The following is a 144179-nucleotide window of genomic DNA, read 5'->3' as shown; positions in this document are numbered from 1 at the left end:
TTCCCTGCTAGATTAAAGAGCCCTTTAATACCCGATGTTTTTTTTTTCCATTAAGGCACTTCAAAATTTCAGTGAGGTCACCCTTCCACCTTCTTTTGATAAGCTAAATAGGTTGAGCTCTGTCAATAGCTCACTAGAAGGCATTTTTCTCCAGCCCTCAGAACATTTAGTGGCTCTTTGCTGCCCCAGCTCCCATTTCTCAACATCTTTTTCAAATGAAAACACCAAAACTGGATGCAGTATTCCAATATCAGTCTCACTGATGCTGTGTCAACTCCCTATCCTACTCACGGCTCTGCTTATACGTCTAATGATGGCTTTAGCTCTGTTCACCACAGCATCACACTGGGAGCTCATGTTGAATGGTTTGCCCAGTATGGCCCCTAAATCCCCTTCAGAGTCACTGCGTTCCTGGATACACTTCCCCATTCTGTAGGTGTAGCCGGCATGGCTTGTTGCTAGGTATAGGACCTTGCATTTGGCTCGTTTCTTAAACTCCTCACTGAGGAAAAAGAGAAATTGATTGATTGAGATCTCCTGTGATTACGAACTGAAAAGGAGTTTTAGAAATCTGTCACTGATCAACTTTTGGCTGAGTTTAAGAAACGAGTACCCCCTACTGGCAGAAAAAGCTGCTGCAGTTTTGTTACCATTTTCAACAACATAGTTATGCGAGAAAGCGTTTTCCTCGTATGCACATCTGAAAACCAAATACAGAAACAGACTTGATGCCGAACCAGACCTGAGACTTTTTCTTTCTCCAGTGGTTCCAGACTTCCAAGAGCTATGCAGAGCAAAGCAAATGCATCCTTCACACTGAGGAAATTTAAACTTAAATCCCTGGAAATATTCATTTTTAGGAGGGGGTTCATGAGATTTCATAATTTAGTGAAAGGGGTTCGCAGGCTGTTAAAGTTTGGGAACCACTGCTCTACCCTCTCTCCAAGAGACGTACCCCCGTCTCCAAAACCAGTGAGGTGGCAGAGCGCAGACTGGTTTATGCCATATACTGCAGCTTTTCTGGCCAGCCTTTAACTCTCCAATTCCCTGATGAATGTTCTTCTGACACTTAATGGCTTTTATATTTTTGCTCTAGCGATTATTCAGACGCTCCGCCCAATTGGCCAGGTCCCGCTTCCACGTGGTGCCTCACTTTCCCCCCTCTCTGAAGTGGGGATAATCCTAACCGACAGTTAGACAGTGTTTGATCCTCAGATCTTGCTTCCCAAATCCCTGCCCTCCTTGACCAACACCGGCCTCTCCCCCATTTCCCCAAACTTCCATGCCTATGTTAGTGCCTGTCTCATCCCCCAACTGCAAGGTCTCATACACAGTTTCCTTCCAGCAGCTTTGGAGCTGGAACTGCATGTCCTGAGAGCTTCCCTTGAATGGTGTATTCACCGTGGGCATGAGAAAGGACAACACTCATATTCAGGTAGAACATCAACCTCCACCTCTGTGCCAGCAGCAGGATGGCCTCTGGTCCCTGCTCCCTCGGACAGCTGGAGCTACTGAGAGGTGGGGTTGGCAGAGCATGAGAACGGCCCATGAGGTTAAGAAATGGCAGGAAGAGCCTCTTCCCTCCATGGGGCTTTACGTTGTCCCTCCGTGGGCAATCCTTTCTTTCCGCAGTCTGTGCTTTGGTTCCTGGATTCTGCCAGGAAGCCCAGCTCCCATCCCTAGCAGCTTGGCTCTTCCATACCTTGCAGTGCACCAGGCCCTCTGCAGAGAGCTGCTCTGGGCAAGGACTGCAGAGCCAGTTGTCATCCTGGCAGGTGTAGCCACAGGTTCCATAACCCTGACCCATGGTCTCCCTCCGCTGGAAGGCTCTGAACAAGGCCTTCCCAGAGACATGGATGATGAGCTCTAGATCCTGCTGACAGCACCCTCCAGCACAGACAAACTCTAGCACATCTTGGCGGTGAGCAGAATGGGGAGGTGCAGCAGGGGTTTTACTGAAAAACTGAGTGTAGCACTGGGAGCAGCGTCTGATGTTTTACTGTCTAGCTGGTTTGCTTCCTAGAATGAACACTCATTGAGTGGGGTGATCCACAGGGAGTAGCTCAAACCTCCAAAGTGTCTGGCCAGCGGCCGGACGTTAGCACTGCAGGGGAGGGGTGGGTCGGCTGACCAGATAGCAAGTGTGAAAAACCGGGACAGGGAGTGGGGGGGTAATAGGAGCCTATATAAGAAAAAGCCCCAAGTATCAGGACTGTCCCTATAAAATCGGGACGTCTGGTCACCCAAGGGGTAGGTGTGGCAGTGACATCACAAAGGCCTTTTGCAGGACCTCAGTCTATTGGTCAAAGGTGGTGAGGAGGTGGTGACCTCACAGAGAGATGCTGACATCAGCCAGGCAGGACAGGGGTGCAGGGCCAGGGAAACCTCGGAGACCCCTGTGGCTTTGCCTCAGCAAGTCTCCTTCTCAAGGTCTCTCTTTGAGGACTGAGAGAGTATTAGGATTCACGTATGGCTCTTGACATCCTGGCACTTTACACACCTTCATGAAACCTCATACCCTCCTTGGCTGTAGGGACGAGACCCCAACCCCACTGATGGGAAACGGGCCTGGGGCGGTGTGCCGTTATTGATATAATCTGGGACCATATAGAACATGGTTGCAACCAAAGTCCTGTAGTGGCACCAAATCTTGTATAAAGGGGGTCAAATGAGGTGTCTAAGAAGGTTATGGTTTGCTGGTTATGATTATGCTGTCTATATGTGTGTATCAATTTTGTAGTTGAAGTTATGAATATTGGCTCTATACTGTCTGTATTTCAAACTTATGCTATGCTTCTGGGAAACATCCCAGACAAGTTGGTGTTAGCTCTGCCTAGCCTGCTTGATGGCCCATTAAGGACCATCAGCTATACAACTGACCCATGGAGAGAAGGCAGATACGCCTTGCAACTCAGCAAAGTATGCAGGGACTGGCCCATGTGACTCCAAACTCCATTTTGCTGTAATTTTCCACAGTAAGGACAAAGAGGTATTCTTACACCTGGAAAAGACTATAAAAGGCTGATGCCTCTCCTCCATCTTGTCTTCAATCCTGCTTCTTACCTCTGGAGGGACTTTTCTACAAACTGAAGCTCTGAACAAAGGACTGAGGACCCATCCCAGCTGGGGATGTTCCAGAAACTTGATTTTGAACCTGCAGTTTATCTCATCACTGCTACAAGCCTGAACCAAGAACTTTGCCATTACTGTATGTAATCAATTCCATTTAACAAATTCTAGCTCTCATCTATATCTTTTTCCTTTTATGAATAAACCTTTAGATATTAGATACTAAAGGATTGGCAACAGCGTGATTGTTGGGTAAGATCTGAGTTATATATTGACCTGGGTATGTGGCTGGTCCTTTGGGATCAGAAGAACCCTTTTCTTTGATGAAATTGGTTTTAAATAACCACTCATCATTAAGTCCAGTGTCTGGGTGTTGAATCCAGGATTGGAATACCTAAGGAGGCTGCATTTCTGACTTCTTGTTAGCCAGTGTGGTGAGACAGAAGTTAACTTTTGTTGCTGGTTTGGTATACCTCATGGAAGAATAGCCACCAGTTTTGGGGGGGGCGTCTGCCCTCTTTCTCAGCAGTTTGTCCTGAATTTGGTATTCTCAGTTGTGACCCATGGAGGCATGGTGACACCCTGGAATCATGGATAAATTGCCCCCCCCCCAACCAAAATCTGCCGTGCTCCCCCACAAGAGCTGCATTAACAGGCAACTCTGCAAGTGACCCCCATGCCTCTCTTTTTCCTTGGCCACATGTAGCGTGTCCTTTTTCTGGTGGCTAGTCCAGAAATAGAGAACAAGAGCTCACTACTGCTACCACCTCAGGGATTTGAGATCAGCTGGTAGAAGAAGGCAATAGTGACAGAATCTGAGACTTCAAGCTCCTAGTGTGACCTCTTAACTTTATAGACCTGCCCTTTCATCATACACAGCTATTTTAAAGTTTAGTGCGACAGTAAAGAGACCCATTGTAAACCCTTCACCACACAAGACAAAACCAGCAGTATTTATCATTAACTATTTATTTCTACTCTCCTGGCTCCCAAACTGCTTTTCCTTCCTACAGCCACCAGCCACCTTCAAGTTCTCCCTCTTCTCCCCCCGGCTGTGCTCACTTGATTGCAGCAGCTCAGCGGATGGTCCAGCTTTGCTATTTCACTTCCGTTCTTCACTTCTTTGGATGGCTGCATTTGCCATTGAGCAGACTGATGGAAATACCTGAGTCCTCTGTCTAGGCACGCAGGCACAGCAGCTAAAGCCAAAGCCCCACTGAGAGCAGTGGGAGATTAGCCTGGAGTGTCAGGAGTGGAGGCTTGGCCCATGGGCACTGCAGCTGCTGCCACCTACATGGCGAGTCCTCCAACCCATCGCCAAACGGCTCTTCCACATTCTGCAAGCTGGCCTCACTGGCTGACTAGCTAGGAGAACAGAAACCCTTTGTTAGAGCAGGAGAGTCTCTTCAATGCAGAAAGAACAGGAGTACTTGTGGCACCTTAGAGACTAACAAATTTATTAGAGCATAAGCTTTCGTGGGCTACAGCCCACTTCTTCGGATGCATATAGAGTGAAACATATTGAGGAGATATATATATACACACATACAGAGAGCATGAACAGGTGGGAGTTGTCTTACCAACTCTGAGAGGCCAATTAAGTAAGTGAAAAAAACTTTTGAAGTGATAATCAAGATAGCTCAGGTACAGACAGTTTGATAAGAAGTGTGAGAATACTTGTAAGTATTACCCTTGTAAGTATTCTCACACTTCTTATCAAACTGTCTGTACTGAGCTATCTTGATTATCACTTCAAAAGTTTTTTTCACTTACTTAATTGGCCTCTCAGAGTTGGTAAGACAACTCCCACCTGTTCATGCTCTCTGTATGTGTGTATATATATCTCCTCAATATGTTTCACTCTATATGCATCCGAAGAAGTGGGCTGTAGCCCACGAAAGCTTATGCTCTAATAAATTTGTTAGTCTCTAAGCTGCCACAAGTACTCCTGTTCTTTTTGCGGATACAGACTAACACGGCTGCTACTCTGAAACTCTTCAATGCAGCACGCTTTCCATGGCTTCCAGAGGGTCACAGGGAAACACGACTGGGCAGCCCCTAGGAGTCTCTCCAGGAGCTCCCTGCTCAGTCACTTGGCACCCACTAGCAATGGTCTCTGACAGTGACATTGCAGAGGGGGGCTCAGCACATGGTCCCTTCTATGGCTTCCTGAAAGGGAGGGAGTCAGCTCTTGTCATTTAAGGACTGGCTGTCAGAGTCAGGGCTCCTGGGTTCTCTGGCTTTGGAAGTGGGTGTGGTCTAGTGGTTGGAGCTGGACTGGTATCAGGACCATGCTTCAGTCCTGCCTCTGTCAGTGACGTTGTGTGTGACCTTGCAGCCAGTCGCTTTCTGACCCTGTGCCCCAGCTAACAGAGATAATACTGACCCACCTCAGAGGGGCTGGCAGAGATCACCATTGTCATGGCTCAAGTTGGAGTGAGTTTTTCTGGATGCCCAAGGTGTCTATATGTGGCCATGGTTTGACTCACCTAGCATTGCAGGCTGTTTAGTTTGTTCCTGGCCATGCGAGGAGCATCTGCTCCTGGCCCTCTCTGGCACACAGCTCCATCACACACAAGAACATGGCCCACCAAGAACAATCTATCAGCTCCCATCTGGTGTTCAGCTCCAGGATGCATGGTGAGCCTTAGTCAGACCATAGAAAGGCAGGGTGGTGTTCTCCAGTGGAAACTCTTGGAGCGTCAGCCTCTGCCCCCACTTACACCCTGAAGCAAAGGATTTCAAAACTGGTCCCTGATCCCAGGTTAAGAAAGTAGCTCAGCTGAGGCCAGGGTGGGTGGAATTATTGCCGGGACTGATTCTAAGAGAAGATTTCTCCTCTGCTCTAGGGAGATTCCCATAGGAAAAGCAGCTGAGGTGGGGGTGGGGGCAATACAAGCACTACCCCTCAGCCCTGGAATAGCAGGCAACTAGGACTGTGGGAGTCAAGAGATTGGTGTGCCTTGCTGGAGGAAGCAGTGCTGGAGAGCAGAAAAGGGCATTGGAAAAATTGTACAAACGTCGGTGTCACGGCCAGGTCCGGGGCAGACAGACCTAATGGTCAGAGCCAGAGTCCACTCTCACAAGACAGGAGTCGAGAGTCAGCTGGGTCAGGATACTGGAAGGTCCAAAGTAAGACAAAATTGCAATCAGACCCACAAATCGGATGCCAGGAGTCACACCGAGTCTGGATGCCAGGAAATCAAGTTGAGGGAGCAGGAGCAGGAACAGGTAGCACACGGTTCAGAAGAAGGAGCTTGGGTGTTCAGATAGCTTCCTGTCCACGCTGCTGGCTTAAGGAGGGCCTCGGGGTCAATTAGCTGCTCTGAGACTCTGCCAATGGGCCTCAGGGGTAGAGCCTCAAACTGGGGCTGGACTTCATGGGTCCTAGCTAAGCAGTAGTCAGCAGGCTTCCAGGTGGAGGGCTGAAGTGTGGCTGCTCCTGTGAACCCTGCAGACCCAGGTTGAAGACCCCTGGGTTATGACAATGAGTGATCTTTCCCCGCTCAAACCTCCTGCAGGAAACAGTCTCCAGGATCCTGGACACATCCTCTGAGAATAAAAGAAGAATGTCATAATGAGAACTAGGTCTCTGTACCAGGGCTGGGATTGAAGGATAGGGAAAGCTCCCAGCCAGGCTATGTAGCAGGAGCCCCCTCTTTGTCGCAAATGCCCCAAGTGCCCAGAAGAGTGAACAGTCCTTACCTCCAGGAGATGCATGGGAACTTCCATCTGGCAAAATCATGGAGCAGGTCCTCAAGGAAACCATTTTGAAGCACTTGAAGGAGAGGAAGGTGTTCAGGAACAGCCAACATGGATTCACCAAGGGCAAGTCATGCCTGACCAACCTGATTGCCTTCTGATGAGATAACTGGCTCTGTGGATATGGGGAAAGCGGTGGATGTGATATATCTTGACTTTAGCAAAGCTTTTGATATGGTCTCCCACAGTATTCTTGCCAGCAAGTTAAAAAAGTATGGATTGGATGAATGGACTATAAGGTGGATAGAAAGCTGTCTAGATTGTCGGGCCCAACAGGTAGTGATCCACGGCTCAATGTCTAGTTGGCAGCCGGTATCAAGCAGAGTGCCCCACGGGTCGGTCCTGGGGCTGGTTTTCTTCAACATCTTTATTAATGATCTGGATGATGGGATTAATTGCACCCTCAGCAAGTTCGCAGATGACACTAAACTTGGGGGGCGAGGTAGATACGCTGGAGGGTAGGGATAGGGTCCAATGTGACGTAGACAAATTGGAGGATTGGGCCAAAAGAAATCTGATGAGGTTCAACAAGGACAAGTGAAGAGTCTTGCACTTAGGAAGGAAGAATCCAATGCACTGCTACAGGCTGGGGACCGACTGGCTAAGCAGCAGTTCTGCAGAAAAGGACCTGGGGATTACAGTGGACGAGAAGGTGGATATGAGTCAGCAGTGTGCCCTTATTGCCAAGAAGGCCAACGGCATATTGGGCTGTATTAGTAGGAGTATTGCCAGCAGATCGAGGGAAGTGATTATTTCCCTCTATTTGGCACTGGTGAGGCCACACCTGGAGTATTGTATCCAGTTTTGGTTCCCCCACTACAGAAGGGATGTGGACAAATTGGAGAGAGTCCAGCGGAGGGCAACGAAAATGATTAGGGAACTGGGGCACATGACTTACAAGGAGAGGCTGAGGGAACTGGGGTTATTTAGTCTGCAGAAGAGAAGAAAGAGGGGGAATTTGATAGCAGCCTTCAATTACCAGAAGGGGGAAGAGGAGGGAGCTCAGCTGTTCTCAGTGGTGGCAGATGACAGAACAAGAAGCAATGGTCTCAAGTTGCAGTGGGGGAGGTCTAGGTTGGATATTAGGAAACACTGTTTCACTAGGAGGGTGGTGAAGCACTGGAATGGTTTACCTAGGGAGGTGGTGGAATCTCCATCCTTAGTGGTTTTGAAGGCCTGGCTTGATAAAGGCCTGTCTGGGATGATTTAGTTGGGGTTGGTCCTGCTTTGAGCAGGGGATTGGATTGATGACCTCCTGAGGTCTCTTCCAATACTAATATTCTATGATTCTATAGTCTGCATGCCACTGGTGCGCTAAAGAGGGGCATGTTTCCTACCTGTGTCCCTGCCCCCCAGATCCCTCCCTCCACCCAGGGCAGATGGAGGGACCCAGGCTCCCCACAACTTAGCTCCAGTTGCGGGGGGTCCTCAGAGCTGCAGCCTGGTCATGATTAGGGTTGCCAGTCCTCCAGGATTGGCCTGGAGTCTCCAGGAATTAAAGATTAATCTTTAATTAAAGATTATGTCGTGATGGAAACTCCAGAATACGTCCAACCAAAATTGGCAACCCTAGCATTATAAAAGCCACGTGGGCAGCTGCGGGGAGCTGTGTCGAAGAGGGTGCTATGGCCCCAGCTTTAGAACAGTCTCTAGGAGGATCCCTTCGGCGTGCCAGACTCCCTCTTTCTCCAAGATAAGCCATGCAACTTCACTGCCTCCTTAGACTGGACCTCTGGGCCTTCAGCACCCCTGCTTCACACCATGAGCTCTGTTCAGTGAATGCCACTGAGACAGACTTCTACAATCTTAGGGACCATCAATTAGCTGGTCTGGGACTCCACCAATAGGCCTCAGGGGTGGAGCCTCAAACACGGGTCCTAGGTAAGCAGTTGTCAGCAGGCTTCCAGGTGGAGGGATGGAGTGTGGCTACTCCCGTGAACCCTGCAGACCTGGGTTGAAGACCCCTGGGTTATGACAATGAGTGATCTTTCCCCGCTCAAACCTCCTGCAGGAAACAGTCTCCAGGATCCTGGACACATCCTCTGAGAATAAAAGAAGGATGTCATAATGAGAACTAGGTCTCTGTACCAGGGCTGGAATCCAGGGATAGGGAAAGCTCCCAGCCAGGCTATGTAGCAGGAGCCCCCTCTTTGTCGCAAATGCCCCAGGTGCCCAGAAGAGTGAACAGTCCTTACCTCCAGGAGATGCATGGGAACTTCCATCTAAGCCTCAATGAGAAACACATTGCTTGGTTTGACAGGATGAAATCATTGTCCCCACTGCTCCTTGAGCTGGGCTAGTTGCAGGATACATCTGTGTGAGAGGCTGAGACAGAGCCTGGAAGACAGACGTGACAATCAGGGTCCAGGCACCCCAGGGGGAGAACAGAGGGTCTGAAACCAAAAGACTAAGCAATTAAATCAACTGATTCGATAGAGAATTATTGTACCATCCAGGGACATCAAGTAAGGTCTGTTAGGAACGCTGAGAACACGCTGGTCAAGAATATCCTTGTGTGATGTAGGTCTGGGTGGGGTATAATGAGTTGTGTATGTGTGCTGGAAACTGCTTCTTAAAATTTGATTTGGGATCAGACTTGATAAACAAGTTTGGCTTAGAGACAGGAATGTGGCTTTATCTGTCTGGGTCAAGCTTTGCAAGCCATAGGCAATGAAAGTCCATTGACATCGAAGGTAAACAAAGCAACCAAGCTAACACGCAGCAGCTTGGGGAGCACACCGGGGAACCGAGTCTGCACCCCAGGAAGCTTTCCTGGCTCTGGCACCACAGACAATGGACTTTGGGTAATAGAAGGGGAGCAAAAGACATTTGAGTTCTCCATCACGTAGGGAAGAGAGGGAACAGCACCTGGAGGGCTGGAGATGCTGGTAACTTGATGTTAGTCTGGAAACTGCTCTGGCAAAGATTGTGACTTGCTAAGATTCCGTTTTAGTCACCACAAAGTGTGTTTTGTTTCATTTGTAACCAAACTTATCTGTTTCTCTTGCTTAGTATCACTTAAATTTGTTCTTTGTTACTACGCTTCCCAAACCACCTCAGTGCTGTGTTCAAGTGAAAGGTAGGCTGGAGACTCACACAACAGGCTGAGGTGTGCCCTGTCTCTTTCGAGGCAGCCCCTCCCATCTCCCTATTCTCCCCACCACTCTCCAATATCAGGCTGTATCCATAATGGAAGCAGGCTTGTACCAGAGTTCACTCACCGCTGGGTTCTGGCCAGGCCTGGTGTCACAGCTTCCTTGCTGGGCTAGTACCCGCGCCGATAGTCACTTTGGCAGTTTGTTGACTGGGAACTCAGCCCTCCAGCCGGGTGACTGTGCTTTAATCCGCTCCTTCTTGGGTCGCACTCATCCCAAACTAAAAGTCCAAAAATGTCTTTAACAGAAACAAGGCCTTCCGCCCTCTTGGGGGCACTTCCTCAGCCTGACTTTGGCTCGGCCTGCCCTTGGTAGCCCTTTCTATGGCCTTGTACGTCCCCTTCCTTAGAGACCATGGGAGAACCACTCCTACCCTGGATTCTAGGTTCTGGACCTAGGCCCTGTACCGAACATCTAGGCCTGCTCCTGTACCTTTGCTGCAGTTTTCCCCTCAGGTGGAGCTCACTATGTAATCCATTTGGCCTAGCTCCAGGCTTTATAGCCAACAGGCCAAGCCCCCCTGTTATATACCCTTCTCCTTAAAATCTGGTTCAAACCAGGGGCAAGTTCTACTCTTGTCCAAGCTTCATCCCTCACCATCTCATCACTCTCACCAGCTGCGCACTTCTACAGCCTGGGCACTCAGCATCTCCAGCTCCCCTGCCAGCTCGCTCACCAGAATTAAGAGGCAATCCTTCTCTTCTGCAGTATCCCAATGCTCTTCCTGCAGCCCCTCAGTCTCATTAACAACTGCTTGCAGAGCCTGTTCTGAAGCCTTTAGCTTCTTTTATAGCCTTTTTGCTACTGCTACTGCTGCATCCCCCAAAACCTTTTCCTTCAGAGTCTGAGAACCCACCATGGACTGCTCCACCCTTGTGTTTGTCCCTACTTGTGACGTTATTGATATAATCTGGGACCATATAGAAAATGGTTGAAACCAAAGTCCTGTAGTGGCACCAAATCTTGTATAAAGGGGGTCAAATGAGGTGTCTAAGACAAGGTTATTGTTTACTGGTTTTAATTATGCTGTCTATATGTGTGTATCAATTTTGTAGTTGAAGTTATAAATATTGGCTCTAAACTGTCTGTATTTCAAACTTATGCTACGCTTCTGGGAGACATCCCATTTTGCTGTAATTTTCCACAGTAAGAACACGACTACGCCACTGTAACGATGCTGTTCCGTCGGGACCCAACTGAGAGTGCCAATTCAGGACCAATTGCTTAAAACAGGGCAGTTACAGTCCAAGGCTGGGGTTTTTCCACCTCTAAGGCAAACTAAACCATCCAGACAAAGAGGATTTTGGTCTCACACCACTGGCTAACCACAAGACACACAAGCAATTCCCTTAGACACTCCAGTTTCCCAGTATCACCACCAGTGCCACTCGTTATGGGGACAAATGGTATGAAAACCAATACCCCAATAAAAGAAAAAAGGTTCTCCCGATCCCAAAGAACCAAGCCCAAGACCCAGGTCAATATACAAACCAGATCTTACCCACAAATCACGCTGTTGCCAATCCTTCAGAATCTAAAATCTAAAGGTTTATTCATAAAAGGAAAAAGATATAGATGAGAGCAAGAATTGGTTAAATGGAATCAATTACATACAGTAAGGGCAAAGTTCTTGGTTCAGGCTTGCAGCAGTGATGAAATAAACTGCAGGTTCAAAATCAAGTCTCTGGAACATCCCCAGCTGGGATGGGTCATCAGTCCTTTGTTCAGAGCTTCAGTTTGTAGCAAAGTTCCTCCAGTGGTATGAAGCAGGATTGAAGACAAAATGGAGACGAGGCATCAGCCTTTTATAGTCTTTTCCAGGTGTAAGAACACCTCTTTGTTCTTACTGTGGAAAATTACAGCAAAATGGAGTCTGGAGTCCCATGGGCAAGTTCCTGCATACTTTGCTGAGTTGTAAGGCGTATCTGCCTTCTCTCAATGGGTCAGTTGTATAGCTGATGGTCCTTAATGGGCCATCAAGCAGGCTAGGCAGAGCTAACACCAACTTGTCTGGGAAGTCTCCCAGAAGCACAGCATAAGTTTGAAATACAGACAGTTTAGAGCCAATATTTATAACTTCAACTACAAAATTGATACATACATATAGACAGCATAATCATTTCCAGTAAACCATAACCTTGTCTTAGACACCTCATTTAACCCCCTATATACAAGATTTGGTGCCACTACAGGACTTTGGTTGCAATCATGTTCTATATGGTCCCAGATTATATCAATAACGTCACACTGCTTCAGTCTGCTACATCTCGGTGCCAACCATTTCGTCCTTCACCTCCCTGCAGCACCTGACAGGGTGTGTTGGTGGAGGGTCTGCAAGGTCCACGGCCATCCCTACCACCTCCACGTTGCCTGCCTCACGTGGGTTTGTGTCAGAGGACACCACCTCCTTTCTTTCTACTTTCTTGGGGCCCTGGCCCCTCCTTTTGCCACTCAGTAATTTCCTAAGCAGGCCGTGTCTTTTGATATGGCCTGCTTCTCTGCACCCAAAACAAAGAACATTTGGCCCCATCTTGGCATTAGGCTACGCTTGTACACTTTCTCATGCCCTGCTCTCCTGGGCTAACCTTCTCCGCACAGCCCAAGCATGCTCTCCTCCGTGTCTGCTCTTTTTGTCCAGGCACAGAATCACAGCCCTCTCACTGGACTAGCATCCCCCATCGATGGTCGCTCCAGCACCATGGTAGTTTCTCTGCCTGGTAACTCAGCCTCCGGCCAGGTCACCACCTTTAGTCTCCCCTTCCAGGGCCCAGCTTGTCTCTCACTAAAAGTCCAAGAGGTCTTCCCACAGAAAGAAGTCTTTCTGCCATCGCTGGGGCTCCAGCTCAGCCTGCAGCCCCCTTGCTGGCCTTGGAACCCTCTCCTGGTGTGTGTACACCTCCTTCTTTGGGGCCAGTAGGGGAACCCAGCCCCAACCTGACATTGGTAGCAGCCCAGAGCTCTGTACCCAACAGCTAGGTCCACTCCTTTCTCTTTGCTGCAGTTTTCCCTGGGCACTTTCTATATCTCTTCTCAAGTTTCCCTCTAGGCTTTCCTTGCTGCTCTGAACTTCTTACCTCATTCTCATTCCTGTTGATACCCCAGCTGGGTTCTATCAACACTGAAGTCTGGCTCTTTAGGGGGAGGTACATGATGCCTCTCAGGTAGGGCTCATTCTGTAATTAGTTTGGCTAAGCCCCAGGCTCTGCAGCCCAGGGGAAAGCACCCTGTTACAGGCCTGCTCTGCCCACTCCGACTGTTACTGGGCTGGGGTCCTTGCTCCCTATTTCAGACCTGGTTTCCAGAGGGGCTGAGTACACAAAGGCCCCACTGCCTGGAACTGGAGTTTTCTTGTTATGATGACTCTAACATTCAGACCCTTCAGATCATTCAGAGGCTGACAGGTGTGGTGAGGGGGCTGGAGAAACCCCACTGCTGATCGGAAGGAGCTCAAAGAGTCGGGACTCTGGGAGCTGAAGGGTTCGCTTCGTCTGCTGTGGGAAGTGGAGCTGGAGACCAAAGATGCCATGTGAATGAGATTGCATGATGCTCTCTTCATGGCTGAGGGGCTGGAGCCTCCTGCCAGAAACGCTTTCAGGAGTCCAGGTTTGAGGACGTCTCTGGGGAGCCTCTTGCTAGGAACAAAACAAGTGTGGCACATTGATGGAGACATCTCTGTCCCAGGGCTGGGATCCAGGGACAGGCGAAGCTCCCAGCCAGGCTATGCATCGGGGAGCCCATTTCTCCCCCAAGAGACCCACACGCCCCGAGGAGTAAATGGCTCTTACCTCCATGAGGGAGCAGGGTCTTCCCTCTCAGCCTCTTTGAGACCCAGCACTGCTTGGTTTGATGGGAGGTGACCTGTCCCCACTGTTTCCTGAGGCGGCTCGGCTGCAGGATGAGCCCATGTGTGAGTCTGTAACACATCCCAGGGCCTGGAAGACAGCTGGGAAGGAGGCTCCTATTCATTTCACACCCAGAGACCCCATAGAAGGGCCAAGGGGAGAATAAAGGGCAGGGGGTGAAGCTAGCCCTGAGCCTCTCTCCCACCCCCACCTCCTGAAAAGTGGAGCTTTCTGAGCTTCAGTTGGGCTAGGGGCTGTGGCCCTGACACCACGGCCCTTCTGCACCATATGGGGAAGGGAGAACTCTGCCTGGGAGCAGGAAGAATGGGATGGGGGTCAGGTCAAGGAAACGGGGAGGGGAATGCGAGTGAGGGGAAGATCTCCTGCCCCAGATGAAGGAATTTAGGGGGCAGAGGGAAGGACCCTGCTTCACAGATTGGGGAGAGTTTCTGTCAGTGCCAGGGGGCTCCATTTCCCCTTCCACTAGCTCCCCATTTACAGGGAGCCAGAGCAGTACCTGCAGCAGGGAGCAGGAGTTGCTGGAGTCCTCAGAGGAACAGCCCCTGGAGCGCCTCCGGCACCTGGCTCAAGTGCCGGATGATATGGAGCTGGCGCATCACATTGGCCGTGACGTCCTCCTGCTGCAAGGGAACGAGAATCTGTCAGAGACTCAGATGCCTCCGAGGAATCAGGAGGGATTAACAGCACCTGGAACCAGCAGCATTTCCACCCAGCACCTGCCCATGTCTGAGGGATGGATTCACCCTCCTGACCCCCAGGATGGAGTCTTGTTATCCTCTCTAGTGACCTCCTCTCCTTGTAGGGTGATCTCCTGCCACCTCCCCTGAGTTTCCCTGACAGCTGTTCCGCTTCCAACCACCTGGGGACACAGCTCAAGTTTTCACAACCCTCTCCTCCACCCCCACCCAGGCAGGGCAGAGAGGGGGCTCTAGCAGGGGGGGGCAAGAGGGATTCTGGCAGCGGTGAGGTGGGATGTGGGGAGGTTGACACCTTTCCTAAAGTCACCCCAGTGACTAATGCTGAAGCCGCAGGATGGCAGCCCTGGTGAATGGGGCAGGTCGGCAGCCCCCGCTGACTGAATCCTCCCATTTTCTCTAGAGCGGGCCCAGCCCTGCCAGCAGCTGGACAAGCTTAACCCCCACCCCCACCCCCATGTGCCTCAGCTCCTGCCTGGTCAATCGCCGTCACCCGTCAGTCCTTGGCCTCCCAGGCAGCCAGTGATGGGAGCAACTCTGGGTGGTGGCTCGGGTGACAGAGACACCAAGCCACGGGGAACTGGGTGCAGCCCAGTGGGGTAGGCAGGAAAAGCTGGCAGAGAGCACTTAGGGGACTCTCCTGCCCTTCCCAGGAGTGATAGCACCGTGTCCTAAGAACGTAAGTCCATGATGAGGTAATACTTGTCATTAATTAGCCTTGCTAAAGAGCTGGGTTGGAGCTGCTCAGGGGACAAGCTGGCTCCCTCCTGCTCATGGAGGTGAATCCATCTCCCTTTCCAGTAGCACCTGCTCTGACTCTCATTCCCCAAAGGCTCCTTGCTGCCAGGCCAACGAATGGCCATAGGATGGGAATGAGGCCCCGGGCCCCTCCCCAATCTCCTGAGTCTAATGCAGCTGCTTACCTTGTCCCCCATCAGCTGCTGGGCTTCCCCCAGGAGGGAATAGGCCAGGACCAGCCCAGCCTGGATGACACGCAGAAGCGGGTCGTGGATGGCCAGCACTGCCGTCCGGAGGAAGAATCTTCTCTGCCCCTCCGAAAAGAACTTTCCGAAGACCTAAAACCAACAGGACACAAGGCTTCAGGAGATTGCCCAGAACCAGGCTCCAAGTCCTGGGGCTAGAACGGCATCACCCTCTAGTGGCCCGGGGGCAGGGTAAGAGCTGCTGTAGCCAAGGCAGCTCATTCCTCGGGGGCTTTCAGAGTCCTCTGGCTCAGGGAAGCCCCTTTATTAAAAGGTGGCAGGCACTTGGGGATCCAAAGACGGTAGTGGCTCTTTCTGGAGGGCAATTTATTGCATGGGCCAGACTGGTCTGGAAATGGATCTCTGTGCGTGGGAGCAGGTGCACTCGGGTGTGCAGTTCACAGCGATGACAGAGGACCCTGTATTGCTTCCAGCAGAGAGATCTCCTGCACTCAGTGGCTAGAGGCATGGGGGAGGGGGAGGGATTGGAGCTGACAGACCAAAGGTCTATCCCCCCAACTTAGTGATTTCACTAGTAGCTGGGTCTGGGGTCTGCATCTCCTGGGTTTCTTCCAAGGGAATCCAAACTGCAACATGACAAGGACAAGAAGACTCAGGTCCAGTCCCCACCACACAGACACTCCCATGAACCTTTTGTTCTGGTGCAGCAATTCAGCTTGTGGGAGGGGGGACGAGCTCACAGTCTCTCACGTGGCGTCTGCAGAGCAGCATTCTGTAGATGCACTTGTAGATCCAGGAGCCAGTCCAAGGCCTCCTCTGTGACGTTGTGGAGATCACCCATTTCACCCTGGACTCCAGTTCCGGGGCACTGTGGTATGGGTGTTCGAGGGTTTGGATGTTCTCACCGTAGTCGTGCGAAGGGGAGTCTTTGATTTTCTACTTGTGCAGCAAGTAGCCGCAACTTGGGTCAGCAACAATGTGCTTCTTTGGAACAGTGGCTGAGGTCCAGACACTCTGCTGTTCCCTGGCCGGGTCCGGAGACGTGAGGTGGGCGCATGTGCTCCATAGCGGTTTTGGAGATCTCTGTGTGTCCTCTACCCAGTGCCCAGGTTGGGGCGTTCTGCTTCCTGACTGTCGATGGCATTGGGCAAACCCCTCCTCCTTTCTCTGCTTCTACAGGGAGCAGGGAATCTAGCAAGGGTCTGGCCAGGCAATAGTGACTCACTGACCCGGTGCTCTCCTCTCAGGCCCTCGGGTATCAGCTGGGGGGCGAGGAGCGGAGACAGACTCAGAGCCTGAATCCTACATTCACTCATCCACCCGGGGATTCTCCTTATGCCACCTAGCAATGGATCCATGTCAGACACACAAATCACAGCAACTAGCGAGGTTCCAACGTGTGAACTTTAGTACCAGCCTCTCCCACTAGGGGCTGGATAAAGAACTCTGAGATGGAAATAAAGAGAGAGTTCTTGTCCTGTCTCCAGGAGGCAGCCACTGCAGGGAACCCAGCCAGCCCCACTCCCTGAGCTGTGTCATGCCCTGGCGGAGTGTCCTTACCTCCCCCACCCTGGCTGTGTTCTTGTAGCCCAGGAGCCTGCTGTCCTGGTGCCAGTCCCAGCACCACAGATCTTCCGCCTCATGGATGGTCAGCCCTGGGAGAGAGAGACACACACATGCACATTTGTCATTCTGGTTGCAGTTTCTGTGTCCTTCCAATTCAATTGGTGGCTGCACAGTGGGCAGAGTCTTCGCTGCATCCCTGGTCCAATAGAATTGCAGGGGGTGGAGAAGAACAGAGAGAGACTCATCTTCCAGTTGGGGTCCCATTACCCAGCCGCGGTTAGTCTCAGTCTCCTATTGGGTCCCATTTCCCAGCTGGGTTCCTTACCCCTCTGGTGCAGCAGCAGCTGGTAGAGCTGGTAAATCCCCTCCCTGGCCAGCCGGCTGATGTCCTTGGCTGGGTCACCAATGAACAGAGCCAGCTCTGCCACATGGTCACCCATGCTAGGGAGCTCTGCTGAGTTCTAATGGAAGGGAGAGGGAGAGGGGACTCCATCAGCATTTTCTTGTCAGCTCCCAGTCCCCCCTGGTCAAGAGTCTCCTTCCCCTCAGCCCCTCTGCAGGAGATGCTGGGGGAGAGAAGCTAGAGCTAGACCCTTCATTTTCTCTGCCCCCAAGGGAGACTAGAGCTGCTTCAGGATGCTAAGAAGGGACCCAAGGCCAGGCATGAACCTGGCTGGAGCAGGGGCTGGAGCATGGTCCCCTTAAAGGCCCAGAGTCACCACTTAACCAGGACAAGAAGAACTTGACTCAAGCCAAGCTCATTCCCTGCTCTGACTCTGACTCCCCAAGAGGAACACTCCTAACCCACTGGCCCTGCAGCAGCAGATCCTACAGCCCGCCTACACCTGGAGTCAGGAAGCTGGGGTCAGAGGTCACTCACGTTAAACTCAGGGAGGGTGATGGTGGATCTGAGCAGGGCTGTGCTGCTCCTAATGGCCCTGGCCCTCTCCTGGGACACCCTGGACACAATCCAGAAGTTGACATGCTGTGGGGGAAGAAGGCAGGTCAGGATCAATGGGCAGGTGCATGTGCTGTGCAAATGAGCCCCTCCCCAACCCCAGGGGGCTGAGACATTGTGCACAGGGTGGAATATCTGATTCATTGATCACAGACCTTTAGAAGGGGATTGTTACACCCAGGACAATGCTTGTATCCCCTCACCCCTCCCCAGTTCTCAAGTCCTTGGCTGGATGAAGGGAGTGACAGTGAGCACAATCCCCCCAGGAATCTCAGGGCCCATCGGAGAGTAGGGCTGATTCCCTGGGGTTCTCCTGTTTCTCTAGGAAGGAGGCTGTGCCTCTTCTCTGAGGACTATCTCCTGGATTTCACAGGGGGAGGAGGGATTCAGACTCTCACTCCCCAAGCCAGCCAGGGGCCCTGTGGTTAGTGCTCAACAGAACCAGGCAGAGCTCTGGCTTGAAGTCCAAGCTCCTTCTTCTGTCCTTCAAGGAGAAAGGGGCTGACACTGCATTGCACTGACTGCCCCAACCAAGGAAGGCCCCTTAGCAGTCCCCTTAAGAGTTAAGGTAAAATTGCCCCCCGTGCCTCTCATGGGGCTCACCTGCAAGATGTAGTGGAGCCTGTCTGTGTCTGGGAACGCTGCCAGCAGATTCCCCAGCATGGCATCCAGGAGCTCTGGCAAGACATTCTGCAGAGCCTGCAAAGCAAGGGAGACCCATGGGTCACATTTAGGGAAACGGGCTACACCTGCCACAGGATGGGAAGAGGGGTCTCTGGGAAGAACTGGTGAGATCCCCAACACATATCATGGCCTCTCTCATTCACATCCCACTGCAGGCAATTAGCAAGGATTCATGGCAGGATGACAACTGGCTCTTCGATCCATGACCTTAGGAGATCTCTGCGGAGGGCCTCGTAGGCAGCAGAGGATGGGATAGCCAAGCTGCTATGGATGGAAGGTGGGCTGCTGGGCAAAACACGGCATATGGAAGGTAGGACTCCCCCGGGAAGGATCCAATCCTGGAGCTTGTTCCATCTCTGCCCACCACACCCTTATCTCTGGAGCTCCAGCGAATCAAGGGAGCAGGCACCAAAGGTTGCTCCTGGCAGGGAGGATTAGGAGGATGATTTGCCTGGACTTGGATGGTGTCCTTCTCCGTGCCCAGGGTGAAGACGGCGTGCAGGGCAGCTCGAAGGAGGTGGGTCTCCAGCTCTGGCTCCAGGGCAGGTGTCATGGTGCTGGCAAGAGAGAGGAGCCAGTATTAGACTGTGCAGTGCAGGGGTGGGACTGGCACCAACACGGACGTGAAACTGCAGGGAAATAGGCAGAGGCTGGCGAGAATGGAAACTGAGGCACCGAGCCAGGGAATGACAAGGCCAAGGCCTCACAGACAGACAGTGGCAGGGCAGGAATAGCGCCTGTTTCCTAGACTCTGCTGCCCCTTCTGTATCTGATCCCAGGAGTGAGCGTCTTCCCAAGGCCCCCGTAGCATTACAGGAGTGAAAAGAACCGCCCAGCCAGGAGAGAGGGAACCTTCCTGCCACCTCTGCTAGAGGAGCCACCCTTGGGAGGTGACCTTGGAGTGGGAAGGGCAGTGACTCCCAGCCCTGGGCCTGAGCAGCACCGGGGTTAGGGGAACCGGGCAAGAGGGTCTCGGTACCTGAGGTTGCCCACAGAGATCAGGGAGTTGGCCAAGACGGCACCGGCTGGAGATTCATCAGGCAACTCCTCAATGAGCTCCTGTGAGATCCGAAGGAGACAAAGGAGTATGTGAGATTCGGGCCCCATTGACACTTCCCCGTGAGGAGATTACAGAGCCAGCGCCCCACACAGCCAGCAGGATCCCCCCACCTGCCTCCCGCTCCTCTGATTCCTTCCTGCCCATCAAACTTGGCCCCCTCCCAGGATTCCTGCCCAGCTTGGTCTCATTCCCCTTCTTCCCTCCTGCCTCTCAAAACTGCCCCTATCCAACAGCATCCCAACTACCGAGCTGGGACCATCCGATTCCTTGTCCCCCAGCCTCAGCTGCCCCTCCAGCCCCATGATTTCCCCACTGCCCACTAGTGACCAATCTCAGAATTTCTCCCATCTCTTCTTCCCGGTCCTCAGCCTCAGCAATCCCTGCCCTCTGCTGCCCCCTCTAGCACCACCCAGCCCCCATCCATTGGCCCGGGAAGACCCTCCCATGTCTCTCTCCTCCCTCCAGCTGCCCGGCGCCGTGTCTCACTCACCACAATCCTCTCCACCACAGCCACCTTGCAGCAGTGTGGTGCCAGCTTGTCCTGCCCTCTCTGCTGTGCAGCGAGACACTCAGGGTGGATGGCGCGCAGGAACATGAGCTGCTGGGCCTCCTCCTGCACCCACCAGGAGTGGGGTTAGGGGAGATAAAGCCAGTTAGCCAGGGACCTCCCTGCCCCACCCACACCAGCTGCAGGCCTCAGGCCTCAATGGGGGACAGTGGGGACCCGACCATTGTCCAAGTCACCCACGACTCCTACACAAGCAGGGTCAGGAACTGGGACAGTGCCAGTGGGGGGAGGAGACCCCGACTGGTGTGTGACAAACACTCCCATTTTAGGGGTCTCAGATCATAGAGGAAAAAGGTCCCCATTGGGGGGGTGGATCATGAGGGACAAGACCCTCTGTAGGGGGTGGGAGTTCTGGGAAGGGGCAGGACAATCTCGGTTCCAACCCAGCTGGGAAATGTTTGTACCTTTTCTCGGCCCTGGAGCTGCTCTTGGATGTTCTTGAGAGCAGCCTCCTCTGTGGCCACGTCCACCCATTCCTCCTCCTCCTCCTCTGAGTCCCTGGGGGTCCCTGCACCAGGCAGAGAAGGGGACAGGGTGACTACTGCTGCCACTCGGGGGAAGGACAGGGGCGCGGTAGGGAGTGCAGGGTTAATGTCCCCCCCTTCCCACCTCAGGGACCCAGGCAGGGCCGGCTCTACCATTTTTGCCGCCCCAAGCAAAAAAAAAAAAAAAAAAAAGCCACCCAGACTGTGCCGTCCCAAGAATGGACAAAATGCCGCCCCTTAGCATGTGCTGCCCCAGGCACGTGCTTCCTCCGCTAGTGCCTGGAGCTGGCCCTGGACCCAGGGCAGATCGGGCCCCACAGTGCCCCCTCTCAGGGATGCCTTTAGCCCCCAACAGCTTCAAGAGCCCCTAGCAGACAGCTCCCCCCACCATCCTAGACTCCTCTGGAGTGTCAGGGACCCAAATGACAGCAGCTCCCGCTGCCCCCACCCCACAGTTCCCCTTGCTGCAGGGGCAGCTGTGTGACTGCTGCTGGTCTCAGTGGGGTTTGCGTGGCTCAGGCCAGACACCTGGGCTGGGGACCCACCCCCATAGCACTGGTACAGCATCCTCACCCCTCCCTAAGCCCAGCCCGGCTCCTCACCTGGAACAAAGTAGCGGCGCCCATCGGCCTCGCTGCTGCCAGAGTCCTAGGAGCTGCTGCTGTCCGATGGGGAGCGGGCCGAGCTGCTGGTGCTGGGACAGTGATCCTCCACCTCCTGCCCTGGGGAGGCTGGAAGGTCCTCAGTGACCGGGCAGGGCAATGCCTCTTGCTGGGAATCAGGGCTGGGCTCCTGGGGCCGGTGCTGCCCACACAACAAGCCCCAGAGCCACCCTGCCCGGCTCCCCTCCTGGGCTGGGTCCTGCCTGCCCAGCCGCATCATGGTCCAGCTCCATTTCAGCCTGGCAAGTGCCTCTCCCACCTCTGCGCCTGCACCGGGAGCAGGTTGTGACGGGTTAGAGCACAGAACCCCCTTTGGGAGCTGCCAACTGATGTGCCAAGACTACTTCTCCCCCTGCTTTCCCTGCCAGCTCGGGACCCCAGCACCCTGTCTTGCTGAGCCAGACACGCCCGTCTGCTCCAACCAAGACCCAGGGTCTGAATTACTTGCCCCAAACAGCTGCAGGCTTAACTGAAAGCAGTTTACAGAAGTGCTCTTGTCTTTAACACTCAGATGCCCAACTCCCAATGGGGTCTAAACCCAGATAAATCCATTTTACCCTGGATAAAGCTTATACAGGGTAAATTCATAAATTGTTCGCCCTCTATAACACTGATCAAGAGATATGCACAGCTGTTTGTCCTCCCAGGTATTAACACATACTCTGGGTTAATTACTAAGTAGAAAGTGATTTTATTAAATACAGAAAGTAGGATTTAAGTGGTTCCAAGTAGTGACAGACAGAACAAAGTAAGTCACCAAGCAAAATAAAATAAAACACGCAAATCTATGTCTAATCAAACTGAATATGGATAATCTCACCCCTAGAGATGCTTCATGCAGCAATACACGCACCTTCCTATACAAAGACACACAGTCTCTTACACACATACAATGCATAAATGACACAATTGCCTACACAGACACCCAGCCAGGAAGGGAGGAGAGTGGGCTGGAGGGGAAAAGATGGGTGTGGTGGGATGTAGGAGAGAGGATGGGGAGGGAAAGAGGCCAAGGAGAAGAGCAGGGTGGGGGTGAGAGGGGGCAGTGAAGGCGAGAGGAGAGGGGGAAGGGTGTGTGGGGTGTATGGGGATGCAGGGGGAGGCAGAAGGCTACAGCTGCATGAGGATGTGTGGGGCACAGGGGTGTATAGGGTCATAATGGGAGTGCAGCAGTGTATGGAGGTGAATGGGGTGCAGGGCTTTGGAGGTGAGGGACATGGGGGTGGTGGCTCTGGGATGTGGAGAGGATGGGTGGGAGAGTGCTGTAAGGGGTACAGGGCTGGGATGGGTAGGTATGGGGGACAGGGTGGGATGGGACGGGGGAGGGATGCAGTGAGGGGGATGGAGGTGCAGGGGGGTTGGATGGGGAGGGATGCAATGACGGGGGGATGGGGATGCAGGGGGGTAGGGACAGGGAGGAATGCAGTAAGGGGGATGAAGGTGCAGCCCAATTCCCAGCACTCGGAGACGCGGATACATACCTCCAACTCCTGGGTGCCGGCGATGGGGAGCACAAGGAGGAGAAGCGGGTCAGCAGCAGTGGGAGAGGTGCGCGCCATGACTCCTCAACCGCAGCCTCCCAGGCACGCTAGTTTGTCCCTTGCCAAGCCCCGGCCAATGGGAGCTGCGCCTGTGGGTGGGGGGCAGCACGCAGACCCCACTGGCTACTCCTACACATAGAAGCCGGAGGGGGGACATGCCGGCTGCTTCCTGGGAGCCGCAAGGCGCAGCGGCTAGCAGGGAGCCTGCCAGTCCCATGAGCAGCACCGCCAACCGGATAGTCAATGGCCCAGTCAGCGGTGCTGACCAGAGCTGCTAGGATCCCTTTTTGACTGGATGCTCCGGTCGAAAACCGGACACCTGGTCACCCTAATGAAGCCCCGAGGTGCACCCCCCCACCCCCGTCCGGCAGCTAAATTCCAGAGACCTAACCCCCCCACCACCACAGAAGACAGAAATCCTGCCCCCCCTGCTCCACTCCCACCCTGCAGGGCTAAAGCCCCGATCCCCGCCTCCAGTGGCTGAAACCCAGAGCCCCAAACCACACCCTCACCCCCCGGTGCTGGGCCTTGGAATTTTTATAGCATGTTGGACAGGTCTCAGAAAGTAAAACGTTGGGAACCCCTGGGCTAGATGACCTCTTGAGGTTCCTTCCAGCCCAACATTTCTATTCAATTTCAGGGGTGAAGAGGTGGAGTGGGGGAGGAATGGGGGCTGAGCCATGGGTGGAATGGGGGAAGGGCTGTGGGGGAAGGCACAGAATAGGATGGGTCATGGGCATGGCCACGGGCAGAATGGGGGAGGGACTCTGTGCTTGGAGTTCCATCCAGGGGCGAGAGCTCCACTGCGGTCCCAGCCGAGGCTGAGAGCTCGACCCCAGCAGGGGCTGAACTCTCAGCCTACCCCCTTCCGTGCCCCAACTGAGCTCTCAGCCCCGACCCCATCCCAGGCGGGACCAGAGTGGGGAGGGGCCAAGCTTTCAGACCCCATGCCCTGGCCAGGGCCAGGAGAGGGGGCTGAGAGCAGCGAGCAGGGTCGAGGCCTCAGCTGGAAGAGGTGGGGTAGCGGGCTAGCCGCCCCAAGGGGAAGCTTCACCCACTGCCCATATCCCACTGTGTGCCATGTTCATTTTATATTGTTATAGTTTTTTTAATCAAAATGTTGTGCGATACCAGTCAAACGTCTTACAGAAGTGTAAGTATATTACACCGGCGCTGCTCCCTTTATCAACCAAATTTATAATCTTATCAAAAAAGATATCAAGTTAGTTTGAAAGGATCTGTTTTCCATAAATACATGTTGATTGGCATTAATTATATTACTTTCCGTTAATTCTTTTTTAATTAAGTCCCATATGAGCCACTCCATTGTTGTGCCCAGGATCGATGTCAGACTGAAAGGCCTATAATAACCCAGTTCATCCCATTTACCATTTTTAAATATTGTCACATTATTATTTTTCTTTTAGTCTTCTGGAAGTTCCCCATGGGATGCAGGAAACTCTTAGTGACAAGTGACAAGGGACACAGAGGTGTTACGGAACAAAATACAGTATCAAGGGAAGTGGTGGATTCTCCATCTCTTGATGTATTTTAATGAAGACTAGATGCCTTTGCTGAATGTGTTTGGTCAAAAACCAGCTATTGTGTCATACAGGAGGCCCGTGATATGCAGGGGATCAGATTAGATGCTCTAATTGTCCCTTCTGCCCCTTAAGTCTACTAATTTATGAAAAACTGAGTGTAGCATGGGGAGCAGCCTCTGATGTTTTACTGTCTAGCTGGCTTGCTGCCTAGAATGAACACTCATTGAGTGGGATGATCCACAGAGAGTAGCTCAAACATTCAAAGTGGCTGGCCAGGGACAGGACATCAGCACTGCAGGGGCGGGGTGGGTGTGGCAGTGACATCACAAGGGCCTTTTCCAGGACCTCAGCCTATTGGTCAAAGGTGGTGGGGAGGTAGTGACCTCACAGAGTGATGCTGACATCAGCCAGGAATGACAGGGGCACAGGGCCAGGGAAACCTCGGAGACCCCTGTGGCTTCACTTCAGCAAGTCTCCTTCTCGAGGTCTCTCCTTGAGGACTGAGAGAGTATTAGGGTTCACATACGTGAGCGTGAGGAGGAACCTCTTTTGAGTTTTCTCCTTTCCTTTTACTGATTTTACTAGAAAACAGATGTCCCTGTTTAGAAGGTAAGAGCCTCCAAGAGATCTGGAACCTGTTCAGTCTGATCCATCTGGTGCCGGCTGAATTCTAGGCGTGGAAAACACTAGCTTAAGGTGGCAGAATTTTATTTCCCACCTAGGACTTTGTCCCTTAGAATCACTGGGGACATTAGGGTTTGTCCTTTTTGTTTTCCCTTTTCCTCCATCCCTCCCTCCTTTCTCTTCTTCTCTTGCTTATTTTGTCCTTTCCCCTGTTCCCCTCCCACCACCAGGAGGGGTGTGTGGGGGAAGGATGGGGGTTGCTCTGCAGCTCCCATTGTGGGAGGCCCACCCAAAAAGATGGGGCTGGAATAGTGCTCTAACAGTGATGCCCACCGGTGACCTGGGCCATCCTTTAGGCTCTTTGGTGAGAACCCTCAGTCTCTACCCTGATTAGCTGAGCAGGGGACTATTGTCAGGGAGGAGACTCAGCTGAGCAGGGGACTATTGTCAGGGAGGAGACTCAGATCCTTGTTGTTCTCTTTTAAGACCAAGTAAATAAGTCAGAACCAATGATATGTTTGACTAATTTTGCTGCTTCTCTGCATTAATTGTCTCTGAGCAGTTCATGGTTCTCTTTAACCTTCCAGTTCTCCTAAAATACTTGCTGAATAATTACTAAGAACTGTTGTTGGTCTGGAGCTCATTTGAGAGCACTTTATTCAGGTCATTCAATGTATGAAATTCGAGATGTGATGATTAGTTTGAAAGTCAGGACTCTTGGGTCCTATTCCCAACTCTGCCACTGTCTGGCTGAGTGACCTAAGACAAGTCAATTCTCCTTTCTCAGCCTTAGCTTCTTCTCCCTCTTTCACGTAGGGATAACAATCCGCTCCTACTTACCTCCCGGTGGGTGGAGGATGGGGATCCATTGGAGAGTGTCACTGGGAGCAGTGCATAATATGAGGTGTCCTATCACGTTTACTCAGATCAGATTATGACATAATAGAATAGCTGAAATATTCGATTTTATTTGTATTTTATTATTTTGAAATGGTTAAGAGCAGCAACTACTTAGCTCAGACTGAAGCATCTTATCTAATTTTTGAGATCTAAGTGTCTCCTCTTTGTGTGCAACAAGACAGTTTAGCACAATGTGACAAACAGGAGATGCTTTTGTTTTGCAACAAAATATTTTTGCAAAGAATTTTCATCCCACTTGTTATGAGATCAAGAAACAAACTGGTTTAGGCTAAATGGGTTTTTCTGACAGAAACGGTTTCAATGACATTTCCCCGTCATCTTGATTCCTGCCTCTGGGGGGTTTGTTGTCTGTTAGAACAGGAGTCATGACTGGTGGCTTCTCTTTCTGGCTCTGGCACCGGCACTGCCTTGCTGTGTAGGCCCTTGGGTAGGTAGGTCACTGCTCTTCTCTGTACCTCAGGCTCCCCATCTGTCCAATGGGTACAGGGACAATTCTTGAACTCTGGGCAGTCGTGAGCCTGGGTGAGATAAGAGGCGTAAAAGCCCTTTGTGAAGGAGAAAGGGGAGTTTCACGGTGTTTAGCACCAAGGAATTCTAATCTTTGCTAAAATGTCTAGTCTGCGGAAACAAGAAATGGTTGGGTCCAAATTTTAACCATTGTCTTTTTAAAAGCCCATTCAGGGATGTGAGTCCCACTCTTTTAGGTACCTGGGATTCCTTGACAGCAGGAGAGAAGAGGTTCCTGCCTCCATTTTTGTGGCCTTAACAAACCAGGTGCTGTGTCCTAGTTCTCGTCTGAGATCCCCGAAAAAGAACATCTTCCCATCCATTAACAAGACAGGACCTATCTTTAAAAGGGAAACAAAGAGAACCCTGGGACTTACAGACTAACTAGCCTCACTTCCATACCTGGAAAGATACTCGAACACATTATTAAGCAATCAGTTTGTCAGCACCTACGGGATAATTTGATTCTTAGGACTAGTGAGCATGGATTTGTCAAGAACAAATCATTCCAAACCAGTCCTATTTCCTTCTTTGACAGGGTTACGGGCCTAGTGGAGGTGGGTAAACAGTAGACGTGATCTATCTTGGTGTTAATAAGGCTTTTGACACAGTTCCATAGGACATTCTCACAAGCAAACTAGGGAAATGCACACTCCCTCTCAAAGGCAGGGGGACCGGACATGAGGGCCTGGTTGTAATGGCCAGCTGTGGGAGGGAGTGCGCAGCAGTGGTTAGTGAAGGGGGCCTGGAAATAAGGACTGCTGGGTCGCAGCCATGGCTCTGACACTTGGTGTGACCCTGATGTTGCCTCAAAGGGGGAAAAAGATAACTCTTAAAATAAATCAGGTGTGGTAGAGGGAAAGAAAATGGATACCCCTTTTACTCAGAAGTGCAGATACGACCCACACTGGTATCTGATCACCCAGTGGACCAATACCCCAGGTATGGTGTGGTGTAAAATGAAGAGGAGACAGGTAAGTAAGGTAATAACAAAGAGATCTGTATTAGGGATAAAAATACAATTAATAGGGAAGGGGAAGAAAACCACAAATGCAAACAGTACTAGAACCAATGACAATAACAATAGTGACAGTGACTTCAGTGGGGCATGAAGCCCGGACCCAGATAAATCCCTCCCTTGGCCAAATACCTATAACAAAATAGATGTCTTCCTACTCAGTCTAGGGGCTGGGCTGTGTGCGGTGGTGATGCTCAGGACCTCTACTATCGGGCTAGTGGAAAGCTGTCAAGGAGGAACTCTGAGGAGTCCATTGGATGGATGGTGATCTCCGTGGAAGAGAAGCCCTCTGCAGATGGAACAGCAGGATAAGGTAGGTGTTGAAGGTCTTCTCCGGTGTCTTCGGGTAGGTGTCACTCTCGTCGATACGGTCGGAACCACGATGAGACCTGTACCGGCACAGGCTGCCGCTCAGATGGAAAGCGGCCTCATTTGCACAGGAGTCAGTCCTTTTAGATGTCAAGGCAGGAAAAAGTCGACTGTTCCAAAATGGCAATGCCAAACAAGTCTGAGGTAAATCTGAGGTAATAGAACCTTCAGGGATTTGGGCGGGAAAACAGACGGAATGTCCGGAGCCCAAAGGTGGGAAAATCCAGTTCTAACCAGTTGGGGCTAGTTCTGAGTCAGTGCCCCTGAGGTAAACAAGGATTGAATCCTGAAGTCACATGTCACAGACTCCATTTTGTATTTCTTACTTTTAATTATCCCAACACTGAGCCAGTAGCTTCCCCTCCTCAGGCCTGTTTCTCATCAGTAGGGTTGGGGTTGCAGTCCCTACAGCCCAGGGGGGTTGGGAGGCTCCAGGAAGGTGTGTAAAGTGCCGGGATGTAAGGAGCTGGGGGGCGCTGTCACCCCCGCACTAGGGCAGTGTTCTGCACCCCCTGCTGCTGGCCGAGTTTCTCCGTCCCTTGGCAATAAGACAGACTCTTGTTTTCACAGCCAGTCGATCGGCCAGTGTCATCACCCTGCCTGCTGGCTGGGCAGGGTAACTCCTCAGGTCACCACCCTCTCCAGCCTGCCTTGGGCTTGGAGAGTGAGGAGGAGGGTGAGGGACAGCTGGCGACCTGGAACATCTGCCATCTATCGCTCGATCACCTAGAGCAAGTGAGTGGCATTAGGGTTCCTCTGTGGTGTCCCTTGATTCTCTGGAGAGAGGTAGAAAGAGGGGGAGAGAATCTCTCCCAAAGGAGATTGTATTTGCAAACTGCCCCCAGGAGCCCCTCGCTCTCAGACCGGGGAGGGGCTTCTCCAGAGCCGTCTCCAGTGTGTTTGGAAAGGTCCCAGTAATGGGGCTCCCAGCCCTTCCCTTGTGGGAAACTGTTCTCTGAGCTGGGACAGCCCCTGTGAGCTGCCGAGCATGGAAATCAATGGGAAACGAGGGGGGCCTGGGCTTGCTATGCCTAGGGACTTTGACGTGGGGAATAGTTTCCCAGGAGACATCCAGACTCCTGGGTTCTGTTCCTTCTCTAGCCTGGGACGAGGGAATGTGGCCTGGGATGGCAGGAGGGAGCTGCTTGTCCAAAGTGACCGATGGTCTTTGTGACTGACCCCAATGCTTGAAAAGGAGGAGTGCACGGTTATTGCAGCACCAGGGATGACGATAGGGTGACCAGACAGCAAGTGTGAAAAATCGGGACGGGGGTGGGGGGTAATAGGAGCCTATATAAGAAAAAGACCCAAAAATCGAGACTGTCCTTTTAAAATCGGGACATCTGGTCACCCTAGATGACGAGGGGGAACGTTGGGAGCAGATCATGCAATGAACTCCTGCCAGTGTGTGTAGCTTGCACTCCCTGCACCCCTGTGGGGGGAGGAGGAGCTGCTCTGGCTGGGGCAGGGATGGGGAGGGACCAAAAAGGTCCGTTAGTGAGAGGCTGCCTTGACCCCAGACTCACGCCTGCTCCCCGCTTGTTTCCAGGATGGCCAGGCTCCTGAGGATGTTCAGGAAGAAGGCTCTGCAGGTGGCCCCAGAGCCTGAGGGAAGCACCTGCCATCTTCCTCAGGAGCAAAGCGGCCCCTCCGCCCCCACTGGCGGGGAAGGAGCTCCCGGCCGGGACAGGAGGTGGAAGTGCCCAGCCTTGTGGCGGAGGAAACCCGCTCCCGGCGCAGGCGCCGCGGTGGGAGAGGCACTGGCCAGGCCAAAATGGAGCTGGCCCAGGATGCGGCTGGGCAGGCAGGACCCAGCCCAGGAGGGGATCTGGGCAGGGTGGCTTTGGGGCTTGTTGTGTGGGCAGCACCGGCCCCTGGAGCCCAGCCTTGATTCCCAGCAGGATGCATCGCCCTGCCCGGTCACTGAGGACCTTCCAGCCTTCCCAGGGCAGGAGGTGGAGGATCTCTGTCCCAGCACCAGCAGCTCGGCCCGCTCCCCATGAGACAGCAGCAGCTCCTGGGACTCTGGCAGCAGCGAGGCCAATGGATGCTGCTGCTTTGTTCCAGGTGAGGAGCCAGGCTGGGCTCAGGGAGGGATGAGGACAGAGCTGTGAACACCCTGGGCCCAGGAGCTCTACCAGTGCCATGGGGGCGGGTCCCCAGCCCAGGTGTCTGGCCTGAGCCAAGTGAATCCCGCTACCACTAGATGCTGCCACTTTGGTCCTTGGTGCTCCAGCTGGGGTATGGGTGGGGGGGCAGGAACCTCCCAGGGAGTCCAGGACAGTGAGTGTGTGGGGGTCTCTTTGCTATGGGCTCCTGAAGGAGTTGGGGGCTGAAGGCATCATTGAGAGGGGGGAGTGTTTGGCCCGATCTGCCCTAGGTCTCGGAGGTGGGAAGGGGGGCACATTGCCCCACCATGCCCCTATCCTCCCCCTGAGTGGCAGCAGGAGTCACCCTGTCCCCTTCTCTCCCTGGTGCAGGGATCCCCAGCGACTCAGAGGAGGAGGAGGAATGGGTGGACGTGCCCAAAGAGGAGGCTGCTCTCAAGAACATCCGAGGGCAGCTCCAGTGCCGAGAAAAGGTACAAACGTTCCCCAGCTGTGCTGGAACCGAGATTGTCCTGCCCCTTCCCAGCATCCCAACCCCCTATAGAGGGTCTTGTCCCCAATGATCCACCACCCCAATGGGGACCTTTCTCCTCCATGATCTGGGACCCCCAAGATGGGGGTGTTTGTCACACACCAGCCAGGGTCTCTTCCCCCAACAGGCACTGTCCCAGTTCCTGACCCTGCTTGTGTAGGAGTCGTGGGTGATTTGGACAATGGTTGGGTCCCCACTATCCCCCATTCAGGCCTGAGTCCTGCAGCTGGTGTGGGTGGGGCAGGGAGGTCCCTGGCTAACTGGCTCTCTCTCCCCTAACCCCACTCCTGGTGGGTGCAGGAGGAGGCCCAGCAGCTCAGGTTCCTGCACGCCATCCACCCTGAGTGTCTCGCTGCACAGCAGAGAGGGCAGGACACGCTGGCGCCACCCTGCTGCAAGGCAGCTGTGGTGGAGAGGATTGTGGTGAGCGAGACACTGGGCCAGGCAGCTGGAGGGGGGACAGAGACATGGGAGGGGTAGGGGTCTCCCTGGGCCAATGGATGGGTGGTGCTGGAGGGGCAGCTGAGGGCGGGGATTGCTGGCGCTGAAGATTGGGGAGAAGAGATGGGAGAAATTCTGAGATTGATCACTAGTGGGCAGGAATTGGAGGAACGGGAGGCAGGTGGGGGGATCCTGCTGGCTGTGTGGGGCGCTGGCTGTGTAATCTCCTCACTGGGAAGTGTCAGTGAGGCCCGAATCTCACACGCTCCTTTGTCTCCTTTGGGTCTCACAGGAGCTCATTGAGGAGCTGCCTGATAACTCTCCACCCGGTGCCGTCCTAGCTAACTCCCTGATTGCTGTGGGCAACCTCAGGTACCGAGACCCTCTTGCCCGTTTCCCCTAACCCCGGTGCTGCTCAGGCCCAGGGCTGGGAGTCACTGCCCCTCCCACTCCCAGGTCACCTCCCAAGGATGACTTCTCTGGCAGAGGTGATGGGAAGGTTCCCTCTCTCCCTGCTGCGCTGTTCTTTTCACTCCAGTAACATTGCAATGGCTCTGGGGAGAGGCTCACTCCCAGGATCAGATACAGGAGGGGCAGCAGGGTCCAGGGAACAGGCGCTATTCCTGCTCTGCCACTGTCTGTGTGGGAAACCTTGGCCTTGTCATTCCCTGGCTCGGTGCCTCGGTTTCCATTCTCGCCAGCCTCTGCCTATTTCTCTGCAGTTTCACGTCCGCATTGGTGCCAGTCCCACTCCTGCACTGCACAGTCAAATGCCAGCTCCTCTCTCTTGCCAGCACCATGACACCTGCCCTGGAGCCAGAGCTGGAGACCCACCTCCTTCGAGCTGCCATGCATGCAGTCTTCACCCTGGGCACGGAGAAGGACACCACCCAAGTCCAGGTAGATCATGCTAAAGTCATGGATTGAAGAGCCAGCTATCATCCTGCCACGAATCCTTGCTAATTGCCTGCAGTGGGATGTGAATGAGAGAGGCCAGGATATGTGTTTCGGGGGTCTCACCAGTGCTTCCCAGAGACCCCTCTTCCCATCCTGTGGCAGGTGTAGCCCCAGTTTCCCTATCTCTGACCCATGGCTCTCCCTTGCTTTGCAGGATCTGCATAGGGTCTTGCCAGACCTCCTGGATGCCATGCTGGGGAACCTGCTGGCAGAGTCCCCAGACACCGACAGGCTCCACTACATCTTGGAGGTGAGCCCGATGAGAGGGGTGGGGGGCAATGTTACCTTAACTCTTAGATCCATTTTCCAGTCTGTCCTCCTAGCTGGGCCCCCAGTGGGCCGTCCTTGGTCAGGGCAGTCAGTGCAATGCAGTGTGAGGCCCTTTCTCCTTGGAGGACAGAGGAAGGAGCTGGGACTTCAAGCCAGAGCTCTGCCTGGTTCTGTTGAGCACTAACCACAGGGACCCTGGCTAGCTTGGAGAGTGAGAGTCTGAACGCCTCCTGTGAGATCCAGAAGATGGTCCTCAGAGAAGAGGCACAGGCTCTTTCCTAGAGAAACAGGAGAACCCCAGAGAATCAGCCCGTTTCTCCGATGGGCCCTGAGATTCCTGAGGGGATTTTGTTCACACTCAGTCCCTTCATCCAGCCAAGGACTTGATAGTCAGGGAGGGGGGAGGGGTCTATCTCCTTCCTGCTGAGCTGTTCAGGAATCAGGGGTTCAGGGAGGATGGGACCAGCCCCGACACCGAGCGTTGTCCCAGTCTAGAGAGACAATGACAAGTTGTGACCTGCAGGATACAAGCATCGTCCTGGGGGCACCAATCCCCTTCTAAAGCTCTGCGATCAATGAATCAGATATTCCACCCCGCACACAATGTCTCAGCCCCCTGGCTATGGGGAAGGGCTCGTTAGCACAACACATGCACCTGCCCATTGATCCTGAGCTGCCTCCTTTCCCCACAGCAGATTAACTACTGGATCGTGTCCAGGGTGTGGCAAGAGAGAGCCAGGGCCATTAGGAGCAGCACGGCCCTGCTCAGATCCACCATCACCCTCCCTGAATTTGACGTAAGTGGCCTCTGACCCCAGCTTCCTGACTCCAGGCGTAGGCGGGCTGGCTCCAACGGGCTGTAGGATCTGCTGCTGCAGGGGCTGTGGGTTAGGAGTGTTCCTCTCGGGGAGGCAGAGTCAGAGTCAGAGCAGAGAATGAGCTTGGCTTGAGTCAAGTTCTTCTTGTCCTGGTTAAGTGGTGACTCTGGGCTTTTAAGGGGACCATGCTCCAGATTCATGCCTTCCTGTCATCCTGGAGCAGCTGGGGAAGTAAATCCTCATGGAGGGCCCTGCCCACATCCCTGTGCTCCAGGTTCCCTTGCGGGCAGAGAAAATTAAGGGTCTAGCTCTAGCTCCTATCCTCTAGCATCTCCTGCAGAGGGGCTGAGGGGAAGGAGAGTCCTGGCCGGGGGGGACTGGGAGCTGACAGGAAAATGCTGATGGAGTCCCCTCTCCCTCTCCCTTCCATTAGAACTCAGCAGAATTCCCCAGGATAGGTCACCATGTGGCACAGCTGGCTCTGTTCATTGGTGACCCAGCCCAGGACATCAGCCGGCAGGCCAGGGAAGGGGTTTGTCAGCTCTACCAGCTGCTGCTGCACCATAGGGGTAAGGAACCCAGCTGGGAAATGGCACCCGATAGAAGAGTGAGACTGGGACCCCAGCCAATTTCTCTCAGGCTGACTCCGGCTGGAGGATGAGTCTCTCTCTGTCTCTTTCTGTGTTCTACACACCAACCCCTGCAATTCTGTTGGGCCAGGCGTGCAGCGAGGATTCTGCCCACCGTGCAGCCACCAATGGGATTAGAAGGACATAAGCACTGCAACCAGAATGACAAGTGTGTGTGTATCTCTCTCTTTCCCAGGGCTGACCATTCATGAGGCCGAAGACCTGTGGTGCTGGGACTGGCACCAGGACAGCAGGCTCCTGGGCTATAGGAGCACAGCCAGGGTGGGGGAGGTAAGGACACTCTGCCAGGGCATCAGACAGCTCAGGGAGTGGGGGTTGCTGGGTCCCCTGCAGTGGCTGCCTCCTGGGGCCACTAGATGGAGATACCGTTCTAGCGCCAGGATTTGGAGCCTGGTTCTGGGCAATCTGCTAATGCCTCACGTCCTGTTGGTTTTAGGTCTTCGGAAAGTTCTTCTCGGAGGGGCAGAGAAGATCCTTCCTCCGGATGGCAGTGCTGGCCATCCACGATCCCCTGCTGAATGTCAGCCAGGCTGGGCTGCTCCTCACCTACTCCCTCCTGGGAGAAGCCCAGCAGCTCATGGGGGACAAGGTAAGCAGCTGAATTAGACTCAGGAGATTGGGGCGTGGCCCTGGCCTCATTCCTATGGCCACTCGCTGGCCTGGCAGCAAGGAGCCTGATGGGGAATGAGAGTGAGAGCAGGCGCTACTGGGAAGGGAGATGAATTCACCTCCATGAGCAGGAGGGAGCCAGCTTGTCCCTAGAGCAGCTCCAACCCAGCTCTTTAGCAAGGCTAATTAATGACAAGCATTACCTCATCACAGCCTTATGTTCTTAGGACACGGTGCTATCGCTCTTGGGAAGGGCAGCAGAGTCCTGTAAGTGCCCTCTGCGAGCCAGTCCTGTCCCAAAGGGCCACACCCAGTTCCCAGTGGCCTTGGGGCTTTGTCACCCGAGCCACCACCGAGTTGCTCCCATCACTGGCAGCCTGGGAGGCCAAGGACTGACCAGGCAGGGCTGAGGCACATGGGCAGGGGGAAGCTTGTCCTCCTGCTGGCAGGGCTGGGCCCCCTCTAGAGAGAACGGGAGGATTCAGTCAGCAGGGACTGCTGATCTGCCCCATTCACCAGGGCTGCCATCCTGCGGCTTCAGCATTAGTCACTGGGGTGACTTAGGGAAAGGTCTCAACCTCCCCACATCCCACTTCACTGTTGCCAGAATCCCTCCTGCCCCCCCTGCTAGAGCCCCCTCCCTGCCCAACCTGGGTGGGGGTGGAGGAGAGGGTTCTGAGAACTTGAGCTGTGGCTTGGAGGTGAAACAGCTGTCAGGGGCACTGAAGGGGAGGTAGCAGGAGCTCACCCTAGAAGGAGGGGGGTTGGCACTGGAGGTCACTAGTAAGGATGACAAGACCCATTCTGGGGGTCAGGAGGGTGAATCCATCCCTCAAAGGTGGGCAGGTGCTGGGTGGAAATTCTGCTGGTTTCAGATGCCCTTAATTTCCCCTGATTCCTCGGGGGCATCTGAGTCTCTGACAGGTTCTTGTTCCCTTGCAGCAGGAGGACGTCATGGCCAACGTGATGCGCCAGCTCCATCTCATCCGGCACTTGCGCCAGGTGCCTGAGGTGCTCCAGGGGCTGTGCCTCTGAGGCCAGCAGCAACTCCCGCTCCCTGCTGCAGGTACTGCTCTGGCTCCCTGTAAATGGGGAGCTAGTGGAAGGGGAAATGGAGCCCCCTGGCACTCACAGAAACTCTCTCCCCTCTCTGTGGAGCAGGGTCCTTCCCTCTCTGTCCCCCAAATTCCTTCATCTGGGGCAGGAGCTCTTCCTCTCACTCCCATTCCCCTCCCCCTTTCCTTGGCCTGACCCCCATCCCATTCCCCCTGCTCCCAGGCAGAGCTCTCCCTGCCCCATACGGAGCAGAAGGGCTGTTGTGTCAGGGCCACAGCCCCTAGCCCCACTGAAGCTCAGAAATCTCCACTTTTGAGGAGGTGGGGGTGGGAGAGAGGCTCAGAGCTAGCTTCACCTCCTGCCCTTTATTCTCCCCTTGTTCCTTCCACGGGGTCTCTGGGTGTGAAATGAATAGGAGCCTCCTTCCCAGCTGTCTTCCAGGCCCTGGGATCTGGCACAGCCTCCCAGACGGGCGCATCCTGCAGCTGAGCCAACTGAGGGAGCAGTGGGGACAGGTCACCTCGTCCCATCAAACCAAGCAATGCTGGGTCTCAAAGAGGATGAGAGGGAAGATTCCGCTCCCTCGTGGAGGTCAGAGCTATTTACTCCTCAGGGCATGGGGGTCTCTTGGGGGAGAAATGGGATCCCCGATGCATAGCCTGTCTGGGAGCTTCGCCTGTCCCTGGATCCCAGCCCTGGGACAGAGACGTTTCCATCAATGTGCCACCCTTGTTTTGTTCCTAGCAAGAGGCTCCCCAGATATGTCCTCAAACCTGGACTCCTAAAAGCGTTTCTGGCAGGAGGCTCCAGCCCCTCAGCCATGAAGAGAGCATCATGCAATTTCGTTCCCATGGCATCTCCGCTCCCCAGGTCCACTTCCCGCAGCAGAACACACGAACCCTTCAACTCCCAGAGTCCCGACTCTTTGAGCTCCTTCCGATCAGCAGTGGGGTTTCTCCAGCCCCCTCACCACACCTGTCAGCCTCTGAATGATGAAGGGCCTGAATGTCAGAGTCATCAGAACAAGAAAACTCCAGTTCCAGGCAGTGGGGCCTGTGTGTACTCAGCCCCTCTGGAAACCAGGTCTGAAATGGGGAGCAAGAACCCCAGCCCAGTAACAGCAGGACTGGGCAGAGCAGGCCTGTAACAGGGTGCTTTCCCCTGGGCTGCAGGGGAAACTGAGAGGGACCATGTACCTCCTGCTAAAGAGCCAGACTTCAGCAGTGATAAAACCCAGCTGGGCTATGAGAATGAGAACTAGGTGGGAAGTTCAGAGCAGCAAGGAAAGCCTAGAGAGGAACTTGGGAAGAGAGGTAGGAAGTGCCCAGGGAAACTTGCAGCAAAGAGAAAGGAGCAGACCTAGCTGTTGGGTACAGGGCCCTGGGCTGCTACCAGTGTCAGGGTGGGGCTGGGTTCCCCTACTGGCCCCAAAGAAGGGGGCATACACACACCCGGAGTGGGTTCCAAGCCCAGCAAGGGGGCTACAGGCTGAGCTGGAGCCCCAGCGATGGCAGAAAGACTTCTTTCTGTGGGAAGACCTCTTGGACTTTTAGTGTGAGACAAGCTGGGCCCTGGAAGGGTGGGCTAAAGGTGGTGACCGGGCCGAGGCTGAGTTACCAGGCAGAGAAACTACCATGGTGCTGGAGCGACCATCGATGGGGGATGCTAGTCCAGTGAGAGGGCTGTGATTCCGTGCCTGGACAAAAAGAGCAGACACGGAGGAGAGCATGCCTGGGCTGTGCTAAGAAGGTTAGCCCAGGAGAGCAGGGCATGAGAAAGTGTACAAGCGTAGCCTAATGCCAAGATGGGGACAAGAGTGCTTTGTTTTGGGTGCAGAGAAGCAGGCCATATCAAAAGCCACGGCCTGCTTAGGAAATTGCTGAGTGGCAAAAGGAGGGGCCAGGGCCCCAAGAAGGTAGAAGAAAGGAGAAGGTGTCCTCTGACACAAACCCACGTGAGGCAGGCAACATGGAGGTGGCAGGGATGGCTGTGGACCTTGCAGACCCTCCACCAACACACCCTGTCGGGTGCTGCAGGGAGGTGAAGGACGAAATGGTTGGCACCAAGATGAAGCAGACTGAAGTAGGGCCAAATACAAGGGTGGAACAGTCCATGGTGGGTCCTCAGACCCTGACGGAAAAGGTTTTGGGGGATGCAGTGGCAGTAGCAAAAAGGCTACAGGAGAAGCTAATGGCTTCAGAACAGGCTTTGCAAGCGGCTGTTGATGAGACTGAGGGGCTGCAGGAAGAGCGTTGGGATACTGCAGAAGAGAAGGCTTGCCTCTTAATTCTGGTGAGCGAGCTGGCAGGGGAGCTGGAGACGCCGAGCACCCAGGCTGTACAAGCGCGCAGCCGGTGACAGCGACAAGATGGTGAGGGATGAAGCTTGGATAAGAGTATAACTTACCCCTGGTTTGGACCAGATTTTAAGGAGGAGGGTATATAACAGGGTGTGTTGGCCTGTGGGCTGCAAAGCCTAGAGCTAGGCCAAATTGATTACAAAGTGAGCCCCACCTGAGGGGAAACCAGCTAGGTCTGCTCCTTTACTTTTCCTGCTGTTTTCCCTGTTCAGTACAGGGCCTTGGGCCAGAACCTAGAGTCCAGGGCAGGACTGGGTTCTCCCACTGTCCCCAAGGAAGAGGACGTACAAGGCCATAGAAAGTACTACCAAGCCCAGCAAGGGCAGGCTGAGCCGAAGTCAGGCTGAGGAAGTGCCCCCAAGAGGGCGGAAGGCCTTGTTTCTGTTAAAGACATTTTTGGACTTTTAGTTTGGGATGAGTGCGACCCAAGAAGGAGCGGACTAAAGCACAGTCACCCGGCTGGAGGGCTGAGTTCCCAGTCAACAAACTGCCAGAGTGACTATCGGCGCGGGTACTAGCCCAGCAATAAAGCTGTGACACCAGGCCTGGCCAGAACCTAGCGGTGAGTAAACTTTGGTACAAGCCTGTTTCCATAATGGAAACAACCTGGTATTGGAGAGTGGTGGGGAGAATAGGGAGATGGGAGGGGCTGCTGGGGCTGAGGTGGGGAGGAAGCTGTGGGGCTGGGAGGGGATTAGAGATGAACTTACTGGACACTCACAGAAAGAGACAGGGCACACCTCAGCCTGGTAGGTAGGCTGGAGACTCACACTTCACTTGAACACAGCACTGAGGTGGTTTGGGAAGCGTAGTAACAAAGAACAGATTTAAGTGATACTAAGGCCAGGTCTACACTACCGCGGTAGTTCGACGGCTGGCAATCGAAGTTCCAGGTTCGATTTATCGCGTCTGGTCTGGACGCGATAAATCGATCCCGGAAGCGCTCGCCGTCGACTGCGGTACTCCAGCTCGGCGAGAGGAGTACCGCGGAGTCGACGGGGAGCCTGCCTGCCGCGTGTGGACCGCGTCTGAACCGCGGTAAGTTCGAACTAAGGTATGTCGACTTCAGCTACATTATTCACGTAGCTGAAGTTGCATACCTTAGTTCGAATTTGGGGGTTAGTGTAGACCAGGCCTAAGCAAGAGAAACAGATAAGTTTGGTTACAAATGAAACAAAACACACTTTGTGGTGACTAAAACGGAATCTTAGCAAGTCACAATCTTTGCCAGAGCAGTTTCCAGACTAACATCAAGTTACCAGCATCTCCAGCCCTCCAGGTGCTGTTCCCTCTCTTCCCTACGTGATGGAGAGCTCAAATGTCTTTTGCTCCCCTTCTATTACCCAAAGTCCATTGTCTGTGGTGCCAGAGCCAGGAAAGCTTCCTGGGGTGCAGACTCGGTTCCCCGGTGTGCTCCCCAAGCTGCTGCGTGTTAGCTTGGTTGCTTTGTTTACCTTCGATGTCAATGTACTTTCATTGCCTATGGCTTGCAAAGCTTGACCCAGACAGATAAAGCCACATTCCTGTCTCTAAGCCAAACTTGTTTATCAAGTCTGATCCCAAATCAAATTTTAAGAAGCAGTTTCCAGCACACATACACAACTCATTATACCCCACCCAGACCTACATCACACAAGGATATTCTTGACCAGCGTGTTCTCAGCGTTCCTAACAGACCTTACTTGATGTCCCTGGATGGTACAATAATTCTCTATCGAATCAGTTGATTTAATTGCTTAGTCTTTTGGTTTCAGACCCTCTGTTCTCCCCCTGGGGTGCCTGGACCCTGATTGTCACGTCTGTCTTCCAGGCTCTGTCTCAGCCTCTCACACAGATGTATCCTGCAACTAGCCCAGCTCAAGGAGCAGTGGGGACAATGATTTCATCCTGTCAAACCAAGCAATGTGTTTCTCATTGAGGCTTAGATGGAAGTTCCCATGCATCTCCTGGAGGTAAGGACTGTTCACTCTTCTGGGCACCTGGGGCATTTGCGACAAAGAGGGGGCTCCTGCTACATAGCCTGGCTGGGAGCTTTCCCTATCCCTGGATTCCAGCCCTGGTACAGAGACCTAGTTCTCATCATGACATCCTTCTTTTATTCTCAGAGGATGTGTCCAGGATCCTGGAGACTGTTTCCTGCAGGAGGTTTGAGCGGGGAAAGATCACTCATTGTCATAACCCAGGGGTCTTCAACCCAGGTCTGCAGGGTTCACGGGAGTAGCCACACTCCATCCCTCCACCTGGAAGCCTGCTGACAACTGCTTACCTAGGACCCGTGTTTGAGGCTCCACCCCTGAGGCCTATTGGTGGAGTCCCAGACCAGCTAATTGATGGTCCCTAAGATTGTAGAAGTCTGTCTCAGTGGCATTCACTGAACAGAGCTCATGGTGTGAAGCAGGGGTGCTGAAGGCCCAGAGGTCCAGTCTAAGGAGGCAGTGAAGTTGCATGGCTTATCTTGGAGAAAGAGGGAGTCTGGCACGCCGAAGGGATCCTCCTAGAGACTGTTCTAAAGCTGGGGCCATAGCACCCTCTTCGACACAGCTCCCCGCAGCTGCCCACGTGGCTTTTATAATGCTAGGGTTGCCAATTTTGGTTGGACGTATTCTGGAGTTTCCATCACGACATAATCTTTAATTAAAGATTAATCTTTAATTCCTGGAGACTCCAGGCCAATCCTGGAGGATTGGCAACCCTAATCATGACCAGGCTGCAGCTCTGAGGACCCCCCGCAACCGGAGCTAAGTTGTGGGGAGCCTGGGTCCCTCCATCTGCCCTGGGTGGAGGGAGGGATCTGGGGGGCAGGGACACAGGTAGGAAACATGCCCCTCTTTAGCGCACCAGTGGCATGCAGACTATAGAATCATAGAATATTAGTATTGGAAGAGACCTCAGGAGGTCATCAATCCAATCCCCTGCTCAAAGCAGGACCAACCCCAACTAAATCATCCCAGCCAGGGCTTTATCAAGCCAGGCCTTCAAAACCACTAAGGATGGAGATTCCACCACCTCCCTAGGTAAACCATTCCAGTGCTTCACCACCCTCCTAGTGAAACAGTGTTTCCTAATATCCAACCTAGACCTCCCCCACTGCAACTTGAGACCATTGCTTCTTGTTCTGTCATCTGCCACCACTGAGAACAGCTGAGCTCCCTCCTCTTCCCCCTTCTGGTAATTGAAGGCTGCTATCAAATTCCCCCTCTTTCTTCTCTTCTGCAGACTAAATAACCCCAGTTCCCTCAGCCTCTCCTTGTAAGTCATGTGCCCCAGTTCCCTAATCATTTTCATTGCCCTCCGCTGGACTCTCTCCAATTTGTCCACATCCCTTCTGTAGTGGGGGAACCAAAACTGGATACAATACTCCAGGTGTGGCCTCACCAGTGCCAAATAGAGGGAAATAATCACTTCCCTCGATCTGCTGGCAATACTCCTACTAATACAGCCCAATATGCCGTTGGCCTTCTTGGCAATAAGGGCACACTGCTGACTCATATCCACCTTCTCGTCCACTGTAATCCCCAGGTCCTTTTCTGCAGAACTGCTGCTTAGCCAGTCGGTCCCCAGCCTGTAGCAGTGCATTGGATTCTTCCTTCCTAAGTGCAAGACTCTTCACTTGTCCTTGTTGAACCTCATCAGATTTCTTTTGGTCCAATCCTCCAATTTGTCTACATCACATTGGACCCTATCCCTACCCTCCAGCGTATCTACCTCGCCCCCCAAGTTTAGTGTCATCTGCGAACTTGCTGAGGGTGCAATTAATCCCATCATCCAGATCATTAATAAAGATGTTGAAGAAAACCAGCCCCAGGACCGACCCGTGGGGCACTCTGCTTGATACCGGCTGCCAACTAGACATTGAGCCGTGGATCACTACCTGTTGGGCCCGACAATCTAGACAGCTTTCTATCCACCTTATAGTCCATTCATCCAATCCATACTTTTTTAACTTGCTGGCAAGAATACTGTGGGAGACCATATCAAAAGCTTTGCTAAAGTCAAGATATATCACATCCACCGCTTTCCCCATATCCACAGAGCCAGTTATCTCATCAGAAGGCAATCAGGTTGGTCAGGCATGACTTGCCCTTGGTGAATCCATGTTGGCTGTTCCTGAACACCTTCCTCTCCTTCAAGTGCTTCAAAATGGTTTCCTTGAGGACCTGCTCCATGATTTTGCCAGGGACTGAAGTGAGTCTGTAGTTCCCCGGGTTCGCTTTCTTCCCTTTTTTAAATATGGGCACTATATTTGCCTTTTTCCAATCCTGCTATGAGTGCTTACAGTGACAGATATCATGAAAATCAGTAATGTGTGAAAGTGTTGATATAATTCTTTCCAATCTGCCAAGGTCTTCCCTCCAGAGGATCTAATACAGGAAGCTGAGTAGAACACAGTGTCCTTTTTCCTGTTCTCCTCTCTACAATATCAAGCCACTTAGTATTCTTGATACATACTTGTATGGCATAGAGCAGAGAGCTCAAGGCTATCGAGCTCCAACACAAGCCCTGTACATGAGCGCAAGTGTCATGACCTTTTGATTAATTGGCAGAGCTTGAACTGGGGATCTTCAGCACTAAAAGCATGTTCCCCTATGACTGGTGCCAATGTCAGGAGCTGGTAGAAATTGTAGACTTGTAGTCTCTTAGGTGGACTGGCCACTAGAGAGGGACATGACATACTCTGGGTCAGTATGCTCTGCGCTTGTCTTGTTAGAAGCAGCTCCTCTTTTGCATAGCAGAGTTCAAGAGCTGCACGAGGCTGCCCTTTTTGAAATGATACACTGCCTAGGTCATCCCTGGGGTTTGAACCTGGGACCCTGAACAGGGAAATCATCATCTCTATCACTTAAACTAACAGAGTAACTCTGTTAACTGGTTGCAGTAATAGGCTCTTATCCCCTTATATAGGCCAGGAAACATAAGTGGACATGGGAAACACTGTGCAAATGCATGACACCACCTAGCTCACTGTGGTCTTGGTCTCACTTGAGGCTCCTAAATTTTGTGTAATACCAAAAAAAAAAAAAAAAAAAAAAACCCAATGATAACAAGTATGTTTTCTCTTTCAGTATGTGAACTTGATAAAATGTATTGTATGTTTGATTTTTGGTGTTAGTATTTTTTTTAAAAAACATACTGGGAATGTCGGTCCAAATTCTGCCCTCTGTTACCTACAGGTAACTCCATTGACCTAAATAAGGTTGTAGGAGAATGAAGGCAAAACTTTGGGCCAGAACCTTCAAAGTTTTCAAGTACTGCGTCAATTTCCACCCTTGTAAGAGCTGGTACAGCTCCCACCGAGCTTAGTAGAAACCACGTGAATGTATCAAAGGGCAGAATCTGGCCCTGTAAATGAGAAAGAAATAACCAATTAAGGCTCCTCATTGTGTAAGACACTAACAGTTCAAAATTGCAGTAATTGTACAGCACAAAGATCATGATGTACAATCTATTCCTTTATGGATTTGATTTCAAATTAATTAATTCTTCAGCCTCATTCCCATTATTGCCAGCAAACTAGTGATATGGAATTACTTACTTCTAAGCCATATGGTTTTTCAAAGACAGCTTGAATACCTCCTTAGAATTAACTAATTAGGGTAAACATAAAATTAAGATTCAGAATCAACGTCTGGTACAGAAAATGTATTAAACTGTACAAATACAAAAAGGAAAGTAGAATGTACAGTTAAATATTCCTCTTGCTTTTCGTTGTTGTTGGGTTTCGTGTGTTTAAAAATTGAAGAGGTTTCCATTGTGGGGCGATATTTCATGGTTCTGTATTAGGAAACATTGGAGTGGAGACCAAGCGTAATGTGTTAGAAGCATGAAAATCTAAAGTTAACCCAGATGGTTTATAACAAAAAATATTATCCTTTTTAAGAGTTAATTGCAACAGAAAAGTCAGTTGAGCATGTGCCTGAAAAGGGGGGGGGATGACCTTGATGATTCATTTATGTAGCAGGAGGGGTTTCATTTATGTAGTAGGACAAAAAAGAACTGCTGACCTACAGCAGCTTTTTTTTTAGTATTATTAACAGTAGGGGTTTTTTTCCCTTGGGTTTTTTCAAATTGTCAGGATGGCAGAGAAGAGGTGGGTTACTATGCCTGATTAATTCTGCAGCCAGTTAAACAAATATGGGGTGGGGCAAATAATTAGCTTGGAAAGATCATCTGGAAAGTCTTAAAATGCCAGGTATAATGTCCTGAATTATAGAAGATAGCCCATAACAAAGCTTTTATGCAAAAAATAATAAATCTACATATTTACCTGGAAAACATACCAGTGGAAAGTGTTTAGTTTGCATATTGTTGGTATTTTAACAGCACACACAATCATTAAAAAAACTATTCCAAATGCCAGAGCATAACACTGTTAAAAATAAAAAAATCACCTAACATAGAACTAAAGCCAGCTATCTCCTCCCCATCCACTGTAACCCCAGACTTCCACACCTATTTCCCATCAGCAGCCAGGTTTCCCAAGTCCCTTCTGCTGCATATATTCCTGGGGGAATACTGCACCAAAAAAATTAAAAATTCTGTGCCAAAAAACAACAACAACAGTTACCTTTTCTGTAACTGGTGTTCTTCGAGATGTGTTGCTCATGTCTATTCCATAGTAGGTGTGCGTACTCACCACGTGCACTGGTGCCAGAAGTTTTTCCCCTAGCAATACCTGTAGGAGGGGAGCGCCCCCCGTGACCCCTGGAGTGGCGCCTGCCTGGCATGGTATAAGGGGAGCTGTGCGCTCCTCCTCCCCCCCAGTTCCTTCTTGGCAGACAACTCCGACAGAGGGGAAGGAGGGTGGGATGTGGAATAGACATGAGCAACACATCTCGAAGAACACCAGTTACGGAAAAGGTAACTGTTTTTTCTTCTTTGAGTGATTGCTCATGTGTATTCCACAGTAGGTGATTCCAATCTATATCTGTTGGAGGTGGATAGGAGTTCACAAGTTCCCAGGATGGAGGACGGCCCTGCAGAACCTGGCGTCATCCCTCTCCTGCGGGACGATCGCATAGTGCGAGGTGAACTTGTGAACCGGGGATCATATGGCAGCCCTACAAATGTCCTGGATGGGGACGTGGGCCACGAAGGTAGTCGACGAGGCCTGTGCCCGGGCCAAGTGTGCCCTCACAATGGGCGGCGGGGGAACGCCTGCCAGCTCATAACAGGACCGGATGCACGAAGTGATCCAGTTGGAAAGCATCTGGGTGGAGATCAGCTGGCCCCTCGCACGCTCAGCCAAGGCGACAAACAGTTGCAAGGACTTCCTGAATGGCTTAGTCCGATTGAGGTAGAAAGCCAAAGCCCGCTGCACATCGAGCATGTGGAGGCGGCACTCCTCACTGGATGCGTGAGGCTTGGGGCAGAGGACCGGTAGAAAAATGTCCTGACCCATGTGGTATGCGGAGACCACCTTGGTTGGGTGGGGAGGAGGAAAACTGGAGGGTGTAACCCCGGGAGATGGTGTTGAGGACCCATTGGTCCGAGGTGATCCGCGACCATTCTGGGAGGAAAGCACACAACCGATTGGAGAAGGGAAGCTTTATTGGGGTTGGATCCCTGACAAGGACTGGCGGGATGCCCCCGAGCGTCCCGTCAAAACCGCCTTTTCCCTGACTGCTTGCCCTTAGAGGGTCCAGGCAGGGGGGCAGGTCGAGACTGCCTATGAGGGTGTCTCTTAGAGTCCCACTGCTTCTTATGGGCGGCCTCGTACTTGGGGAGGGCAGTCGGGGCAGAAGTCTGCTGCGGCTTAAATTTAGGTTTTGCCAGAGCCAGGACATATAGACCCAGTGTCTGGAGGGTCATGCGGGAGTCCTTCATGCCATGCAGCCTTGTATCTGTTTCCTCTGCAAACAGGGCTTTCCCATCAAACGGGAGGTCCTACATGGAAGACTGCGTCTTGCTGGACAGCCCAGAGAGTAAAAGCCATGACGCCCGTCTCATGGACACCTCTGAGGCCATCAATCGCGTGGCTGTGTCCACAGCATCTGAGGCAGCCTGTAGGGAAGCTCGAGCTGCTGTTGCCCCTTCCTCCATGAGTGCCCTGAACTCCTTCTTATCGCGCTCCTGGAGGAAGTCCTCAAATTTGGGCAGGGAGCCCCACAGATTGAATTTGTACCGGCCCAGGAGAGCCAGTTCACCACTCGTAACTGGAAGCTCGAAGATGAATAAATTTTTCTTCCGAAAGAGTCCAGTCTCCGAAAGTCTTTGTTCTTTGGGGTTGGGGCTGGCTGACCTTGTCCTTCCCTGTAGTTGACCAACTCGACCACCGGGGAGTTGGGCACCGGGTGGGTATATAGATACTCATGCCCCTTAGCAGGTACAAAGTACTTTTGCTCAGCCTTTTTTGATATAGGGGCCAACGAGGCTGGTGTTTGCCACAGGGCATTCAAAATCTTAGCCACCCCTTCATGGAGCGGCAAGGCCACCCTACCCGGTACCGATGTGGACAGCACGTTAAACAGGGAGTCCGCAGGCTCTTCCATCTCCTCTGCCTGGAGGTGGAGGCTTGCTGCCACCCTCTTTAAGAGATCTTGGTGGGCCCTGAAGTCCTTGAGAGGGGCAGGGCCGCAATTGCCTCTTCCGGGCAGGGCGAAGAGGCCGGCGCAGTGCTCTGGGTGTCAGCCGGCACTGGAGGATCCACCACCCGGTCGGACTCCAGGCACTGTGCAGAGGACGTGCGTCCAACCGATTCCTTCGTTGGGGGTCTGGAGATGGAGGCCGATGGAGCCTCTGAAGCTCCAGCCACCGAGCAAGCTTCCACCGGGGGCTGTGTCGGAGGCCATGGTGCTCACTGGTACCACTGGGCCAGCCATGACGCTCGGTGCCACTGCAATGAATAAATGAAATGAAAACTACAATACAGAAAACTATTTCCCAGACCCCTCAGAAGCAGTGCAAAGGCTTGCGGGAGTCAGGGGTAACAGAGGAGCTGAGGGAAAGGGAAGTAATTGCTGGGAAGAAGCCTGGGAGTGAACCTGGAGGGCTGTTGAGTGTGTATGGGAGAAGTATAGAATGGGAGGGGGGGCTTTGGTAGGGGGAGAGCGATTGTTAGGAAGCCCCCCCCCCCATGTAGACCCTGGTTGGCCCCTAGCCTCTCCCATTCAATCAGGCACATCTGCCCCTGTCCCCATGTGTCCCTGAACCCCTCCTCCCCCGTCCCCCCATAGCTCCCTCCCTCCTGGCCCCATGTGGCCCTGCATCCCCACTCCTATTCAACCCCCACCCCAGTCTGTCCCCCCCCTTAGCATTTCTGACCCCCCAAGCGACCCCCTGTTCCCCCATGTCTGTCCCCCCCCCATATCCTGTGCCTCCTCAGCTGGCCCTATGGGCAAGGTGCTGTGAGGAATGCAGCCTCTCCCCCTCCCTCTTTGCAGTTGGCTGAGACAGCTGCCCTCTGTTCTGGTGCCACAGCAGGCCCTGGTGGGCAAAAGGTATAACTGCAGTGCCTCTCCAGAAGAATGTATTTTCTGCAGAGGAAAAATAAATCTGTGCACACTCATTGATGCAGAATTCTCCCAGGAGTATGCATGGTCATATCCCCAGATTTGTAAATCAAATATTTTTCTACCTGTCTTTATCTTCATTTTTTTAGAAAGTTTGGTTAAAAAATATTAAGGCAAGAAAAATCACGCTCCCTTGATTTTCATTCTCTCTTCACTTGAGTTTCGCTCAGTCTGGTCTTACCTGTCTCTTTCCCTTCTATTTCTGTGTCAGCAAACTTTTCTGTTCTACTTTAGATCTGTAGATATCTCTCCCCCTACGCCTCACATCCTTCTCCTTGCTCTTCCACCCTTTGCTCCCACATTCCCTCCTCTTCCCTGCCCTCCCCCCCAGCTTTCTCCAGTCTCTTTTTGTTCCCCCACTCTTTACGCGGTATCCTCTCCCATTCAATATCCACAGTCTCTACTTCCCTAGTTTTTTTATAGCTAATTGATTCAGTAGTATCTTGCTTTTACTTATCATTGATCCTTGAAATGGCCCCTTAAGGAAATTTTTTATTTCACAAAAGACCTTGCAGAGAAACTGGGCAGTGGCGGGTGCATATCTTAAAGGTTATTTGCCCAATTTGAGGGAGAAGGGAAAGAGGAGGAATGAAAGGAACTACTGGGACTGTGAGGGCATCTGTAATTTCTGATCTCCCCTTGCCCCCAACTCCTATTCCTTGGGCTTACTTGTAAAACCTATTACCTCAGGCAGATATTTATTTATTTTACAATATTTCATTTTCAGTGTCAGCCAGCTTCATAACAAAAGCTTAATTGGATAAAAAAAGCTATGCCCATCTACACACCTGTTCATTTTTACTACCCATTAATGCCGCACTTCTCAAAGTGCGGGACATGCTTCTGGACAGGACATGAAGAGTTAGGCAGAAGGCTAGGGATGTCGAGATACTGTTCAGTTGTTCTCCCAACTCTCAGTTTTTATTTCTCTTTAAAAAAGTAAGGCCATGTCTACACTACCACTTATGCCAGCGAAACTTATGTCACTCAGAGGTGTGTTTTTTCCACACCCCTGAACGACATAAGTTTTGCTGACATAAGTGATGGTGTGCACAGTGCTGCTACCACCACTCTTTAGGGGTGATTTAATTAAGTTGACAGGAAAACTCTCTCCCCTCAGCATAGAGCGACAACACGAGATCTTATAGCCGTGCAGCTGCATCAGTACTGTTAGGCTATGTCTACACTAGAGCCTTACAGCAGCACAAGTCTCTAGCTGTTACAGTTGTGAAGAAAACATGACCCAAGTGAAACTGATGTAAGGATGTCTGCCTGAGGGTATGTCTACACTACGAAATTAGGTCAAATTTATAGAAGTCAGTTTTTTAGAAATCATTTTTATACAGTTGAGTATGTGTGTCCCCCCACAAAATGCTCTAAGTGCATTAACTCGGCTAGCGTCGACTTCCGGAGCGTTGCACTGTGGGTAGCTATCCCACAGTTCCCGCAGTCTCCACTGCCCATTGGAATTCTGGGTTAAGATCCCAATGCCTGATGAGGCAAAAACAGTGTCGCGGGTGGTTCTGAGTACATGTCGTCAGGCCCCCCTCTCCCTCCCTCCCTCCCTCCCTCCCTCCCTCCCTCCGTGAAAGCAACGGCAGACAATCATTTTGCGCCTTTTTTCCTGGGTTACCTGTGCAGACGCCATACCATGGCAAGCATGGAGCCCGCTCAGCTCACCGTCACCATACGTCTCCTGGGTGCTGGCAGACGTGGGACTGCATTGCTACACAGCAGCAGATCATTGGCTTTTGGCAGTAGACGGTGCATTACAACTCGTAGCCATCATCGTCATACTCCTGGGTGCTCTTTTAGCCGACCTCGGTGAGGTCGGTCAGGGGCGCCTGGGCAGACATGGGAGTGACTCAGCCAGGTCATTCCCTTTTTAAGTTTCATCTCCTGGAGACTGAGTCCTGCCAGCAGTCGTACTGCACCGTCTTCTGGAGAGCAGCCAGGAGATGACGATGGCTAGCAGTTGTACTGCACCATCTTCTGGCGAGCACCCAGGAGATGATGATGGCTAGCAGCCGTACTGCACCGTCTGCTGCCAGCCTAAGATGTATAAGATAGATGGAGTGGATCAAAATAAGAAATAGACCAGATTTGTTTTGTATTCATTTGCTCCCCCCTCCCTCCCTCCATGAAATCAACGGCCTGCTAAACGCAGGGTTTTGAGTTCAATCCTTGAGGGGGCCATTCTGTGTGACAGTTGTTTGTGTTTCTCTTGATGCAAAACCACCTCCTTTGTTGATTTTAATTCCCTGTAAGCCATGTCGTCAGTCGCCCCTCCCTCCATCAGAGCAACGGCAGACAATCGTTTCATGCCTTTTTTCAGCGCAGATGCCATAGCACTGGGAACATGGAGCCCGCTCAGATCACCGCAGCAATTATGAGCACTGTAAACACCACGCGCATTATACTGCAGTATATGCAGAACCAGAACCTGCAAAAGCAAAACCAGGCAAGGGGGCGATGGCAGCGTGGTGACAAGAGTGATGAGGACATGGACATAGACTTCTCACAAAGTACAGGCCCCAGCAATGTGCACATCATGGTGTTAATGGGGCAGGTTCATGCCGTGGAACGCCGATTCTGGGCCGTGGGAAACAAGCACAGACTGGTGGGACCGCATAGTGTTGCAGGTCTGGGACGATTCCCAGTGGCTGTGAAACTGTCGCATGCGTAAGGGCACTTTCATGGAACTTTGTGGCTTGCGTTCCCCTGCCCTGAAGCACCAGAATACCAAGATGAGAGCAGCCCTCACAGTTGAGAAGCGAGTGGCAATAGCCCTGTGGAAGCTTGCAATGCCAGACAACTACCGGTCAGTCGAGCATCAATTTGGAGTGGGCAAATCTACTGTGGGGGCTGCTGTGATCCAAGTAGCCAACGCAATCAAAGAGCTGCTGATATCAAGGGTAGTGACTCTGGGAAATGTGCAGGCCATAGTGGATGGCTTTGCTGCAATGGGATTCCCTAACTGTGGTGGGGCGATAGACGGAACCCATATCCCTATCTTGGCACCGGAGCACCAAGCCAGCGAGTACATAAACCGCAAGGGGTACTTTTCAATGGTGCTGCAAGCACTGGTGGATCACAAGGTACGTTTCACCAACATCAACGTGGGATGGCCAGGAAAGGTACATGACGCTCACATCTTCAGGAACTCTGGTCTGTTTCAAAAGCTGCAGGAAGGGACTTTCTTCCCAGACCAGAAAATAACCATTGGGGATGTTGAAATACCTATAGTTATTCTTGGGGACCCAGCCTACCCCTTAATGCCATGGCTCATGAAGCCATACACAGGCAGCCTGGACAGTAGTCAGGAGCTGTTCAACTATAGGCTGAGCAAGTGCAGAATAGTGGTAGAATGTGCATTTGGATGTTTAAAAGCGCGCTGGTGCAGTTTACTGACTCGGATAGTCCTCAGCGAAACCAATATTCCCATTGTTATTACTGCTTGTTGTGCACTCCACAATATCTGTGAGAGTAAGGGGGAGACGTTTATGGCGGGATGGGAGGTTGAGGCAAATCGCCTGGACACTGATTACGCGCAGGAGGGCGTGGTGCGCATCAGAGAAACTTTGAAAACCAATTTTATGACTGGCCAGGCTACGGTGTGAAAGTTCTGTTTGTTTCTCTTTGATGAACACCACCCCTTGGTTCACACTACTTCCCTGTAAGCTAACCATCCTCCCCTCCCCCTTTCAATCACCGCTTGCAGAGGCAATAAAGTCATTGTTGCTTCAGATTCATGCATTCTTTATTAATTTATCACACAAGTAGGGGGATAACTGCCAAGGTAGCCCGGGAGGGGTGGGGGAGGAGGGAAGCACCGGGTGGGATGGGGGAGGAGGGAAGGACAAGGCCACACTTTAAAACTTATTGAATGCCAGCCTTCTGTTGCTTCGGCAATCCTCTGGGGTGGAGTGGCTGGGTGGCCGGAGGCCCCCCCCCCACCGCGTTCTTGGGCGTCTGGGTGAGGAGGCTATGGAACTTGGGGAGGAGGGCGGTTGGTTACACAGGGGCTCTAGCGGCGGTCTGTGCTCCTGCTGCCTTTCCTGCAGCTCAACCATATGCTGGAGCATATGAGTTTGATCCTCCAGCAGCCTGAGCATTGACTCCTGCCTTCTGTCAGCAAGCTGACGCCACCTATCATCTTCAGCCCACCACTTACTCTCTTCAGCCCGCCACCTCTCCTCGCGTTCATATTGTGCTTTCCTGCACTCTGACATTGTCTGCCTCCATGCATTCTGCTGTGCTCTGTCAGTGTGGGAGGACAGCATGAGCTCAGAGAACATTTCATCTTGAGTGTGTTTTTTTCACCTTCTAATCTTCGCTAGCCTCTGCGAAGGCGAAACATATGCAGCTGGTGGAGGAAAAAAGAGGGAGAGTGGTAGTTAAAAAGACACATTTTATAGAACAATGGGTACACTCTTTCACGATAAACCTTGCTGTTAACATTACACAGCACATGTGCTTTCGTTACAAAGTCCCATTTTGCCTCTTATTGAGGGTATACCGGTTTGGTGTGAGTGATCACTCACACAGGGCCGGGCAACAGAATTCGGCTTGCAGGCAGCCATGGTAAGCCATAGTCTTTTGGCTTCTTTAACCTTCATAACATGTGGGAATAGTTTCAAACAGCAGTGCCCTCATTTCCCATACCAAGCAGCCGTTGGGTTGGCCATTTAACATGGGTTGGCAATTTAAAAGGAGGGGCTGCGGTTTCCGGGTTAACGTGCAGCACAAACCCAACTAACCCCCCCACACACACCCAATTCTCTGGGATGATGGCTTCACCCCTCCCCCCACCGCGTGGCTAACAGCGGGGAACATTTCTGTTCAGCCACAGGCAAACAGCCCAGCAGGGACGGGCACCTCTGAATGTCCGCTTAATAAAACCACCCCATTTCAACATGAATGATATCACTCTCCTGAGGATAACACAGAGAGATAAAGAACGGATGTTGTTTGAATGCCAGCAAACACTGGGACCATACGCTGCAATGCTTTGTTCTGCAATGATTCCCAACTATGTGCTACTGGCCTGGCGTGGTAAAGTGTCCTACCATGGAGGACGGAATAAGGCTGCCCTCCCCAGAAACCTTTTGCAAAGGCTTTGGGAGTACATCCAGGAGAGCTTTATGGAGATGTCCCTGGAGGATTTCCGCTCCATCCCCAGACACGTTAACAGACTTTTCCAGTAGCTGTACTGGCCGCGAATGACAGGGCAAATTAATCATTAAATACGCTTGCTTTTAAACCATGTCTAATATTTACAAAGGTACACTCACCAGAGGTCCCTTCTCCGCCTTCCGAGTCCGGGAGCTCACCTTGGGTGGGTTCGGGGGTTACTGGCTCAAGGTCCAGGGTGAGAAACAGATCCTGGCTGTTGGGGAAACCGGTTTCTCCGCTTCCTTGCTGTGAGCTATCTTCAATGTCTTCATCATCATCTTCCTCGTCCCCAAAACCCGCTTCCGTGTTGCGTCCTACTCCATTGACGGAGTCAAAGCACAGGGTTGGGGGTACTGGTGGCTGCACCCCCTACAATGGCATGCAGCTCATCATAGAAATGGCATGTTTGGGGCTGTGATCCCAAGCGGCCATTTGCCTCTCTGTTTTTTTGGCAGACTTGCCTGAGAGCCTTAATTTTAATGCGGCACTGCTGCGAGTCCCTGTTATAGCCTCTGTCCTTCATGCCCTTGGAGATTTTTTTCAAATGTTTTGGCTTTTTGTGTACTGGAACAGAGTTCAGCTAGCACGGATTCGTCTCCCCATACAGCGCTCAGATCCCATACCTCCTGTTCGGTCCATGCTGGAGCTCTTTTGCGACTCTGGGACTCCATGGTCACCTCTGCTGATGAGCTCTGCATGGTCACCTGTGCTGATCAGCTCGCCACGCTGGCCAAACAGGAAATGAAATTCAAAAGTTCACAGGACTTTTCCTGTCTGAGTTGAGAGCGCTGTCCAGAGCGGTCACAATGGAGCACTCTGGGAAAGCTCCCGGAGACCAATACCATCGAATTGCGTCCACACTACCCCAAATTCGACCCGGCAAGGCCGATTTCAGCACTAATCCCCTCGTCGGGGGTGGAGTAAAGAAATCGATTTTAAGAGCCCTTTATGTAGAAAAAAAGGGCTTCTTCATGTGGACGGGTGCAGGGTTAAATCGAGGTAATGCTGCTAAATTCGACCTAAAATCATAGTGTAGACCAGGCCTGAGTCTACAGAGAGCCTCAAACTGACGCATTCATTCATTGGGGGCTAACTCGGAGGTCGATGATAGTTAACAATGTTGACATTGAAAGTATTTCACTGCTCATGACAGCATGAAGGTAAGGAGAGGAAGTATCACATTATAAAGATCTTCACACCAGTGTTTACCAAAAGGAGTGGTGGTGCAGAGTATAAAGGAGTAGCTGGCAAAGGAGTTTGTGGAAGATGTATAAATTAATCTACATAGGCCTTTAACACCACATGGTAGGGCTGAAAGAGGAGGTGAATGGTTTCATTCTTCTTGAGGTAGGCTCCCCTTTCACAAGTTTGGGAAATGTTACCTGGACAAGAAATGCACTCATTTTGGCTGTTTAAGTGTTTACCACAGCTGTGTGAATAGAAACCAAACCCAGCTCTTGTGCTCTCTGGTAAGTCCATTGGAAGATAAATGAAGGTTACTGTGACCCTAGGCACCCTATATTCACACACTACTGCAGTACTATTTGCACAAACTATGCCTTGTACAGTATCACTGAAAGCTAATAGACTGTAAAATGTATGTGTTAATGTTATATTAATAACCAATTATATGTGAAGTTCTGAATTCCCTCTGTATGATGTTACTAGAACTAGCCTGGCCTAGGTAAAGGTAATAAACACATCTGTCTAAGACAAAGGAATGTAGATTTATCTCAATTTACATATTAGCAGAAAACAAAGCTATCAAGCTAAACCAGCAGGGGTTATTGTGATCCTGAACTCAAGAGACAGAGATTTAACTGGGCTCCTGCACCCCAGAGAGACACAGGAAGCTGAATTCTCTGGAGGCCTTCCTGACTTGTAAGACAAAGACAATCCCTTTGGGGATATAAGAATCAGGACAAGAGACGCCATCTTTATCCTTCACCTTCGGAGACAAAGGAACCAAGTTATTTGACCTCTGTGATGGGTCCTGGACAGCAAAAGCTGGAAAGGAGAGTGTGGGTGAGAGAAAACAATCTAACAAGATGCAGTCTTCGTTCCAGATAAGTTTTAGTCTTTTAGATGCGAGTTTGCACTTTAATTTTCTTATCATTTCTACCTTTATTCCTTTTATTTGGTATCATTTTATCCATGATTTTTTTGTTAATAAACTTGTTTTGCTTTCATTATAAATTGTCAGATTTCCCCAATAGGAACATGTTTAAGACAAGCAAATGACACATTGTTTAACCCATCTAGAAATGGTCTGAGCAGATACATCATGACTCATATGATTCTTAGAATAGGAAAAGAATAACTTAGAAGACTTCCTAAAACATTTAGGTCTATTTAAATAATACGTTAATACCCTTCTAGCATCTAAAGTATGCAAATCAGATTCCCCTTTATTAGCATGCAGGTTTGGAAAAAATACTGGTAAATTAACTATCTGATTGACGTGAAACTTGGAAACTATTTTTGGTAAAAACCTGGGATCAGGTCTAAGATCCACCTTGTCTTTATGAAAAACAGTAAGTGGCAGGTCTGCCATCAAAGCATGCAATTCTCTGATCCTTCTGGCTGATGTTACAGCAACAATAAACAGTTTTAATAGTAAGTAAAATATAGACCACTGTGCCAAGGCTTCAAAAGACAGTTTCATAATCATAGATAAAACCAAATTAAGATCCCATGGTGGAACTGGGTCTCTCAAGGGGGAATACAAGTCAGAATCCTTTCATAAACCTTTTAATTGTATCCTGTAAAAATAACAATCGACACTTGATTAAAACATAGTAAGCTGAGCCACCAAATGAACACTTAAAAAGAAATTAGACAGCCTCTTGAATTTTAAATACAGACTCTCCAATAAACAAGAGATAGAAGCTGTAACTGGTGAAGAACATTTACTTTGTATAGAAGAAACAAATCTAGACCATTTTAAGTAGTAACATTTCCTCATAGATTGTCTCCAAATCTGTTGTTGCAACAGAAATGCAAGATCCTTGATCCAGATCCTCATTCTCCCCAATCTGGTTCCTCATTAGTTCAGAATGTGTTGCTTAATTCAAGAAAACAAAGGAAAACATTGGCAGCGCCCTTCCAACAGCTGAAGCATGTCCATATACCATTGCTGTGTCAAGCCAGGCTGGGGCAATCAGGATCACCCTTCCCCTGTCCTGTCACATCTTGCTCACCACCTTTTCAGTTAATGGAGAGGGGAAAGCATACAGAAGGCCCTTTCCCCAATGCAACAGGAAAGCACCCAAGATACAGTGACTGTCCTTTCCTGCCCTTGAACAGAAGAGACTTCACCTTTTGTTGAACCTGGTTGTAAACAGGTCCACATCAGGCCAACCCCAATTAGAGAAAATCTCTTGTATCACCTGGTACTTCAGTGATCACTTGTGCATCTGCAAACAGTCTCTGCTGATCTGATCTGTCCACTCATTCTCCCCTGCTAAATGCAGGGCCACCGGACAGACATCGTGAAGAAGGCACCAGTCCCATAAATTTGACTGTCTCGGCACACAGCAGAAAAGAATGGGCTCCTCCCTGTTTGTTCACATAATATATGACTGTTGTATTGTCCATTGCTACCTGAACAACTTTCCCCTTTATATGAGGAAGAAAAGGTCTGAGAGCCATGCAAATGGCCCTTAATTCTAAAATGTTTACATGCAAATTCCTTTCCTGAGATGCCCAGTGAGCTTGAACTGTGAAAGAGTCCAGATGAGCTCCCCATCCACTGTTCAAAACATCATAGGTTATTGTGATGGATGGCAAAGGGGGGTTGAACAGACCCCACTAAAGGTTCTGTCTGTCCACTGCATCGACTAATTTAAAATGTCGTAAGGCATGGTGAAGACTGTCCAGATTTGGTTGGTAAATCCAAGCCAGCCAGTGTTGTATTGACCTCATTTTGAGGCATAAAAACAGAACAATTAGTTGCTGCCACAAGGCCCATCAGACCCCCTCTCCAAAAATCACCTTCTGGATTCAGCAGTGACAAATCTCTAAAATAGATTGTACTATTTGACTTTCTGATATTTAGAAGCAGTCCCCAATCCATGAGAAGAGAAGTTGTAAACTTGATGTGAACAAGCAGATTTTCACATAAAGGAGACTTCAGGAGCCATTCACCTAAATATGGGTAAACAAAGATACAGAGTTTTCTGGGATGCGCCGCTACTACAGAAAGCACTTTGTAAATACTGGGCACTGTGGAAATGGCCAAATGGCAGGAACTTGTACTGAAAATGCTTTTGTGCTACCACAAAATGGAGATATTTCCAGTGCTTTGGTAGACTAGAAATATGGAAATACTCATCCTTTAAATTGAGAGATGTGAACCTACCTGTAATTGAAAGTAAGGATATTATGGAGGCTGGGGTTAGCATTAGAAACTGGAACTTCTGGATTAATTTTTTTAATTTTCTTAAATCTAAAATTGGATGGAATCCCCCAACTTTTTTCTGCCCCAGGAAATATCTTGTATAAAACCCTTGATCACACAGGTTTTTTAGGTACCTCTTCCACAGCAGCTATCAGAAGCAATTTTTGAATTTCTGACAGGAAAATAACCTTGAGAGAAGGTTCCAGGAAAAGGAAATGGTAGGGAAAATTGAAAGGAGGTAGCTTTTTGAATGATTCTGAATAGCTTTTTCCTATTATTTCTAGGCCCCACTTGTCCAATATAATAAGCTTCCAATTGTTGATAAACTGGGCTAGCCTGTCTCCAAACAGGGAGGGAAGGATCCTCACCAACTGGTTCACAATTCTTGATCCTCACATTAAATCAGAGGCCAAGTATTCCGCAAAGACAAAGAGGAAGGAGCAGATTATTTGACATAATTTGAATTATTTCTTTTCATTTTGAGATTGAGACAAAGACATAGTCCACTGATGATGTTGCTGATGTCTCCGAGAAGAAGAATATGCTGAAGACTGAGGCTAGAACTGCCTCTTGTAATGAAAAAGAAGTAGGAGATCTCCTTCTAGCAGTAAGGCATAAACCCAGTGAACAAGCCATAGATCTCTTTTTCAACTTACTTTTCTAATAGTTCATTCATTTTATTAGTAAAAAGTCCATCAACCTCAAAAGGGACATCCTCCATTTTAAATCTAATATGCAGTCAGTGAAGATGAACACAACCATGTAAGACTCCTCAAAAAAACAGCAAGTGCTAACACTCTGGCCAAAGAATATCAAAAGAAGTTCTGAGAGCATGCTTTTCCACATTTTGACCCTCACTTAAAAAAATCACATTGACAATCTCCTTTGATCATCTGGTAGCTCTTGCACCAACAAAGCCATCTTCTCTCACAGATGGAATTGGTAATGGGCCATCACTGGCTTGTAATTAGCCACTCTAATCACTAGAGGAAGAGAAGAACATCAAATTTCTTCCCTTCTCTATCCACAGGAGTCAAATGGACTTGACCAGACCTGAACCTGTTACAGGCTTCAGCAACCAATGGAGAATTTGGCTTGGGGTGAGTATGACAATACAAAAACCCCTCATAAGGTATATGATAACGTTTGTCTGCTTCCTTAGAAATTGGATTATTCCGGCTTCTTGTCAATCTAACAGTTTTAGCAAGTTACAAAAAACCATTCAGCATAGGTAGGGCTCTATCAAATTTCACGGTCATAGGATTTTAAAAATCGTAAATTTCATGATTTCAGCTATTTAAATCCAAAATTTCACGGTGTTGTAATTGTAGGGGTCCTGCCCCAAAAAGGAGTTGTGGGGGGGTTGAAAGATTATTGGAGGGGGGGGATTGCAGTACTGCTACCCTTACTTCTGCGCTGCTGCTGCTGGTGGCGCTGCCTTCAGAGCAGTGCAGCTAGAGAGTGGCGGCTGCTGGCTGGGAGCCCAGCTCTGAAGGCAGAGCCATCGCCAGCAGCAGCGCAGAAGTAACGGTGGTATTGCAACCCTTACTTCTGTGCTACAGCTGGCAGGATGCTGCCTTCAGAGCTGGGTGCCCGGCCAATAGCCGCTGCTCTCCAGCTCCCCAGCTCTGAAGACAGCGCAGAAGGGTGGCAATACTGCCACCCCTCCTAAAATAACCTTGTGACCCCTCCCCGAAACTCCCTTTTGGGTCAGGACCCCCCAATTTGAGAAACGCTGGTCTCCCCCCCGTGAAATCTGTATAGTATAGGGTAAAAGAACTCAAAAGACCAGATTTCACGGGGGGGAGACCAGATTTCACAGTCCATGTTGCGTTTTTAATGGCTGTGAATTTGGTAGGGCCCTAAGCATAAGTAAAGATAGCCTATTCCTGGAAGGAGCACCAAGAATGTTAAACACAGGTTGTGATGCCTCTTCCACAGCAACTGAAGGTCAGTTCAGAGTGGATGCCACGTGATCCACTAATTCATGGAACTGCAAAGCATCCTCAGAAGATGATGACATGGTAGCAATTCTCACATGTTCATCAGATAAGAAATCAAGTTCAAATTCTCCATCCACTTGACCCTGCTCAAAAAGATGAGCTAACTTCTCATCCTCTTATTCAGACAAAGTTATCAGGCACCACTGTCTGAGCTGCAAATGGATCTGATGGACCTGCCTATGGTTTCAGGAATAAAGTAGGTAAGTATACTGGCAGGCTGCCATGAAACATAGACACCACCTTTGGGACAAACCTCAGATGAGGGTGTAGGTAGACCCGGTCCTTAAAGAAGATTGTATAGGAAGGCCAAGGCATTAGCGCACAAAGCTCTCCTACTCTTTTAGCAGAAGTGATGGCTACCAACGTCACCTTAATTGATAGATGTAACAGCAATCAAGTAGCCAAAGACTCAAATGGCGGAGCCATTGGTCTTGATAACACTAAGTTGAGGTCCACTGGGGAACTGGATTGTGCACTTGAGGATATAATTTGTCTAGGCCTTTCAGAAATCTTATTGATCTGTCATTAGAAAACTCAGATTGATTATCCACCTTAGGCTGGAATGCAGAAACAGCTGCTAGGTGTACTCTGGCAGAACAAATGGCCAATGCTTGACCTTTCAGGTATAGTAGATATTCTAGTATGTGTGGGATCAAGAAGTAGGTCAGCAAAATCCCTGAATGACATGACCAGATGGAAAAATGTCTCTGCTTAGAAAGGCAAGTAGCTCTCATGGATGGCTTTCTACAATTTAGCAGGACATCCTACACCTCTTTTGAACAAGACTGCCTTCTACCATCTAACCATGGAGCATCCATGTGGTTAAATGAAACGCTTGGAGGTTCAGGTGAAGCAGCCAATCATGGCCTTGGGAAATTAAGTCCAAGACCACTGGGAGCAAAATTGGAGGTTTCATTGACAGATTCATGAGTGTGGAGAACCAGTATTGGTGGGCCCACACTGGAGCTATGAATAGGACTCTGACCTGGTCCTGTCTGATCTTCAGCATGACTTTGTGAATGAGTGGGATTGGCAGGAAAGCACAGAGGAGCCTGTCTGACCAGGGAAACAAGAACACATCTGTCAGGGAACCCTGGCTGCGACCTTGCAGGGAACAGAATCACTGACATTTTCTGCTGGTTCTTGTTGCAAATAGGTCTACTTGGGGAGACACCCACCATTGGAAGATGCGTCTGGTCACATCTAGGTGAAGCGACCATTTGTGGTGACTCGTAGTGATCTGCCGCGGGGATCTGCAAAACCATTCTGCACCCCCAGAAGGCTAGATACTTCAAGATCCACCGAATTGGCTGTACAGAATTCCGAAAGACAAGTCACCTCTTAGAAGAGTGGGAGAGATTGGGCTCCACCTTGCCTGTTGGAGGTAAAATATTACCACGGTGTTGTCTGTGAAAACTAAGAGCATCTCCCTTGCAGCTGGAGCCAGGGCTGTGCGCCCCCACCCTGTGGCTTCAGCCAGAGCTGTGTGCCCCCAAACCACAGCTTTGGCCGGGCTGTGTGCCCCTCAAGGCTGCGGCCAGAGCTGCAGCAGGAACCTGGCTGTGTTCCCCCACTCCCCACAGTCGGGCTCTCAGTCCCCTCATATGGGGCTCTAGCTGTCATTCCCCCCCCCCCCCAACCCTCCTGCCCCCATTTTTAGTAAAAGTCACGGACAGGTCACGGCTCCCGTGATTTTTTGTTTATTGCCTGCGACCTCTCTGTGACTTTTACCAAAAATAACCATGACAAAATCTTAACCTTAATAATGGTCCCTCTGTGTGTTTTATCTGAAGCTGCTGCCATTGCAGCCAGGGAATGCCTGAAAGATGTGGACTCAGAATGACATGTTGATCAAGATCTTGTAAGCCAGTGTTGCATCAGACCTTGAACAGAGGGCCTGGAGGATGAATATTGCAGATTGTATGGAGAAGGAAAGAGAGGACAGGAGCAAGGGCCAGGAGTCTCAGCAGGAATAGGAGAGGGAGATGCACCAGGACATAATGGGGCTTCTCTGGCAGCAAAAACAGATGCTGCAGACTCTTGTAGACCTACATGTTCAACAATCCCAGCTCACCCCCTTTGCAGTCCACGGAGAATTCCAGTATAGCACCTCCCTACACTTTCCAAGCCAACACTCCACTTGGCATCAGGGTCCACATCCCTAACCCTACCCCTCCACCCTTGGGGACATTAAGGACAATCACAGCTTCTCATACACAAACCCATGAAAGCCATGGTTGATGTATGTGTAGCTAAAATAGACACGAATGTTCCTTCCCCTTCTTTAAGCTCTGTTAATATTAAAAGCTTAAATGTATGGATTTGCTTTTAGCTTGCACACAAATTTTTTGAAGTGTTTTCGTTAGTCAATTAAACTAATTGTTTGGAAAATAATTCATCTTTATTAGTTCCCAACCTGTGTTGCAGAATGCCTAGTGCTAGTGAAAGCACTTATACAATAACAACTACTGCGACACAACTCATAATATCAGTGGCAAACAGTGTAATAATCATAAATGTACAGCAAGCACCACAAAATTCCTAACAAGCCCCCAAACTGCAGAGCCAGCTAGAGCTCAGTACACCACAACACATTACTGTGGCTCACTGATATCAGGGCTTTGGAGCTGTGCTCCGGCTCCGCTCCAGCTCCAGGCAAAAACCTGCAGCTCCACTGCTCCGGAGCTGCTCCGCGCTCCAGCTCCGGGCTCCGCTCCAAAGCCCTGGTTAAAGTGCTCTTTTCAAAGCCTCCCTGAGCTGTATGGATCTGTGTAGAGCTCTTCTAACAGCACTTCAAACTCGGTAGACAACCGCTCCATCTCCGCCCTCCATCCCAGCAGCAACTATCCTCCCCCTTTGCTTCATAGATATTATGCAGGACACAGCAGGCAGCGATAACCATTGGGATACGTTTCTCACTGAGCAAATAAAAATCACTGCATTGTATCTCAACCATGATCTGACTAGATCACTTGGAGACACACTTCAATCTCTGGCTTGTTTGTTGAGTCTTCCAATTAAGTTTCCAATACTGATGGGTTTCATGCAATTTGGACACCTCAACCAGGAACCAGACTGACACTATAATCTTATTTCACACATGATGGGGCCTGATCCAAAGCCCACATAAGTCAATGGGAGTCTCTCTCTTGACTAAAAGGGGGCTTTGGATCAGGTCCAGTGGCCAATGAATAGCTGCAAAAGGAAGTATCTTTCGGGTATAGATAATTTTGAGTCAAATTTGAACTAATGACCTAGAAGGTTCAAGCCTATATATTCTACTCTACCTATGCAATTCCTTTCTTCGGTTATTTTTTTGAAGAATTAGGAAAAAAAGATCAGCCCTCCACTATGTAAAACCCAAAAGCTTTCTAGCCAAGATATAGCTAAACCATTTTTAGGGGTAATTTTCAAAAGTGATTATCTTTAACAAAGAAAAAATATTTTTTTTTAATCAACATTACAGTCTCTTTCCACAAATACAGAAATTCCAGCTATTGTGAGAAATAAATATAACACACAAATCTGCAAATTCAAACTATTACTCTGGAGATATAACAAGTAACACTGTACAGAGTTTGAACACACTAAAATTAATTGCATACAAGTGACAAATTTTCAGTTTACACATTACAATATTAATTTCACTTCTTGTTTTCCCATATCACTGCACGCTGTTGCTGTTTGGTGCTCTAAGAGTCCCACTTTCAGTCAAAATCCTTATCACATTTGGAATGTCAATACCTTTAATAAAAAGGGAGAAGAGAAGATGAGTCATTTGCTGATAAAGTTTTTCTAATAATGATTATTTTAAAACAAACATAAATGTACTAATGAAACATCTGGACATTTTCATGAGTTTTGGAGGATTTCATACTAAATGAAACAAATTTATATATATTTTATTAGAATTATCTCAGGAGTCTTAATGATCAGAATGGTACCAAATTTCCAGGTGCACACAGAAATTGTGTGTTTGAGGCTTAGAAATGAGGATAAGCTGCTTGTCAGGGGGAGGATAGCAGAAGAGTTGGATATAGAGATATGGGAGAGTTCAGAAGCTGGGACTCTTATCAGGAGCTTATAGTAAGAGATGAAAATACTTGTCTCCTGATTAAGAGCTGTTTACTGAGAACATTACTGAGTATGAGTATACATGTTCCTAAGAATTGTACAAGCAAAGGCTTCTTACATGCCATAAATCTCAAACCCTAAAAACAACATCATACTAACCACCATACAGGTCCTAGATTCACCCTCTTTTCTTTTCTTTTTTTTTTTTTTAAGAAGGCATGCTTGATTTTAGTCAATTGAATCTTCATGATAGGAAAAACTTGTAAACATTACTAAGAGCTAACAGGAAAATACCGAAAGGCAATAAAAATTAAGATACATATGACATCTTCAGAGGAGAACAAGCATTTTGACCTTCATCCCTAAGAAAGAGTGTGGGTCCTGATGAAGTGGCAAGTTGAAAATATTAAGAACTAAGAGAAGACAATATTGTCTCATCAACTTCTGTCCTTATAAATCCACAAAATACACTTTATCTGTAGAGCTCTGCTCCACTTCAACAACATCATTTAAAAAAAAATTTACTACAAACAAAATTAAGGTATACATATGCAAGCAGATTACCTCTGAAGGCTGGATTTGTGGCTGCTATTTTCTGTAGAGTAGCCGTAACCTCAGCAGCATCCATATTTCTTACACTATTGAAAAATTCAGTAGTGACATCGTTTTCATATGATGTTCTCAAAGAGTCAGGTAAAGAGTTTTGGGGTGCATCTCTCTCAGTAGCAGATAAAAACTTTTTATTAGACATGTTTTGAGAAGAGGAGGGACACTGCTCTTCAGTAGCAGAAGCAGACTCTAAGGACTCTTCATTACTTAATAATCTAAACGTGGATTGAAAAGTCCCACGTTTCCAATTTGTAGCATTGTTTTTTGAAAAGTTCACTGATTGTGAATCCTTTTTCATGAATGTTCCACTAACATTAGACTTTGCTGCTGTGCTGTCATATGGTTGTTGGGCAGGATGCTGCCTCCTGTCTGACATATAATTTGCTGAAAACCCTGCAAGGAAAAAAAAGTTACTTCCACTATGTATACAAAAAAAAAAAAAAGACCATAGTTCCAAAACTTCATACACTGCAGGTAATTCCAAGTTTCACTAATGGCATATTAAGTGAAATTTTAAGAGCTATGCTTCTTAGGAAATATTGTCACCTTATCAAAAAGTTACAGACAAAGGAGGTGCACTGGCATTTCTGGATATTTTTACTTACTGGCAGGGGAGTGTGTTCCCCATCAAACCAGATGGTATGACAAAAACAGAACCTGTTAGTCCCAAGAATGAACTCCTTCCCTAGAGAGACGCAAGTTTCTTGTACTGATACATCAGGAGCAGAACCACAGAGGCTAAGAAGCTGCAAAGTGTTCAGCTGCTGGATAAAGGGGGGTTGCACTCATTTAACTTAGCTGGCTAAGAAATCAATTTAGTTAACTCTGCAATTTCTGGGAGTAGACTGGATCTGAGTCTAGTCTGTTCCTCTTCAAGGGGGAGAGGAGGAGGAGGAGGAGGAAGGAAAAAAAAGACTGACTATGAAACCCTCTTAAATCAGGAATAAGGCACCAAAAATCATGGACTTGTTTGCTTGCATGCAATGACCCAGCCTCATCAGTCCTCCTGGAAGTGCAATCATACTTCCCTCTCTCCAAACTGGCAGATTTAGATGCTGGAGATCATCTTCTTTTTAAAACATACTTTTCTCCTAATTCGATTCAAGTTTTAAGACTTCAGAACTTTCATTCTTTCTTTGGGAATAAAGACTTTTCTGAGCACATTAATTTTTTAAAATAATTAGCCTCTATCAATTCAACAAGAGCTAGAACATTTTAAGTTGCAAATGTTCAGACTGCATACATTGATGTCCATTTAAAGACTAGCATGTGCTTGCAGGAAACACAGAAGTCTCCCATTCATTTCCAGTGGAACAATCTAATGAGCCATGAATTTTAAAAGTCCTATAAATGGCTACATTTAAATGTCTACATTTAAATGTATTGGGTGAATAGCCTTTATTTTCTGATTGGTCGATATGCCTCCCTATATCTGTGGAGAAAGAGAAGCTCATTAATCTAAATTACTTGAACTTGATCATTTCGAAACTCTGCTTCAGTGAAGCAGGAAAAAATACTAGAAGTTTTCACACAACTCAATATTAGGGTTAAAATATATTTAAAGAAATGGAGTCTTAAATTCTTAAAACTTTACCTGTGTTAGCGTCACTAATATCCACCGAAGTCGCATCAGATTGTTCTGTCGAATGTTCAATTGTTTTTTCTTGATTTGGTTCAGAATCTAAAGAGTCCTAAAAATTTAAAAAAATTGCATGCATAACTTCTTTCAAGTTTTTTAAACAATCAACTCTTAAAATTAGGTATGTAGAACACTTCCGGAGAGAAGAAATAGGAACAGTATCTTCACCAAAAAAACCCAAATTCCACATTGATGGATTAAATAAATAACAGTTTCCAAAAACATACATCTAAAAAACTTGTTATGCTAGAGTTAGTAGCAAGTAAAATTTTTAGGGACAGAACATTTGCTCTAATTAAGTCCCAGTCCAGTGACAAAAAGGCACTATGTGCTAGTCCAAAAAAACACACTAAAGAGCCTATATCTCCATAAACCACCAGTCATGAAAGCAAAAGCTTTATATACTATTGGAAATTTATGATTCCCAATTTTCCAAATGTATTAGACACAGGATGGAGGCCCAAAAGATCAGAGTTTTATTGCATCTGAAGAAGTGAGCTGTAGCCCACGAAAGCTTATGCTGAAATAAAGTTGTTAGTCTGTAAGGTGCCACAAGTACTCCTGTTCTTATTCCTGCTTTTGACACAGACAAGAAAATGAGGATAATTATATATTTACCAACCTACACCCAATCCTGCAAATACTTAATTACATGTGTAACTTTACTCATGCAAGTAGTCCCACAGAAGTCAGTGGAATTACTCACATGAGTAATGTTGTGCACATAATTAAATGTTTGCAGGACTGGGCCTTAATAGTGTGTATAAAGTACTATATGAGAACACACTAATAAGGCCAATCACTGGAAAAGACAGAAGCAGGATTTAGGATGTTCTGGCTTCAAGCTCTATGCTTAATCCTCCAGCCCATGTGGCTTTTAGGCACCACAAACGGTATCACTCAAAGGTATGAACTTTTAAGCCAAAATGGATTTTGAACTTTCAATAAGATATAGTGAAGAAAATATAGCACAAAATTTCAAATACTTTTTTTAAAATGGCCCCCAAATCAGGCAAATTGTCATAACTTTTATTAGAATATTTCATGCACCTCTAGTCAGCAACAGAATGGGAGCAAAAATGTTACAACTGTACAGGAAAAGCTATGATTTTCTCATACTATCTTCACTATAAATCTTTCAAAATCTCGATGGACAAAACTTGGAGGTTGCACCCATGTCCATTCTGTTCCAGTATGAATACTTGATCTGTACTCTTTATAGGCCACAGAAGTCAAGACAGATTCAATCATTTACTAAAATATACAAAATTACATTTGTTGGTGCACCCTGTTGCCGATATTCCACCAATGCATTCGTAAGAGTTTGTGTAACCTTTAGGATAAAGGATGCATCATCTTCACTCAGTATCTCAAAGCTTTGCTGGAAAAAAAAGGTAAAAAATCAAAACATGTTTTAAAAGATGAAGGAGACAATCTAACTTTTCATCTATGGCATAGATGAGCTATTAGATTACTCACTGTTTTGCTTGTAACATCAAATTTTATTTCAGTTTATATAGAAACACCTTTAAGAGTACCTATTGGAGTTACACACTTATGTAATTTTCTCATAGCAATATTCATACAAGAATCAACAAATTCAGCAGCTTTATCATTCCCCAAATAGCAAAAAAAAACCCAACCCAAAGTGAATTTAAGCCTCGAACGCTTTCCTTAGGAGCCTGAGTGTATAAGAGCCTTGAAGCAAGCCCCAAAGGTTAACAAATTCAGGCCGAGGGAGGCATGAATTCCAAAGTTAGGGGCCCCCACAGAAACTGCCCTATCAGTATCTTCTTCTCCTAAGCTGAGAAGATTCCAGCTTGAGCATCTTTACTGATCACAACTGAGACAGTATTGCATGCAGAGAGAGGCAGGTACCAAGACACTCGAGGTTTTACAGGTCAAAGCCAGTATCTCAATATCTATGTAATCACAAAGTAACCAATACACCAAATAATTTATCAATGGACTATTGGGATTACTTTTTAAAACAAACAGTATTTGTTCCATTTGAGTTTGCATCACTATTTTTCAAACAGGATCCTATAAACAAAACAGCAGCTAATAACAAACATGCAAAATAAATATTTAGTAAAGGGAAGCTACCTGATAATAGATTACTAAAACCAGTGGATTTTTTTTTTTTGAGCTAATGAAATTATGGCAGTGATGACTAAGGTTATCATAAATCACATTAAAATATTATTTGCTAGGCAGGTAAGATGGGCTATGCAATCCATATTTTCCCCAAATAGATTACCTGAACAATAAGCATACTTATTTTAACTAAAGCAAGTAAAGAGGGACAGGAACTCAATCATACTGAAATGTTAAAACTCAACAATGGAGATGGGTGCATCTTCAGCCCAGATGTTAACGAACAGGAGACCGAACAAATCACAACTGAAAGCTAAAGTTCAACAAGGAAGCAAGGAGAGACAGCAGTGGGTGAATCAGAGAAAAACAGAAATTCTATAATGAAAGAAGCTAAACATTTAGAGCCTCATATTTAAACACCAGAGTATTCCAGTAAAGATGGTCAGTGGGCATCAAGAGCAATTCCAAAACATGTAATTCAAACCAACTATAAGATACAGATGCCAGATACAAGAATGGATCAGCACAATAAGGTATTGAGATCAATGCTCCCCTAGCAGAACACTAAACAGCCTACTTTCCATTGCTCTCTTGCTACTGGGCAGAGAAAAGAAAGTTTTCTGCATAATCTTGTGCAGGAGGCAAATTCCAGGACTGATCCCATGTACGATGGATCTGTTAAGAAGAAGACTACAACTGACATCAGCCCCCCCCCCCCCCCCCCGACTCTATTTCCCTTCTTCTGACTAGGTAAGGGGAAGGATCCCGAACCAGGAAGTGGCCAGGCTCTGTTGGAAAGCAGCCATCACATATATCTGCTAAGCCCTTAACACATTTGGGAACTGTTATTAGGCCCTTCCTCAGTCTTCTTTTCTCAAGATTAAATATACCTAGTTTAATAGCTTGCCTTTGGACTTTCTCCAATTTGGACTCTCTCCACATCTTTCCTAAACTGTGATGCCCAAAACTGGACACAATAGTCCAGCCAAAACCTCACCAGTGCCAAATGGAGTGGAACATTTACCTCCTGCATCTTACATACCATTATATTCCTGTTAATACACCCCAGAACTATATTTGCCTTTTTCTCACCTGCATCACATTCCTGACTCATTCAGTTTGTGATCCACTATAATCCCAAGATCCTTTTCAGAAGTACTGTTGTCTAGCCAGTTGTTCCCCATTTTGTATTTGTGCATTTGATTTTTCCTTCTTAAGTGAAATACTTTGTACTTGTCTTTATTGAATTTCATCTTGTTGATTTCAGACTAATTCTACAATTTATCAAAGTCGTTTTGAATTCTACTCCTGTCTGCTGAAGTGCTTGCAATCCCTCCCATCTCGGTGTCATCTGCATATTTTATAAGTGTACTCTCAGTACATTATCCAAATAGTTAATGAAAATACTGAATAGCACCGAATCCATGACAGATTCCTGCAGGAACCCCCACTTGATATATCATCCCATCTTGACAATGAATCTTTGATAACTACTCTGAGCACAGCTTTTCAACCAGTTGTGCACCCACTTTATAGTAATTTCATCTAGACCACACTTCCCTAGTTTGCATGTGAGAATGTCATGTGGGACTGTGTCAAAAGCTTTACTAAAAATCAAGATCTCACATTTAATGCTTCCCCTATCCATTAGGGCAGTAAACCTGTCCATGAAGGAAATTAGGTTAGTTTGGTACGAGCCATTTTTGACAAATCCGTATTGACTATAATTTATCATCCTACTATCCTCTAGGTGCTTACATATTAATTGTTTAATAATTTATTCCAATATCTTTCCAGGTATCAAAATTAGGCTGACTGGTCTATAATTCCCCAGGTTCTCTGAGCCCCTTTTTAAAGATAGGTACTACATTTGCCCTTCTCCAGTCCTCTGGGATCTCACCCGTCCTCCATGAGTTTTCAAAGATAATTGCTAATAGTTCTGTGATTGCTTTAGCTAGATTCGTAAGTAACCTAGAGTTAATTTCATCAGGTCTATTGTGATAATTGGGCCTACAAATTTATCCTAATTGTGAGCTCCACTATAAAAAGTAACATTAATAAAATGTCACAATAACCTTTACCAACAAATGTTGATAGGAAAAGACACAAAAGCGAGACAGAGACTGAATTAGTTCCCGCCCCCATCCAAAAAAAAAAAAAAAGCCCTACTGATATAACTCAAGGACTGTGTTAAGATCATGCCGGGTGAACAAGAAAAGTGTGGGACTGAAAAATTGGTGAACCAAAACTGGTGTGTCAAAAACTAGGCGAAAGTGGTAAACAAAATAATGAAGGGATGTGGTTATCCTGACCATCACTCCCTTTTGGGGTCCTCAAGAAGAGACACTGATGGAAAAGCTGGCTACTGAGACACTGACTGACTGAAAGTGGGGGAAGGAGTGACTTCATCATGACTGTCAGGCCCCACCATCTCCTGGGACCTTGAGATCCAGCATGACACCATTGTACCATCGCTATCCTAATCCAGAGAAATATCCTGATCAGACCAAGCCAAGAGAGTGACCCAGATGACATTGTTCCTTCCACTGGTTCTAGCTAAATCCCAAACATCTGGGATGTGACTTTGTCACACACCCCCACCCTCCCAGCATGACCTTCTTCACCACCTTATTAATTCTCTTTCCTATCCTTCTCTTTTCATCTTCTGTCTAATAAAAGAATCCGGCTCAGCCGGCCAGGACTGCATATTTTACAGCACTGTTGTGAACCTGTGACCTGAGGGCATCACTTTTAGCTCCCTCTTTACAGCTCGATGCTGGTACACTTTTACAGATTTTGGAGTGGCTAATAAGACCATGTGCCATGTCTGTGTTTTTCCAGCAGTAAGGTTACAAGAGTGAGTCAACATCAAAGACAGAAGCTGCATTTCCTATCTTTGCGGTTCACTTCTATCCCCTCAGGTATGCGTTTGTCTTGTTTTGTCTTCTAGGAAAAGGGATCAGACCTCAGCAACAGCGGCTCCAAGCCATCTCAATAGCTATTGTCATCTTTAATACCATGTAAAAAACTGTCAAACAAAGGGGTTTTCTTTCTAAAAACTCTCTTCAGGGGAAAGGGAATAAGGGATTGTTTTAAAACAAAAACTTTATTTAATATTTTACATTTCAAATGCATTAATGGTTTTTTCTTCTTTATCTTTAATACACTGTTACAAAAATAAGAACGACCATACTGGGGCAGACCAAAGGTCCATCTAGCCCAGTATCCTGTCTTCTCACAGTGGCAAATTTCAGGTGCCCCAGAGGGAATGAACAGAACAAGTAACCATCAAGTGATCCATTCCGTCTCCCATTCCCAGCTTCTGGCAAAAAGAGGCTAGGGACACCATCCCTGCCAATCCTGGCTAATACCCATTGATAGACCTATTCTCCATGAATTTAACTATTTTTTTTAACCCTTGGCCTTCACAAAATCCTCCAGCAAAGAGTTCCACAGGTTGACTGTGCGTCGTGTGAAGAAATACTTCCTTTTGTTTTAAACTTGCTGCCTATTAATTTCATTTGTGACCCATTTGTATTATGAGAAGTAGTAAACAACACTTCCTTATTTACTTTCTCCACACCAGTCATGATTTTATAGACCTACATCATATCCCCCCCCCCCCTTAGTCATCTCTTTTCCAAGCTAAAAAATCCCAGTCTTATTAATCTCTCCTCATATGGAAGCTGTTCCATATGCCTAATCATTTTTGTTGCCCTTTTCTGAACCTTTTCCAATTCTAATATATCTTTTTTGAGATGGGGCGACCACATCTGCAAGCAGTATTCAAGATGGGGCGTACCATGGATTTATATACAGGCAATATGATATTTTCTGTCTTATTATCTATCCCTTTCTTAATGATTCCCAACATTCTGTTTGCTTTTTTGACTGCTGCTGCACATTGAGTGGATGTTTTCAGAGAACTATCCACAATGACTCAATCACTCAATGACTCCAAGATCTTTTTCTTGAATTGTAACAGCTAATTTAGACCCCATAATTTTATATGTATAGTTGGGATTATGTTTTCCATTGTGCATTATTTTGCATTTCTCAACATTGAATTTCATCTGCCATTCTGGTGTGTTTGCCATGGTATTAAGCAAGCTGAGTTCTCTGTATACCGAACCCCAAACTGTGTTTAACACTGTTTATTCTTGGATAGTGACAGGGTCATGTTAACCTTTGACTCTTTTAGCCCATTTATTCCATTTAAATTAATACAACAGCCCTGCTGTCTTGAATACATCTAATTTATCTCAATTTTTTTTTAACCTGTTCTTTCCATATTCTGGCTTATGTTCCTTCCCTCGTTAATATTAATTGTGTTAATCATCAAGTCACAATTAATCTTTTCAGTGAAGACTGAAGCGAAATAGCAGACATTAAACACCTCGTCCCTCTTGATGTTGTCCATTATTCGTTCTCCTTCCCAACTAAGCAGTGGACCTATTCTTTCCTTCATCTCTCTTCCTCCTAATGTATTTATGGACCCTTTTCTTATTTTCTTTTATGTCCCTTGCTAGATATAACTCATTTTGTGCCTTAGCCTTCTTGATTTTGTCCCTATATGCTTGTACTATTCTTTTGTACTTATCTTTAGCAATCTGTCCACGTTTTCACTTTTTATAGGATTCTTTTTTTATTTTCACGCTATTAAAGAGTGCCTCATGCAGCCATATTGGCCTCTAACTAGTCTTCCTATCTTTCCTTCACCTTGGGATAGTTTGCTGTTGTGCCTTTGATATGGTCTCCCAGAAACTGCCAACACTTCTGAAGTACATTTTCCCTTAGATTTTCTTCCCATTAGAATCCCACTTCAAATTTTTGTTCCAGGTGGAACCATCATACATAAAAGAAGTATTTTTTAATTAACAGACTACCTATGTTTTACATTCAATATATCTTCTGCTTTTTGACCACAGTCTTAATCAACTATAAGCTACATTAAATATTTCATTAAATTTTCCATCAAACTTGGCTCAACATAAATTTAACACCTACCAAATATCCTAGTAGTTCTTCATGGCTAGTGAATTCTTCAGACTTTATTTCATCATCATCTTTCTCTTTATCCTGTAAAAAAATAGATATAAAAACACCCTGAGGATTTCTTGTTTGTATGATTCAGGTCAGTGGTGCCCAACCCTATTACGCAGGAGGGCCACATAAACCTAAGCACAACCTTGTGTGGGCCAAACAGATTCTACATATTTTAATAAGATTTAAAGTCACCTGTATTGATTTATATTTTAAGTTCAGCTTGTTTCGTATGTATTTAGATACAAACAACCTATGTACAGTAATGTCTATTTACACACTTGTGTAAACTAAAATGATGTAAATATGACAACAAAATGCTAATGAATCGGCAGTTAGTATATTGTGTTGAAGCAGGCCACGGGCCTTATGAAATGCTCAGATGGGCTACGTACGGCCCACAGGCCGTAGGTTGGGCACCCCGATTTAGGTAACTAAAATGAAACCATTCCGTTAACTCTAGTTATAGTGTACATTCATACTGGAGCATTTTTACTATTCCAGATGTTTGCGACAGAAATTTATACGTATTATAGGGGAAATAGTAAGCCCTACTACAAAATATAAAAATAAAATGTTTTTCCATAAGAGTTACTGGCTTAATGTAACTTGCTGCTATTGCATATGCCAGAATACAGGTCTGAAACATTCTTTTCCAGCATAGTCAAAGAAAAAACTTAAAAGGAAATAAAGGATTATTTTTAACTGGAACAATCTTCTGATAGATCAAATACTCACCTGCACTTCCTTGTCTTCACCTTTTGATTGTTTGCTGTCATCACACCTTTTGAAATATAGAGTATACACATATATATAATGTTCAACTAACTGATTTACAGAAGAAGTGTAAACAATCAATCAATCAATCAAATTACTGTGAAGACAGTGAATACAAAAGCCTGCTTTCAATCTAACACTGTTTGTCCCATAGATATGGAATGTTCTCCTAATTACAATTCACAAATCTACCGCTCTCCTCATTCAAACCCCTCTTTGTGTGGTACCCACAGTTTGTACATTCATAATACAATTAATAAATAAAATAATAATAAATAATAATATAAAAAGACAGTGCATTCTGGCTTCTTTTAGATTGGGCAGAGATTGTCTTAATCTTTGTGTCTTGTACAGCAAGAATGCTAAGAACATGACACAAACTGAGAAAAATAAAAGGAAATTCAAAATGACATTTGGGACTCATTTCTGTCTTTCCCTTCCCTAATGATACAAGTCTAATATCTATCTGAACTTCATATTTCCTAACTTGCTATTAAAGTTATGATATGTTAGGAATTGCAAAATTAAGACAGATACCCAACTCAGAATCCTGCCAACATGATCCCAGGTCGGGAAGTAGACAGATGACTTGAATATGAGTAATTCGACGTGGCAAAAACTTCAGCTCACTGAGACTGTCCATTATCAACTCTATCTGTTGCAGGAACCAAAGGCCCGTTTCCCTCACAAGCATATTTTCTCTAACAATAGTTAACGTTTGGGCACAAATTTATAATCTGATGAATCGTGTTATTGGAATACAATCTGAGAGATTACTTACGTATTTGCTAGTGGGAGAAAAGATCTGGAGTAGAAATGTCCTGCCCTCGTTATGAAACTGATTAGTGCATCTTTTTGTACAATAATGAAGTGTAATTTATAAAATAAAAGCTGAAATCTTCAATTTTAAACTCACAGGTCAATATTCTTAAATAATATCAAGCAAAAGCTTTCTCAGTGCAGTAGTAAAACCATAAGGTTTCTAAACATATTACTGTGTAATATTGAGGCCTTTTAAGTACAGTATAATTTGATTTATGTAAGAGCTTTATGCGTTAAGACAAGTTTTCTTTACATAAAATTTATGGTTATAAATTGATACAAAATAAACATAATATGTAACTACAGAGATGCTGAGTATATAAGTGTAGATTTATATGGGTAAGGTTATTTAGTACGTGTACTGTTTCTGCAAACTCACACTTTTGTACGTGAAAGCCACCTTTTGCAAGTCCTGGAACCATCAAAGCTATTGTGATGGGACATGCAGGCATCAGCCTCAGATATAAGTGTTCAAGCCACAAATATAAGAGATCCATGACCTTAATCAGTTCCTCTCCTCCCTGGGTAGACTCCCAAGAGTCCAAAGAAGCATGAAAGGAAGGTGTATCAGAAAAGGATGGCCTGAGGCAACACACACAGTGAAGTCCAGATAATAAACATAGCACTTAGGAATCCCTGTCATGGACCAGGACCCCATTGTGTTATGTACGGTGTTTGTATAGTGCCTAATAGACTTGCTCTTTCACAGGATTGTCCCTGCAGAGCCACAGTAGGAGATTAGCAATCTCACTGTAGGAGATTAGAAATCCCCAGGTAGATATTGTAAGAATCTTTAACTGAAAAGGGACTGAAGGACTGCCCTCCACAAATGAGCATCTGATTTTGCTCAAGTTTTAGGAGAACAGTAGTGAATAAAGATGTGAACTGAAAGGAACAGTATAGAGTCAACCTGTGGTGTCAGCTACTATGTTAACAGAATAACTTTTGAATCCTTCTGACACTGGAGCCTTTTCATAGCTGTCCTGGCTCTATTTACACAATTGCTGAACTGAGATAATTTCCACTGAGCTTTTCTTAAAAAGAGGTGAACAACTGGAATGATTTCCAGAAGGGTTTGGTCCTGCGTAATAATTATTGGTCCTTTTAACATGCAATTTAGTCTTATCAGGCAGCCCATAAGATTCAGGAAGAAAGACAGAACGGTAGAGAGCTGGTTCAGATGGAATTTGAATGCCACTCTGGATAAGAATTTGAGTTGAGGATTAAGCTCTGAGTTATCTTTGTGAAAACACATAAAGGGAAGATCAGCAATCAGGGCCTCAATTTAGATCACCCTTCTGGCTGAAATGACTGCAACAAGAAAAGTGATTTTTGGAGAATGACAAGGTAGTTAACATTGAGCGATCAAATAGAGGATTCCTGACCATGGTAGATAACACGTTCAAATCCCATCACTTTGATTTACAAAGTGTCAAGTATAGATACAGCTACTCTGTAAGACAACGTTTTACAGAATGGTGGGGAAAAAAGCTGATGCTCTTTTAACCACAGAGTGGTAAGAAGCAATGGAGGTGTATTGGCTCTTAACCATTAGAAGTGTATGCTGCCAGGGGAACGAGAGGAATTAAAGACATGGGTCTATCTTATTCTCAGTTGGAACATGATTGGGCCTATGGGTTGACACACATGTCCTTTAACAATTAAATGCTTTTAAATAGTTCCTGACCTCATGAGGGTGGACTTGCAGAAATAATTCTGTCAAAGACAAATTTGATTTAGATGCTGGTCTTGTAATTTTCTTGGGAAAGTAAAGTTTTTAAAAATAACTTAAATTTACTCAGTCTTGTTGCCTTTGCTGTTTTCATCAGCTTTGTTGCTTTCATCAGCATTGTTAGCGTTTAGCTTTTCAGCTGGTTTCAGTTGTTCTTTTTGGCTTTTTTCCTGTTCATCTTGAGTATCCTTTCCATCTGAAAAAAATTAAAACAATGGGGTATATTTGCTAACAGTTTTTCATAATCTTATGTTTTTAAAGTAGCATTTGATTAGAATGTCTTTACATTAATAAATAAATAAAATAAAACTCAAACATTAGTTCACCATTAAGCTTAAAAATAAAGCATTCAAAAGTGTGGAAGTCCAAAAGTTATTGTTTTTACTTCAACAATAACTAAGCCATGTTGCACAACTTATATTTTATGGTATATAGTAAATACACACTAATACATTAAGGTTTATCTTTTACCAAGGAACGAAGAAATGGAAAATATTATACATCTGCATCATGCTAGAATAAGGACTGCAGTAGAAATGATATCTTATGGAATTTTCTCATTTGCATGCTTTATGTCTACCTAGTAATGCATTAATATTCATTTTTACATTTAATTTCTAATGTTTTTAAAGGACAAAAACATTGCTAAAGCATTTTTGATGTGTCTTTATCAAGCCTATTCAGTTATTTATAAAGACCCTAAATCATCTCTTCGTATTTTCTGTCTTGCCGACACTGCCCCAAGCAGGCCACTGAATATACAATTCCTTGAACCACCGAAATTAGAGATAGAAAAAACTTCTTGAGGTATACAGTCCCTTGTCAATGAAGGATTGTTTGCTACAGTATATTCACCAATGCTTTGTGCCATCTAGTTTTCAAGTACAAGGAATAAGGCTTCTACCACTTCCCTTTGAACACTCTTCTACAGAGTAGCAGATGTCGCTATTAGGAAGAGTTCCTGATATTCAGTCTAAGGCCTGGTCTACACTACAGAGTTAGGTCGACGTAAGCTGCCTTGATTAACTCTGTGGGTACTACACCAAAATGTCTCTCCTGCTGATGTAACTTGCCCGCTACGCCAACATAACTCTACCTCCATGAGAGGCATAGCACTTCAGTCGACGTAGTTAGGGTGACACAGTGTCAATGAAGACCAGGGGTGGGCAAACTACGGCCCGCTTCCGACCTGTCAGACGTTTTTATCACACCCAATCCGCCCTATGGCACCACCCTCGAGAGCCTCGAAACCACCCAGGGGCCGCACCCATCCCAGCTAGTGACAGTGCCTGTACGGCCGCCTTGGTGTCATTGCTGGCAGGGCCGCTAGGAGTCCCCAGTATGCCCCTGTAGAGTCCTCCCTTCCCCCCATGCCACACCCCATGAGTCCCCTCTCCCCCCACCTCAGTAACATCCTTTATGTTACACCCCATAGAGTCCCCCTTCCCCAATGGGCATTCATGGCCCGCCATACAATTTCCATACCCAGATATGGCCCTCAGGCCAAATAGTTTGCCCACCCCTGGTGTAGACACTGCATTACTTACATTGACTTTAGTGGCCTCCAGGAGATGTCCCATAATACCCCAGTGATTGCTCTGGTCACTGTTTTGAACTTCGCTGCCTGGAGGCCAGTTACATGCCCCTTCCCTTTTAAAGCCTGTGACAGGGCACCTGCCCTGCACTGGCTCTGAGAGTGTTAAAACCAGCCTAGGGAGGCTGAGCAGCAGGCAGTCAAAGGAGTGGCTGCAGGGGAAACAGCCAATTAGGGCAGTGGCTAGACCAGTCAATCAGGGCCCAGCTGGCCCATATAAAAGGAAGCTGCAGACCAGAATGAGTTAGTCTGTTGTAGGGAGCCCTAGGGAGAAGACTAGCTTCCTAGAAGGCTACAGAGAGAACAGCACCTGGGGAAGGGCAGGTGCTAGCAGGGACTGGGAGAGCTAGAGAGAGCTCCTGATGGGCTGCCAGGACTTACCGTCTCAAGGCCCTGGGAAGAGGGCAAGGAGCTGGAGCCAGAGGCAGGAGCAGAAGGAACTGAGGCTGCAGGGAAGTGGCCCAGGGAATAGAGACAATGAGCTGGAAGGAAGATGCAGCAGGAAGATGCTGTTTGTAGGGTCCCTGGGCCGGGGCCCAGGGTAGTGGGCGCTCCCCACCCCCAGCCACTGAAGGAGCAGCCCAGCTGTGGACTGCCAATCTGCTGTGAGGAGTGGCTGTACTCTTGTTGGAGGAGTCCAGCGGAAGGGGGGGGAATCGGATCGTGACACAGCCATAACGGGTCTACAGGCAGAGGTGAGGACGGGAAAGCCACCAGCACCCGAGGGCACACCCACTGTGACTAAGCTTATTCCAGAAACGCCAAGCAGGAGGTACCAGTGTGGTGAGTAACCCCGTGACAAAACCCTGTGAATTTTTGAAATTCCATTTCCTGTTTGCTTGGCATGGAGAGCTCAACTAGCAACTGCACAGCTGACCATGCCTGCTCCATGCTGCAGACACGCTCCTGCCTGGACTATATAGGAGGTGGTGGATCTTCTAGGTCTGTGGTAAGAAGAGGTTGTGCAGGCACAGCTCTGATCCAGCCATAGAAACGTCAATATCTATGAGCAGATAATTCGGGGCATGGGGGCGAGGGCTACAGGAGGGACATAGAGCAGCACCGCAGGCGTACAAGAAGGCAAGGGAGGCTAACAGTCGCTCTGGGGAACAGCTTTTGATAGAGTCTCCCACAGTATTCTTGCCAGCAAGTTAAAAAAGTATGGACTGGATGGACTATAACAGGGGTCGGCAACGTTTGGCACGCGGCTCGCCAGGGTAAGCACCCTGGCGGGCCGGGCCAGTTTATTTACCTGCTGACGCGGCAGGTTCGGCCGATCGCGGCCCCCACTGGGCCAATGGGGGCGGCGGGAAGCCGCAGCCAGCACATCGTTCGCCCGCGCCGCTTCTCGCCGCCCCCATTGGCCCGGGACGGCGAACCGCGGCCAGTGGGAGCCGCGATCGGCCGAACCTGCTGCGTCAGCAGGTAAATAAATTGGCCCGGCCCGCTAGGGTGCTTACCCTGGCGAGCCGCGTGCCGAACGTTGCCAACCCCTGGACTATAAGGTGGACAGAAAGCTGGCTAGATTGTTGGGCTCAACGGGTAGTGATCGTCTCGATGTCTAGTTGATAGCCGGTATCAATTCCCATAGAGAACTGCATTCTAGGATCTCCCTACATCTCCCCCCCCCCCCACACACACACACACATTCCACATGGCATACAGGGCTGCTGCACTACCTAGAGGTACCCCTACACCCCAGAGGAAAGTACAGACCATCACAGCCACACATACACTGATCTATGAGAGAGACAATCGGTGTATGTGTTTGTGAAATGGAAATGACTGTTCTTTCCCCTGTATTTATAACGTTTCATTCAGTTATAAATGTCTGTTTGCATGGGTTTGGAATAAAAGTCTATTTATGGAAACTTAATTCATCTTTATAAGTTCACAACATATGCTGGCTGGGTCTGACATCATTCAGAGATAATAGCAATATTTGCATTTATAATGTTCTATTACCACAAACACAGCACTCATTACAAGATTCATACTGGGCTGCAAAAAAAGCAATGCCAGGCAGAACACACTACAACAACACACATTACTGTGGCTCACTATTAAAATGGTCCTTCAAAGCCTCCCTGAGACATATAGTTCCTCACTGAGCTTTTCTTATAGCCCTGGTATCTGGCTGATCTAAATCAGCAGAGAGCATACTGCAGAAACTTTTTCACCTTTGCTTCACAGATATTATGACGCACATACCAGGCAGCTATAACCACTTGGCTATTTTTTTCAATGAAGTCTAATCTCGTGAGTAGACAGCGCTAGCGGCTTTTCAAATGGCCAGAGGCACATTCAACTGTCATTCTGCACCGGCTCAGCGTGTAATTGAAGAGCTCCTAGCTGCTGTCGAGTTGGCCAGTATACCTCTTCATGAACCATGGGAGTAAGGGGTAGGCTGGGTTTCCCAGGATCACTATTGGCATTTCAATATCCCCAATGGTGACCCTGTGGTCTGAAAAGAAAGTCTCTGTTTGCAGCTTTCTTAACAAGTCTTAAAACTTCCAGGAATGTGGCCTTGCACATCTGTAAGTTCTGCAGCCACTGCTCGTCATCCCATTCCTGCATAACGATTCTATCTGACTAGTCAATGTTTGTTTCTCAGGCCCAGAACTGGCGCTCCACCATCTGCAGCTGCTCCATGAATGCCAACAATAACTGTGAATTGTTTCTTTCTATGTCCAACAGCAAGGCAACCTCCAAGGAATTATCTTGTTCTGCCTGGCTCCTCTGGCAGCTCTGCAAATACTGCAGGATCAGGTGCATTGTGCTTGCAATACTCATCACAACAGTGCAGAGCTGTGCAGGATCCATGTTTCACATAGAGATGGCGGACACATGGGTTTACAGGTATTTTGAAAAAAAAGCTGTGAAACATTATGGGATGCAGATAAAATTACGGAATGGAGAAACCTGCATCATGGGGCATTGAATTCATGTTCCCAGTCACCCCTGCGTGACTCGTTTGCCCCCATGAGGCATTGAAAACCCAGCCCAAAACACCCCGCACTAGATGGTGGCAAGTTGCACAGTGGATCAGCTACCCATGGTGCACTGCTCTCTGCCTCAATGCAAACACTGCTAGTGAGGACGTGCACCACTGACAAAAGGAGCGTAGCATGGACATGCAAAAGCAATTTAATTACTGTGACGCTGGTACGTCAACATAACTTAGGTCAACTTAACTTTGTAGTGTAGACTAAGTTTCTTTTTCTTAATTTCATCCATTTACTCAGTCATAACTCCTTGAATCGAATAATTCTTAAAAGTCTAGCTTGTAAAAGTGGGTAGAAGTATGGAGAGAATAACACATGGCTGTTCTATGTATTTCTTCATATGAAGCTGTGATGGGGTTAAGATGGCCATACAGGCCAATTAACTCCACAGGCTGCACCTGGAGGGGAAGCCAGGGAACTAACTGAGAGCAGGCTCAGCTATGCAGGAACAGGCGGGGCCTGTATAAAGCCAGGTAGCTGGCAACAGACAGGGGCTCCTGGGAAAGGCTGCAGGAAGGCAGGAAGCAGTCACTCCCTGGGAAGAGGAAGGAGAGTTTTGGAGCTGGTACACCCAGAGGGAGAAGGGGAACCAGGTGTGGTAGGAAGCAGTCCAGGGAAGGAGCAGTGACGGCTGAGAGAGGAAGGCCCAGAATTGCTGAGTTGAGGGTCCCTGGACTGGAACTTGGAGTACAGGGCAGACCAGGTTCCCTTACTAGCCACTGAGGGAGTGGCACCATGGGGCAGTGAGAGGGAAGACTCCTCAATACTGCTAGGGAGAAAAGACCTTGCCACCCCAGAAAGGGAGAACACTGTGTGATCCAACCAGAGGGCTGAGTCACGAAGAGGACACTGCAGTTCTTGGGACGAAAGAAGCTACAGACCAGTGAGAGAGACAGAACGACGGTGTGCAAGCCATGGAAGGGGGCATCAACCTCAAGAGCTAATCCCCAGAGTGACCAAGAGGAGACGCCAGACTAGCAGTGACCGGTGCACTCTGTGACAGAAGCATAGACCTTTTCCACCCATCATAGTTGCCATGGCATCATATTATTGTCACTGCAACAGTACTTGGCTCTCTAAAATATACTTTGACAACTTTAGCATAGAATTGGATCCATGGCAAGAAAGTCCTTCCTGCTATTGACTAACTGCTTTGATGGTCAACTTTCCTTGTATCTGGAAAGGACCTAGCAATGACAGCTTGTTTTCTGTCCCAGAGAGTCGGAGGCTGGCTACACAGTCTTCCTCCTTGTTAACATAGGCAGCAATTGAGATACTGTCCACCATCACCAAGATGTTCTTCTCATGTGCTGTTTGCCTTCAGGGAATGAGCCTTTCTGTACTGTACTGAGCTCCAGACAATTTATGCTGTGCCCCTTCACTTCCCCACTCCTTAAATTGCTGAGATATTTTCCAATCTATTTAGTTTTCCACACAACAAACCCACCAAACTCACAAATATGCTGAAAGTACCTAAAGAAGCTATATATAGGCTTGGTAGAATTCAATTTTTTTTTTTAAATAATTGACAGCTATCAATATTTATTTTTAAGCATTTTTTATTGTTAAATTTTCATAATTGTGGCAATTATGGGAGGTCAGAAAATATTTACTGACAGTAGATGCTGAGATTCATATAGTTAGAGTTTTATAACCATTAAAACACAAATTGGCAAACATCACATGTCAAAGAATACGAAATAAAAATCCTTAAATCAAACAAGTTTTCAAGCAACATTTTTCTTACTTTGTCTATCTGTAAATTTCAATTGTTATAATGGAAATATTTTTCATCAGTTTGTGTATGTGGTGAAATCGACATTCACTTACATTTATCAAAAATCTAATCCTTCCAAGCCAAGCTATACATACCATAGGTGGTACGAATTTGCAAAGGTTAACATTGCATTATAAAGTTATTTTTTAAAACATGTTTAAATCTCTGACCTTGAGAAGGTAAACTTTGAGTAGAATCTGTGATCTGTTTATCCTTATCAGCATCACCTTCTGCCTTTCCTTCATTGCTAGTTGAAGCATATACACGCTGAACCTTAGCTTTTGAATGGTAGCCATCTGTAAGGTAGTCAAGAAAAACATACCTGAAATGCACTTAGATTAACATTTTCTGTTTATTAGGGAAGGTTCAAAGTTGCTCATTTGTAAGTATGTAAAGCTACATTTAAAGTGTTTCAGCTAAATACACCTCTACCCCGATATAATACGACCCGATATAACACGAATTCGGATATAACGTGGTAAAGCAGCGCTCCAGGGGGGCAGGGCTGCGCACTCTGGCGGATCAAAGCAAGTTCTATATAACGCGGTTTCACCTATAACACGGTAAGATTTTTTGGCTCCCGAGGACAGCGATATATCGGGGTAGAGGTGTACATTTCTTCCTTTGTTATACAACTTATTTTTAAATATTTAATATTAATAAATTGCTGAACATTCTTATTTACACTACTGTATAGTTCGTGTAATCTGGAAATTCAGTTAAAAAAAAAAAACCCTTATCAAGCTAACAGCATTCCTTGTGCATTTAAAAATCCAATAGTTTCAACCAAGCAACCCTGTCTGTAATCTTTGGTTGGAATCTAGCCTGATAACATTTTGGTTTCTGCTGAATCAACTAGACAAAATTGACAAACACACTAACCAAAAACTCACAGACCTCAAGAGACTAGAAATCTAAAACAGTGGTTCCCAAACTGTTGTCTATGGCCTATTACATTTACTGGTAATATGAAGAGCTGACAGGCCACATGGTGCTGGCTCTCCTCATAGTCTCCACTTGTTAAATTGCAGTAAAAAACAGATACAATATTATTTTGCCATCTAAGCAATTGCTGAAGTTGCTCCAAGGATTTTTTTGTAAATGCACTAAGAAGGAAGGCAGTCCATGCTATCATTATCGGACAAGAGGTAATCCATGTTAAGTCGTAGTTCACACTATGAAAAATCTTGAGAATCCTTGATCTAGACTGACAGATTAATCCATATTTATCTGGATTTCCAATGGATAACTTTTTCCTCAATAGGCTGAAAGTGACTATTAGGTCCCCTATATTCAACTGCTCTTCTTGCTCAACTACTCTAAGGTCTGGTCTCCAAACAAACTTGCATCAAAATAACTAAATTGGCTTTAATTCATACCTTTTGTTATTTCTGTACAAGTCTGTGTGTGAACACTTATTTTGGAATAACAGTGTCCTATTTCAATTTTTCTTATGTTGTTTTTTCACTCAGCAGCTCGCAAGTCTAGACATGTAGCAAACAACAGTAACACACTCTGAACTAGCAAACAACTCTAGCAGTGCATGCTCAGGCAAAACTCCCTTTGAAGTCAATAGACCTTGCATCCAAGTCAAGATTGCAGGATTTAATCTTATATAAACATACAGAGAACACTTACATTCTTGCCATTTTCTCTTCATAACAGGAGGATCCGTTACAACCTAAACATAAAGCCCATTTATGTTAGCACAACCTTTTTATAGACACATTTGGTTAAACATCTAACTAACCATCCTTGTCAGTGCATTTACCATCTCTGACAGCAGATCCAAACTGAAGGCCAGCTGTCAGGATACCATTTATGTATTTCCCATTGCAATACATACATGCTGGAAGTAGGAAAACTAGGTAAAGCAGATGCAGATATCAGACTCAAAGTAAACAAACCAGTGGATTTAAGTGATTTGTGCACCTGCCTTGCTTTTTAAACTTATTCCCTACAAAAACAAGGTGCAGGAACAGCAGAGAATCTTAAAAGAGACAGAGATATCTCCCACAAAACAAAGAATTACTTACTGCTATGCTCAAACAAAAGAAGGTTACCTACTTGTAACCAGAGTTCTTAGAGATGGACTCCACATATTCCCTTTCATGGGATGCACCAGTCATATGCAGCTCAGATGGAGGAATCTAATTAGCAGTATGCAGTGTTGTAGCCAAGTTGGTCCCAGGATATTAGACAGACAAGGTGGGTGAAGTAATATCTTTTATTAAGCCAACTTCTGTTGGTCAGAGAGACAAGCTTCCAAACTTACACAGAGCTCTTCTAAATAAGAGCTTTGTGTAAGTTCGAAAGCTCATCTCTCTGACCAACAGAAGTTGGTCCAATAAAAGATATTATTTCTCTCACCTTATGTCTCTAATTAACTGTGTCCATTAGAGCATTCACGGACCCCTTCTCCCACCACCTATCCATTCCTGAATGTTCAAAGGACCTCAGCTCCTACCCACAACTTGCTCAATTCTATGTTATACTTACGACTCTGAGGAAGAGGAGAAGGTGGGTGGAGAGTGTAAGTATTCTGAGTCCATCTCAATCCGATTATAAGTAAATAACCTTCATTTCTCCTTCAAGTTGCCTCTGCATATTTCCATTCACAAGATATACTGGCAAGTATAAAAGCAGGTCGGACAAGGAGAATTAATTGAAAATTGATTGGAGAACTGCTGTGTTGAATTGAGCATCTGATCTAGACTCTACTAAACATTACTCATTGGAGTTCCATACACACATTTAGGTCTAGCTAGCAACTCTGCAAATCTCTAGGATTGGAATGTATCTGAGGTGTGCTGTTGAAGCTGCCTTAGCTCTAGTAGAGTATGATCTTACCACTTCAGGGAGAGGAATGGCAATGACCTATATGTAGGGCCCTAATAAATTCGTGGTCCATTTTGGTCAATTTCATGGTAATAGGATTTTTTAAATTGTAAATTTCATGATTTCAGCTATTTACATTTGAAATTTCACGGTGTTGTAACTGTGGGGACCCTGACCCAAAAAGGAGTTGGGGGAGGGGGAGTCACAAGGTTATTGTAGTGGAGGTTGCGGTTCTGCCACACTTACTTCTGTGCTGCTGCTGGCAGGGCACTGCCTTCAGAGCTGGGCACCTGGCCAACCGCCGCCATTCTCCAGCCACCCAGCGCTGAAGGCAGCACAGAAGTAAGGGTGGCAATACCGCAACCCCCTAAAATAACCTTGCATCCGCCTACAACTCCCTTTTGGGTCAGGACCCCCAATTTGAGAAATGCTGGTCTCCCCTGTGAAATCTGTATAGTATAGGGTAAAAGCACACAAAAGACCAGATTTCACGGTCCATGATGTGTTTTTCATGGCCGTGACTTTGATAAGGCCCTTTCTATATGCTTCTGAGATGCAGGATTTAATCCATTTCAATAAAGATAGGAAATACAGTGCCTGACCCTTTTTGTTATCAGCTTAAGAAATGTATAGTTTTGGTGAACATCTAAAATTCCTTAGTCCTATTCTAAACAGTAGGCCAGGCTCTCTTAACATCTAAAGTATGTAATTTAGCTTCTCAGGTAAATTAACAGATTGGTTAACATGGAAGTCTGTGACTGCTTTAGAAAGTAATTTGGGGTGAGGTATTCCATGAAAGACTACAAATGGAGGGTTTGTCATAAATGTATGTAATTCAGTTATTCATCTTGCATATGTAATTGCAAATACAAAAGCTGTTTGAATAGATAAATAGTATAAAGAACGTTCTTTCAAGGGTCTGAATAGTTGTTTCATTAATTTCATTAAAACTACATTGAGGTCGCAAAATGGGAGTTGCAGCTTTCACGGGAAGGTTTCCTATAGAAAATGTTTTGACTAACTCAAGCAAACACTGATTTATTATTAACCTTAGAGTGAAAGGTTGATGTGGCTGAAAGGTGACTCTTAATCAAAGAAAGACAGTCCCGATATCTGATGCTGGAGCAAGTACAAACTGAATTGAGACATATGCAGGGGCTATGTTACTGCCATTTGCCCAAATAATGCATCTTTTCCGTATCAAAATATAAAGTTTTCTAGAATTCTCTAGAACATTCTGAACAGTTGCCAAAAAAGATAGTTCTAAGCCCAGTAGAAAGCTACTGCCTATGCTATGAAATGCACCGTGCTCAGGTGATATACTCTGCTATGCTGTTGAGTTGGTAGATCAGGAACAATTAGAAGTCTCTTGTACAACCCTTCTGAAGGTATAATAGATCTGTAAACCATTGTTGCCTGGGCAAAGCAGGTATGATCAATAGATTGGTTTTATCCTCCATATAACTCTAACAATAATATTAGAGGAAAGACCTACCCTGGCTGTATGATATGAGGAATACATTGGAAATCAAGTGGTCTCTTCCTGCCCTGGAACAAAACATTTGACCTTTTCTGTTGCGCTTAGTTGTATTGACTAATATGCGTTGGCTAGCATACATGTATATTAAGCATTAAGTACCACACATTAAGCGTTAATATAAACAGTTATATAGCCCAAATTAACCTGTACCTTTGTTATAATCCTGTTCACTTATGTCAAGTATACCATGACATCTTGTATTAGCTGAGGTAAGCTTTGGCTTAAGTAGATAGAAAACTATCGGCACCAGGACATAATTGTTTCCCCATAGCAACAGAAAGGGAGTTATCCTCGTATACCTATTTATCTTGGTACAGGCCTAGCAGGTGTCTTCACACCCCTTAGTACCTGCAATGCATGTATCCAGAACAAAGATACGGGTGCATCATGATCTGGAATGCATGTTCGTTTCAGAACAAAGATAAGGGGTACACACCATGGTACCAGAATAATAAGATAAAAACTAATTGGTTGAATCTAGTTTCAAATGACAAGTATGGTACCTTTTACTGGCAAACAAATAAAGTATAAAAAGATGGCTTTAGAGGTGCAACTTTGGGAGCACACCTTCTGCACAAGGCGAATGTAACATCACTGACTGCACTGGACTGCTTTTCAGAGACTGGTATCAAATAGAACCTCTTTCCTGTACCATATTAATAAACCTGACTTGCACTGGTTATTTGATCTCTTGAGTATATTTCAAAATAAACCAAAGTTCAGTCAAGCAACTGACTTCAATTATCAACAGATGCAATGAGGTCTAACTGTGCTGGCCCCAGCATGTGAATATTTCCTGTATCACATGGTTGTCCACTTGAGCTCTGCTTAATTGGTCTGCCAGATTGTTGTTCTTCTGAGGTAAGTATATCACTACGGGATGTATCTTATGGAGGATGCATCATTCCCACAACCTCATCATCTCTTGGTATAGTTGAGAAGAGTGTTCACCTCCTTGCTTCTTCAAGGAAAACATTCCAGCGGTGTTGTCTGTGGTCACCTGAACTACTTTGGGCACTGAAAGCATTCATGCCGCACCTTCCACACATTGGATTGCTCTGCGTTCCAGTTAGTTTAAATGCAACCTTTTCTTCAGGGAATTCCTACGTCCTCAAGCCATGAGCTTGCCGCAATGAGTGTGCCAAACTATATTGGATACATCTATAGTCACTGTTGCAGAAAGAAGAGGAGGGTTGAATGGTACACCCCAGCAGACATTCTGGGGATTGGATTCACCAATCTAGGAACAATAACATGCGTCTGGGAATGAGAAGTTTTCAGTTCATACTGTCTGTGCCTTGTCTGTAATTGGCCGATAACCAGTGCTGTATTATTCTTAATTTGAAATAAGCAAATGGGGTGATATATGTTGTAGAAGCTAACATTCCCATAAATTTGAGATAAGAGTACCGAGCACCCCAGCCCTCTGCCCTGACCCCCCCACACACACACTCAGCCTTCTGCCCTGCACCTCCCACACCCCAACACACACCCAGCCTTCTGCCCTGCACCCCCACACCCCCAGCCCTCTGCCCTGAACCCCCCACACCCCAACACACACCCAGCCTTCTGTCCTACACCCCCCACACACCCCAGCCCTCTGCCCTGATCCCTGAACCCTCCCCACACACACACACCAGCCTTCTGCCCTGCACCCCCTCCCCCAGCCCTCTGCCCTGACCCCTGAAACACCCACCCCCAGGTCTGGGGTCCCGGCCGCAGGCCCTACTCAGCCCGCTGCCGGCCTAGGTGAACAGAACCCCAGGCTGGCAGCGAGCTGAGCAGGCTGGTGGCGTAAGATCAGCATTTTAATTTAATTTTAAATGACTCTTCTTAAACATTTTGAAAACCTTGTTTACTTTACATACAATAGTTTAGTTATATAATATAGACTTATAGAAAGAGACCTTCTAAAAACGTTAAAATGTATTACCGGCACGCGAAACCTTAAATTAGAGTGAATAAATGAAGACTCGGCACACCACTTCTGAAAGGTTGCCTACCCCGGCCTATTCATTTCTTTAAGTAGCATGTTGCTTGTTTGGGGGCTTTTCCGGGGGTGTGGCATCTGCTTTTTTTTTGTTTGTTTGTTTTTTTAAATTTCCCATCGGAGAGCATGATTGGCTACCAGTTGCGCAATCTGCTTTAAAAAAAAAAAAAAAAAAAAAAAAAAAAAACCTTTAAAGGGTGCTCGCGGAAATGGGCCTCCTCCACTACGAATTGAAGAGATTTGTGCTACGTGTTTCTTATGGTGATGTGAAAATAGACATTTTTCAAATCAAGGGCTGCAAACCAATCTTTTGGAGAAAGGGAAGGAATAATAGAAGCAAAGGTTAAGAAACCCCTGCCTCTGTAGCCATCGAAAACCTGTTCTACAACTCCTATTTTGATTAGAGCCAGAACCTCTGATCTTAACAAGTTATTGTTGAAGGGGTTCCTGAACAGGAACTGGGAGGGTGGGTTGGAAGGGGGAAGATTTTTGAATACCCACTTGCAATAATTTTTAAGATCTGTCTGTCTGTGGTTATGGAAGCCCAACAATGGAAATAATGTCAGTCACAGTCTTCAAGGGGAGGGGGAGTAAGGCCGGGGTAGGCAACCTTTCAGAAGTGGTGTGCCGAGTCTTCATTTATTCACTCTAATTTAAGGTTTCGCGTGCCGGTAATACATTTTAACGTTTTTAGAAGGTCTCTTTCTATAAGTCTATATTATATAAAGCAGATAAGAAAGGGTGTTGTCTTTGGTACCTAAATACTCCTGGTCTTCTCTTGGGTGGCTGTTAAATGCCCAAAGATATTGCTGAACACCTTGTTTCTTTGCTCTTCTCCAGAATCTTACCTGTCCTGGTACTAAACAGACTTTCTTCCTCAAGGGGAAGGACCTTCACTTTGGCTTTAGTTTCTGGGGGTAAACCTGATGATTTGAGCCATGCATATCTTTGGGGAGAAGTCGCAGCTGCTACAGCCCTGTCTGCAGAGTTTAAGGAATCAGATGCTCTCACAGCATGCTTTGATACTTGCTGTCCCTCTGTGACAATGGCATCAGCAAGTTTCTTTTGTTCCACTAGTAACACTAAAGTAAAAGCCAACATCATCTCCCAGAGAAACTATTACTAACAAGCTATAATAGCCTGATAATTTGCAACTCTTAGGCTCAGTGTAGAAGAGGAGAAAAATCTTCCTTCCTAGGACATCCATTTTCTTCCAGTCCCCCTCAGGGAGCAGACTGATCTAAGCCACCTTTAGAACTTTGAACAGCCACCTCTAATTTCAAGGAATTTGGAGACAGGTGAGTATGAAAATAAAAAACCCTCCTGTGGTAAAATATAATTTGCCTGCCTTCTTGGACATTGGTTGAACTGATGAAGGATTTGCGTAAATTAATTTAATAGGTTGAAGAAGTCCATCTAGAATTGGTAATGATGTTTTACAGAAGAGTGAGAACCCAGATATCAGAGACTGGGTTGCAGTTTCTTCCACCAAAATGGTTGGCAGTTTAAGTGTAGATGCCGTTCTCTGAACCAACTCCTGAAATGTTATTACATCCTCCACTGGAAAAGCCACTGAGAAGACCCCCTACATTCTCACCTGGAGATGTCTGAATGTCTGTCTCAGGATTCAGTTCATGAAAATCTTGGAGAGAGACTTGTTCTTCCTCTGACAAAGAAACATGCAACACAGCAGAGATTGCTCCTTCCTTGCTTAATGTCATTGGAGCCAGCATCCTCTTATCGGTAGAGGTAAAAGGAGTTGCTCACTGTATCTTGTGCTGCAAATCCTGTTAGCAACATGGAACTGTCCAATACAACCATCTAGTCCCCGGGATCATTCTCCAATAATGTCTGTAAGTCTATGTTATGGTCCAGACCATAGTATGGTCCACCATAAAGGTCTGCTGGAAATGGCTGAGAACCCAAATACTTTCTACTAATTGGTAAGCAGACTGAGGAAAACACCTGTTGCTCTGATCTGTCATCAGGTCTTTGATCCAATGCCAATCTGATTAGGAACAGAGAAGAGAACAACAGACCCAATATCAGATAGAGAAGCTTGCTAGGGGAACCTGACGGCATTTTGGGAAGTGGAAGGGGAGGCGTCGCATACCGTTCCTCTACCCTCCTTTTCTCCGCTACAGTCTGTTCCGGAGAGTTCCTTCTCTTCCGAAGTTCTTCATTTTCTGGATCTGATCAGGGAGGCGGTATCAGATCTGAGTGATGAATTTACACTTGTACCATGATAGATAGCTGCATAAGAGGATTGGAACCGTTACATGAATCCAAGATCACCTTCCATGCTTCCTTCTGTCTTGACAACTAGGTTCTTTGGATCTTTTGATTTCATCATCGGATCCAAGTCCCTGGAAACTGGGATTATCTCTGGATCCGGTGACGCTGTGTGGACTCTCAGCTATATTTCTAGTCTTTACACAATGGTGCGCTATTCAGTTTCAACATAATAGATTCAGAGGAGGTTCTAATTTGTAGATTGGCTTTTCTCATAAAGTCCTTTTCCACTGAAATCTCTCTCTTCCTAGATTTTTTGTCTAAGGAACTTCTTATAAGTCTGAGCTGATGATGGGAGGTGGAGGCACGGGATGTCAATGAAGACATCTAATATGATGTTTAGCCTTGTCCCTCAATACATCTCATGACAAGGCTGGTCTATGCCAGTTTTTGGTGTCAACCATATTATCTGATCAAGTAAGCTTCACTTGCAAGCACTTCTTGAAGGAGTACTGCTTGCAGCCTATTTTATCGGTCTTTCTTAGATCTCTAGGTAAAAGTGCTGCAGATAGCACATATGGAGGTCGAATGTCCTTCTCTGAGGCAGCATGGCGCCATGTATGCACATCCAATGCTCAGAAAACTGAAGAGCAGGAAGCACACTGTTTAAAACATGTTTCTTGACCTTTGGATCTGCCATAATCACAGGCCAAAGCCAACGCCTCAACACTACTATACTATATACTAACTTACTTACTGATACTGTAAAAACTTAGTCTTAGTAACTCTAAAACATAACTTCTATCTAAAATTAACAACTAGTAAGTAACTAAGCACTATCTAATGGTAGGATCGAGGCACAAAGTCCGAAGCGGTTCTTGATCTCTCTCAGCTGGTGGTTAAAATATCACACAGCCTTTTATAACCTCACCCCTAGACTATTCAGGAACATGGCTGGGGCAAGGAATGGGCGGGCACATGAGCACTCCAACGGACACTAGTTAAGTTAACTAGTTAAGTTCCACATCTGAGCCGCAGGCAGCCAGTGCATCCTGTGAGTGGGAAAATGTAGACACCACTTGAAGGACAACAAGAATTACAAGTAAAATATACAATCTAGAGTCTCTGAATGAACTGGATTAAGTATGCCTGCATGGAAACAACTTGGCAGTTGTGCTCTTTCCAGCAAAATTCCATACATAAAAACATTTTCTATGTTACAGTTTCAGTCAGACATTTTACAGGAGAAAGTCAACAATTAAAAACAAGAGTGACTCAAATTGAGGATTCAGTGAATAATTCCTCTTGTTCCCTTTTTGCTTGTCGAAATAAGGTAAATTGATGCAATGATTTTACTTTTCAGACCAAATCAGCTCTTCATGGATACCACTAACAGCGCGGATTTTCAGTAAGTTTGTAGCACGCATTTGCTGAATGGGTATGTGTAAATCTGATTTGTGCATACATGTCGCTAGACAGACACATGTGGCAAATCAGGGATTTGCATGCAAACATTTTAATATCACATATGCAAACATATCCCATTTCTGTTCACCTCTAACCTTACTGAAAGCAGTTCCTGCATTATTTCTTTAGATTTTGGACTCCACACCAGAGGACTCTCATACAAAGTTCTGGGTGCCCTTGATATATATTTAAAAACTCTAGACTGTAGGAGATATAAAGTAAAAATCAACTAAAGCAGTACTTCATCCTTCCACCATACCACACCTCATTTAGTCACAAGTCATGTGACCAATGCAGCTTAAGACACGTGCCACACTTCCACAGACAAATTCCACCCTCAACTGCCTCCACCAAAGGTTGTTCAAATAGATGGGCTTTGCAGCATGCCCACCAGGCCAACAAAGTCACACTTTTTCAGAGCCTGGGGAGCAGAACATTTCAAAGGAAAGGAGCCAGCATCCCTTTGCCTTTTATAAAAAAAAGGGGATCAAGCTCCTGTGCTGATCACAACTGTGACAATATTGCACAGGGAGAAAGGTCGTCTCTCTCAATGAGGCAGGTCCAACGCAGTTTATATCAACCCACACCTTAAAACTCCATCTGAAAACCAACAGACTACCAATGCAAATCTTGGAGAACTGTTAACAGATGCTGCCATCAAGAAGTACTGCTTAACAAGCATTCTGCGGCATTCTGCACCAGTTTAAGTTAGTTTAAGATAGATTTAAGGTGTAGCCCCACATAGAGTACACTGCAATAATCAAGTTTCAAGGTGACAAAGGCATGTAGTATGGTAGCAAGGTACACATCCAAGACAAACAGCTGCAATCACCTGGCCAGACAGATGGCAAAAAACATTCTTGTATATTGCTGCAATGTGATCCTCTAACAGTAAAAGGGGATCCAATATCACCCCCAGATTGAGATATCACCTTTGTGACATCTTTGTTGCTTCCCCATATCTACCAGCATCACCTCAGTCTGAACTGTCTGGACTGAATTTCAGCCACCTTGCTCTCATCCATTACCCAATTTCTCTGAAAAACCAAGCTAGACATTTTTTAGCACTGGCTGGATCAAGTGGAATGGATATAAGAAGCTCAGTGTCATCAGCATACTGAATACATAATAGGACAGGCTTCTTCATTAATCTTCCTAGCAGCCCCATATACTTGTTGAACAGAAGAGGAAACAAGATGGAATCCTATGGAACTCCATAAAACAGTGCTCTTAGGATGTAGGAACAATTGTCTCGCACCAGTCTCTAGGAACACTCTGCAAGGAAAGAACTGTACCAAAGGCTGCTGGTATACCTAACAATATCAGCATGCATAGTTGGTCTTAATTCAGCACCAAGAAGAGATCATCTACTAATGCTACCAGTGCTGATTATGTCCCATACCCAGGTCTGTGGCAAGATACAAGGTATCTAGGTACTTAGCATTGTCTTGCCACTACCTTCTCTATAATTATACCCAGAAATGGAAGACATAATACTGGCCTATAATTAATCAAAAATAGTTGGTTTCCTGCGTAAAAACCTGCAACAGTTTTCTTAAGAGAAGTCAGCACTTGCCCTCCCTAACGGAGGCAGTGAATCTCCACCAGTAATGGAGCCACTATTTCCCCAAAGAGGACACTGGTACAAATAACAGATTGTGGGAGAAAATCTTCCCAACACCTTCAGTACCTCAATGACAGTCACTGGCCTAAACTCAACCACAGTGTAGCATGTTACAACATTATGACAATATAGACATTAATATAAGTATTGATTAGCATGTTGTATTCTATTTGCTCACATGCATGGGATTCTTTAGAACAGTTATGAAGATTTATGGCAAGCAATCAAAGCACCTCGATAAGAATAAGTCGATTTTGCCATATGTAAAATATACTTTTGTTTGAACAGTAGCATGTGAAAGTTATGCTACCTAGTTGTGATAGCGCGTAAGATGCAGAAATTTACCATGGGATTCTTTTTCCTGTAAAATGTATATTGTTCATGACAGCATGTTTCTCACTGTTGCTGAAACAGGGAAACTGCCCATTCTCCGTTTTACTAGCTAAAGGAGGACTGACCAATATACATTTTTGTTATAGTGTATTACAAGGTGATTAATATAACTTCTGTGAACTTTTGAAGGGGCATATACTTATATAAAAAAACTGATTATGCATGCTCAATAGTAAATAACAGAAAACTAGACCCAAAATAACATTTTAAGAATGAACAGAGCATTTTTATAATGAAGGCAGTAATTTACAAAGTTAATAAGAGAGTTGGGTCCACCATCCCATAAATAAAAGATGACATCAGTATTTTTTATAAACACAGGCATTTGGAAAGGAATATACATAGGCATTGAAGTTCTTTTTTTTTTTTTAATTACCTTTATTTGTTTTCTTCCCTCCTTCTTTTCAATAACTGCAGCTACTTGTTTAAGCCTTCTGTTCAGTTCTGAACCTCGACCTCTAATTTCATCAGATTCCACTATCTCAGGATAATGTTGTGTCTAGAAATAAAAATGCCACCCACTCTATTAATCCAGACTTTCTTAATGATAAAATACAGTGTCAAATTTCCTTTTGTTTCCACTTTGGAAATACAAGCAGTTATGTACAATACAGTATCTAATTTTTTCTATTTGGATTTAATTATAAGCAAAAATCAGAAGCAATGACTACCAGTGAAGGAAAGCGAGGTCAGTAGTTAGAGTGCTAGTCTGGGAGTCAGGATACCCAAGTTCAATTCCCTACTCTACCACAGACTTCTCACTGACCTTGAGCAAATCTCTTGATCTCTGTGCCTGTTCCTCATCTGTAAAATGGGGATAATAGTATTTCCCTACCTTACAAGAGCATTGTGAAGATAAATATATAAAAGATTGTGAGGTGCTCGAATACTACAGCAATGAGTACTTTATATTGTTACAGTTGCCATGCCCAACTCTCCTTTTTCAACTGTTTATAATTGACAACTATCTATTATTTAAATCTAAATAAAAAAATAACCCTTTAAGGCTAAATATTCCACACTTACTCTCTGCCTCAGATTATTTTTTAGTTTGAGCAAATACAGCGCATATGCTTTCGAAAATGAGTTCAGTGAGAAATACAGAGTTTTGCCAATCTTAAAAAAAGACCATCTTTTTAAAAATAGCTGTAGCAATTCAGAGATTTGAAAGTGGAAAAGTCCTGAAGTTACAGCTGCCCTTTTCCCTGGGAAAATCTTTGGGTAAATTATAAATCAGGCAAAAATTGCCATTTGCACATGGACAACAGAATTTTTCAACACATTTTAAGAAAGCAAAGCTGGATTCTATTTTCTAACATACTTCGATGATAAAAGCAGAATTTTTACACCATGAGAAATTGATGATTTACTGAGAAACTATGCTTTAACCGGTGGAAAGAAAATTCTGCAGGGCCTGTGAAGTGCAAAAACATCAAACAAACCCATAAACTATGATAGATTTTAATTGTGCTACTGCCCCCTAGGCATGCCCCTAGCAGCAAAATTGCCTTTATTATAACTGCACCTATCAAGTGTATTCCAAATATCTCTTGGGTGCTGAAATTTACAGATCTTTGCCAAATCTCTGAACAATTTATCAATATAAAAAAAGCGGGGGGGGGGGGAGGAGAGGGAGAGAAGAAGGGGAATCTATGTTACACAATTGGTTTCTCCTTCTGAATCACCTGCAAAGATAGCAAAAATTCTCCAAGATCAATTCTAATAAGAGTGTGGAATTCTCATGATTTGTCCCATTGAAAAAGTCTGGAATAAAGACTAATTTCTTCTAGCATCCCAAGCATTTAAGGGCAGCATTACCAGTAAGACTAGAATAAGGGTTTTGGACCTGGTGGATTAAAAAATAATTTAAAAAAAAAAATACATTTTTGCATTTAAAATAAATAAGGTTTAAAAAAACAAACTTATTTAAAATTAAATTTGAAATTGACAACCTATGTTAAGGCCTACATTTACTATAATGTATTACAATCATTTAGATTAAATACAAAAATAATATTAAGCAATACATGTTTGCTTCCAAGTTTTAAAGAAAGTCATACCAGTGAACTGGTGGAAGTCACTGGCTAAACACCTAGAACCAGAGTTTGTTGAAGTGCTAAACCAGCTTTTAAGAGCAGGAGCCTTTTCTGCAATTACAGAGGGAATATTTTCTTCATTCCAGTTTACTCAACTCGTTCAGTTCAAAGTTAAGAAACCATTTGGGAGCTGAAAAAGCAGTAATGAAAAAAACTGCATGTCTACTAGTTCTAAAATCTAGAGGGACATGGTGACCAGAAAATCAGTTCAATTCACTAACTACTACAGATAATACTTTAATAAATGTTAGTTTGAAATGCAAAGCATATATTGATAAACTTTTTTCTCTTATTTATCCAGCATATTAAAAGTAGTTTTTAAGAAAAAATGTAAATGCTTGTTTTGTGCGTTTTAATTAAACTTGAATTTCCATCCAAACAGAGCTTGACACCAATTACACATAAATTAATCATCATCTAGTAAATCAGAAATGCAACATTCGCCATTTTCTAACATAGTAAAATGTAAAAACTATTTGAATAATTGAATCTGAATAAACATAAATCAAGCTATGTAATTACTTAAGTTTAGTGTGAAGGTGATTGGTTACAAATCAACATGCTTTAATGGTTACCAACCAATAGGAATCAATCTTGCTTTTGAGGGGGGGGGGGGGGGAATAAAAAGTATAAATGCAAATAATAATTTAAATCAATTATTTAAATCAAGATTTCCTGTTTACTGATTTAAATAACTGTTAAAATTGATTTAAAAACAATCCAGCCTGGCTTTGGAACTATCTTCTTCTGCTTAACTACCCTGTATTTTGTATATCAAACTTTCCATTCGATCATTCAGCAGTTGTGTTCTCCCATCCATAAAGGACCACAGTAATCAATCTTTAAGTCTTTTATTATGGTTTTACTAGGAACAATTGTCTAAGTTATCTGCCCCAAGGTTAACCCTAAATGGTGGGTAGGGTTCATGGTAGCTTGAATAATAAGCCAGTATTCCTTAAATATTTTATGTTAAGGAAATAGCCAGAAAGATAGTTCTGAGAATGTCATGCCACCCATTGGGAGCATGTCATGAATCCACAGGAAGCCAAAATAACCCTTCTAAGATTGACTTGCCAACAAAAAGAATGGCTCTTAATGTATCTCACATCCCCCAGCAGGAATCTGAGCAGCCCAACTTCACAGATCATCCTTTAGGCCTGGTCCACACTACCCCCCCACTTCGGACTAAGGTACGCAAATTCAGCTACGTTAATAACGTAGCTGAATTTGAAGTACCTTAGTCCGAACTTACCGCGGGTCCAGACGCGGCAGGCAGGCTCCCCCGTCGATGCCGCGTACTCCTCTCGCTGAGCTGGAGTACCGGCGTCGACGGCGAGCACTTCTAGACAAGACGCGATAAATCGATCCCAGAACATCGATTGCCTGCCGTCGGACCCGGAGGTAAGTGTAGACGTACCCTTAATGTCAAACAGCTATCTGACAGCCAGCAACCCCACTGGAAAATGGAAAAACTGCCAGAGGTCACTAATGTAGCTTCATAGGAGAGATAACTGTTAAGCACACCATTTCTCTGCTGCCTCTTTTATCTTGATCCAAGTCTACTTGAGTTATACTCTTGAAGATGTAAAGACAACTTTTCAAAGTTACATTTAGAATGGGCTATGTATTCTAAATTATTTTAAGAAACAAGCTGTGATTTTCTTTTAATTTTATTAAAATTAATTTCAATTTCAGATTTCAGCAACAGGATAGTGATCTGGATAGATTCTTGGATCTTTTTAAAGAGCTGTCCTCAGCCAGCTAGAGGAACACAATTTCGCATTTGTGGAAAAACACCACTACAAAATCCATGCTCTTCATAAAAATATGCAAAGAGCTGATACCAATTCAAATAGCAATATCTGAAATGATAGTGCTTATTTCCTACTAGAAATACTTTAATCAATACATCTCTTCATGACTCAGGGAAACTGAACCATGTATCCTGTTGTAGTGTCAGTTCTCATTTTGGCCATTACTGCCTCCACTAAACTCATGCAAGGAAGATGTAAACAATATTTGATAGTGTCCCCCTTATTATGCAGAATTATGCTTCATCTCTTGATTCAACTGCAATAAGAGAGAGCTAGCTGCTCTCCTTTCACTACAGAATCTTGTAGGGCCTACAGCTCCAGGAACTGCATTACGTCCTCCTAGGAATTTTTATCCTTCTCATGAAGTTAAAGCTCAAATTCTCTGAGAAAAAGTTTTCTTCCTCGGCCCTTGTGAGCTGCATATTGATTACTAAGGGACCACTCCTTTAGCCAGCACTGACTTGAGAATTGCATTCCTTTCCATCCTCCACTCAAAGTCTCAAGATGCTGAGTGCCATATGGAAATTTGGGCATGTTGATTTTTTGCCAGTGTTTGCGACAATATCACTTGCTACAAGTGTGCTTCATTGGTACCCTTGTACCAATGAAGAAGTTCCATACAATAGTACAGTACTTAAATGTTTTGAAGGAACCAAAGGTTGGGCACAGCTTTCACCCCAGAGATTGGCTGCATACAACCATATTATCACTAAGAACTGGCTTGGCACACAGAATATGCCCTGAATGCTCACTGCATATGGCAACTGTAGTATCAAATTAACTGAAGGTACATGGTTGAAAAATGCCATGGACCCTACATCAAATCCAAGCTGCATTCAAGACCCTAATAATGTTTGTCCAATCTGGACTAACAAAAATAGAGCTAGTAGGAAAGAACTCAGAAATATATAAATAGGAGTCAAGAGCAAATAAGGTGTCAAAGGGCTGCGAAGATCTCAATCAGCAATGCAGATCTCACTCTGCATTTTGTTAGAGGCTTAACCTTCACCTCTAAGTTTGAATATTGCACCAGAAGGAACATGCATCAAAAAATCTGTAACTTGTGTGGCTGTCTCAACAGATCTATTTGGCACCGATAAGTTGAAGCAGATGGACCGCTCTGAAGTGCTGCTGTGATACAAGTATAATTGAGTTCTGAATAAAAGTTGACAGATTCAGCAGAATCTCTATCAACAATGAACCATTATTTGACCCTGTAGCCTCCAATGACTAACTTAAGGGATGCCAAGAGTTCTTCATAGGATCTGAGAATTTAAACAGCCATCTCTGAGCAGATCCCATATCTGAGAGCATCATGATACTCTTCAAAGCACAAAAGGCAATGCTCTGAAGTGTCCATCCTGGACTGATACAGAGTAAATTCAAGTCAGTGTTCAAAGATGGGGCAATGTCATTTTTCTGAACGTATTAAGAAAAAGAGAACTCAAAAAGGACAAATACTTGATAATTCTAAAAGCACCTTCCCATCCAAGGATTTCAAAGTGCTTCACAAATATTCAGACTGGAAAACTGAGGTACAGCTTGCCCAGTCACATGCTGTGCTAGTAGCAATGCCAGGAACACAACTCAGAACTCCTGATTCCCAATCATGTACCCTTATCATACAATGTTCCTGTAGACCTAAAATGAACATATGCTTAGAGGCACCCTGGAACAGACAAAACATTTTCACTGTTTTGGTTCTTTTATTTTAGAAATCAAAAAATTATAAATGATAAAAATTTAACTTTTGAAAAAAGCTTCCATTAAGGAATTATTCTATTCTGGTTTTTATATTACACCTTACTGTAGTATCTGAACGCCTGCCAGTAGTGCAATTAAGCAACATGACTACATATCTGTCAAATGTTGTTTGTTCTCTCATTCTCTCCCCAGACAGAGAAGCATGTGCAGTGCAGTGTCTTGTTTTGCTAGTGTGTGTTTTTAATTTTTTTTTTATAAATATATCTGTTCCTATCTGTTTATATTACAGAAAAGCTGAGGCTTTTATTGTTGCTATCAAGATAACTTCTTCAATCAACCAAAGAAAAGGAACTGACAATTTAGGGAGTCAGCAGCAGGTAGGCACGTTAGGCAAAGGAACAGCTCAGAATTTTACACCTAGTAACAGTCCAGAGCATAAACCCAGGTGTGTGGCTCTATTACAACTGAGCTTGCCTTAGAGCAGGGATCTCAAACACGCATGCGGCCCGTGGAGCTCTTCCCAGCAGCCCGACAAGCTCCCCGCACCCCCACCCCCCCCGCAGTTACTTCCTGTCGCCGCCAAACTCCCCCCCTCCCCCCGAGTTACTTTCTGTGGCAGCTAAGCTCCCCGCGCGCTGCTCCCCAATGTTTGGGGCCGGGTCTCTCCCCCGGCCCCCTGCTGCCCGCACGCGCCTCCCCCGAGTGTCTCCCGGCCCCCACTTGCTGCCCCCTCATGCTGACTCTGCTCCGCTCTGCCGGCTTCCGGCATCACCTGCTGCCGCCGGGTCCTAGTGCCCCACTCCACTAGGGCAAGGGCAGGCTGCCCTTCCCCTGCCCTTCTGCCCTAGTCCTGAGCCTCTCCAATACCCCGAGCCTCTCCAATGCCCCAAACCCCTCATCCCCAGCCCCACAGCCCTCACCCCTGCACCCCCTCCTATCCCCAAACTCTGTCCCAGAGCCTGCACCCCTCACCCCCTCCTGCACCCCCACCCCCTGCCCCAGCCCGGAGCCTGCACCCAGGACTCAAACTCCATCCCAGAGCCTGCACCCCAGACCCCCTCCCCCACCCAAACTCCCTCCCAGAGCCTTAGTCAGGTGGGGGCGGAGTTGGGGGGGGGGGGGGCAGGTTCTGGACACCACCAAAATTTCTACAAACCTGCCATCCCTGGAAGAGGCGAAGCAGGGGTGGAGAGGTGGTGCAGCCCAGTGCAGGGGGGGGGAGGGAGGGAAGCTTTAACAGAAGTAAATCTAACTAAGTGCGTGTTTTGTCCTTTGAGTGAGGTGCATTACTGAGTGTATATATTTAAAACCGCTTGGAAATGACTTCGTCGAAAAAAAGAACACTCATGGAAGAAAAGACAAGACAAATGGGAGAATTTATATTTTTTCCACAGAGATAAAAGATAAAATTCAATGCCTTATTTGTTAGCAAATGATTGCTGTTCCCAAGGAGTATAACGTGCGTTGGCACTACGACACGATGCACCGTGAAATATATGATGCATTCACCGGAAAAATCCGAGAGGAAAAAGTTCAGCAACTTAAAGCAGCATTTGACAAGCAAAGAAATTTATTTTCGGGGATTGACAAGTCTAGCGAAGATTCAGTAAGAGCAAGTTTTGTGATAAGCGAAAAGATAGCTAAATCATTACGACCTTTTACAGAAGGCTTATTCATAAAAGAATGTCTTATGAAGGCCAGCGAAATTTTATGTCCTGATAGGAAGAAACTTTTTGAAGGCATAAGCTTGTCTGCCAATACAGTTGCCTGCAGGATAACGGATTTAGCTGATAATGTGCAAAAACAATTGATTCAAATGGCAAAAGACTTCGAAGCATTTTCAATTGCTCTTGATGACAGTACAGATGTATCAGATACTGCACAGTGCAGTGTTCATTAGAGGTGTGGATTGCAATTTGAATATAACTGAAGAATTGCTAGACTTAATGCCACTGAAGGGTACCTCAACGAGACGGGACATATTTCAGGGACTGGAAGAGTGCATTGAAAAAGCTGCGCTGCCATGGAATGAACTCGTATCTTTGGCTACGGACGGTGCGCCATCAATGTGCTCTGAAAACGTTGGTCTGGTTGGATTATTGAAGACCAAACTGAACAGCCTCAATATACCAGGAATTATCTTCACCAGTATACATTGTATTTTGCACCAACAAGCCCTGTGTAGTAAAAGTCTACAAATGAAAGAAGTTATGGATGTAGTTGTTAAAACTGTTAATTTTATACATGCACAAGGGCTGAATCACACACAGTTCACTTCTTTTCTAGCAAGTATGGACAGTGAATATGGGGAACTTCTGTATCACACTCAAGTTAGATGGCTGAGTCGTGGAAATATTTTTTTGCACTTAGAGAGGAGATTGATTCCTTCATGAAAATGAAAAACAAGGAGGTTCCACAGCTTTCTGATTCCACTTTCATGTGCAACCTTGCTTTTCTAACAGATGTAACTGATCACCTGAATGCACTGAACTTTAAACTTCAGGGTAGAAAACAGGTGATAACATAGACGTATGACAGTGTTAAGTCATTCAAAGTCAAGTTTACTTTGTGGGGGAAACAGCTGACTGCTGGCAATTTGGTCCATTTCTTGACTCTGAATTCCTTAGGAAAAGTTGAACCCAAATCCTTGAAAGAATATGCAGAGATCATTTCTAACTTACACAAACAGTTTGATGTGCGGTTTAAAGATTTCAAGGCACCTGAACCACATTTTCAACTTTTTTCCACACCAGTTGCTGATGAAATTGATTATGTTGCAGAAGAAATGCAGATGGAGTTAGTGGAGCTTCAGTGTGACACCATTTTGAAGCAGAAGTATACAGATGTTGGAATTCCAGAATTCTACAGGTTTCTTTCACAAGAAAGATTTCCCACGTTATTCTCTGCTTCCGCAAGGATAATGGCAATGTTTGGAAGTACATATATATGTGAACAGTTTTTCTCTTCCATGAAGATTATTCATAGATTCATAGATTCTAGAACTGGAAGGGACCTCGAGAGGTCATCGAGTCCAGTCCCCTGCCCGCATGGCAGGACCAAATACTGTCTAGACCATCCCTGATAGACATTTATCTAACCTACTCTTAAATATCTCCAGAGATGGAGATTCCACAACCTCCCTAGGCAATTTATTCCAGTGTTTAACCACCCTGACAGTTAGGAACTTTTTCCTAATGTCCAACCTAGACCTCCCTTGCTGCAGTTTAAGCCCATTGCTTCTTGTTCTATCCTCAGAGGCTAAGGTGAACAAGTTTTCTCCCTCCTCCTTATGACACCCTTTTAGATACCTGAAAACTGCTATCATGTCCCCTCTCAGTCTTCTCTTTTCCAAACTAAACAAACCCAATTCTTTCAGCCTTCCTTCATAGGTCATGTTCTCAAGACCTGTAATCATTCTTGTTGCTCTTCTCTGGACCCTTTCCAATTTCTCCACATCTTTCTTGAAATGCGGTGCCCAGAACTGGACACAATACTCCAGCTGAGGCCTAACCAGAGCAGAGTACAGCGGAAGAATGACTTCTCGTGTCTTGCTCACAACACACCTGTTAATACATCCCAGAATCATGTTTGCTTTTTTTGCAACAGCATCACACTGTTGACTCATATTTAGCTTGTGGTCCACTATAACCCCTAGATCCCTTTCTGCCGTACTCCTTCCTAGACAGTCTCTTCCCATTCTGTATGTGTGAAACTGATTTTTTCTTCCTAAGTGGAGCACTTTGCATTTGTCTTTGTTAAACTTCATCCTGTTTAACTCAGACCATTTCTCCAATTTGTCCAGATCATTTTGAATTATGACCCTGTCCTCCAAAGCAGTTGCAATCCCTCCCAGTTTGGTATCATCCGCAAACTTAATAAGCGTACTTTCTATGCCAATATCTAAGTCGTTAATGAAGATATTGAACAGAGCCGGTCCCAAAACAGACCCCTGCGGAACCCCACTCGTTATACCTTTCCAGCAGGATTGGGAACCATTAATAACAACTCTCTGAGTACGGTTATCCAGCCAGTTATGGACCCACCTTATAGTAGCCCCATCTAAATTGTATTTGCCTAGTTTGTCGATAAGAATATCATGCGAGACCGTATCAAATGCCTTACTAAAGTCTAGGTATACCACATCCACAGCTTCTCCCTTATCCACAAGACTCGTTATCCTATCAAAGAAAGCTATCAGATTGGTTTGACATGATTTGTTCTTTACAAATCCATGCTGGCTGTTCCCTATTACCTTACCACCTTCCAAGTGTTTGCAGATGATTTCCTTAATTACTTGCTCCATTATCTTCCCTGGCACAGAAGTTAAACTAACTGGTCTGTAGTTTCCTGGGTTGTTTTTATTTCCCTTTTTATAGATGGGCACTATATTTGCCCTTTTCCAGTCTTCTGGAATCTCTCCCGTCTCCCATGATTTTCCAGATTTTTTTAACAAATCTGTGTTAAGGTTAAGGCTCACTGGTGAACATTTGAAAGCAACACTGAGATTGGTTTCGTCTCAGGATATCAAACCTAATATTGATACTCTGGTTGATGCAAAACACTGCCAGCTAAGTGGCCAAAAATGAAATGACTGTCAAAATTAGCACTGACTTTTCATATTACAGTTAAAGAGGTTAATAAAAAAGTTAATAAATTGACTTTTAATAGCATACTATATTTTAATACTATACTACTATATTACTCTTCATTTTTTTTCTGCCTACCTCCAGGCGCTTCCCCACTGCCAAGCCGCCAAACAGCTGTTGGTGGCGCTTAGCACTTTCCAGGAGGGAGGGGGGAGGAGCAGGGAGCCGCGCGTTCAGGGGAGGAGGTGGAGAAGAGACGGGGCAGGGGCGGGGCCTCATGGAAGGGGTGGAGTGGGGGCGGGGCCAGGGGCAGAGAGGGGGGAGTGTCAGTGATGCGGCCCTCGGGTCAATACACTAGTCCTCATGTGGCCCTCGTGGTCATTTGAGTTTGAGACCTCTGCCTTAGAGAATGTGTATATAAAACCATTTTATTTTTATTGGTTTAACATCCTAATGCAAATATATTTAAAATGAAAGGTGCAAGTAGAGAATTTGCCACCCACCTAATAGTCTAAAGAACACTTACTCAAAAATAAATAAATAAATAAATAAATAAATAAAGCATTTTTTAAAAAAAACCACTTACCAGATATGCCAGTCTATGTTTAGAGCCATAAACATGCATGAACATGTTACTCAATCCCGTTTGACAGTGGCACAGCTGACACTCGTAGAGAACAAGGAGATTCTCTTTTGATCGGTATTCAATTATATATTCAAGTCCTGTATAGAAGAAAGGGATATTTTACAATTTAGTGTTTATTAAAACAATCTGCACTACATATTATTACCCAGTACACAGATGATCAACAGTTCATACAAGAAAAAGAAACTAAAGCAAGCCTTAGTGACTTATTAGGTACTAAACAAATTGGCCAAGATTTTAATAACTAGCTATTTTGAGTACCTCGATTTTTGGGTGCTAAGCTTAAGACATCTTCCTAACTACCCACCTGTGAAAAAGTGCTCTCTTTAAGTTCCCTCAAGTTGGGCAACAAAAATTGAGGTATTCAAAAGACACTAGTCACTTTTGGAAAATGTAGGACAATCCTTTGCTTACCGTCTCTTTCTATGTTCCTTAGAAATAGACTGTCTCCTCTCCAACAAAGAGAAACTGACATGTTTGTATAAAAATGCATTTTTATATTCAAACGCATCAACTATGATATTATAATAAGAGTAATCACCGAATCGTTTAGTCAAGAGTAGCTTCTAGTATAAATACCCTTACATTATTTGTAACCCACACTCTCAACAGATACATGTTCAACCTAATCAAGAATAAATATGCAATGAGAATTCCAAGAACTCTCGTCAGTAAGATCCACTTACACACTGTACCAGCAGAACACCTAATGTAAATTGTATAAGGTTTACCTAATTTCATACTTATGAATGTATAAATTTGTAGGACCAGGATTTTATAATTGTACTATGAGAATTAATGTATGATTTGATTTTATCCTGTCAGCCACCCTTTTTGAATAGCAGAAAGAAATGACAGACCAGAACAATCCTTATGACTGATTATGGTCACCCTTTTGTTTTAGATTAAGTTATAATGTCTACTATGGTTTCCTATATGTATTGCAAATTAGGCATGCTAGTTAAATATACATTTCTTTGTTTTAAGGTTTTAGTAAGTAAGAGACAGGATCTTGTATTGTATCTATGTTAAGGAGATTAGAGGAATGTTGAGGGCCTGAAGCCCCAATGTGAATTGTTTTAGTTATAAGATTTAGCAAGGCTTGATTTACAATGTATACTGCTGTCTGTATACCTTTGAAGGTTTCTGTAAGAGATTGTTTGTGTGAATGAGGAATGCATACATCAGGAAAAGATAAGGTGTGAAAGCCATCACAAATGTCCAGATCGTCAAGAAAAAGTGAGAGACTTGGAAAGACCAGGAGACAATCAGAAAACATCCATTGTATCCGATGCTAAACATGTTAGCAGCATTGACGACCTCAGAGGTGAGGCAGGCACCCCCGAAGGCGAGACAACAAATAGGAGATAACGATGGGAAGCCCGACAATAACCATCAAATGATAACAGCAGAAAACCCCAAGATTAACACCACTTAAGGTCTAATGATTACAGGATGACATTGCAAAATGCATGGACTCAAATGGGAATTTACAACTATAAAGCTGGGGTATTTTGCCATGGAACTCTGGGTTTAGTCCTGCAAAGCCTCGGAGCATCGGATCGTGACCGATAAGAGCCCAGCTCCTCACTCGTGCTCAATCTAACTGGCCATTAGATTGACTCGAGCTACAACAGACTGGTAAGTATAAACATCAAGTGGCAGAGGAGGGAGGGAGGGAGAGAGTGTGTGTGTGTGAGACTAAAAAGCATATGCTAACTGTTGTATTTTCAATAAATGCAGTGTTTTTGCCTTCTCCTCTATAAAAATCACATGTGCTTTGTATAGTATAACAAATTCACTCAATCCCTCTGGAAATGTAAACATTGCTGGCATTTAATTACAGCATTTAAAAAAATGCTCACCAAGTGCAGGTTCTGAATCTTTACATGTATTAAGCTGTTCTTCCAAGGTTTGTCCTTGAAACTTCTCTGGCTCAGTTTGAACTATAAAATAAAAGCACTTTATTAAAATGTGGTTAGTTCCCTATACCAAAGCAATAATAACCACGCATTGTGTACAGTTAGATACTCTCTAGAGCAGTGAGAAATCTAGGAGAAGGAAGTGGTGTCCCCCACTCCAGTCACGGACTTAAGTTTGCCAACAAATCCAAACCAATCCCTGCTCTGCAATGCCCTTCAGGAGGCACAGCAACGAGCCATTTGATGTGGTGAAGCATTATCCCTGAAGTCCCACCCACTCACACGGTCTTCTCTTGCAAGGAAGATGTTGTAGAGGTATTAAAAGGGGAAAACACAATATAAAGCAAATTCCCCAATGACCTGCTAACTTCTAGCATCACTGGCTCTTGGAGGACATTAAATCATGGCACAGCTGTGTGTTTGTGCACTATATTGAATAAGGAAATTAACTTACCATAATCAGGAAGTTTTATAGGTGCTTTTGCTTGGTCCCCTATTCCACCCACAGTTTTAACTAAAAAAATAAAAATAAATAAAAAAAGAGTAAAAATTTATGAACAAAGACTGGAATGAGACCTTGAGAAAAACCCAGTCAGAAAGACTGGACATGCACCATGTTTAAAGGAAACGACGAGAGCTTCTTGTTGATGTGTAAAGGAACAAATTCTATTACTTTAATCTTTGTGTACCAAGAGTTAAATTTTGCTGGTAATAGTTGAAGCACAAACATTTGCATCAAAGAATTACAATAAACCAACTTAGTGCTAGACAATTTAATAAAGAGGACAAGAAATTACAATAGCAACCAAGTTGCCAATTTTACAATTAATTAAACTCATACCAAAGTATTAAATTACAGCAGAACCCACTAATAGTGAAAATCTCCTATGGTACCCAGCCTGGAATCAGAGTCTGCTACATTAAGCTTTAAATTCACACCTACTTGGAAACATTACATGATACAGAGAGGGGATTTGGAAAGGGCTAGTTAATTTCATATAAAGAACTCTTCTATGGCATAAGGGCAGAGCACAGTGCTCCTGGTGATCCTTGCATTCACAAGGGACTGCTTATCTACACAGGGGAATTGATGAGAACAGCTAATGTAGACAAGCCCTGAAAAACCAGGCAAGATTGCAGGACAAAGAGGAAACCCAGTTGGCTTCACCCCCTCTGCAAGAAGAAGTAAAGAAAGTATATCAGATCCCTCCTTCACTGTAATCATACATTGCAGAAGTTATTTCTATTCAAAATTTAATATTTAAAAAGACTTTACTTTTCCATGCATGAAAGAGCACCAAACAGGCCTTGTGATGCTTGCATCTGAATTTGAATTCTGGTCTAACACGGAATAATGGGATAAAAGTAAGAAAAAAGAATACCAATGTATTTAAAAAAAAAAAAGGGTGGGCGGGAGGGAACTGCCCAGCGGTGAGGGGTCTATTGTGCTGTGGAACTTTCTCCAAACAATACAAGAAAAGTCCAATATCTTGGGACATAAAAAATTTAATTGGACATTTAAATTTAGACTGGAAAATACACTGTATCAAACTGTACAACTTTAGGGCCAAGGGTGTGTAAAATGACTTAAGTCTTTTCCACCTCTGAACTTTATGAAATACAACCATGCTATTTTTCTGTTAAAATAATTAGCAGTGGAATAATTGAAGTTGACAATTAAATAGCTATCATTTGGTTTAAAAGTTAACCCTCCACAAGTAATGAATTCAAACCTCTTCTAGCTATTTCTCTAGTGCAGACCAGGTCTCCGAGTCCTCTTATGATTAATCCCAAAATGTTACTAGTTACAATTCTAGTGCTCAATCCTGTACACCCCTTACTAGCACAATTAGTTACACTGTCTTCTGCAGGATTGGACCTAAAATTAAAATTCTTAAAAAAAAGGTCACTTACAGTTTTGTATGGATGTTTATAAAAAACATTTAACCAAAGCAAAAAGTTAAACTTTAGTACTTACCAATGCCATGGGCTTTTAGAGCTTCTTCAACCTAAATTAATGAGAGAAAAACCGATTTAATGTTTTCTTAGAAACTTTACATTGTCAAAGAGATGGACAGTCACTATTTATATAATAAACTAATTAGATTAAGGGTTACACAAAAGATGATTATTCAAAACGTACAAGGCAATTTTTCTCCGATGGATGGATGGATATTAGGGTGAATAAAATTTTTTTTTTCAAAATCATAAACATTGTATTTTTTTAAATTAAATACATGTTTAAAAAATAAACCTATTTAAAATTGACAACCTAGGTTAATGGCTAGACTTAAATCTATTACAATCACTGAAATTAAATACAAAAATAATATTAAGCAATACATATTTGCTACCAAGTTCTAAAGAAATCCAGACCACTGAACTACTGGAAGTCACTAGCTGAGCAGCTAGAACCAGAGTCTGTTGCAATGCTAAGACAGCTTTTAAGAGCAGGAGCCTCTTCTGCAGTTAGAGAATATTTTCTATATTTCTGTTTATTCAATTAGTTCAGTCAAATGACTAGTTCATTCAAAGTTAAGAAACCATTTGGGAATTGAAAAAGAAGGGGAGCTTTTTTCCACTCCCAATCTATGAATAAAAACTAGGTGTGAGAGGATGAGATGTACAAGTTCCAAAATTTTGAACGACACACAGACCAGAAATGATCAGTTCAAATCACTAACTACAGATAATACCTCTTTTGTTTACTAAAACAATTAGTTTAAAATGCAAAACATGTTTTGATAAACTTTTTAATCATTTTTCGTATGTATCCAGCACATTTAAGATAATTTAATTTTTTTAAATGCTGGTTTTGTGCCTTTTTAATTAAACTTGCACTTCAACCCAAATAGAGCTTGACACCAATTACAAGTATAAATTAATCATCTAGTAAATCAAAAATGCATAATTCACCATTTTCGAACATAATAAAAATGTAAAAATTAAAGACTATATACATATTTTTAAACAATTATATTTATTTAGATAGTGTATCCTCTTGGTTAGCAAAGAAAGGTTAGCAAAGAGAAGCACTAAGTTTAGGGTAAAGGCTGTATTTAGTTGCAAATCAACATTTCAGTGGTTAGCAATTAATTAGAATCAAGTTTCTTTAGGAAAATAGCTAAAAAGTACAAATGCAAAACACAATTAAAATTGATTTTTAAATCAATGGTTCCTGCTTGCTGATTTAAATCATTAGTAAAAGTCAATTATTTACATCGTTCTGATTTAAATCAATCCACTGTTTCCTATTATATTAGACTCATTATTTAGATTAATAAATATCTGCATCTGTATTTGATCTTGCCTCATGCCCCTTACTGACTAGAGCATAATGCTCTGAAACATATTTTGGGATAGATTTATAAAGGGAACTTGGGCACCTAAATCCAATATTTAGGTAATAATGGCATTCACAAAACCATAGCTCAGCTGCTGCCTAAAGCTGCATGTGCCTAACCCCCTTAAATACCTAAATTTCTGCTAATGGGTATGCACAAAGCTGTTTAAGTCCAGATGCCATCCCAGAGCCCTTGCTCATACCTAAGCCCTGGCAGGATTCCCAAACTAGGTGTTCCCCCCTACAGGACCTGATAATACGAGTGCCCTAACTAACAGGCTATAATGGGTGGGTCGGTCTCTCTCTCTCTTTCCTCCCTCTCTCCCTCCCTCCCCCCCCACCGCCACACACAAGAAAGGACTGACCTGGCTTAGGTGACTAGCTTCAGGGAAGAGTTCACAGCTGAGAATCCCAAATGGAGATAGACACCTAAGGCCCAGATCAATGGGAGTTAGGTGCCTAAGTACCACTGTGAACCTGCCCTTTTTCCATCTGCATTTCACTCCTGGCTAGCTTAGATGGCACCCTGCTCAACTTTCTGGTTTCTGGGAATCCCCTTCTTAGATGCCAAAGCTCCCGTGCTTTGTATAGGGAGTATTAAGCACCTAACTTGAGGCTGTGAATTCCACTGGTTGGGTACCTAGGAGATAGGCACTGCAACACTGAGCGTTGCAATGTTTAAATCCCCCGTTGCTCTTACTAATCGAGACAGCAATACACAGCTAGATCAACATGAACCTTTTTAAACATCATTGCTATACAAAAAAGTTCTGCTTTACTGTACATGACAGAAATAGTAAAGCAAGAAAATTCTAATCAAAAAGTTAGATGCTTTGCTAATTTTACACATTTTAGAACATTTAATACTTTAAAAAGAGAAAACAGTGATTACAATCCTACACATCATCACTGTTTAATGTAACTATCTACAAAATCTGACACACACACACACACACACCCCAATCTTACCGTCTTGTGTTTGAATCCAAGGAAATGAGTCTGCAAGTTTAATGCAGAAGCACACGAGATTTTGCAAATCTAGGTTAAAAAGAAGATTCATAATTATTTCTACAGTATTATGCAAGCAAACAGAAAAATACTATAATTCTGAAAAATATCATTGATATTTCAAACTAATCAAAATCTCCCTATTTAATAAACTCCAGTTATACACCCTGAGGTTGTACAGATTGATTTCTACTGAAACACAAGTCCTCTAAAGCTAGACTGAACAGCAGCCAAAACTCTATTCACTGGGTTCCAAAGAGGATGATCAAAGTACTGTCTTTCATTTAAAAGTCCCTCTCCATAGCATAAGATGGTTTCAGGTTCACCCAAACCCTTCAAATACATTCAACTGCATTGTACCAGAGGGGAGGCCATCTCTCAATCTCATTAAAAGAGGTATGGAAAGGTGATCTTCAAAAAGATGACCAAAATAAAGGATATAAAACCCAAGCTCTAAAGAAATTTGAAAACTTTGACCAGGAAGTGTTGTCTCTCTCATCTCCTGTGTTGCAAGAAGTGTGATTCACATCAACACTTCATTGAAGGGACTACAAAACTGAAAAGAAAGCAATAGATATAAAATGAAATGGGCTGAAAGAAATGTTTTCCCCCATACACCCCTTGAAAGGTACCCAGGGTGAGTGAGTCCTTTAAGCAAATGTAGACCTCCTAAGGTTTGTATACTCACATTGGGCAGGGAATGAGCAGGGTAGGGTGACCAGATGACAGAGGTCAAATATCGGGATGGGGGGGGGGAGGGGAACGGAGCAAAAAAAAAAAAAAACAAGCGGGCGGCGGAGCAAAACAAAAAAACAAAAAAAACTGCCGGAGCACAGGAAAAACTGAGAACCCACCGGCAGCTCCACAACCCGCCCCCCACCAGCTTGCCTCCGCTCCGTCTCCACCTCCCCCCTCGGGGAGGGAGGGGGGCAGCACGCAGAGCCGCCCCTCCCCCCCCCCCCGCCAGAGGGACCTGCCAGGGGGCCAGGTGAGTCCCAGACAGTGCTAGCCTTACCTGGAGTGGCTCCCAGGGAGCATCCAGCAGGCAGGTCCCGTCCCTCTGATTCCTAAGTTCGCTAGGGTCGGGGGGGCGGGGACAGGGGCAGGGGGGCTCGCTGCGGGCGCCTACAAGCCCCCCCGCCCCTGCAGCACACAGTGGAGACCTCCTCGCCGTCTCTGTGCGTGCCTGGGGAGTGGGGCTGCAGCACTCTGCAGGCTCCTGCCGGCCGGCGGGCAGGCAGGCGCCGGGAGTTCAGCTGAGCTGCCTCAGGGCCCAGGAAGAAGAGGTGAGCGGCGCCGGCAGTGCCGGCTTCCGTCTTCCACCAGACGGTCCCCCGATATCCGGACAAAGTGCGTCCTGACTGATGTAAGGTCTGGACGTGGGACAAGTCCCCTAAAACCGTCTGGTCACCCTAGAGCAGGGTACTTAAAAGCTGAGGTCACCATCTGCTTAAGGCATTCACTATGCATACATTTCATGCTCTATCAGTGCCATTCTCATCCCTTCCATGTGCCCTAGCACCCTGTACCTCCAACCTCACACTGCCAGACTTTCCATATCCCCTATGACTCCCTGTACTCCCAGTGCCTGCATCCTCCCTCATACCCCACAAGTCTCCATAGGCTCCCCTCTGTCCCCAATGAGCCTGCATACGCTTGTCAGAGACTAGCAAGCCTAATGAGGTTTGACAGGTATCCACATTTACAGGAAGGGAGAAACACTCCACACCCCCTGCATCCCAACCACTCCCTCTATGCCTCCCCAAACAACCTGGTTCCACCCAAGTTCCCTCAGCAACTAAGCTCCTCTTTGTGCCTGCAAACAGCCAGCTCCCCCACCCATCCAACATCCATGCTCTCCTCAGTAACAACAATTAAACACACCAGTTCTCTCCCTTACACCCAACAAACTTCAGTAGATGCATCAGACTCTGACAAATTTATGTAGGCTCATTTGTGGAAAGATGAGCCAAATGAGATTAATCAGAGGTGGTGTACATGTGTGAATAAAGGTATCCAGGAGCCTCCACTCCTCCCTCACAACTCCCCTAAATATCCCAGTTCCTCCCAATATACACACAAACCTCAGTAAGGTAGTCAGGTTCAAAAGCCAAGGTACGTTTGTCAGGCACCAATGAGCCTACTAAATGAGGTTCCTCAGGAGAGATACGTAGAGCATAGATATTTCCCTCCAACATATCTGTTTCCCCATACTCCCTGACTTAACCCTGCTTCCCTTCTAAGCAAAATAGCCCCCACTATGCAAAGGCCTCATCTGTGTTCAAATTTGAAGAGATTAAATTTAAAGAAACAAGATCTCCACTTAGCAGGGGCTTTGCTTCTGGGGGAGTGTAGAGTGCATATTCTCTGCACAACTACCTCCTGTTTTACCCATGTCCCTTCCTAACCAAGGAACTGTCCCCTCCAAACTCACACAACACCCAACTCCCCCACTCCATGCCCAACATCCCAGCATTCCAATCTAAATACTCTGGGGGTGGGGTATGGTGACCATTTCCCCCCACTTCTCTGTATAGTCTTCTGGAGGATAGTTGGCTTGTTTGGCACATCACCCATCTTCTTTCTCCAGGGGCCTGCCAAGGAGGGTTTGCGGTTCTGTGAAATCCTTCTGGGAGTGAGGACCTTCAAAGGAAGAGCCTTTTCCCACCCAGCAAAGCCCGTACCTGCAGCCAGAGTAGGAAGTTGGGCTATGGTGCTGCCTTTTATAGGTAGCACCAATGATCCTCTACCCCCCAGAGTTAGTACTTCCCTCTACTGGAGAGTCCTCACAATGCACAGACAAAAGAGTTTCTCTCTGATGCTCTGCCTAACACCCCCACCATCTGCCTAATGCCCTGAATACTTCTGCTGCCCTCGCTAAATGTGCTTCATACTCACAATATCCTGCTGCCTCTCAACACTGGTACTGACTTCTGTTTATTAAGTCTCCCTCTCTCTCTGTTCCTACTTCCCCTCACCTCCACTGCCCCCTACTTGCCTAATCCCTTTGCCCAAAAGCAGTCTCTTTTCCCTCCCACTCACTCACCTGGTGTCCATCACAGTCTCTGCCACACAAGCACTATTTTTCACACTCCGCCACAATTCCTTCACTACCTTGTCATCCAAAGCACTTCAGCTGCTTTATCATTCATTTCTGCTGCACCTCCCTTCTACCGCCATCCACAAATCCACCAGCCACCACACATTCTGCCTCATCCTCTTCCTCAAGTCCTGGGTCAGTTTTGTGTGCCCAGCTTCCATCTCCCCTTTCTCACTCCCACTCCACATGAACACAACAGATTCTTGCTGCCTCCTTTCCTCATGTACCTTATGACTCCCATCCCTTCGTGTCACACACCCCCAATCATCTCTCTCTTATATTCCCCATACATACCCAGTCCCAAATCCCCTCTATTGTGCCACAATAGCCCCAGGCTCCTCCTAGCCCCCCAAAATTCTATAGCCGCATCACCATCATGCCTTTCTGCTCTTTTTATAAATATGGGCTTTAAGAAGGTTGCAGACTATGTTATAAAGAGCTTACAATCTAAAACAGACAGGACAGATAAAAGATGGAAGTGGAAATCGGGTGGCACCAGTTCAGTGACAGAACTGAGAATACTACTCAGGTCTCCTAACTCCCAGTCTATTGTCCTACGCAACACACCTTTCAAGAAACACTACAACGGATATTATGAAATAACCTATTCATAAAGAAAATTCCTTTCTAACTTCCATCAGTTAGAGGCTGACATAGACCCTGATGCATGAGGGTTTATATCCATTTCAAACTATATTTTCTGGGGGGAAGGGGAGGGCACTAAGCATTTAATACTGTTTTAAGGACTTTAAACAGTCTGCAGTATATGTAACCAGAATTCTTAAAAATGGAGAATGGTCTAGGACTAGGAAGTTTATGCACATAGATATACACTAGCTCTACATTTCCTGACATCTGTATCTTGGTGGCACGTTAATTACATCAGCACTTGGAGAACACTGCCAGAGGCACCTTCAAAATCCTAAAATGGACAGACACATGGATGGTCTTCTCTATCCTGACTGTCCAATTAAGAATTTGTACGATGCACTGTACCTCAAAGTAGCACCCTGTAACTCCCATATTCATCATTTGAATATGGTTGTGATATTTCATACAAAGCATGCCTTGCAAGGTATCATATGAAAAGTATATGCCGAAATTCATTGTTCTGTAAAACTATGTGTATAATCATTGTATATGGAATTATAATATTCTGCTATATGATTGACATTGAAATATGTTGGTGTCTGGGAGTCGCCCAGAGCTAGCTCTCCAGAGGCAACAAAGGAGGTGACCCATACACAGATGCGTGTTAAGCGACCATCACAAGCCACTGACCAGCAGGGGAATTGTAAACAAGAAATTTACAATTCCATACAAAACAGTTGAGCAGGCACCACAAAATGGGGATTGACTATGACTATAATTCAGCAAGGCCCACCAGGACATGTCTGGGTCAGTATCTTTCCTGGGACATGAATTGAGAGTATAAAATATGGGACAGTGGCATCATGAGACCACCTCTCTCTTTCCCCACCTATGCTGAAGACAACGAGAATGCTGGGAAGATAAAAACTTTGAACTGAGGAGACTGGTACCAGGCTGAGAAGGAAATTCAGCTGTGTATTAAGAACTGTAACCTGCATTCAACATGCAATGGGGTGAGAAAAGCTGTTTGATTCAAATCTTGCTCAGTCTGAAAATTTAGGATTTAGAATGCATGTTTACTTGTTATTTTCTTAGGTAACTACCACTTATAATCATTTAAAATTTATCTTTCTGTAGTTAAGAAACTTATTTTAATATTGTATCCTTACCAGTGAATTTGTCTAAAGTGCTTGGGGAATCTGCTCAGATTACAAAGACTGGTGCATGTCCACCAACCTTCAACGAAGCAGTGAACTAATTAATGAGCTTACACTGTTCAAGAGAAGGTCTTGTGTAGTGTAAGATGGTCCATTTCTGGAGTGCAAGGCTGGGGAGATTTGCTGGTGATTCCACATATATGGTTCATGTGTGTCTTAGAGAGTATTCATGCAACTTAGCTGGGTGTGTCCCTGCATGTTGTTAACTGAGTGATCATAGCATCTGGAGAGGTTTGCTGCTTCTCACTAGCAAAGTATCATGAGAGACAGCCCAGGCTGGAGAGTTAAGGGGGCACAGTGGTCCCACAGTTCCAGGTTGTACCCCGGGGGTCCCATCACAGTAAGTATGTCTTTGTGTGGACTTCTTACTGCTGCAAAGGACAGAGTTGGATCAATTACTATACGAATAAGCACAAAGCACTATAGTTTTGGTCCCTGGTGAGATGAAAGTGTGTGTTATGGATGGATAAGGTCGTCTCTTAGGATACGTCTATACAGTAGAATCTCAGAGGTATGAACAGCAGAGTTACGAACTGACCGGTCAACCACACATCTCATTTGGAATTGGAAGTACGTCATGAAGCAGCAGAGACCCCTCCCCCCCTCCAAAAAAAACTGTACAGTGCTGTGCTAAATGTAAACTACTAACAAATAAAGGGAAAGTTTAAATAAAAGATTTGACAAGGTAAGGAAACTGTTTCTGTGTTTGTTTCATTTAAATTAAGATGGTTAAAAGCAGCATTTTTCTTCTGGATAGTAAAGTTCCAAAGTTGAATGAAGTCAATGTTCAATTGCAAACTTTTGAAAGAACAACCATAACATTTAGTTCAGAATTATGAACATTTCGGAGTTACAAAGAACCTCCATTCCCGAGGTTCTACTGTACTGTAATTGGAGGTGCAATTGCAGCTCGGGTAGACATACTTGCTCTAGCTTTAATCTACCTAGCATGGCTAAAAATAGCAATGGTTTCAGCATGGGCTAGAAACATGATTACAAACCCAGGGTTCCAGGTGCACTTATATAGCCCCACTGAAGCTCAGCACTACAGCAGCTTCATGTCTATTTTGACCTGTGGTAAGCAGATGAAAGCTTGCAGCTCAGGTAGGCATACATGAGCTGCAATCCCATCTGCAACAGCAGGGTAGACATATCCTTGGTTGTTTTTTTATCCAGGGCATCATTGCAGGACCAAGCTATCTCTATACAGCACTCAAAATATTCTTAACTTCCAGTTTATGGATGTGCATTAATGAAGACTGTTAAGAGTAACAGCAGTGACTACTTCTATAATTTTCCCCTTACCCACAGACACACGTGAAATGCTTGACTAGCACTCTCAACCTTAACGATTAGCTAACGATATTTGGGTATGGACAGCTTCTGTGCAGCAGTGCACACATATCACAGGAAGACTCTACAGTTAGGTGTTAACTGATTGCAAAGATTCCAGATCCATGTGGCAATTTAAAGAATGGAATATCTGTGGAGGCTATTTCATTACTTAAAACAGTTTTCTCTCTTCTGATCTTGAGAATCAAAAAAATATTGTACCTGAACATGATGTCTGTAGTCAGAAATAGCTGGTCTAATAGAGTTGGATTATCATTTTAATTGCAAGAAAAAGAGTCAAGCATCTGCACAGGGAAACCTTGTATTGGAACCAGCTAGAAATACGATAGGAGTGATTCAAATAAATTAAAAAAAAGGGGAGGAGTAGAGGTTCCAGAACCTGGGTAATAGTTGGGTAAATCACCGGACAGATGCTACCACAAGCCATTTTAAATTGTGGAAAAGCAGCATCACTTGTCCCATAACCTCAGCTGTGCAGAACACAACACCATCCACAGCCTCAGGAACAGCTCTGACATCATAATCAAACAGTCTGACAAAGGAGGTGCTGTCGTCATCATGAATAGGTCGAAATATGAACGAGAGGCTGCTAGGCAGCTCTCTAACACCACATGCTACAGGCCATTACCCTCTGATCCCACTGAGGGTTACCAAAAGAAACTACACCATCTGCTCAAGAAACTCCCAGAAGAAGTACAGGAACACATCTGCACAGACACACCCCTAGAACCCCGACCAGGGGTATTCTATCTGCTACCCAAGATCCATAAACCTGGAAATCCTGGATGCCCCATCACCTCAGGCACTGACACCCTGACAGCAGGATTGTCTGGCTATGAGAGGTCTCTCTCCTCAGGCCCTACGCTACCAGCACTCCCAGCTATCTTTGAGACACCATTGACTTCCTGAGGAAAGTACAATCCATTGGTGATCTTCCAGAAAACATCATCCTAGCCACTATAGATGTAGAAGCCCTCTACACCAACATTCCACACAAAGATGGACTACAAGCTGTCAGGAACAGTATCCCCGATAATGTCACAGCAAACCTGGTGGCTGAACTTTGTGACTTTGTCCTCACCCACAACTATTTCACATTTGGGGACAATGTATACCTTCAAGTCAGCGGCACTGCTATGGGTACCTGCATGGCCTCACAGTATGCCAACATTTTTATGGCTGACTTATAACAACGCTTCCTCAGCTCTCGTCCCCTAATGCCCCTACTCTACTTGCACTACACTGATGACATCTTCATCATCTGGACCCATGGAAAAGAAGCCCTTGAGGAATTCCACCAGGATTTCAACAATTTCCATCTCACCATCAACCTCAGCGTGGACCAGTCCACACAAGAGATCCACTTCCTGAACACTACAGTGCAAATAAGCAATGGTCACATAAACACCAGCCTATACCGGAAACCTACTGACCGCTATACTTACCTACATGCCTCCAGCTTTCATCCAGACCTCATCACGTGATCCACTGTCTACAGCCAAGCTCTAAGATACAACTGCATTTGCTCCAGTCCCTCAGACAGAGACAAACACCTATAGGATCTCTATCAAGCGTTCTTAAAACTACAATACCCACCTGCTGAAGTGAAGAAACAGATTGACAGAGCCAGAAGAGTACCCAGAAGTCACCTACTCCAGGACAGGCCCAACAAAGAAAGTAACAGAACGCCACTAGCCGTCACCTTCAGCCCCCAACTAAAACCTCTCCAGCGCATCATCAAGGATCTACAACCTATCCTGAAGGACGATCCCTCACTCTCACAGACCTTGGGAGACAGGCCAGTCCTCGCTTACAGACAGCCCCCCAACCTGAAGCAAATACTCACCAGAAACTACACACCACACAACAAAAACACTAACCCAGGAACCTATCCTTGCAACAAACCTTGTTGCCAACTCTGTCCACATATCTATTCAAGGGACACCATCATAGGACCTAATCACATCAGCCACACCATAAGGGGCTCATTCACCTGCACATCTACCAATGTGATATATGCCATCACGTGCCAGCAATGCCCCTCTGCCATGTACATTGGCCAAACAGGACAGTCTCTAAGCAAAAGAATAAATGGGCGCAAATCTGACATCAGGAATTATAACATTCAAAAACCAGTCGGAGAACACTTCAACCTCCCTGGACACTCAATTACAGACTTAAAAGTGGCAATTCTTCAACAAAAAAACTTCAAAAACAGACTCCAACGAGAAACTGCAGAACTGGAATTAATTTGCAAACTGGACACCATCAAATTAGGCCTGAATAAAGACTGGGAGTGGATGGGTCATTACACAAACTAAAAACTATTTCCCCATGCTAATTTCCCCCCCTACTATTACTCACACCTTCTTGTCAACTGTTTGAAATGGGCCACCCTGATTACCATACAAAAGTGATTTTTCCTCCTGCTGATAATAGCCCACTTTAATTGAATTGGTAAGGCAACCCCCATCTTTTCATGTTCTCTGTATATATATATCTTCCTACTGTATTTTCCACTCTATGCATCTGATGAAGTAGGTTTTAACCCACGAAAGCTTATGCCCAAATAAATTTGTTGGTCTCTACGTTGCCACAAGTACTCCTCGTTGTTTTTGCTGATACAGACTAACACGGCTACCACTCTGAAACTAGTTTTCAATGGTTTCCCCAAACTCTTTGATTTTGTTCCTACTCTCAAACCTTTCAACAATGGATAAAATTATACTTTATCAAAGGCCCTTAATAATATGAAGTACTCACATTGCAGTAGAAAGGATGCTGATGCTGCTTCTTCTCTTTCTTTACCTCAGGTTCGGTGTCCATGTTTGAGGTTTAAAAGAGATGAAAAGCACTAGGAAACCTACAAAAATATTTATGAAGTATTACTTTAGTTGGATGCAAGACACAAGATTTCTGGTTTAATCTGTTAACATGTTATAGTAGCTAGGTGTATGCATATTTTAAATGTTTGGGTTTTGGGTGGTTTCTTTTCAGTAACCTGGAAGTTTAGCTTTGAATTTCCAGGCTAATTATTGTGTTTTGAGAACATCAGTGTTTCATTAAGAGCAGGCCTCAAATGGGGGGGAGGGGGCAGAGTGGCACTCTCCCAAGCCCTACCCACCAGGCATAAAAATACACATCTAAACTATAATCACATGCTCTGCCACTGTTCTCAGGTTTTATCTTTTCAGATACATGTATGGACAAAGCCAGATTAAGGCACAGATATAACAGCCATGTGTTTAGGAGCCCAGCTTCCAGAGACACATGATATCAGAATCTAAGATTACATTTTAAAAAACATTTCTAGTTCTTAACAGTTGTGAAGAAAAGCCTGAAAATCTGAACCATATTTAACCAATGCAGACTATTTACCAGACTGTGCAAACAGTCTCCAGCAGAGAGCAGAGCAACAGCCAGTAAGGAAGCTACCTGGCCTCCGTATGTCTACAGAGTATTTTGGAGCAAGTCTCCCAGCTTGGGTCAATAGACTTAAGCTAGCCCGGGGCTAACACTATTATTCCAAAAATAGCTGTATAGACAGCACTGTGAAATCGTGGTTATGGCTCTGAAGCCTAGGGCAGAGGATGGTCTTCAGAGCCAGAGTTCCAGCCTGAGCCACAACTTCACAATGTTGTCTATACAACTATTTTTAGAGCACAACCACGAATCCCGCTAGCCCTAATGTATCATCCTGGGCTGGGAGGCTTGCTCCAAAATACTGCACACATACCCACATCCACTATCAGCAGGGCTTTGGAGCGGAGTCCGGAGCTGGAGCGCGGAGCAGCTCCAGAGCAGTGGAGCTGCAGGTTTTTGCCTGGAGCTGGAGCGGAACCGGAGCACAGCTCCAAAGCCCTGACTATCAGAGCACACCAGGTCATATTATTGTCAGTTACTATCCCAACCACTGCTGTTCCTACCACTAGGGACACCTGGGAAGACAAGAAGGGCCTGAGCCACCTCAGCTACCTTCTCCAAGAAGCTAGGTGTGATGCACTGTGCCTCAAAGTAGCACATTCTAATCCCAATATTCATCATTTGTATATGGCTATATTTCATATAAAGCATGCCTGGTCATTGTTCTGTCAAACTATGTATCAGGGTGGATACAAATCAATGATTCTTTCTTTTTTTTTTTTTAACTTTTTTTTTAATTTAAAGCGGATTTTTTGATTAAATGCTTTTTGACGGAAAAACCTATCGAAAGATAGTTTTAATTAAGATACATTATAGCTCAAAGATATCTCATCATGGAATAGGGATCATACATTCTAATTCTATAATATGAGACAATATATTCATGTAATGTTTAAGAAAAGTTTTGTAAATGAGTTCCAATAGTTCATGGATTAGGGACCCAATCTTATGGGGTTCCAGGGGCTTTTGTATAGATTATTTTGGTTAATCTTTCTATCTATCCAATGGGGCTCAGTGCTCAGTCTAGAAGATACTATCAGAGATGCTTAGTTTTGAAGTTCTCGATAACATGCTTGTTAACAGCAAAAATGTTTTTAAATAAATAAATAATATATAGAGATGAGAAATAACAGACCTCAACCCTATTGTCCCTCTGCAAATTTTTGCACACAGAGTCAATCCCTTACCTCTCTCTAAAAGTGTAAAATTTCAGAAAGTTCAATGAATAGAAGATTGTTGGCGGAGGAACAGATCTGGACAAGGAGAAGAAGTCTGGAGATAAATGTGAGAAGGGACAGGCAGTAGAAACAAAAGTGAAACTGTTTGAGTACCATATTCCAGAAGTCTTGAGGTCTCTCTCAGCGTAGCTTTCATTGATTTGAGATCTACCATACCATTCTCTCTCTAGAAGGGAAAACCTATAATGGCAGCAGGCCGTAAAAGAGACCCAGTTTGGGAATATTTTAATGAAGTTCCTCTACCTGTGGGTAAGACAGGCATGCATACAAAATGCAAACAGTGCAACAAAGCAATGCAAGGCCTGGTTGCTCGAATGAAACAACATCATGAGAAGTGTTCCTTCTAAGGAGGAAGCTATGTTGAAGATGATGAAGGGAACATGTCTGAACATGCAGGATCTTCAGATTGGTAAACTCTTCTATTTCATACTTCTGTCTTAAGGACTGCCTGTCTTCCTTCTGGACTATTCCTGAATTCTCAGGTATGAGCAAAAAATATAGTTGTTACTCTATGGTACTATCATTTTAGATGCAGTTATGATAAAAAATAAATAGCTGAAATAGGCAGATCTTCCTTTTACAATTTCACCTTTTAAGTAGTACTGAGTGTCAGTGAATGCAATGAGTAATACTAAATGAGCAGTATGGTAATAATAATTACATAACTGCATTGACTTATTTTGTTTAGGAGAATCCATCCTCAACATACAGGATTCTGAAGACTATTCACCTTCAAGATCACCATCATTTTCTAGAGTTTCAGTATTATCTGCCAATGATAGTGTTTCAGTCACATCATGTATGTCACATAGCCACAGTATATCACCTGTAGCAAAAAGAAAAAAAAAATCTCCATCATCCAGAAACAACCATAAATAAGTTTGTGATAAGAACCAGCAGATTACAAAAAGAGGATTGAATGAAAAAATTGCCTGGTTTGTTTATGCAACAAACTCTCCTTTCTGTATGATTGAGAACCCACATTTCATTAACGGGATTCAGTCATTAAGACTAGGATACAGTCCACCCAACAGAGCAGATGTCGCAGGCAAATTACTGGATAAAGTGTATGAGAGAGAAATTGAGCAGTGTGCAGAAGGTCTAGAGGGTAAAATTGTTAACCTGAGTCTTGATGGGTGGAGCAATGTCTACAATGATCCTGTTGTATGTGCTTGTGAGACAACAGAAAAAGGGAAGGCTTCCTTACAGAAACAATTGATACATCAGGAAATGCACACACAGCAGAATACTTACAAGAAGTAGCAGTAAAAGCTATAACAAACTGTGAAAAAAAATTCAAATGTCTAGTATGCAGCTTGGTCACAGACAATGCTGCAAATGTATCCAAGATGAGAAGAAATTATTTAGAAGAGAGTCCCAAGCTAATAACATAAGGTTGCAGTGCTCATTTGATACACCTTCCAGAAATAAAGGCTAATGTTGTTGAAATTGCAAAATACTTCCGTAACAACCACTTTGCAGCAGCTGCTCTGAAAAAAGTGGGAGGAACCAAGCTAACTCTACCACAAGACATGCGATGGAACTCAGTAGTGGACTGTTTTAAGCACTATATCAAGAACTGGCCTAATCTGATGACAGTTTGTGAACAAAATCGTGAAAAAATAGATGGCACTGTCACAGCCAAAGTTCTCAACATTGGGCTTAAGAGAAATGTTGAACACATGCTGAGTACCCTGAAGCCTATTTCTGTAGCCTTGAACAAAATGCAGGGAAATAGCTGTTTTATTGCTGATGCTGTTGAAATTTGGAAGGAACTGAGTGAGATCTTAAAACAAGAAATATGCAATGACAGAGTTAAATTACAAGCATTAAAAAACCAAATGGGACAAGCACTATCTCCAGCTCATTTTCTTGCAAATATTCTCAATACTCCGTACCAGGGTCAAACCTTAACTGCTGAAGAAGAGGAGTTGGCTATGACATGGACATCCAGCAATCATCCCTCCATAATGCAAACTATAATAAACTTCAGAGCTAAGAATGAACCATTCAAGAAATATATGTTTGCTGATGATGTTTTAAAGAAAGTCACACCAGTGAACTGGTGGAAGTCACTTAAGCACTTGGATTCAGAGACTGTTGAAGTGATAATCTCACTTTTAACAGCAGTAGCTTCTTCTGCTGGTGTAGAAAGAATATTTTCATCCTTCAGACTAATTCATTCCAAATTGAGAAATTGTTTGGGACCTGAAAAAGCAGGAAAGCTTGTTTTTCTTTTCCAGACTATGAACAAACAGGAAAATGAAGGTGAAGACAACTTTAGCTGCAGAAGCCAATATTTTAAGTTTCTCATGTTGACCTGGCTGACAGTCTATTTAATTTTTGTTGTGTTTTTTTTAAATATTTCATTTAACTATTTTAGTTTAAAACAATTTTAACAAAAACAAACCTGATTTTAAAAAATTTGAATGTTTAACTAAATTCAAAAATTCATATGCTTGTTTTGTTAAAATATTATGTTTGCTGTTGAAGAAAAAAAATCCAGACTACATAACGTTGTTGTTTTAATTAAATAAAACAATTTAAATGTCTGTCTGGTTATGTTCTCCTTCTGATACAGCAAGGCAAGAAAATCCTCCAAATATTAATGATTAACCTGTGGAATTGGAGATATTTATGAAGTCATTGGGAGGTGAACTATCTGTTTCAGTTACCTTTGGTAAATGAAATAATCATTCATTTTCAGATATAGCTGTAAAACTAATCTGAAAAGTTTTCAAAATAAATCACTTTTCAAATGTATAGTGTGTACCTTCTAAAAATAAAACCTACATCTATCTCTGAGTTCTGAGGAATATGTATTAAGGTTATAACAACCAACAAGAATGCACTTTTATGTAGAAATCCATGATTAAATAGAGTCTTCCTCACTAGTGATTTAAATAAAATCTACCCTGCTATGTATATCGTTATTGTGTATGAAGTTATGAGATTTTGCTATATTGTTATTGAAATATGTTGTGAGTTTGGGAGATGCCCACTACTAGCTTGCTAATGACAACTAAGGAAGTGAGCCATACCCAAAAATGCATTAAGCGACCATCATGAGCTACTGACCAGCAACAAGAATGCTGGAAAGAAAGTCTTTGAACTAAGGAAACTGGTCCCAGGCTGAGAAGGAAATTCAGCCTGTGTATTAAGAACTGTAATATGACAACAACATCCAGTGGGGTGAGAAAAGCTGTTTGATTCAAATCTTGCTTAGTCTGATAAAGTTTAGAATTTAGACTGCAATTTTGCTTTTATTTCTTTCGGAACCATCTTTGTCCTATATGCCTACCACTTATAAACACTTAAAATCTATCTTTCCGTAGTTGATAAACTTATTTTAATGTTTTACCCTTACCAGTGAGTTTGTCTAAAGTGGTTGAGATTACATTAGCTGGTACATATCCATTATCCTTTGATTAAGTGATGAATTAATTACTGAGAAGATCCTGAGCCATGTAAGATGGTACATTTCTGGGGTGCAGGACGGTAGGGCATTTGCTGGTGTTTCCCTCTGTATAGCTCATGAGTGGCTTGCACAGCATTCATTTAACTTATCTGGGTGTATCTTGCATGCTAGTGGCTAAGTGTTAACAGCACCTGGAGAGATTTGCTACTGTCACAAGTCAAGCATTATGAGAGACAGCCCCGGCTGGAGAGTTAAGGGGGCATAGCAGTCCCAATCCAAGATTGTACCCCGAGGACCCGTCACACTAGGAGACAATGCAAACACAGGAGATGGGGAGTGGTCCCCCACTTTTCCGCTACTGCAAGGCCACACTGTGAGGCATATGGATTGCCATCCCCACCCCGCTTTGATCAAGGGTATTTTCTTAAAAGCCATCGAAGTGGCACTAATATAAGCTGTCACTCACTGCAGATTGTGCAGAACTTCCTATGACACATTTCCACCAGCAGCAGCAACGTTTAAACTGTCATCGGGCATCCGAAATAGCCACGCTGAGTGAGGCTGGTCGCCCCCTCAAAGCTACCAGCCCCCCCGCAGACATGGCTGACTACAGGCGTTTTCAAGTGAGAAGGGAGCGCGAGGCAGCGGCCCCCCGGGGCTCATCGTCTCTTCCCGCCTTAGCTACAGGGTCCGCGGGGGTCCCGGGGCAGCGCGCCAGGACCCGCAGCAGCAGCCGCCGCCTCCGCTGCCTAATCGCTGCCGCGCTCCCGACTCCGAGCTCCGCGCGCGGCAGGAGACGAGCCCGCCCCGCCGGCCCCGCGCCACTCGGGGGCGCGAGCACGGAGACGGGACCGGCCGGGGCGGCTTCCCCTGTTCGGAGCGCGGGCGAGCGGGGCGGGAAGCAGTCCCCACCCCGCCCAGGCGCTTCCTCAGCCGGCCCCAAGCACCGTGTCTGCCGCCGCCGCGCCGCGCCGCGCCCCCCACTCACCCCGCGCCCCTGCTGCGGCTCCGGCTCTGGCTCTTCGGGCCGCCGCCACCGCCGTGAGAGAACTCCAGGGCGCATGCGCCTCGGCCCCTGCGTGCTGCGTGAGGGGGTCGGGTCTGGGGATGTGGGATGGAAACTCCGGACCGGAGTCACCCGCGGGGGGAACCGGATCCTCTCCCCGCGCTGCGCCGGTTGCTGGGCTGGGCGGGTGCCCGCCTCGCCGCTCGGCTGGGACGCGGGGCGGGCCGGCTGGCCAAGCGGCGTGGCCGGTGCGCGGCGCCCGGCCCTGGGGAGCCGTGCGGCTGTTTGCGGTTACGGAGAGTCCAGGGCATTTCCTGGGGCCGCTGACAGCTGCCCCCGCCCGCAGCACCTCGCTGGGGGCAGCGGTGCCCGCGGAGCCTGGCGCTGCGGGGAAACCAGCCAGCGCAGCGTCGCCAAGCCCGCCTCGCCGCGAGCTGGGGCCCAAGGGTGGGATTCAACACACTTCTCCGGCGTGTTTCTGGTGCTTTTGTGCAAGTCCTGCTCGTGGTGAGGAGAATCTCCGCTTGCCTGTTGGCAGCCCGGACTGCTCTAGCCCCAGTGGCTGCAGAGAAAACTTTGAAGATGCGAACCCCAAATGCTCACAAACCAGGAGGCAGATGAAAAGAACCCCACCTGGAGCATGGATGTTTAAAATATGATTTTTTAGCAGGTCTCATAATTTTGGGATGTCAGGTTCGTGCTTGGGGTTGGCAATACTGGTTATGAGTAACTGGAAATGGATTGGAACGGGCACACTCCAGCAACCTGAACTCTAGCGGTTACAGTGCACTCCAGCTAATCTATTGTTTCAGTCCTGGTGCTGGTTTTATGTTTGCTATGTCTGCATCTGATCAAAAATATATGAATGTGGTTTGGAAACTGTTAGTTTTGTTGGCATTCATTGGGCTTTTATTAGATTACAGTTTGCCGTTGGTTCTGAATTCTATATAAATAAGATATTTTTGGCACAAAATCTTTTTTTTTAAATGATTTTTTGGTGCCAGTTTTTCTTTGTTATGATGTATAAAATGTTTGGGTGTTTGTCATTATTGTAATTATCGTTGCTGCAGATGTTATTATTTTCTTGCTTGTTTTTTACCTTAGCAATATCATATCTTTAAGATAAAGCCTTGTCTACACTATACAGTTTTGTCAACAAAAGTCAAGTTTCGTCGACAAAACAGTGGAGGTGTACACACAACAATGGTCCTCCCACTGATGTAATTCTTTTGCTACACCAACAAAATAAAACCCCTTTGGCAAGCGGCATAGAGCTTTTTGCAACAAAATTAGAGCAACACAGTGCCAGTGTAGACACTGTGTTTGCTTATGTCGCCTCCAGGAGGTATCCCACAATGCCCATCATGACCACTCTGTTAAGCAGTTTCTACTCTGCTGCCCTGCATCCAGATACACAGATAGGCGCTCCTACCCCCTTAAAGCCTTTGCCATGCCAATCTTCTCCCCTTATTGGTCCTTTTGGTCAGGTGCCAACCAGGTTATCTGAGCTTCTTAACCCTTTACAGGTAAAGGAGGGATTTTATGCTACCCTTAGCTGTATGTTTATGACACAGTGCCTATCCAACTGTAGGAACTTTGACACCTACAAGCCGATTGCTCATGGCATGGATGAGAAGGGACATGAAAGGGATGCAGCAGTGCTGTGCTAAGATCACAGAGCTGAGGCAGGTGTACCAGAAGGCAAGGGAAGCCAACCATCACTCTGGTGCAATGCCAAAAACATGCCGCTTCTACAAGGAGCTGCATGCCATTTTCAGCAATGACCCCACCTCCACTACCAAAATCCCCATGGATACTTCAGGGGGACTGAAGGCAACAGCCAGCAGAGTCAATCTCAAGGACGAAGTGGTGGACAATGAGGTCGAGTTGGAGGAGGATGTGGGACAGGTAACAGGCTCATCTGGTGGCATGGCAAGCCAGGATCTCTTTTTGACTCTGGAGAGGTCTAGCCAGTCCCAGCAGTCCATCTCTGGCATGCCAGAAGCAGGAGAGGGGAGCTCCATTAAGTACTCATTTTGCTTTGATACTGCATGGTTACATGAGGTAGAGGTATCCTTTACTTTGTTACATGGTGCACGTGAGACAAGGGATCTACATTAACAACACTAGGTAGTGTTTGCATCTGCTTCACATTCCTCTGTGCAGCTACGCAGTGGGGGCCCAGCGGAAAAGTTTGTTAATGCACACCAAGATCTCCCAGGAATTCTCCATAGAAATCTCTAGGAAACTTTCTTGCAAATAGTTTGCAATCCTCTGCCAAAGGTTCCTTCGCAGAGCTGCTTTCTTTCTTCCCCATTGTAGGAAACTTTGCCATGCCAATCGGCAATTACTTCTGGAGGAACCAAAGCAGCACACGAGCGAGCAATACGGACCTGATCTGAAGCCACACACATGCAGGAGATGCATCCTTGGATCTTCGGTTACCCTCAGTAGTGTGACTTCAGGTTTGATCACCACCACCTGTGGAAAACGGTGCTAGTATTCAGAATAATGTCCCCAGGTGCTTGTATTGATCCCCTTCTCAAACCACCCAGACCCTTGGTCCCATTTTGCAATCCCCACTCCCAGTCCCCGCAAGCCAAACTAACTGTGTTTAGTACTCTGGCCATGCTGCATGCTTGCCAAGGGAAAGTGAGAAAGAGGTGCATAACTTTTATGATTCAAGACTGAATGCACACACAATTCTGATTCTGTATATTGTTTCTTTTGCTTCTGCAGATGTGCCCTTGAGGGCCAGCTCCTACATGCTGGTGGAGTGCCTCCGTCAGATAAGGAGGCGATTGAGGAGGACATGTTTCGTGAATTGCTGCAATCTTCAGATCAGGCCAAGAGCGAGCACAGAGCATGGAGAGAGACCATAAACGAGAAACTAGAAATGGATAGCCAGGAGAGGAGACAGACTCAGGAGCAGGTTAATAAAGCTCATGCAGGACCAAACAGAGATGCTATGGTCCCTGATTGTGCTGCAGGCAGAACACGTGTGTGCTCAACTCCTCCTACAGCCCATACAGAACTGCCTTCCTTGCCCCCCTCCCCCATTCCTCTCATGTTCCCAGCCCTTCACAGTACTCCTTGCACTCCATCCCTAGGGACATTTTCCATAATGACAGCTGGACTGACATGCAGCTGTGAGATCCTTGTGTCCCTTATAAGAAATGTTCATCTGTGTATTGCTGTTTAATAAAAATTTTGTCTTACAAAGACAGTGATTCTTTATGTATGACCTACAGAAGTGGATGAAACAGAAATTCATACACAGTGGCAATCGGCATATTTGCAGGCTACAGTTAACGCTCAGGCAGGAATTATTACAGGGGCTATCCAAGGTGGCAAGTAAACAATGCTTGGCTCAGTTCATTACAGAAAGACTAATTACTGGGGCTCATTATCAAAATGCTGCTTCATATAGCACCCCATTCAGCCCCTCTAAAAGCCCTGGTGTCTGGCTGCTCAAAATTAGCTACCAGGCTATCCACCTAAATGATCCACCCCTGGGGAAACTTTTCCTCGTTTACTCACAAATATTATGCAGAGCACAACAGGCTGCTATGACCAAGGGAATATTTTCCTCACTGAGGTCTAATCTGCCAAAAAGGCAGTGCCAGCGACCCTTTAATCTTCCAAACACACATGCTGTGGTCATTCTGCACCTGCTGAGCCTGTTGTTGAAGTGCTCCTTGCTGCTGTCAAGGTTTCAGGTGTATGGCGTCATGAGCCACGGGAGTAAGGGGTAGGTGGGTCTCCCAGGATCACTAGGGGCATTTCCACTTCTGGTCTGGAAAGAAAGTCCCTGCATGCAGCTTTCTATACAAGCCAGTGTTCCTGAAGATGCCTGTGTCATGCACCTTCCCTGACCACCACATTGATGTCAGTGAAACGCCCCTGGTGATCCACCAGCACCTGTGATGTCATAGAGAAATAGCCTTTTCTGTTGAGGTACTCCGTCACAAGATGGTCTGGGGCCAAAATTGGGATATGCATGACATTCATCGTCCCACCCTCACCAAAGGCTCTTACGTAAATTAAGTTGTCATGGGATAAGAGGGAAGATCCTTTCATGGATTGAGAACTGGTTAAAAGACAGGGAACAAAGGGTAGGAATAAATGATAAATTTTCAGAATGGAGAGGGGTAACTAGTGGTGTTCCCCAAGGGTCAGACCTAGGACCAATCCTTTTCAACTTATTCATAAATGATCTGGAGAAAGGGGTAAACAGTGAGGTGGCAAAGTTTGCAGATGATACTAAACTGCTCAAGATAGTTAAGACCAAAGCAGACTGTGAAGAACTTCAAAGAGATCTCACAAAACTAAGTGATTGGGCAACAAAATGGCAAATGAAATTTAATGTGGATAAATGTAAAGTAATGCACATTGGAAAAAATATCCCCAACTATACATACAATATGACGGGGGCTAATTTAGCTACGACTAATCAGGAAAGAGATCTTGGAGTCATTGTGGATAGTTCTCTGAAGACGTCCACGCAGTGTGCAGCGAATAAGGAAAAGTTATTTACTTGTTCCTATAATATAAGAACTAGAGGCCACCAAATGAAATTAATGGGCAGCAGGTTTAAAACAAATAAAAGGCAGTTCTTCTTCACACAGCGCACAGTCAACCTGTGGAACTCCTTGCCTGAGGAGGTTGTGAAGGCTAGGACTATATCAGGGTTTAAAAGAGAACTAGATAAATTCATGGAGGTTAAGTCCATTAATAGCTATTAGCCAGGATGGGTAAGGAATGGTGTCCCTAGCCTCTGTTTGTCAGAGGGTGGAGATGGATGGCAGGAGAGAGATCACTTGATCATTACCGGTTAGGTTCACTCCTTCTGACGCATCTGGCACTGGCCACTGTCAGTAGACAGGTTTCAGAGAAGCAGCCATGTTAGTTTGTATCCGCAAAAAGAACAGGAGTATTTGTGGCACCTTAGAGACTAACAAATTTATTTGAGCATAAGCTTTTGTGTTCTCTGTGTGTGTATATATATATATATATATATATATATATATATCTTCCTACTGTATTTTCCACTACATGCATCTGATGAAGTGGGCTGTAGCCCACGAAAGCTTATGCTCAAATAAATTTGTTAGTCTCTAAGGTGCCACAAGTACTCCTGTTCTTTTTGTCGGTAGTCGGATACTGGGCTGGATGGACCTTTGGTCTGACCCAGTATGACCATTCTTATGTTCTTATGTTCTTGAAATCTTATGGCTGCAAAGCTATCCACTATTTCCCGCACGTTTCTTAGAATCACATTCCTTCATAGCAGGAGGTGATTAATGGCCTGGCACACTTGCATCACCGCAACCCCCACCAGTAGCAGTCTGGGAATTGCCAGCTTCCACAAAGTGATTGCCACTCACTTTTGCACCGTTAGGGCTGTCTCATTTTGGTGTACTTGCGCCGCAGGGCGAGGGCGAACTCTGCACACAGTTCAAGTGTAAGCAGGGGAATAGTCCTGCTATTGTGGGGAACTTTCCTGGCTTATACACTACCCCGGTGAAATGGGCTAGTGAAAGAATCTGAGTCCTCGCTCCCACTCCCTTTACCCAGGGTTTGAGTGCAGGACCTGTAGATCTTCTACCGCATAGACCGCCTCCAGTTCAGCCATAGGAGCAATGGCTGGTGAATTGATGTTATCCAACCATAGAGTAAGACACAGCACACACTTTGCCAGTGGGATACACAACTCTGTGAGACACCAGAGGAATGTTGGCTGTTAGGATTCCTGGGTTATGCTCATGACTCTGGGTGCAAATTGTGGTCTAGTGGTTAGAGACAGCATAGTTAAGTACATAGTTTGGACCATTCCTTCTTAAAGGCAGCATGACACAGTGGCTGAGACTTGGCTTTGTCATATCAGAAACCTGGGCTCTATCTCCTGCTCTGTCTGTACTGACTGTGTCCAATCTCCCAGTTACCCGAGTGATGAAATGGCCTGACCTCGAGGACTCCCCTTCCGGCTCTTCTGGGTGGCAGAGTCCTCATAACCCCAACAAGGCTGGGCCCAGGATTCCTGGGGGGCTCGATTCCCAACCTTGTCATGGTCACTTAGGGCAGGGGCTTGGGTGTCCCCACTTTGGGGTGCTCTCTGCACTGGATACTTCCTTGACTCACTGATCATTACATACAGTTCAAAGCAAATGCACTTCATTAAACAGCAACCAATTAAAAAAATAAGGAGAAAATGGGAAAGGAAAAAGGAAAACATGTAACCGGCTCTGTGGGACGTCACAACCGGCGTCTCTGGAATATAAGGGAAGTTCAGTCTGTTCCTCACAAGTCCCAGGCCTACTTCTCAGGCCCTGGCTGTGCTGCAGGGATGCTGTGGGTCGGACACTTGCTCTGGCAGTGGCCTCAGGCTCTAGGTGGCAGAACCCTTCTTCCCAGGGTCAGCCCCTCCCCCCTGTTGGGGTTACGATCCCCTTCTTGGCTGGGGCGTCTCCCTGTGCTGGACCCACTGCCCAGGGTCCCCCTCACTCTCTTCGGCTGCTCACCACACCTGGCTCCAGACTGCTCCAGCCCCACCACTCTGCCTCAGTTCCAGCTCCAGCCTGCCTTAGCACTGCTGCTGCTGCTTTGCCTCCAGCTCTCTGGGCTGCTTTTCTGGCCCCTCTGGCTCTGGTTGCTGCTGTTTTCCTCCCAGCACAGGTCTGCTCTCTGGGCTGCTGCTGTCGCTCTGCTCCCAGCTCAGCACAGGCTCCTTCTCTCTCCTTAGCTCGGCCCCACTCGGTTCCAGGCAGCTCTCCAGCTCACACGGAGGATGGGAAACCCCTGGCCTCCTGACTCCCTCATAGCCTGCCCGCTCTGTCAGTCAGGCTGACCTGGAGCATTGGCCTCTCCCCATTGCCCCTGGGGGACTGTCAGTCTCAGGGTCCCGATTTCCCATTGACCCTTCCCCTTTCTTTTGGTACTGGGAGCTACCCAACCAAAAAAAACCCACTGAGTTTTAGTAAGGGGCCAACAGTCCCCTTACACAAGGAAGGTGGCTTTGTGCATAAGAAAGTTCTGCAGCCACTGCTTGTCATCCCGTACCGGCATCATAAGCTGATCCCATCACTCAGTGCTTGTTTCCTGAGCCCAATAGTGACGGTCCACCATGTGCACCTGTTTTGTGAATGTCAACTTCAATCTTGAATTGTTTCTTTCCATGGCACACAGCAGGGCGCAGGCAGCACTGATTCCTGTTCAGATTCACAGGTCATAAAATACTGCAGGATCAGCTAGGTTGTGTTCATAACGCTTATCACAAGACTGGCAAGCAGTGCAAGATCCATGCTTTCAGGCAGAGATGGCGGGCACACAGTTTTCAGGAGCAGTTGAAAAATGGCGTGAAACACAGTTAGAAGCCCTTGGAGTTATGGGATGGAGAAAACTGCATCATGGGGGTGATGATCCTTGCCCCATGATTCACTGCGATCCATTCCCAGAACTCCTATCTGGAGAAGGTGGTGATTTGCACAGTGGGATAGCTACCCACAGTGCACTGCTTTCTCTGTCGGTGCTAGAGTACCAACAACGGATGCACTCTGCTGCCACAAAGAGTGTTGTGTTAACATGCACAAGTGATGTAATTACAACTTTTTTATCATCGACGTAACTTAAGTCAACTTATCTCTGAAGTGTAGACATGGCCTCAGTCTGATCTTCCATGAGTTTGCTGGAGAATCTCTTTGTGAGTCTCAGATGATGTAGATGTTTAGCTCTTAGACCTTAATTGAAAGTGGGGAATCTTTAACAAAGGTTTTCTTTCTCCAAACTTTAAGGGCTTGTCTAGACATAAATTGGCACCATTTTAGACCAAAGCAAACCTGTGTATGGACATGCTAAACTGCTATAAACCAGATTTAAATCACTTTAAGAGTATCCACACACAAAATTGCACCAATTTAGCAAAATTAGGGCATAGCTACACTTGCAGATGTAGAGCGCTTTGAGTTAAACCAGCCTTCGTAGAGTGCAGTGGGGAAAGCACTGCCATCTGTCCACACTGACAGCTTCAAGCTGGTTTGGTTTGCCTTAGAGGTGGAAAAACCCCAGCCTAGGGTTGTAACTGCCCTGTTTTAAGCGATTTGTCCTGAATTGGCACTCTCAGTTGGGTCCCGCCAGAACTGCATCGTTACACAGGGCAAGCAGGCAGGGAGCGTGCCGCTGCAGGTAAGCGGCGCTGGGCCGGAGCCCGAACCCTTCCTGCACCCCGCCCCCCAACTCCCTGCCCTGAGTCCCCTGCCTCCACTTCGCACCCCTCCTGCACCCCAACCCCCTGCCCTGAGCCCCCTGCTGCACTCCAACTCCCTCTCCTGAGCCCCCTTCCGCACCCCTCCTGGACCCCAAACCCCTGCCCTGAGCCCCCTCCTGCACTCGGCATCCCTCCTGCACCCCAACCCCCTGCCCTGAGCCCCCTCCTGCACTCGGCATCCCTCCTGCACCCCAACCCCCTGCCCTGAGCCCCCTCCTGCACTCCGCATCCCTCCTGCACCCCAACCCCCTGCCCTGAGCCCCTCCTGCACTCGGCATCCCTCCTGCACCCCAAACCCCTGCCCTGAGCCCCCTCCTGCACTCGGCATCCCTCCTGCACCCTAACCCCCTGCCCTGAGCCCCCTCATACACACAGCACCCGTCCTCTGCCCCAATCCCTTGCCCTGAGCCCCTTCCTGCACACCGCACCCCCTTCCACACCCCGCACTCCATCCCGCACCCCAACCTTTATGATGTTTGCCTTTAAAAAAATAAAAAAATAAAATTCCCTGGGTTCACACTCTAATGAAATGTGCTGCACATGCCTATGCAACCTTTATACAATATTTGCTGCAAATATATAACAGTGGTCGCAACAGTGAACTATACAGTTACAGATTATGTCACAATGCTATTAGAATGAGGATAGGTTTTTATTGTCTTCTCTATGTCTTCTCTGTAATGCTTTTATTCTATGAATAAGAGCAGTTTGCTTTGTGAAGGCTGGTTGGTAACTGTAATAACTCCTGGCGAAAGGTTAACCACTGGTGCTGGATGCTGGGGAAACCACAGTGAAGTGCATAGGGACTATAGGCCTAAATTCTCCCTCTGTAGGGAGAGCAACACGGGTGTCCTCCTCCCAAGAGGGGTAATGCCTGGGAGCTAGAAAACTTAAGAGGGTACCTTCAAGGAAGACCAGAAAGATGGTCGGGGGGGAGCAGTCAACGCTGAAACTGAGACAGTTAACAAAAACAAATCATTCTAAACAGGTTTACTAAAAACACTTCTTCTCCCTTAGCTTTCACTCTTCTTGTGATTTTGCTAGTTCTCCGGTCATCCAGGCTCAGCAGCCCAGAATTTCGGGGAGGGAGAGAAGAGGAAGGCAGTGGTAAAAGCCAGGAAAGGGAAATCTTTCAGGTCTTCATCATCTACTAAAAATGTCACAAGCCTGGTTTTTCATTCTTTGCAGATTATCTTTGAGAATCTTCTAAAATGCAGGATGTTGCACCTGTTATTTTATAACTTCGTAGGGGAACCTGAAGCTTTATTTTTATTTTTCCTACATCAAACCAAATTCTCCCTCTTGATCAAGTCTGAAAGTTGGCATGTGGGATACAGGTGGTCAAATCCCCTAAAATAAATAATTGAAAATAACATCCACCCACTCATCCACTTTGGATCTTCCTCGACTGTAACATGCATGAAATGAATTCCTTTCATTTTATATCACTCGGAAGGGCAGGAAAATCCAGATCGGAGTTTGGTAGGAGCTGAAAGAGTGGTGTCTGACCTGCCGGTAGGGAGTTAAAAAAGGAAAAAGGCCCAGCCCCGACACCGTAACGGAGTAGGGGGCGGGGTTTAGATTGGTAATCGTGGTGCTTTGTTAAGAGTACAGAGAAATCATTTGGGCTGTGCTTTGGTATCTAAGGGTGGGGTTATTTTTACATATACAACAGAGCGAGGCCTTCCTGGGACTTGGGGTAATAACATGTACATTTTTCATTATTTCTGCCATGGTTTATGTTGCTGTTATTTGTGTATCAGCTGCAGCCTGTATGTATGCATTGGGTGGTGCATTCTTCTTTGTCAGGCTAGAATCTGTTCTCTGTTTCATTTAACTAGAAGAGGAAAGAAAGAAACAGCAAGGAAATAAGAACAAGCTCTTAATGCTTGAGATGTCCTGATGCATGAAAGCCTGGTAGGATTCATATTTCTGACTATTTTGAAAAGAGATTCCAGGAAAACATTAGAAATAATAACCTGCATCTGTTACCTCTTGCCTTACACAAACTGCTTTTGATGTCCTCCATAACTAGTAGGTTGGGTTGCTTTAAAATTTTATTTTGCTAGTACCGGAATACAAACAGTTTTATGGACTGTAACTAATTAATTGCCTGTCTTTTTATCTAACAACCCACTGTAACTATTAACACTTTGTATTAAAACAGGATTAGAAAATATTTAAAAAAATTTTTTTTAATATTAATGTTATAGTTTATGTATACCTCTCATTATGATTAGTAATGTATATTTAATTACCAAGTATTTAAAGACAACTGTGAATTCACATAGTGGAAAATCTGCTTTTAGAGAAACCATGCTTGCAGCCGCACTATGATCTTATTACATCTCAAGCTAGACAGGGTCAGCTCTAGGTGATACATGGATGGGAGACCACTGAGGAAAGCCTAAATGCTGTAGGAAAGTGGGACACTGGGCTGTTGGAAGTTCCATCATTTGAATGAGCTGTAAACCTAATGTCCTGACTGCTTTGGGTCATTACAAATCCCATGCCATTTTGCCCTGCCCCCTAAAAACAAGGGTTTTAGCCATGGTGTCATGACCAACTTCTAATTCTGATCATTATATTATCTACTCTCATTTTTTCCTTTAACTTAAATTGGATAAATTATTCTTCATTTTTCTGCTCAACTATTACTGTCTGTAATGCTGCTGTGTGTTGTTAAATGAATTCAACTTTGCCTCCCCCTCCCCCCCGAGATGGCTGTAGTTAAATAGCAGATGATATCCATATAGCATAATGTTTGTGGTTAATGAAAACTAAAGATAGGGTTGGGTAGGGATTTCCATAATTCTATCTTCTCTTATTGGAACTTTCTCAGAAACGTGTCTTTTGAAGTTGAAATTGTCTATCCTTAGGCTCAGCTTGAAAGTAATTTTTTTTAAAGGTGCACATGAAATTGTTGCAGATGTTGGAGTTAGAGTATTGTGTATGTATAAAATAATACACACCTGCTTTGTTCTTTCTCTGTGTGTAGCTTTTAAAAATATAATAATTCTCCCAACCTACTTTTGCCAATAAATAACTCAAAAACAGCCAAATATAAAAAGGTTGAACATTTAGTCCTCATGGAAGTATGCTTTCCAAGATAAGGTGGAATGAAAATAGTTTAGTATTTGAAAGTAATAAAGGTTTCAGTTTGCACAGTATGTAACTTTTAATCCACTATTTTTTTTTAATGCAAAGTTTGAATTGTTTATGCCCTATGCCAGCATAGAATGTTGGGCATACTGAAATTATCTACTGCACATGCTTGTGACTGCAAGAGGAATTTGTATGGGAACAGGTAAGGGTGTGAGAATACTTAGTCCTTTGTTTCTCAGGATTTATCATGTAACCATGATAAATAACTTGTAATAACATGATATGCACTTGTAAAAACCATTTATCATGTAGTTTTTCATGTATCTAACTTGTTCCCAGATTGATCCTGCTTGCTGCTATGGGACATGCACAGAAAATTACTTCCATTTCAACAAAGATTTCTGCTTACTAGGTTACTTACTGGGCACATATATAGTCCATGGCCCATATCTCATGGAAATTATTTGTTCTATGAGATGTGGGCTAAGAGAGTTCTTCCTCATATTCCATGGAATAGCCAAAGGGCTGACAGAAGTTGTTCAGCACATGTAAGGGACAAATGTATTGATGTATCTCGCTGCACCTTCTCAAAAGATTTGATGTTTTGAGATGTCTCAAGGCACTTCTTAAGTATCTAATGGCTGGAAATGTGCCTCGACATATTGAAGCAAGCAGATGAAGTATCTAAGAGAAGGTGCTTCAAAGCACATTCTTGATGCATTTAGTCATTAGGTATCTCAAACAACTTTTGGCAGTCTCTTAAGTCTTCTAATGGAGTCAGGCCATGACCCTGCCAGCTCCATGGGAGCATATGCAGACTGTATGTATATGTGAAGATCTGATTATAATAGTGTGTGTGTGTGTGTGTGTGTGTGTGTGTGTGTGTGTGTGTGTGTGTGTGTGTGTGTGTGTGTGTGAGAGAGAGAATGAATATTTAGATCGTAAGCTCTTTGGGGCAGGGACAGTCTCTTTGTTCTGTATTTACATAGTGCCTAGTTTCTGTTCCATGATGAGGGCTCCTAGGTGCTACCACAATGCAAATAATAAATATTAGTAATACATGAAGGTGTGATATAAAAGGTTTACCTGTAAGTTTCAGATGGCTGCATTATTCATGAGTCATTGAACCTTTGACCCACAACATCACTCAATTTTCATATGCCAATTTGTACTATTTTAGAAACCTGCAAAGCTAAGTGCCTGAGTTACAGTGAGTCCAAATTTTCAGGTATCTGTGGGAAAGAAAAGTTAAAACTACAGTGTTTAATTTCTTTTAAATTAAATGGCTTTTCTAGACATAAAAATGTAATGATTTTACAGTCCGATATCTCTGACTTTTCCAGAGCTAGAAGCAAGTACAACATGGCCCACTGGAAAGCAGAAAATCTCCCCCTTTCCCTAGTCCTAGTCACAAGGTATTGGACTTTAAACTTGCCACCGGTATACGAATGAATATTGTCCATTATGGACCTCAATAACATTTTTGGGGGGAAGAAATGCCATGCTTTGTTGCAAAGTTTTAGTTTTGGTTTTGGAGGCTGTTTGAAGCTGCTGAGCAGTTTGGTATGTTAGAATGACCTGAGTAACATGGATGAGTGGGCAGAGTGCATTGATTTTTACTTAACAGCAATTTTGAAACTTAAACTTTCCTATTAGCATTAGAAATTAGTATCTACTCATTCCTAGTTTGCATCATCACAGATGGCAGTTTCTTCTCTTGTTGTTAAATTGTTTTTTCATTATATTTAAGAAACTTTTAAAGCTGGTATACTTTTCTTTGTATTCAATGCAGGCAATTAGAATACCTGGATTGCTATGCTTTCAGGGTTTCTTTGCACATATAGTATGTGCACTGCTGGGATTACAGATACAGAGGAACTCCTCTGTCATCAGGTGGGGAGACCAGATTTTTACAAAGAAAAAGGGGACATCTGCCATGATGTGAGGCAGGAAGTGTCACAGCAGAGGGTCCTCCCTCCTCTGCAAGCCACCCAGCTCCCTCTCTTTTTCCACTTTTTTTTCTCCTTACAAAATGAAAAATCAAGATGCAATACAGTAAATGGCCAAATAGGAGGAAGCAGTATTTTCTCCATCTGTCATTACTATTCTCTCTCAATACCAGCCTCTCAACTGCATTTTTATTCCTTGAGGCTGAGCTCCTTATTTTATTTCCTGTCCACCTTGCTGCAATTCCTACCCCATAGTTTGTTCTTTTTTATCCCCTAGGATACAGTCCTCTTTCTGGGTTTTCTGTTTTTCTGTTTTCAGGATTGTTGGATTTTTTTGTATTTCCTTTGTCTTTTGTTTCCTTCTTTTGACCTTTGCTCATTTCTTCTGTCACTCATTCTGAAAATATTAATTAATCAGTCGTCTACTGAGAAAGGAGATAAGAATAGCTGACTGTAAATGTGTTTGAGGGAAAGTATTTATTTAGGATGGTACAAGGAGGAATAACGAGGACTTAGTGGGATGAAATGTAGAAAGGAAAAATTTAGACTGAATACCAGAAAACATATTTTTACAGTGAAATCTGTTCCATTTTGGAATGATCTCCTAAGGGAAATAAGAGACGCCTCACTGCACTGGACAAAATACTAGAGTGTGTGTTGTAGGGAAGAATACTGCATTGGCAGGGAGATTAACTAAATGTCTTAATAGGTCTCTTCTGACTACACAAAACCTCCTCTGTGCAAACCTCACAGGTCTTTGGGGCTACATGGTTTTAGGGGAAATGGCTAAGCAGGGAGGGAACATGGCAAGAGAAAAGATACTTTTTGCAGCAAAATCTTCTGTCAAACACACAGGAAAATACTCCGTAACTAATGCCTATGGAATCCCATTTCTTGATGTCGATGCGCCTTTTCCTTTGGTGGAAGTGAGGTCCAGGTATGAGCAGTATTGCCAGAGGATCATGGACCTCAAAGATCTGTAGAGGGTATATCTATACTGCAATGTAAGCGTGAGTCTGTGGGACCCGAGTCTGCAGGCACAGGTTTCTAAGCCCACGTTTGACTGTCCACATTGATTAGTGACCTTGGGTTTAGAATTTTCACACCCATGCTCATGCATCCAGACTTCACTATGCAGACCAGAGTCAAACCAGCTTATCCCAGGCTTTCTGGCACCCTCCCCTGGTGTGGCTGCTCTAGCTTTTCGTTCATGGTGTACTGTGGGGAAAACTTGACTGTCCATCCCATGGCACTTTACTGGAAGTTGTCTCAGCCTGCCAACACCGAGCTATCTTTTGGGTCTGCATGCTCCTGTCAACCAGAGCCAGTAATGTGAATGAGGCATGCTTTTGCTCCTGTTTAGGAAACGGTCAGAGCATCCATCAGAGGCTAGTGGACATTTTTGCAGCATTTTCTGACCTACCAAAGGTACCTCTCAGTGGAGGAGGATGATACAGACATGAGAGACTCCAACTGGCTGATGCAACTATACCGGGAGTCGTGAGCAGCTAATGCCCCCTGTGTAGACCGGCACTTGTGGAGCAGAGCCACAAGCATAGACTGGTGGGATTACATCATCATCCATCCCTTGGATGACCAGCAGCGTGTGCAGAACTTCTGCATGAAGAAAGCAATGTTTTTGGAGCTTTGTGAACAGCTAGCACCACCACAAGAATGAGGAAAGCAATGGTGGTCCAGAAGTGGGTTGCTATAACTGTCTGGAAGCTGGCTACTTCTAATCCTACAGGTCCATTGCTAACCAGTTCGGTGTTGGCAAGTTGGCGGTGGGGTTTCCAAACTGTGCAGGGGCCATTGGTGGGATTCATGTGTCCATAGTTTGCCATCCTCAAGGAGCACATGAGTACATAAACTGCAAAGGGACTCCATTGTTATACAGGTCCTTGTCGACCAAAGAAGCTGATTCATGGATGCCAACATAGGCTGCACTGGCAAAGTGCATGATGGCAGGGTTTTCCCCTAGTCTGGAGTTACCATAATGGACAGGCTGAGACACTGTGCCTACCAAATGACATTGTTATAAATGGAGTAACTATATCTGCTGCAGAAGACCCCCTTTTGGCTTGGGTTATGAAACCGTACCCTGATCTCAGAGGCTGGGCAAAAGAAGGTTTAATCACACTCTCAGTAGGTGCAGAATGGTGGTTGAAAGTGCATTTGGCAGATGGAAATCCTGCTGGTGCTGTTCACAGAACTGTTTAGATTCTAGTGTTATCAATGCTGTCTGCATCACTGTGCTCTTCCCAATCTTTGTGCAGCCAAAGGTGAGTCACCTCATTCAGAGTAGACTCTTGACAGTAATGGATTGCTAGACCAGTACACTCAGCCAGAAAGTGCAACAGAAATTAGGGATGCTTTGTGTGACCACGTTATGGCCTTCCATGGACCAATGGATGAGAGAAAGTAGTATGTTTATCAATGTATCTGTACAGCAATATCAACAATACATGAAGTACTATTGCTGTATGCTAGGGAGGCCAGTGATTGTTATGAATTTTTAATTATGGATGGAATGACTGCTTATCCTGTCGTGGAGGGGCTGGTGGCTCTTATGCATTTTCTTATGGAGGAATTGAACTCAGGTTTTTACTTGTGGATTTGAAATGTTATATTGAGAGGTTTTGTTGCATATTACTTCCCAGTTATGCCCCATCATGGTTTTATCTTTATTCTTTGAAATGAATGTGTTATGTAGTTCATCTGTAGTGATGGTAATAAACTGTGAATGAATTCAAAGCCTTTATATGTTAACATGAATGTATTAAAAATTACAATTTAAAAAATGTATAAGGCCAGCTGCCATGAAACGACCAAAACAAAATAAAAAAGTGCATATCTCAAACAGTGAGCTGTCCAAACCTGTGAAACCAGTGCCACCAAAAAAAAAAAAAAAAAAAAATTCCCTATTTCAGAGTGTCCCCAGCCCCATGTTCTTTGCCCTTCTAGTGCATTTTGCATGCACTTGGTGCTGTTGCAGAGGGGTGGAGGACTGCACAGGTGTGGAGGATTACAGGGAATACATTTGCCAAGTCCAACTAGCATTCAGTTCTGGTTGCATGAGCCACCCAACCACAAAATTATCCAATGGGTTCCTGATCTGCAGGACATGTAGCATGGAGGGGACACCAGCCATGATGCTGGCACAGGAAGTGTAGGTGGAGTGGAAGCCTGCACTCTCCCAGTCATTAGCACAAGCAGCCTTTCAAACAGGTCTTTCTGCTGTGCTCTGTCTTTTTCCCTCCAGTGACGTCCCTGCTGAAGGAACTTCACTGGAAGTCTCTCATCAGACATTGCCTTTCAATTTGTTGTGAATCCTTCTCCCTCTGGTACTGAAACTGCTGGCTGGCCCTGTCCAGGATGTGCACCATAAAGCTGTTGTGGACACATTTCCTCTTTGATCGCATTGTGACATCCCTGGCTTCTGCTGGACTGTGGCTGTCCTGCAGAGATAGAAGGGCCTGAAAACAGAAATGAAACAGGACATTATTGTGTCAATGCTTCAGAAAAGGTTCACTTCATCATCACCAGAAGTGTCCTTGAAATCTCAAGGCCAAAAAATGATACTTTGTAAAAAAGTGCTTCAGTATATTCCGAGAGCAAGGTTTTCCCAGAGGCTCCATGGACGCACATGAGAATTAAGCAGAGTTTAAAGCCTTCACACAGAATGGTGAGGTGAAATTTACAACTGATATATCTTTTTTTAAATATTGCAGACAACTTCAGCCTTGGGGAGGCGGGAGGGTGATGCCCCTTGCCATGGTTTTCTACATGTGGTTTCACAATCCTTTCAAGCATTCAACATTCTAGAGGACATAACGATTCTGGAGGTTCCTGAATGGCAAAGGGATATTCTGCCTCAAGCTACCAGGGGCAAGCTGCCTTGTATGCTAATGAGGTTTTTGAAGCTTATGGTGACTGACAACACATCTACAAGGGGAATGGGCTGGTGACTTACAGAGGCGGGCCCAGCAAGTATGCCTTTTCCCAAAATGTGACTCCAATCTGTAGTGTCTAATGTAGGAAAAGTTTGCAACTATCAGCACCTGGGGTTGGATGAAAATACATGAAAACAAGAAGATGCTGCGCTAGCTTCCACGTGTATTACTGCCTCCTGTGAGCTGCTGAAAGCTGTCTGCATTCATGCAGTTACCTTGGTGCAGCTACAGCTCACGATATAGCCTGCTTGGACTATAGCTGTCTCTGGACTACATGCACCCCTCCCCCCAACAATATGGACTCTTAATA

At 45.7% G+C, this 144179-nt stretch overlaps 1 protein-coding gene across 1 annotated transcript; it reads right to left on the bottom strand.

The window, feature by feature from the left end:
- Positions 1 to 54295: 54295 nt before the first annotated feature.
- Positions 54296 to 126659, bottom strand: LOC135873751 (uncharacterized). The gene is made up of 17 exons (XM_065398383.1): positions 126582 to 126659; positions 120278 to 120377; positions 111215 to 111283; positions 108881 to 108911; positions 107357 to 107416; positions 106846 to 106926; positions 104921 to 105057; positions 94511 to 94633; positions 83689 to 83731; positions 82221 to 82346; positions 75741 to 75870; positions 73082 to 73127; positions 72308 to 72379; positions 66477 to 66584; positions 65159 to 65255; positions 63503 to 63957; positions 54296 to 54427 (listed from the first exon to the last, which is right to left on the bottom strand). Exons 2-17 carry the CDS (start codon positions 120338 to 120340, stop codon positions 54296 to 54298), a joined length of 1773 nt encoding a protein of 590 aa, XP_065254455.1. The 5' UTR covers positions 120341 to 120377; positions 126582 to 126659.
- Positions 126660 to 144179: the final 17520 nt, after the last annotated feature.

The sequence above is a fragment of the Emys orbicularis genome, chromosome 2, assembly GCF_028017835.1.
Source record: "Emys orbicularis isolate rEmyOrb1 chromosome 2, rEmyOrb1.hap1, whole genome shotgun sequence".
Classification (NCBI taxonomy): Eukaryota; Metazoa; Chordata; order Testudines; family Emydidae; genus Emys; species Emys orbicularis.
Note: the sequence above shows the minus strand (reverse complement) of the source record. Positions and strands in the feature narration are given on the sequence as shown.

What these genes read in the sequence shown, in the direction of transcription:
- LOC135873751 (XM_065398383.1), bottom strand. Translation starts at nt 120,340, where the DNA reads ATGGACACCGAACCTGAGGTAAAGAAAGAGAAGAAGCAGCATCAGCAT. An exon ending in TTGGATTCAAACACAAGACG is followed by an intron (nt 108,912 to 111,214) that starts GTAAGATTGGGG and finishes TCATTAATTTAG; the next exon opens with GTTGAAGAAGCTCTAAAAGC. An exon ending in AGATTCAGAACCTGCACTTG is followed by an intron (nt 105,058 to 106,845) that starts GTGAGCATTTTT and finishes TCTTCTATACAG; the next exon opens with GACTTGAATATATAATTGAA.